Source organism: Vipera berus, assembly GCF_964194415.1.
Source record: "Vipera berus genome assembly, chromosome: 3".
Lineage (NCBI taxonomy): Eukaryota > Metazoa > Chordata > Lepidosauria > Squamata > Viperidae > Vipera > Vipera berus.
In genome coordinates, this window is record NC_138204.1 from 168,311,458 (window position 1) to 168,455,636 (window position 144,179).

General features: G+C 37.0%; 3 protein-coding genes across 5 annotated transcripts in view; 2 read left to right on the forward strand and 1 right to left on the reverse strand.

Moving 5' to 3' along the window:
* Nucleotides 1-12,013: 12,013 nt before the first annotated feature.
* On the forward strand, nt 12,014-104,189 carry COLEC12 (collectin subfamily member 12). Of its 2 annotated transcripts, XM_081324233.1 has the most exons (10): nt 12,014-12,197; nt 22,589-22,639; nt 80,130-80,252; nt 85,462-85,560; nt 88,731-89,777; nt 94,112-94,582; nt 96,310-96,446; nt 98,663-98,772; nt 100,562-100,707; nt 103,124-104,189. In XM_081324233.1, exons 1-10 carry the CDS (start codon nt 12,191-12,193, stop codon nt 103,141-103,143), a joined length of 2,211 nt encoding a protein of 736 aa, XP_081180359.1. In that variant the 5' UTR covers nt 12,014-12,190; the 3' UTR covers nt 103,144-104,189. The 2 variants fall into 2 exon arrangements, with proteins under 2 accessions (XP_081180359.1, XP_081180358.1); XM_081324232.1 differs by lacking the exon at nt 103,124-104,189 and having other exon boundaries at nt 100,562-100,880.
* Nucleotides 104,190-116,093: 11,904 nt separating this feature from the next.
* THOC1 (THO complex subunit 1) lies at nt 116,094-140,126 on the forward strand. Of its 2 annotated transcripts, XM_081324850.1 has the most exons (21): nt 116,094-116,162; nt 118,118-118,191; nt 118,292-118,352; nt 119,978-120,044; nt 120,494-120,612; nt 122,213-122,261; nt 123,306-123,401; nt 123,673-123,755; nt 124,422-124,495; nt 124,851-124,959; nt 125,456-125,587; nt 127,700-127,800; nt 128,847-128,913; nt 129,089-129,139; nt 129,744-129,814; nt 131,226-131,324; nt 132,409-132,474; nt 134,340-134,423; nt 134,555-134,702; nt 136,087-136,165; nt 139,421-140,126. In XM_081324850.1, exons 1-21 carry the CDS (start codon nt 116,112-116,114, stop codon nt 139,714-139,716), a joined length of 1,977 nt encoding a protein of 658 aa, XP_081180976.1. In that variant the 5' UTR covers nt 116,094-116,111; the 3' UTR covers nt 139,717-140,126. The 2 variants fall into 2 exon arrangements, with proteins under 2 accessions (XP_081180976.1, XP_081180977.1); XM_081324851.1 differs by lacking the exon at nt 136,087-136,165 and having other exon boundaries at nt 139,421-139,692.
* Nucleotides 140,127-143,278: 3,152 nt separating this feature from the next.
* Nucleotides 143,279-144,179, reverse strand: part of USP14 (ubiquitin specific peptidase 14) — a 25,901-nt gene continuing 25,000 nt past the window's right edge. Inside the window, exon 16 of the mRNA XM_081324852.1 lies at nt 143,279-143,968. Within this exon, the coding sequence (XP_081180978.1) occupies nt 143,817-143,968 (152 nt within the window). The 3' untranslated portion in view covers nt 143,279-143,816. The remainder of the gene's footprint in view (nt 143,969-144,179) is intronic.

The window sequence follows — 144,179 nt, forward strand, 5'->3', positions numbered from 1 at the left end:
CTCTTTAGTTCTTCTTCACTTTCTGCCGTTAGAGTGGTATCATCTGCACATATATATATATATATCTTTATCTTTATCTTTATTAGACTTATATACCGCCCTTCTCCCATAGGACTCAGGGCGGTTCACAAGGTTTTTAAAATAACAATACAACAATTACAAAAATTAAGAACAGTTAAAATGATTAGATTTAGACCTTGAATAAATATAAAACCCCAATTAAAATCCAATTAAAACACCAATTAATACTCTCAGTCCAGGCCAGAAAGCTCAAAGAGCCAAGTCTTCAGGTCCCAGCGGAATGAGCAAAGGTCAGGGGCAGTCCTAAGCTCTACGGGCAGCTGGTTCCAAAGGGCAGGTGCACCCACAGAGAAGGCCCTCCCCCTGGGTGTTATCCGCCAGCAATCTTTTACCGGCGGTACCCTGAGAAGACCCTCCCTGTGGGAGCGCACAGAACGAAGGAAGCTTGATGCCGGCAGCAGGTGTTCCCTCAGATATCCCGGACCCAAGCCATGTAGGGCTTTATAGGTCATCACCAGCACCTTGAATCTCACCCGGAGGGCAACCGGAAGCCAATGCAGCTCGCGGAGCAGAGGTGTTACATGGGAGTATCGGGAAACCCCCATCACAATCCGCGCGGCTGCGTTCTGCACCAGCTGAAGCCTCCAAGTGGTCCTCAAGGTCAGCCCCATGTAGAGAGTGTTGCAATAGTCCAATCGGGAGGTCACGAGTGCATGAGTGACTGTGCGCTGGGCATCTCGGTCCAGGTAGGGCCGCAACTGGTGCACCAGGCGAACCTGGGCAAAAGCCCCCCTGGTCACGGCTCCTATATGGTCTTCAAAACTGAGCCACGAATCCAGGAGGACGCCCAAGTTGCGAGCCCTATCAACGGGGGGTAACACCTCACCCCCCGTCATTAAAGGTGGAATGAATTGGTTAGTCTGAGATGCCGGTATGCACAGCCACTCAGTCTTGGCGGGATTGAGACGAAGCCTGTTTCTCCCCATCCAGACCCGGACCGCCTCCAGGCAACGGGACATCACGTCGAGGGCATCACTGAGTTGGTTCGGGGTGGAGAAAAAAGTTGGGTATCATCAGCGTACTGATGATACCCCACCCTGAAACCACGAATGATCTTGCCCAGCGGCTTCATATAGATGTTGAACAGGAGGGGAGAGAGAACCGACCCCTGAGGAACTCCACAAACGAGAGGCCTCGGGGCGGACCTCTGCCCTCCTGTCAACACCGACTGCGAGCGGCCAAGGAGATAGGAAGAGAACCACTGCAAAACAGTGCCTCCCACTCCCAACCCCCTGAGACGCCGCAGTAGGATACCATGGTCGATGGTATCAAAAGCCGCTGAGAGATCTAATAGAACTAGGACAGAGGAAAAAACCCTGACCCGAGCCCGCCAGAGATCATTCACCAGCGCGACCAATGCCGTCTCCGTTATATATATATGTATGTATGTATGTATGTATATGTGTATGTGTATGTATATGTATATGTGTATGTGTATGTGTGTGTGTGTGTATATCTATATCTATCTATATCTATATCTATATCTATCTATCTATCTATCTATATATCTATCTATCTATATATATATATATATATATATATATATCAACATCATATCCATATAACACAAAAATAAAACACACTGCACTGCTTTTCTAAAACAACAGATAAAAATGATTTCACAATCATGCTATATTTAAACTTGTTGTAAAATTAAAATGCAGTATTATGAAATACCTTCAAGAGTTGGTTTCCTTTTCACTTCAGTACAATACCTGTATAAGAGTTGTACTATACTGTAGATGAGATATGAGATTTTGTTTAAGACCACACTGGTATTTATAACACAGGTAGTGAAACAAAAACCCACAAAATCTAGAGGCAAACATGTAGCCTCTATGGAGATTGCCAAGAGCTGTTGCCAAAATAAGCAACTTGATTTGGAAACTCTAAAGAGAAGTCCAGGTAATTGCTGGAGTCAACACTGACTCAAAGTCTCTTACACACAAAAGCTTAAGGTTGCCCATGCACAAAAAGAATAAGCAACAAGATTCCCTCTGGTTCTCCTTGATTTCTCATACAGGTGACTGAATGAAAAAGTTTATACAATTCAAAAATCACTGCCTGTCTACTATCTTGTTGCATCTTAAGGACAACCTGGGAAAAACATCCCTTTTAGCTCACAAAGCTGTCTAGATCAGGTGGTGTCCAACCATTTGATTTGCCTGAGCTGCACTGAGTGAAGATGAATTATCTTGGGGCACATATAATATATATATTATAGTTAAATAACAAACTTCCTACATTTTTAAAATATTTTTATTATGATCTTGTGGGGCTGCAATATTAAGTATCCAGGGCTGCATGTGGCTGCAGATTTGATATGCCTAGCCTAGTTATATCCATATGCAATCAATTTGACCAAATACTCACTTTATTTGAACATTACACTATGAAGAAAAAAACAAACCTTAAATAACTCTCAGGTCTCAATATGGAAAAATTATCTATGCAAAGAAGCCCCCCAAAATGGAAGCAGTAAGTAGTAAGACTTCATTAGATCAGCATATAGAAATACAAACCATCATAGCTCATAAATACAATAGCAAATGAGTGAAGAGGCCAAAAAGGAAGATCTATAGATTTCAAAGAGTTAAGTTAAACAAAAAAAATATTGCAAGTGTCTAAATTAGAGCTCCCCTTTGAGTTTAATGATAAATAGTTGTTCACTACCTCCACTACAATTTGGTTAGATCTAGTATGAGCCATTCCCCCCACCACCAACAACTTATTTTACTTTTTAAATGTCAGCTCTTTTTGAAGCCTCTCCAAAATAATCATGGTCAAAGAAGAGAATAAGAAATACTTATTAAAGCAGTTATCATTGCCAGGAAAACCAAACATCAAAGCCTCAGAATTTTGGAAAACAGTAATTTACATAAATTACAGAGATATTGACAGAAACATCATGTGATCAGTTCTCTTTTTTAAACAGTTTGCAAAATGCTTGAATGCTTTCTGGCTTCTCATTATAAGAAAGTGGTAAACCTGACCACAAAATCACATCTACTCAATTCAAACAGATTAGAATTTTACTCTTCCTGGAGCATTGTCATTATGTATCATCTTTCCTATCTCAGGGTCCCCAATATTAAATTCAGATTGATGCAGAACATCTTTGTAACAGATGAAAAGAATTATTAATCAGTTTCAAAACTTATTTATTATTGTTTCTTGTAGAGTTCTGCCTGCCCACTGAAATTGGAGCTGAAGACAAAAGTCTGTCTGACCAATGGTTTTGTTGTTGTTGGTTGTTTTTTTTTTAAAAAAAAACATGTTTCTCTTTCACTGAGAAACAGCAGAAGAGAAAATATTTCAAAGGCTGGAAGAAGCTACTCATCCTTCGGAAGCAAGTCTGAAAACAGAGCTGCTACAAAGAATCTCCAAACATCAATAAGCAGACTGTAACTTCATTCTGTGTGATTTTACATCCTGTTTATTTCAGCAGCTTCCTCTAAATACGTATCAAGTTTCTATATTATATAATTCTCAGGGAATCTTTTTACAAATATACATAACATGTATTCTGTTATTTTTGTATAAGACGTGCATGATGCCACAATTTGCATCCATGTATCACCCCTTGTGATGCAAGAATGTTGCATAACAACATAATGCACTTATTGTCATTTTGATGTCGCTCTGACTTGTTACTGATGCCACCATCATAAAGCATGTTTTGGATGGACGTATAGATTCAGCAATGATGAAGAGAAGCACATGCACACACATGTGCATGAACACACATACACACATACCTTTCCCTGTGCCATTCTTAGGTGTGTCATTCTTCTTGCTTCAATTATATGGTAGGAAAAATATGACATGGTCACACAAAACCAGTACAATACATGTATTCCTCAACCTACGACCACAATTAAGCCCAAAATTTCTGTTGTTAAATGAGGCGTTTGTTAAGTGAGTTTTGCCTCATTTTACAACCTTTCCTATCACAGTTTTTAACTAAATCACTTGAAGTTGTTAAGTTAGTAACCTGGTTGTTAAATGAATCTGGCTTCCCCATTGACTTTGTTTGTCAGAAGTTTGCAAAAGGTGATCACATGACCTGGGACACAGCAACTGTCATAAATATGAACCAGATGCCCTGCATCTGAATTTTAATCACATGACTATAGAGATGCTGCAAAAGGTTGTAACTGTGAAAAATGGTCATAAGTCACTTTATCCAGTGCCATTGTAACTTTGAATGGTCACTAAATGAACCGTTGTAAGTCGAGAACTATCTGTAAAGTAGCATAAAATTAGAAATAAGAGGATGGGAAGAATCCTGATGAAACTGTATCCCATCTAGCAGAGCTCTAAATAGTGCAGAATTTAGGAAGACTTTACTATGAGTAATCTGCCTAGGACTTTGTCATAAGGTCCCAACCATAGTTATAGCTGAAAATGATGCTCCACCGAAGTCTTTGGAACTTATTCTAAATAAAGTTTCACACAATCAGACAGCAATCCAGTTTTGTGTATTTTGTAGCTGATAATAGATCATATAGTATATAATAATTGTGACTTACGTACATTGCAGGTAGTTCAATTAATACAAGTTAACCTATTGTGCTGATAATTTATCTTGTTACTCTTATAACCTCATGAATAAAACAATATATTCAAATATGTTTTAAAGTTTTAATTGTAAAAATGCCTTTCTTTTTAAGCTTTTATTTTCAGAGCATAGCTCATAAGCTCTGGGTTATATTATCATTCAGTTTGCCAACAGTCAGCTGGAAATATTACAAACAAATACCTCATCCAAGACTATTTGAAATCATTGGAAAATCTCTGTTTTTGGTGATTCTTAATAACATAATTATTCTTTAGCAATATTACTTATAACACTCCAGTTCTGACAGTTTATGAGAAAATGAGTTAGTCATCGTTAGTTTGCATAATCACCAGTGCTCTAAAAAAATTTAACTTATTATTTCTGTTCCTCCCAGTCCCCTGAGTATTTAACATGAAAGAAGTATTTCTGTGCCATATTTAATGTGCAATAAGTTCTATACATTTTGTAACTCAATTCCTTGTGATTTCTTGCAAAATTTTATAGCAACAATTCTATAGGATGTTTACTTGAAACTCTGTTTAATTTTTTTCTGTCGTGTGGAAAATGAAAATATTGGCTATTGTTCTTCTATGCAAGGTTTAGGCCCAGGTGAACTAAATCAGGTCTCATGGGAAAAGTATTGAACCAAAGTCTGTGCTATGCTTAATTTTGCAGTTTGCAATTGTACTTTACTTAACATGATTTTGCTAAGCTTGCTTGTTTCATATATATTTAGAACATAAGGACTAGAACAGTAAGAAATAAGGAACTGAAAGTAGCTGATAGATGCGGGTTCCAAAGTACACGAGTATGTAGACAGTTATGTTCTGACTCAGAGAGTCAGCAGGAAGACAGCAGAAAGTCAGCAGAAAATGTTTGCTGACTGTTAAATAGCAGGTTCTTTGGTGCAGGAATGAAGACGTGAAGCTGAGTACAAGGTAACTCATAGTTTATTTTGTGCAGAAACTGTACTGGGGAAAAGGCTGCAACTAGCCGCAATATATAGTCTAGCCCCTATGCGGCAGCCAATAGGTTTGAACCAACTCTTGCCGCCTGGGGCTAGCCAATTGCAGGACAGGAGACAGTCTGGATTGCTGGAGAGCCGTTAGCTGCTCCAGCAACCCACATGGTGTATCACCAAAACCCAGTACATAACAAGAAGCATGCTGAACATTAACCAAGAACTGTAGCTCCGAAATAAAAGGGGCCAGGTGATACTGATCCTCAAAATATTGCACTACACGGCAGCCAATAGGTTTTGAATCAACCATTGCCGCCTGGAGATAGCCAATTGCAGCACAGGAGACTTGTAGTCTGGGTTGCTGGAGAGCCGTTAGCTGCTCCAGCAACCCACGTGGTATACTTTAAGAGCCCAGTACATAACACCCCTCCCCTCTTAGACCAGACCATAATAACACCAATTAGTCTCAACAATTGTCAAGACTTGTTATCCAAACACACTAAAATAAAAGTGATAATAATAATAAAAGTAAAAAAACAATGTAGGTTACAATGTTATTAAACAACGTCTCAATGAATAGGCTATCCACTACTATAAGGAAGAGCTGTCCCTGAAAGGGCCCAGCGTAGTCTATGTGAACCCTTGACCAGGGAGTGTGCGTTTCCTCCCATCTGTGAACTGGAGCCTGTGGCATTTCAGGCCTAGATTGCTGGCATGTATAACAACCATGGACTTGAGCCTCAATGACCTTATCAAGGCCAGGCCACCAGATGTAGCTTCTAGCTAAAGCTTTCATTCTGACAATGCCTGGATGGCCTTCGTGTAAAGATTGTAAAACCCTGTCTCTTAGGGAAGTGGGAATTATGACTCTGTTTCACCATAAAATGCACCCTTTATGGGCAGATATCTCATGCCTCCTGACAAAATAGCTCTGAAATTCTGAGCCTGGACTTTTATCCAACCAGCCCGTGTATACCCATGACAACACTCTACTAAGTATTTTATCTGTGGCAGTTTCAGCAGCAATGTCCCCTGTATGGAGGGGAAATTCAGGTATGTCCTGTATGAACAATATTCTAGCAGCTGGAGCCAGATCTGGATCCCTTAGTGGCAGTGGTAGTCTGCTGAGGCCATCAACATGGCCCATTTCCTTGCCCGGTTTGTGAATTACTTTAAAATTGTATGCAGATAGGAAAATAGACCATCTCAGCATTCTTGGAGATAGTATGTGGGGGGTTTGTTTGTCTGTTGTGAAAAGTCCCAACAGAGGTTTGTGGTCAGTGTATACCATGAAATCCCTGCCATATAAATAGTCATGGAATTTTTTTATTCCAGCAACGATGGCCAGGGCCTCTTCATCAATCTGAGCATAGTTGCGCTCAGCAGAGGACAATGTCCTTGAGTAAAATGCTATAGGAAACTGTTTCCCATTTTTTCCTATGTGACTTAAAACTGCCCCCACCCCATAGGGAGATGCATCACATGCAAGACATACAGGTTTAGATTCTTTGTAGTGAGTTACAGTGGACTTTTCTGACAATAGTGCTTTTAAGTCCTGGAAACTTTTTTCATGTAAGTTAGTCCATTTCCATGGAGCTTTCTTATCTAGAAGCCTGTGGAGGGGCTTTGCTATTGCTGCCTTATGAGGTAGAAATGTGTGATAGAAGTTTAGGAGGCCCAAGAATGCTTGTAGGTCTCCTTTTGATTTGGGCCTAGGAGCCATTTTAATGGCCTTCACTTTAGAATCAGCAGGGTGAATGCCATTAGCATCAATTCAGAAACCCAGGAATTCTGTTGAAGAAACCCCAATACTAGACTTGTTCTTTTTTAATTTGAGGCCTGCTTCGCAAAGCCTCTGCAAGACTACCAGAAGTACAGGCAGGATTTCGAAGAGGCAGAGGAACTAGAGATCAAATTGCCAACTTACGCTGGATCATGGAGAAAGCTAGAGAGTTCCAGAAAAACATCTACTTCTGCTTCATTGACTATGATAAAGCCTTTGATTGTGTGGATCATAACAAACTGTGGCAAGTTCTTAAAGAGATGGGCGTACCAGACCATCTTATTTGTCTCTTGAGAAACCTATATGGGGGCCAAGAAGCAACAGTGAGAACTGGACACGGAACCACTGATTGGTTCAAAATTGGGAAAGGAGTCCAGCAAGGCTGTATACTGTCGCCCTGCCTATTTAATTTATATGCATAGCACATCATGAGAAAGGCAGGGTTAGATGAATCAAAAGTTGGAATTAAGATTGCCGGAAGAAATATCAACAACCTAAGATATGCAGATGATACCACGCTAATGGCAGAAAGTGAAGAAGAACTAAAGAACCTCTTGTTGCGAGTGAAGAAGGAGAGTGCAAAAGCTGGGTTGAAACTTAACATTAAGAAAACCAAGATCGTGGCATCTGGTCCTCTCAATTCCTGGTAAATAGATGGGGAAGAAATGGAGGTAGTGACAGATTTTATTTTCCTGGGCTCCAAGATCACTGCAGATGGGGACTGTAGCCAAGAAATTAAAAGACGCTTGCTCCTGGGGAGGAAAGCCATGGCAAATCTAGACAGCACACTAAAAAGCAGAGACATCACCCTGTCAACAAAAGTGCGCATAGTCAAGGCTATGGTCTTCCCAGTTGCAATGTATGGCAGTGAAAGTTGGACCATAAAAAAGGCTGAGCACCAAAGAATTGAGGCCTTTGAACTATGGTGCTGGAGAAGACTCCTGCGAGTCCCTTGGACTGCAAGGCGATCAAACCGGTCAGTCCTAGAGGAGATCAACCCTGACTGCTCTTTAGAAGGCCAGATCCTGAAGCTAAAACTCAAATACTTTGGCCACCTAATGAGAAGGAAGGACTCACTGGAGAAGAGCCTAATGCTGGGAAAGGGTGAGGGCAATAGAAGAAGGGGACGACAGAGAATGAGGTGGCTGGATGGAGTCACTGAAGCAGTAGGCATGAGCTTAAATGGACTCCAAAAGATGGTAGAGGACAGGAAGGCCTGGAGGAACGTTGTCCATAGGGTCGCAATGGGTCAGACATGACTTTGCAGCTAACAACAACAACAACAACAACAAATTAACCTCTGTATCTTAAAGTAAGAAGTATTGCTTTATGTTGCTGTCTCTTGTTTTTTTCATTGGGTTTTTCTACGACACTAGAGTAGCTAGTTCTTTGATATTTCCCCCCTGCCCCTACACTCCAAATGACTTTAGAAATAACAGCATTCAAAAATGAGAAGGCCAAACAAGAATTATTGTCAGTCTGGTATGGGAATACCAAATAACCAACAGATTGGTTTTTACAACTTGCTCAGCAGCTCCAGGGTCACAATTTGGCAGAAAACCTCAGGATACCAGATAATTAGACCATGGTCTTTTAGGCTGGAAACTTATCACATTGATTCTTAGAGCCTTTTTTGTGTTTTCTGCATTTTGAGGTCAGCAGAAGAGACAATGATGAACTATTTCAAATATACAGTATTGTGTAAATGTGGAGATGCCCAGGGTTTTAAATATTCCAGATAAAGGAATATGTAAATTATCATGCTATTGGACATGCAACCATAATAAAACTTCATTAAAGCACATGTTTTATCAACGGAATGGATTCTAGACTTAAAAAAACCCCTAAATTTACAATCAGAGTGAACCAATCTTATAAACCACGTATAGCCTGACACTATGGCAGGTCTTAAAATAAACTGTACAAAATTTTCGATATGAGAATTAAGGAATTTGGAATTTAAATGCATATACCATATAAAATATTGATATTATACTTTAGGGTGGCCACGAAACTCCGGAAAAGGACAGCTGAAATTGAAAGCCCCATATAGCATGTGAATAGATTAGAGACTGCAGTCAAACTGCAGAACCTTTTCTTCACCAGGGATAAACAACTGGAGATTCTACAGATATTTTGGATTCAATTACCATCAGTCTCAGCAAACATTTATGGGCTGTAGGAATTGGATTCCGAAGTGCTAGAGAGCATTTACTTGTTTCTCTTAGGTTACCTGTAGAACATGAGCATTTTATTGACATTTTTGGGGGGAGTGGAGAAGGGTATAAAGGGCACATCAGTGAATTATTAAGGGTTTGATGCTTACATTTTACATTTTTTACAACAGTTTTTAAAGCTGCTAAAATACTGTATCCTTATTAAACAAAAGCAGACCCACAAGTGTTTATTAATTGTATATGACATCCTTGGGGTACATAAAAAGTAAAAATTAAAACAAAATGCAGTTCTTAATCATGGTGTTTTGGGGAAAACACCAGTCTACCAATTAAAGAAAAGAGTTGACTAAGCTGTTTGTTAGTCTTTCTGTCCATTCACATGTATTCATTTACTTATAGTCACCATTTTCTTCAATCTAATGCCCTCCAGAAATGTTTGATTACAGACCTCTTAATTCCAGTCAGCATAACTAGACAATGAGTTATGGGAACTAAGAGTTTGGGGGGATTGTTTGGAAGGCAAAAGATTGAAAAAGATTGTACCAGAGTATTTCCTGATCCTTCAGAAGAGACTCTCAAGTGATACACAGAAAAACGGAACAGTTTTGTCCTGCTCTGAGCAGAACTCTAAGGTTCACATATTTGGATCCAATACAACATGTATTTTGAAGGAATTTGTATCTCATTTCAGATGGAAAGGTGCCCATAGCATGCTGCATATAAAAAGGGGCTGGGCTTTAATTTCATGGTCATGGCCACCATCTTGACTTTTTTAATGCCTTTCAGGACAGTTCCACAGGGAAGGTCTGTTTCTGTGTGAGATCAGCTCATGATGTCTTAGACTGTATAGATCACGGGTGTCAAACTCGCCACATCATGTGACGTGTCGCGACGTATCGTGACTCTTTTTGCATTGCTGGCAATGGGGTGGGCGCAGCTTCAGTTTGATGAAACCGGCCCACGGGCCAGCAGTTTGACACCCCTGGTATAGATGATATTAGCAACAGGACAGAGTTAAGCAGAAGTATTTTTCAGTCAGCAATGGTGTATGGCTAAGTTACGTTTAGCAACTGCCTTGTTTAGGGACTGTTCACAGTTATGACTGTAACCTTATTAAATGACTGTTATAGAAGATTTCATTTATGGCCTTTGAAGTTCTGTAAAGCAAAGGAAAGCTGAAATAAGAACATAAGCACAGGTTTCACTTAGTGACCATTTTGCTTAACAATCAAGTTGCAGGTTTCAATTGTGGTTGCTAAACACAAGCTATGTGTAGCTGAAATCATGGGGAAACTAGTATTTTAGTTTTGGTTTATTTTTACATGCATCCAGAGAAATATACTTTACCCAACATAAACAAGGATATGAGTCAGATGTGGGAAAGAAGGTGCCTGTTATTTATTTTATCTCACACCTTGGTGGAATAAGAGTAAGAGTCTTTCCTTATTCCTTATTCTGTGGCAACTGTGGGCAGTTATTATTTGTTATATGCTCTAGAGTTCAGTATTTCAAGTTTACAGTAGTCAAATTGTTATGGGACAGTGCAGAATGGACGTAAAACTGTACAAGTCTATCCCAATTGCCTGGTTTTCAAAACACAGCAAACCACACAACAGCCATCCATGTTTTCTTGCAAGGGGAGCGTGCTCATTAGGGATATGCATAATGGTGCAGGCAAACCCAGTTTTCTGAGAATGGTTCATGTGTCTGGAACAGGAAGTTCTGTAGACTCCTTTCTGTTCCTAATGATAAAGGTCTGGAAACTCACAAGCCACACTTGGAATCTCGGTGGGCCTTTTCCAGGAGGAAAATGGAATGTTCTGAAAGAAACTGGAATGTTTCAAAGTCAAACTCTATTCTGATTCACAAAATTAGGAAACCATAACTATTGATTTAACCAGAATGAAACTGCATATTTTATTGGTGATAATTTATCTTCTTTTGGAACAAACAGTCCTCCTTAACAGAGGTTTCTACATCCTGGGAAGGGGGACCAGACTTTGAGCCTACACGCCTAGGTCTCTGCCAAAACATTTTGGCCTCTCATTTAAGAGCTCTCTGTCCGAGAAGAGTCAACCTCACAGGGAAGGGAAGGGAAAGGAAAGGAAAGGGAGGAACAGAAGGCAGCTGATTGTGGACGAATTTTTTAGGACAGTTTGGAGCTTTTGGGAGGCTGATTTAGGAGAGAGAAGAAGGGAGAAGTTTCTACTCCTCATTCAAAGTTCGCTGGAGGTTTATTATTACAGTCTCTTCCTTGCCTCACTTTACAATCCAGCTCGTGAAAGAGGCGGGGGGAAAGGGGAGCTGCGGGGGGGTGGGGGAGAGAACTGTGGAGCCAAAAGCTTTCTCTTCTTTCCAAAACTGAGCAGAGAGGAGGGGCAGCAGAGGCTGGTCGCCTGAGCTTACACCGGTCACGAGAGTGTAAACTTCGGACTCCTTCAGACGGCTGAGCAAGAGGTCTAGAGTTCCATCTATCCATTCTTCCGTCCATCCATCCATCCATCCATCCTTGTTCCTGATCAGAAGATCCCGGGCATCCGGCATGGAAATCCAATAAGGAGTTTTGTGTTTACAGCAGCAAATTCCTCCAGCATCTGAGTTTTCTATGTGACCCCTTGTGTGCCAACATGAAAGGTAAACCCATGAGTGGGTGGCTATTTCATAAAGTAGGTATTGGAAAGAGCTGGGCGGTTCTGAAAGAGCAGGAGGCTTGTCAGCAGTGAACCTGGGCTTATTGTGGAAGCAAATATCTTTGCAAGAGGGTTTATGTTTTGTGTGTGTTTGTGTGTAAGAGAAACTGAAGTTGGGTGGATTTCTAGTCATTAAGAATGAAAACTGCCATTTGTTCTTAAAGAAAAGCCCAGGTTCTTGTAAGTTGTTTAGAGACTCTTCTTTTTGGATTTTTTTTAAAATTAAAAAAACTCAGTCCAGGGGTGCAGAGTGTTCACTTGCATGATTTCTGCTTTCTGTAGCACATATTTCTTGGCCACTTATCTAAAAAAAAGTTTTAAAACTTGCCTGTGCAGTTTTTGGAGAGACCAGTGGGGGGTTGCCAGCATTTCGTGATGTTCTAGACATCTGGCAGTGATTAGATTCCAGTAGAGGCTTAACTGCCTTATGAAATATATTTGGCATTTTTTCCCTCAAGATCTATAGACTGGAAAAATATTTGGCCTTTGCTGTGCATTGCATATGCCGAAAGCTCAAGTTTACAACCCAGCTGCCCCCACCAGCCTTTGAATCACACGTTAAGGGAAAGCGTTTTGGGTTCCCATTGCTTGTGTCATTTTCAATTTCGCCAATGAATCTTCTCTTTGGCATATTTTGGACCTTAATAAAAAAGATACGTTACAGTGCACATCTCATTAATGAAAGTAATAATACGCCAAGTAATCTGCAGAGTAAGCACAAATCTCTGTGCACCCTGGGATCAAATGTTTTCAACCATACAGGAAATAGTTGTGAGCTTTCAAGTGTAGATTTTCAGAAATAATCTTAGTAACTATGTGGATAAACACGCACATGTATGGATATGAGGGAAACTGACTGAATCCTAGCATGCTGTTTAAAGTATGGTATGGGGCTGTTGATGCCAAGAAGGCAGGAAGAGTGATTGTTTTTTCCAGAGACCAATAAAAACACTATTCAGTATAGTCATTTTTTGTTGCCAGAGAAGCAGTCTATAGGGAATAGCATTTAGTTCTGTTAAGCCCACACACATGAAAGTAAGTTTTGAATATCATCTGGTAGTGAGGACAGTCCATTATGCTTAAGATAATTAGAAATTAAAATTATTTTTATCAGTAAAACCACCAGGGGCTCATATTTATTTTTCATGTTCCTACCAAGATCAATGTGATGACATTAGCAAATGAAAAACATTGCATGTTTGCTTAGTAAATAACTTAATGTGCTATTTTCATAAAAAGGGAAGGTTAAGCCCTTTTTGCAGGGGCTTTATTTAGGAATAAAGAAGGAAGAAAATGTTATCTTTTTGCTCTTTATTCCAAATGCTAAGCTAATCATAGTAATACCAGCAAGAATTTTACCTAATGTATACATTTGTATATAATGTAGATCATGATGGATCTTCACTTGATAAAAACATTGCTCCCTTATCAGTGATTGTGAATATTTATTTATGTAGCTTGCATACTTGATAAACTGAAATGACATGCCACTTGCAGACAGATCAGTTGCTAAAAGGAAGTGATGCTTTCTGTGAATAATTGCTGTTAACTCTAACCTAAGTTTGTGCAGGCTTGTTTAAAAGGCATCCCAATTACTCAATTTCAATTCATATGTATGTAGGTGTGAATAACATAGCATTGGTGAGATTTTTCACTCGATCGAATTAATCAGATACATTTTTTAAAAAATGTTACAGCTTTTATGCAGTATTGCAGGCTAACTCTGCCTACTGCCAGGAGTTCAATCCTGACCTGTTCAAGGTTGATTCAGCTTTCCATTCAGCCTTCAGAATGAGGACCCAGATTCTTGGGGCAATATTGTAAACTGACATTGTAAACTGTTCAGAGAGTGCTGCAAAGCACTGTGGAGCGGAATATAAGTTTAAGTGCTCTTGCTATTTTAATTTTTAGAATTTGAGATTTTTGCTAACTACAGTAGTGTTCCCCATCTCTTTCAGAACTCACAATTAACCTCTTGTTGCAAAGATTTCCCAGTAATTTTGGAATGTTTTCTCAGATATCCAGAATAATAATAATACAATTTTAAAATCAGGACTTCATTAAAACATCCCTCAGTGAACATTTCAAATGAACTGATTAATCAAGAGTTATGAAAATTATCTATGGTGTCAAATGAATATATTTCATAATATTGGATGATTAATTTAGCTAATTTATCTCTCTTGGCACCCTCTCTTTGTATTTGGAACTTTTTAAATTTAGCAGAGTTTAAGCCTTAGACTTATTATATAGTTGTCTCTATTCCTGCCCCACTTTTTATGTAGAACTGTAAAGTATCAGAATAATGACATTGGTAAATATATGTAAAAAGGATAATATATTTTTCATTATTTTTAATGTTATGTGACAAATAACCGGTCAAGAATGCCTGATGCTCAAGTACATGGGGTCACAGTAAAGATAAATCTATTTGTAAAATTTTCATTGCTTTTCTATTCACCAAGATTGGGCAAAATCAAATTGATGAAGAAGACTGTTTTCCTTCTGCCATAGTGAAAGTTTTCATTCTTAAAAAATTCAGCTTCTTTTCCAAATTTCAACTTTTTCAACATTAAATGGCTAACAAGAAAAAAAGAAAAGAAAGAGGAAAATATGAGAAAATTCTTATGAGTGAAAAATATCATTTTCACTCTCCTACTTTGAAGTTTCACCACTGTTAGGCCCTGGTCTCAGATCAACATTTAGTAATAGTAATAAAGTTGGAAGGAACCTTGGAGATCATCTAGTGAGTCCAACCCTCTGCTCAGGAAGAAAACCCTATACTATTTCAGACGAATGGCTGTCCAGTCTCTTCTTAAAAACTTCCAGTGTTGGAACATTCACAGCTTCTGGAGGCAGGTTATTCTGCTGATTAATAGTTCTAACTGTCAGGAAATTTCTCCTTAGTTATAGGTTGCTTCTCTCTTTGGTTAGTTTCCATCCATTGCTTCTTATCTTGCCTTCAGGTGTTTGGACCTAAATGAACACAAAATAGTGATTTTATAAATGGTTGCCAACTGAAGCTAAATGATTATAGTGGAAAAGAATCTGAAATCTGAGTTTGTTGTATTTATTTATTATTTATTTATTATTTGGATTTATATACCGCCCCTCTCCCGAAGGACTCGGGGCGGTGTACAGGGCAATTAAAACACTATATACAACACATAATATACAAATGTAGATTTATTAATGAAACATATCAGCAGAGGCTATAAAACTGCTATGTAATGGAGTACAAATTTTTAAGAATGTAAACATTAAGTATATGGCAAAAATACAGCTGTTTTATGTTTTCTAAATGAAAGCAAGAATACAGTTATGATTAAGTGGACATACAAAAATGTATTTAAAGTTATTGGCTGTACTTTTATCACAGCATTTAGATAATACAAGTGACTCTCATTTAAAAATAAACTAGCTTGGTCCTTAGTTTTAGTAACTAAAAAAAACCTAAGGTCTGCAAAGAAAAGATAGCTTTAGAAAGCAATAGAGGAACAGTGAATTATCAACTAGCAACTAGCATGATATGGTTATGCAGCCAGATTGAATTTCTCTTGTTGGGGGTTCTTGGTCTCTTGACCAAAAGATGAGACTAGAATATGCTCTATTTCAGCTTTTCAGGCCCAAGAGGAGCTGAGTATCTATCAAAAAAAGATAAAGAAATTTCTGAGTTTTTCCTTTAGTGATATGAACAACTGCACTGATGTTTCCCCTTGCCTTAATGTTATTTTTAGGAGTCAGAGAATGCAACCTGTCCCTGACCAATGGATAGATTTTCAAGTTCCAGTCAATATATTTGAATCAGCATTTGCACATCCCTTTGTAATTATGAAGTTTACCCATACACATAAAAGTAAAAACCTGTTTCTTGGATGCAGAATCTAAAGAAAACAATAAATTTAAAACAATAAAATCCGGAGACCCCCAGGTAGATTACTGAAGAGCCTTAGTAATCTTGTTCTTACTAACTCTTCTCAGAATTTTCTTTCAGGTTGTCATATTTTCAGAGACTTTGTTGACATATTGGATAGATTCACACATCATGATAAACCAAAGGATGATTAACTTGTCTTTCACTTAGGTGACTTTTTACTTATTGCATTCAGTAAATTAAACTTAATGTGTGACTTTTTAAAGTAAGCCATGGGTAAATAAGCTAGTGTTAGATTATATGACTGCGTCTCTTCTTTCTGTTATTTTTAAAAAATAATTAGAAACTATAATGTGTACTTTTAAACTAGTTTGCTGAATCCATGATTTCATTTCCTGCCCAGCAATGTAATCATAAAAATGTGCACATTTTTTACAAACGTATGAAGTAAAACATACTAAAGCAACATACCTACTCTGCCAGCACCAGAAGATCATTCTGATATTCACACAATGTTAAAATAACTTTTAGTTTACATTTTCTTGAAATATCCTGAACAATTACACACAAAGTACAAAAGACAAAGACCCATAATATAGTTGCAGTTGCTATAAAGATGATATTTACTTGTGAATGCCATACACAAGGGATATCAGAATGAAAAAAAAGTTTAATGCTGAATACATTAAGACTGGTTCAGAAAAATCTGAGAAACAAGTGAATGTGGTATGCTATCTTCTACACAAATTTGAGGCAGCAGTTCTTCCATGCAGTTCAGGAAGAAATATCTGATCTGGTTTCAAAAGTTAACTTCATCCTTCCCTAATGTCCAGAGATGGAATTATCATTTTCAGATCTTCCAGTAGCATTTGCCAATAGTGAAATTCTCAATTTTATTTATTTTGCCATTTGAACCTAGTTTCACAGAAATCATTGTGATTATGTTTACAGCACTGGCATTATTACAGCCTTGAACAACAACAAAAAATATTGTCATCTGAATCCTCAATACTAAACCTGACAGCCCTTTGAAATAGACCAGGTAGTGGAAACAGAACGCCATAAGAACAGTAAAATTCTGTTCTTATAGGAATACCGGTACATTGAAAGCCTGACAGAGTTTATCTCTCCTTTTATCTTATACCAAAGAGAGTCAAAGCAGGATAATCTTGAGTTTCTCCTTCACCTCTTGCTTCTTACTAAGGTAAATTGATGTTTTCTTAAAAAGCTGTGGGCACCTTTTTTAGGACTGACTGTTCTTGTACAGATGTCTGAGGGCTCCTCAGTAGAAACTTAAACTCTTTCTTTGTCTATTTCTCTGCTGGGAACAGAGATTTTTTTTTTTACTGATGCTGTTTGCAGGGGTTCTCCAGTCTAAGGAGCCAAAGATAGGAGGCAAGAGTGAAGAGAGTCTCTAACACTTTTTTTCTTACTCTTTCCTTCATGCCATTGTTAAGTGAGGATCTTTCAGTTTGTATTAGTTTGTATTGCTGTAAAAACCTTTGCTGTAATAAAATCAGTAGTTTGGGAAAATTAGATTTATTGTTATACAAACTTTTACTGTTGTAAAATCTTTAATAAAATTACTATTAAAAATGTACTTATACAGCAACAATTTTATCGCCGAGAACAATACATCTGCAATTGGCTCTACGGCACCCACTTAGTTTAAATTAGCTGATTCTGATGAATGACATTACCAGATATTCCCAAAGATCAGAAATACATCAGGAACGGACAATATGTCAATCTATTCTTTGTGAGCATCTTTTGTGTGAGGACAATTCAATTCACTTTTCATTTGTAATCTTTTCTTTTGGTTACATGCCTGATTTCATTCTTTGAGTATAGGTATTCCTTATTTAGTGATTACAACATTCAGTGACCATCCACAGTTACAACAGTGATGATAAAGTAAGTTTATGACCAATCCTTGCATTTACAACCTTCTGTAAAAAAACAAAAACTGTAAAGCACAAAGGGAAACTGAAGTAAGATATCATAAAGACAGTTGTGGTTTCACTTAGTGATAACTTTGCCTAACAATCTGCAAGTCCCAGTTGTGCTTGCTAAATGAGGATTACCTGTACACAACATTTCAGCACCATTGTATCAGTCATTTAAATTTTTGAAATATTTTAACTTTATTTACAGTGCCTTATTATTAAGGCTCAAATATTGCTTATGCAAGTATGGCAAATGTCTGTACAAAAATTATGCCGCAAAACTGAAGTTTAAGTGCAATAGTTATGCAAGAATATAATTGGCTTTAAGAAAATAAATATTTTTAATATGGAAGAAATCTTTAAACATAAATGATATGTCTTAATTTCTATCAGACTGAAATATGTTACTTAATACTGAGAAATTTAAATAGAAAATTAATTCCATTGTATACACAGCAAATTCAAATTCTTCATTATTAACTTATTTAGAACCTTCAAGAAACACTATGATTCCTTCAGAACAGCATATGTTTTATACTAACTTTCAAGATCCACTCATGTATACGTGATTAAAATTCCAAAAGCAGTTGGTGATTAAATTTAGGATAAATTTAAGGACGACATTTTCTCTTAACAGTTCTCAATTTTGGAGTACTTTTTGTTAAAATCATGTTTGAGTTATTTATATTTTACAAGAACTTAACCCTTTTACATTTGCCAAGAACGACATTAATAAAGCTTACCAGTATGATTGTAACAGTCCCACTGAAATCATCTTGAAATCCAAAAACTCTTGGAACTGACAAACTATCAGAGAAAGAAAAGGATTTAAATCTATATGAGTATAAAATATTGCTGTTAGCTTCCAATTTTCTTTCTTGAGCTCAATGACTTATGTATATATGCTACATCATATAGATATATAACATCAGTACAGAAATTATGCCAATTTTACTTCACTTTTTTGTTGATACAATGTGTTTTGGATGGAAACATACTAACTACCCCTTTTCAAGATATTGCTTAAAAACAGCCCTTCCTGGAAAATATTAAATCAATGAATTTAGAAGTATAGAGAGTCAGATTTGAATTCTTATTTAACTATGTAGGTGACTGTGAATGTATTCTTGTGACATGTACTTCACAAGTCTGCTGCTAACAGTGCAGACTCCATACTGAGGCAAGTGTAAAATCAAACATTGTTTGTTGGTCACCATCCTTTCTGATTGCTAAGCTTTGTGTTGTTGGCAAGTCAGTTTTGCCTCTCTCTCCCCCCCCCCCCACTTTCTTTAGAATTTACTAAGGAACTTGTGACCCATTGGGTCAATGTTTCAGGAATATTTCTTTACCTAAAACAGAGAAACAGAATAATCATGGGCTGGCAAAAACAACAACAACGTAGGAGCATCTTTCACATCCTGTTGCTTCCCCATTGCTTTTCTTTGTAGGAAGCAGGTAGAGAGTGTTAGAAATGATAATCAAAACAGCACTGAAGCGGGCACAGCTTTGCCAAGTTTCAATCCCACTGAAATACTGGGTCTTGGAATTTGGGTGCATGCTTTTATGTCGATTCAAAAAATGTTGCCTTGTTATGCACAGTTTTGCCTAATTGTAGGTTATAATCAGACAGAGTTTAATACTGGTGTATGTAATAAACGTAAACAACGTTGGTTGTTCAGTATAAAACTTGCTGAATAATAAAAACTTGCAGTTAGACTGACTTAAAAATTGACTTAAAAACTTGGAAACCACATACTGAATCATTTTTTATCTTAATTTCTTTCTCATTCCTTATGTTTTCATGCCAAACACTGTTCTTAGTTATTAATATGAGAGATACCATGAGTCCAGCTTGCTAGAACTAATTCCCTCTGCTCTGTAATTTCAGTTCTCTTAGTCTTGCTTGCAGCCATTGTTTGGGAAGAAAATATATGTTCTGTACACCACTTACTTTTTTCATGTTACATAACTTCTAATCTAGTGAATGTTATATAGTTGAATGAATATTTGGATCTACTGTAGATCACAAGTTGTTCCCTTCTAATGATTTATCCTCTTGTTCTTTCATACTTTTATTTCTATTTGAGGCTCAGATCATCTAAAAGATCCAATTCAAATAGGGAGGATGGAGTGCCTGAAACTAGCAAGAAAGCTTGTGTAGTGTTTATCCAATACAGCCTGTGGAAGCATCTGATCCTTTTGTTACTAATTATGGGTCATATCTGGATCCTTTTGTTACTAATTATGGGTCATATCTGTTCGTTATGGCATCCACCTTAGTTTCTAGTTGTCTGGCTTTGTGAAGCTTATGTTGGCATGACAAAGCTTTAGCATTCGTCTTGATTATTTGATTATTTTTTCTTAATAATTAAATATCCGTTTATGCTCACAAATCATTAATATTGAATTTCTCAGAATCTTTGAAAGTTTCTTTGGAACCCAGACACAAAATCTTGGGACTCATGAATGGAACATGAATTCCCTAGCTTTCATATATAACAATGAAATGTTGCATTGTATTTCATTAAAAATCATTTTTAGAATTTGCCATAATTAAAGATATATTCCAACTGGCCTGGGACTAAAAACCTCAAGATCACATCTCACTACAAAAGTGGGTCTGGTTGTTGGAATCATGCCAGGAAAAAGCAGTTGATTGTTCCACACTTTGGGGAGCTCATGGCAAGGACCAACATTTGCTTTTATATAGTGCTGCCAGCCCTTTGGAAGAAATTTCCTGTTGGGTCATAGTTTTTCTCCATTTTCTTTCCTAGTTATCCTTTTATCACAACATTTAGCTTAAATTAAAATTGTATTATTTTATTTATTTATTTATACTTCTCAATTCTTGAATCCTGGCAATTATATTGATAAGTCCATGTAGTTTTCTTGGCCATTTTTGTCAGAAGTGGTTGGCCATTGTCTTCTTCTCCAATAACTGAGAGGGTTACTGGCCCAAAGTCATCCAGATGGCTTCATGCTTAAGGCAGGCCGAAGCTCTTCCTAGTCTGGTACCTTTAATCATGACACAAAACTATCTTTCATATTATGGATACATTTTTATAATCTATGCCAGGGGTAGGCAACCTTGGCTCTTTTATGACTCCTGGACTTCAACTCCCAGAATTCCTGAGCCAGCATGGCTGGCTCAGGAATTCTGGGAATTGAAGTCCACGAGTCATAAAAGAGCCAAGGTTGCCTACCCCTGATCTATGCTAAGAATTTTCAAATGAGGGGGTCAGTAACTGTAATTTAAAGAAAAATATCCTGGAACTACTAATAAACTGATACAGTTACTGAATAGAAAATTGGCTGTCTGAGGCAAACTCTTTCCTTTCCCTTTCCTCCCCTTTTCCATGTTCCTCCTGTTTGTCCATTATAGCAGTCCACCCACCTAATTTTTGAGGAAGCCTCAGATTCCATAGAACCCAGTCTAATCAACTTCATTTCATATACCTCCATTTGTGTTGAGATTGTAGTCCTTAGGACCCCAGATGTGCGTTGCCATAGTGACTGTAGTTATGAGAATTGTGCCCCAATAATCTGGAGTGGAACACGTTAGGTAAAGAAGTTTTAAACCAGTGCAGTCTGCTTGGGGTGATTCAAGTAGAGAGCAGGATATCAGTATTATTGATAGATATTTATGCATACATGTGTGAACAAATCATTAAATGAAATAAGACCCCAATCTTTTTTTCCCTTTTTTCCTCTGGCTTTGTGGTAGGTGGGCTTTGCTTCTTCATAATTATATTAGTTTACGATTTTGGTTCTGTATTTTAAGGCAGTTCTTCAGATCATTTTACAAGTTTTCTCCAACTTCCAGTGCAAATCTGCAAACAGAGTCATGAATCTTGCATAATGCCTATCAGATGTATATATTAATAAATGATGGTAAAGTGGATACTTGACAATTTTGTTGACCACAATTTTATTTGTACCTTTTTAAAAAAAAAAATCTATAGAAAGAATGTCTGTGAATGAGATGAGAAACTTCCAAATTTCTTACTAGGAGGTCTTTTCTGTTGTTCATCTGGGTTCCTTTTCTCCTCTTCCAAATCAGGATGGAGTTAAATATCTTTCTTTGTTAGTGTTACTGTAGTTGGCAACGACAATACATTTTAAGCCAAATGTAGTTTTCTTTCTAAAATGTTTTGTAAGAAAAACTGGACTGTTCTATTACACTACATATTGGACCACCCAATAATTTCCATACACAGATTGCTGACTACGACCAGATGATATATTTGTGAATCAGACAAGCAGAGCTTCACGATTAAAACAAAGAGTCAGGAAATAAATAGCATTAAGAGGGGATTAATGTTGATATTTTTCATATTACTTTGTATCAAATGATACATTTAAATGCAGTTTCTATGCAAATTTTTAGTATGTCTGGATGTATTTTCATATATATTTATAATACATAAAAAATCTAAATTATGTATCCTAATCTCTCTCATCTTGATGTTTATACAGTATTGATGTTCATAACTTTGTAACTTTTTTTTTTAACAGACGATTTTGTCGAAGAGGAAGAGGTTCAGTCCTTTGGTTATAAGAGGTTTGGTAAGTTAGACAACCCCTTCACATTTGTACAGTGTAGACACAACAATTGCTCCAATGAATTCTCACTATGTGTTACTTTTAAACATGGTTAAAACATTAAAAATATTGCTTGCCAATAGAGGCAAGGAATCCGTAGTGGTGAGATTGATAAAGAACATTGGTTATTTCACTGGTGATTTTACAGAATGTGCTTATGAGAGGGATTTGTTTTAGAACATTGGCTTATTTATATAAAAGCTGTTACTGTTTTTGCTATTCAGTAAGACTCTTTCACTGTTAGTAACTACCATCCAACATTTGCAAGTATTATTTTCTAAATAGCAGGATGAGTTGCCATGTCAGTAAAAAGTGCCAAATTAAGTGATTTGCATTTCCATTAAACATAAAAAATACAGCCTTTTGATGTTCAATACACCAATCAGTAACTACTAAGAATATCTTATCTTCCCCATGTAAATATATGGGTGTGAAAGTTTAGCACAACGCTTCCCCAGCCTGGATAAATTGCCCACAATTGGGTAAAAGTGGGTTTGTTGTTGTTGTTGTTGTTGTTTGGATAATGACACATAAACTCATTATCCATTCTCGACAGGAACACTTAAATTGACTTTAAGGGTTTTACTTACATTGGGGGAAAATGAACTTTCTAATACACAGTTTTGGCTAATGAAGGGGAAAAAATGAGAAGCATTCCTTTACCACTTCTGTAAATTATCATGCTAAAATATGTTGTTTCACTGTTAATAAATGGGCATAAATGAAGTGATTATCCCAAACTTTGAAATTCTAGAAACTGAATCCTAGGTGAAAATCACCATGTTTTTCTACCATGCTTACTCATGCCCTATTGTAGAGAATTTCAAAGCCATGTTTTAATGCTCTTACAACTGCTTAGGTAGATGTAACATACAAAAGTGAATACTAAAAAGTGAATATGTTGTTTTGATTTTGAACCTGCTGAAGCTCTTGCTCATTTTTTCTATATTAAATTTGTATAGAGATATTTATAGATAGGAAGTAAATTTTATTTTTTAATGTCTCTTTCTAATCATCCAGATAATGTTTCTGTTTCTGTCAGCAGCCCAAATTACAAGTTAGCTAAATTCTAGTGTTTATTTATAATGTTTGTTACGGTATTATTAAGGATCCACTTATTAACTATTAATATACTATATATTCAGTAGCCGAGCTTCACATATTTTATGATTTTTATGTTGTTGTTCCTGGACTATAATGAAGTTACTATGAACATGGCAATAAAAAGTAATATTTTGCATTATTTTACATCTGCTTAGTCTTCATATAATAGTGAAAATGCAAATGACCTGTTAAAAATACTAGTTGGCCATGTGTCACTGCTGGAATTATAACTGAAAAGGATATTAGGTTGTTTATAAAAAATAAATCTAATTATTACAAAGCTGTTTTCAAGCTACCAGTCTGTCTGTGGAAAATAAATCTCAAATGTTGACAATTGTAGAATAAATTTGACCAACACAGCTGCATTTGTCTGTTCCAATTTTAAGAACATTTTTTGGGGTTTTTTTTCCTGATATGGTTTGGTATCCAGGCAAATTATGATGCCTCATTCATGATCCTTTGTTAGACAGTTGAATTTGCTGCAGGCACATTCTTTCTCCCCTGGTCACTTATCATGGCTCTTCATGGGCCTTTTGACTTAGACTGCAGGAAAAACAACATATCTCATATCCAAGAACATATCGGCTCCTGTAATCCCCAAACCATTCATTGTAAAATATCATTCAGGCATTATGTAACTTCCTAATAAATATTGATTCACCATTTTTCTGGAAAATCACTGTTATGAAATGTGTGCCCAGTGATTTTTCAAAATGCAAAGGTCACCAGTTAATAAAGATTGGGAAAGATATACTGTATAATCCTGGTTCCACTTGAGAGATTTAAAGATTTTCTGCAGTTTCTATTAAAAAAAAAGGTGTTACAAGACCATACTTTTTAGTGATTCTGTTATTTTGTGAAGAAAGCTAAATGATACCATTTTACATATTTTGACAGACACTTTGGGATGTTGTCAACTGTGGCTATTTGTTGACAGCATTGTTATATCTATGGAACACTTATAAATGTGTGTATAAAAATTTGCTTGGAAATGAATCATGTTGCTGGCTCTCAGATACTGTATAGATATAGAACTAAGTGAAATATGTATATCATCTTTGTCAGATTATCAGTCTCAAGTTTTGGGGGCCTATATATTTTGAAATTTATCAGCTCTCAAAGTAATAGCATATTACCGGTATGTCCATATCTGAGCTAACATTTCAGTTGACCCGCATGCAGAAAGATTACTCTATGTAAAAACAAAGTGTCACATTCTGAGAATACAGTCTAACCTTTAAGATGCATTTTAGTGATAATTATAATGCAGTCTAATGCATTTCTTCTGTATAGAAGTGTTAAATAGTGGGCTCTTAGGTGCAGGAATGATGACACGAGGCTGAGTACAGGATAACTCATACTTTATTTCTTGCTAGAACTGTACTGAAGCATGGGCTGCAACCAGCCACAATATATAGTCTAGCCCCTAGGCGGCAGCCAATAGGTTTGAACCAACTCTTGCCGCCTGGGGCTAGCCAATTGCAGGACAGGAAACAGTCTGGATTGCTGGAGAGCCGTTAGCTGCTCCAGCAACCCACATGGTGTATCACCAAAACCCAGTACATAACAAGAAGCATGCTGAACATTAACCAAGAACTGTAGCTCCGAAATAAAAGGGGCCAGGTGATACTGATCCTCAAAATATTGCACTGGTTGCCTATAAACCCAATATATTATTTGTGTGTAAATCCTTTCATAATTTAAGAACCATGAATGTATAATGAATGCTTTTCCCAGTAATGTTAAACTCAGGTTTTAACACTGGTTAGGTCCTACTTGTGATCCCTTCCAGTGGGAATGGCATATAATGAGAGAATTTGAGATAGGCCCCACTTGGCAATACTTTGAGATAAAAACTATTTTTTACAGTTGTTTGGACTGTAATGTGGCTCTGGGTCTTCTTCAGATTTTGTCTGTTGATTTATATCTATCTTCTCTTTTGTGTGATTCTTTTTGTTGGGAAAAAAGGCTCCTTGTGTGTTTTTGGCAATGATGCACGGTATATTTTATATTTTGCACTGTCTTGGAATTATTTTATCCAAAGGACAGAATGTATAAGTGAAGGATATTAATAAGGTGAATTCTGAAATAAATTAAATAATTTCAACAAGGTTAGTCTTAACTATGTGAGTAGAAATGTAGTATTTGCTCTTTATTGCTACTGATGGTAATTTCAGAACCAGTAAACAGCACCAAGCTGTATACTAACTTTCCTGTGAAATAATCATTTCTTAATGATCTCATTATGATAACAGAATCTCTGTTTACAGATTTTTCTTTCTGAGTTACTGATAAAAATAAAAAAAATGTTTGATATAGTATGTGAGCTATTAATATCTGTGTTAGAATTTATATATTTATATATAATTGAGCCAGTTTGGTTAAGGGATCAGGCTAGAAATCAAGAGACAGAGGTTGAGAGTGACTGGCCCCAAATCACAACTCACAGTCTCCTGGTTTCTAGCCTGGTGCCTTAACCACATTCCTGTCAGTAATTAAGTTCAGCTGCATGTATGTGATCACGTACCCAGAAATCATGGACTGGACTTTGAACTTTTTGGCAAACCTCTGATAGGCTGTAGTGCCTTGGCACTAGCTTCGAAGGGACATTTTGTTAATCTTGTAAAATGTTCCTCCAAATAATTTTTAAAACTCTAATTCAATACTATTGTACTTGTGATAGCTAAAAGAACACTTTTTTTTAACAGTGCTGTATTCATCTAACCAAAAGATTAAAAATAAAATAACTGGAGAAATATATCCTCCTTTGAAGCCCTTTTCAAAGGTTCCAGTGATAGCTGAGTGAGTGGGCTTTGCTAGCAGATGGAAGAATGCAATGCTATTTAGATGACTGACTTGATCTGATCTGGTGATTTTTATCTACTTGGGAATAGTTTTGCTGCTTCTAAGGGTATCCTGTTCTAGTGACAGAATGGGATGTGTATCCCACTGGTGCTATGGAATGTTATACTGTATGCTTGGCAAAGCCAAAAGATTTGCTGACTTATCCTTTCTCTGTTTTACAAGGTTGATGAAGTGCCTGAGAAGGCATGTTTTCTTATCACCCTCAGATAGTCATTAGTCATAGACTATCTTTCAGTAAACTGAAGAAAAACTAATCGTTCTGTAAGGCAGGCTTTTCCTGTTGAGAAATCCTTCCTCAACAAATTGTAAAAAATGATTACTCTGAGATTTGCCCCCTGAAAATCCCATTGAATCTTGTTGCCCTATATTGTATGATAATGTAGGTCACAATTTTGTTTTATTTTAAATTGCCAACCAAATTGGGGAAAAAATGAATATTTAAAAAAGCAATATCGTCTGTAGGTACAATGCCAGAGTTACATATTAGTGTATTGAATCATTCAAAGAAACTGAAGTGGTTTGTTCTTCAGTGCTATACATTTGGTATGTAGATAGCCTACAATTTTGGAATGTTCTCTGTTTATTTTGAGAAAATAAATCCTTCAATTGATGTATTTAGGAATCTGTCATTGCTGGGTTAACAAGAACAGCGTTACAGTTTTTGGAAGACTATGTGATAAAAAAACATGTATTTGGAGGAAATCTCATTGTTCTTATGGCATGAAGGGAAAAAAATGTTTCCAGGAACAAAGAAGAAAAAAACACTTTTCAATTTAAGATTGAAACAATCATTAGCTTCATGCTTCTAAATGATCTCTCTGAACGAACTAGGTGACACCTTGACAGATGAATGTGCTAGGTCCACAGGGGTAGGCAACCTTGGCTCTTTTATGACTGGTGGACTTCAACTCCCAGAATTCCTGAGCCAGCTGTGCTGGCTCAGGAATTCTGGGAGTTGAAGTCCATGAATCTTAAAAGAGCCAAGGTTGCCTACCCCTGCTAGGAGGAGAATATACTCCCACATACCCTTGAAGAAAGAGTTAACAAAAACCAGAAATTCTGAAGTGTGGTGGGTAAGATTAATCTATGGAAATTCTAGAATCAAGCAATTAAGTAAAACCAGGTTCTTCTTTCAGTTTCCCATCTTTTCAGAGCCAGGAGTCAGAGGTCTTTAGTAACACACAGCTGCTTGCTCTCCTAAAATGAAATGAAGGTTTACAAATCAAGTTGTCTAAGCTGGAAGGGTCAACTATTCCAGATTTTTCTTTTTCATAACAAGCTTTGATAAGACATGCAGCTACCTGAAATAGGTCTTTTTTCAAATAAGGAATTATATTTGCCTCCCCCATGCTATAATATTTGCAGAATCACCTAGTGACTTATAAGATTTTTAACAAGTAATCTTAATCATATAATAATTTTTAGATTTTAGATCAATAATGTCTTCATTTATGTTAATTATATCTTGCATTATATTTTATATCTTAGTAATTTGGTCATGTCAGAAAAATGCTTCTTAGATTTTATATATATATATTTTTTTTTAAAAAAATACTTTTTCTAATCAGAATGTTAATGTCTTCACATATGCTTCTTGCCTACTGAGTAAACTGCTGGATTTTCAAATATTAGTAGAGAAGATAATGTTAGAAATTAAAAGGCCATTAGCTTCAGAATTGTACATTTATAACATACCTATGCATTCCACCACAAAAGTAATCTTTAAAAGTAAAAAATGCTTATTCCAGTGCAATCCAGAATCACAACTAAATAACTCACTAAATGATAATCTGAGTCTGAGAACATGGAGAGTAAATAGTGGAAGATTGACATGATGCCAGATACTTTGCCAAGAGAGTGTTAAGGCTGCCTCAGTTCCTGACCTTCTTGTTCCATTTTTTCCCCAACAGACTCTGTTCCTTGCTTTGAAATTTTGTTAATGTATTCCCATCCTAACTAAATAAGCTTTGGTATATTTGCAAGCTTTACATAAGGTTTCACATAAGCCAGCTAGAACCTAATACAAACTAAGAAGCAGGAAATTAAGAATCAGCACTTCAAAACCAGTCAGAATCATAAACAAAGACCAATCAGGAACCACTCTGCATCAACTGGAAACCAGATTGGATAAAGATCAATCAAAAGTCAGCACACCTGGCTGTAAAGACAGGAGCCAAGTCAGACCCTCCTCGGTTGCTGATCTGCCCAGCAGACTACCTTTTTCTGAAGATGTCAGCCATAGTTGGAGGCAAAACTTCAGGAAAACCGTTACCGTCCTAGAACATGATTATTAAACCCTGATAGCCAACATCACTCTTCACAAAAGGTCATTCGATGCATTAAGAAGATAGTCAAAGGTGAACTACTGTTGAAGTGTTTGTTTATAATTCACATTTCTGAAGCCATCCAATTTCTCAGCACCAGTGGGCAGCATACAAGGTGAAAACCAATGATATAGAACAACATCAGCAAACAGATAGAGAAGACAGCACAGTGGAACTGACATAAAAACCTTTCACAAAGGATTCATAGTCTACCTTTGCCCAAGCCTGGAGAAAGAGCCAGGTTTCTAGGTACATTTTAAAAACAGCAAGATTGGGACTGTTCATATCTCAGGGTGGATGTTCTTCCAGCAGGTAGGCACTGTGACAGAAGGCATTATTCCTGCGTCCCATTAGTTTACTTTGTTTAATGAAAGGGGTTGGAGCATTCTGTCGGGTGTCACAGGATGTGTAGAAATAATACATATGAGCAGTTTCCTCAAATAACAAGGTCCTGTGCCATGTAGAGCTTTGTTAATCAGTGCTTGAATAGCACTGAGAAGCCTGCCAGTAACCTCTGCACTTTGTGAAGCAATGGTGTTATATGGGCATTCCAAAACATGCCTCTAACTGCTTGTGCCACCATATTCTGAACCAGCTGAAGTTTCTGAGTGGTCTGTAAAGGCAGCTCTATGTAAAGCACATTGTATTGGTCCACATACTGTATGAGGTAAATAAGGCATGAATGATCATGAGAGTGGCCTGCTGTTATAGAAATAGGTACAATTGGTGTGAAGATCTTCCAAGTTACAGCTGCTGTCTGCTCTGAATGAGAGCTGAGAGACCAGGAATATCCAGTCAGCCTTTCAGGAGAGGCCAGATTAGGAAGCAGACTCCACATATCTGATTGTAACTATATTTTATTGATATAGACTACTAACAAAATCTTGAGTTTTCCCTTCTCCCTCTTATACTCTAATAATACTCTACTGTTCTTTCTCACACTTTTGTTGTTTCCAAGGCTTAAGTATGTTCTTTCTTTTGTAACTGACACTGGTCTTGCCTAGATTTCCAAAGGTAATCTGTGTGGTTGTCTACAGACTGTCATGGTTTCCTTTCAGTTCCATCTGGGGGGATTTAATTTAATTTAATTTAATTTAATAACATTTATATACCGCCCTTCTCCCTGAGGACTCAGGGCGGTTCACAGGGCAGAATAAAATAGCAAATACAAACATTAAAAAAGATTAAACAATTGCCCTAGTTAAAAACAATATAGATACAACGCTAAAAACCCCCAGAAAAATGCAACTAGAGATTCAAGATCCCATATTTGAATATCTGTGTATCTGCAGCAACCAGGATGAGTCTGTGCCTCCCCATCCAGATCCCAGTCTCACTAGGATAAAATCTTGATAGCATCATTTTGTTGGTAAGGAGTTGAGATATAAGCTGAGAATCATCAGAATCTGATGGATGACCTTGCTGAGCAGTTTCATGTAGATGTTAAATAAGGGTCAAGCCTTTTTGCACCCTGCAATTTAACGACTTTGTTCTCCCCATTCCTGCCAACAGCAACAAGAACTAGCCATGGAGAATGGAGAATTGTGTCCCCTACTCCATCTTTATATTCAGTCCATAAAACTACATGATTGATGGCGTTGAAGATTGCCAAGAGATCAATTAAAGTCAGAATGGTTATACCACCTCATCAGAATTACACCAGAGGACATCAACAAATGTACCAATACCATTTTAGTGCTATTCTTTGGCCTGAAATCCAACATGAATAGATCTAGGTCCATTTGAAACTGCAACTTGATCACCTTCTCAACAAGCTTCCCCGGAAAGCAGTTGGAAACTGGGTGAAAGTTATTTTTGACTTGATGGGTTCTGCAATAATTTCTTGAGGAGAAGGCACACCATCACCACTTTCAATCCAGTCAGTTCCATCCCATTCCTCAGAGAGTAAGTCAACACTACCTGGATAAAAGATATATTTTCTTCACTAACGAGGACAGACATGGATTTTTAACAAACAAGTGGGCAGATTAACCGATCCACTTGTAGGTACACTTGTAGGTACACTTCCACAACTGTTATAGGATGAAACTCCTCCCAGCTAACCATACTGGACCCACTCATTTTGCACCCAACTCAAAGTGCTTGGAATTTTATCTATCAGATACTAAGAATAGTCTTCAAAAAGGCCCTAAAATCTTCTTGCAGCTCCTTTCTCATTAGCAGAGAATGGGTCATGTTAAAAAGGAACACAATCCAAGTCTCTGCAGATGCAATAAGAGTGGAAAAATACATACGTTTTGCCAGTCTAGTTGTCACAAAAGAATGTCTAATGTACACAATATACTCTTTTAAATATGTGGCATTCTGCCTATACAAGCTCAAATATGTTACGTGATAGAAATGCAGCTAGCATGTTTTAAATTCATGTTTGTTTCTACTCAATTCTCCCTTTAAAAAGAAAATACTTCAGCTTCTGAAAACTTGCTTTTCTTTTATCATAGAAAGTTATGGATTAGCCCAACAGGATTTGATTTGGATACATAATTTGAATATGATTTCTTATAGCTTTGAGCTAACAGAGATTTCTTCACATTTCTAAATTAAGAAAAGTGCTCAGATTTATGATGATTTGTTGTTATTTTATTACTGTGGTGATTCCACACTCTGACACAACAAAGTCCAATACAATCCTAATAGCTAATTTATCCAAGATTATAACTTCTATTGCTCCAGCTTGTCGTGATGTAACCTATACATTAATTATTCATTATTACAAAAACTTCCTTCTAACACAAAATTTGACTAAAGAAGAGAATCTTTACTGCAATACAATTCCTTAATTAAAGATTTAACTCCTTAATTGTGGCTACATTTTTAAATTCTGATTGTCTGCCTTTAAAATTAAATACAAAATCTAACTGTGTGCACATGTCAACCTAACAAGCTTTGATGTGTTTAATTTTGTTTTTTGATTAATTTTGATTAAACTGAATTTCACCCTTTCTTTTTCTTTTTGAAAACAGGAAAAGCTTAGGGTTCATATTCATATCCACAGAACATACTTTTCTGACCATTTTTAATTAAATCCTCATGCATTTGTTTCATTCCCAGCTAAAAGCAGAACCAATCTAAAATCACTTTTACCTGTCCTACCTTAAACTAATGTTTCCCTCTTTTTCCAACAGCATTTTTGCTGTGGATGTTGTCTGGCATTCTTCATTGACAATGTGGAGTGGGGTCTGCTCTGCTCCTTAGACGTATTGGGGCCTTCTCTTCGTTGCAGGCTCTAGAACTGCACCCTATAACCATTTTGACTTAGATGTCCAGAAATCCTAGCTTCTATGGAAGCACCTGCTTGCATAATATCTGACTGCCTCTTTCTGAACTTTGCAAGCTGCTGATAAATATGGATTTGGTCCTCTTGAAAAAGTGTCCAAACTATATTTAAAAAGAGAACAATTGTGAGAACAGTAGTCCTGTCTAGCCCAAAGATTGATTTAAACCAGGAAAGAGAAGTATGACTTGAGTTTTGCTGATTTTGTTACTGACTGTTACATTGCAAGTTTTAATAGGGCTCCTTTTTTCTACTAATCAATTGTTTCATTCCTGTGATCTGCCCAATGGGCTATTTTTAATTCCAATTTTTAAAAAAACAAAACCTCACCACACTAAATTTAAAAATAGGCTACCTGGAAAGTTACATGTGTGAAAATACATCTTTGTGTGTATCTTCCTGCTAAGATAATTGGACCAGAGGCTAAACCTACCACTCAAAGCATTCACCAATATCAACCAGCCATGGGATTGGGGATTGCGTTTTTGCTGACAGGTGACACTTAATAGGAGGTCAAGTGAAGCCATGGAAATCCACCAATCTCTAATCTTAACCCATTTTGAAATAGTAAGAACAGCACTACTTACAAGTTGCAATACTAAAGCAAAATAATAATATCCACTGTGTAGGACAAACAGGCAGAAGACAGACAGAATGCATCTATGAACACCTTTGACTAGCAGTCAGAGGACATGATGAAAATGCCTTAATTTCACAACATATGGACAGATTGTGAACATCCTAGACCAAGCCAAGTCCAAAAATGCTAGAAAATTCTTGGAAGTCTGGCATTCAGACAAATTAGCTATAAACAGGGACGCAGAGATAAACAAATCTACATACAGTACAGTACCATTCAAAAGAGACAATCAGAAAGCCAAAAAGGAAATGAAAATACCAAAACACCTCCTCACCAACAATTAAACTAGAGGAGAGTTTAGCATCAAAATTAATATTAGACCAACAATCAAGAACCAAAAAATACCCCAATCAAGGAATTACCAATTCATAGTAAATAACAGCCCAAGGAACCATTAAGACCACTCACATCAATATTGACAGGCCAAGCCACTACTATATAAAAAATAAGAGCAAACCGCATTTTCTACTAGCACTGCTGATGTTATCTATTTCATAATGAAACACCTGCAAGAAAGCAACCAAGCTCAGAGATCATCAAGACACCACTTAATAATAAAGGCAGTACAGTTTATATCAGCATTCTGACATAACTCACGGTTCTGTTCACATTATCTCTATCGAGGATATAATGTAAACAGAAGTTAACAGGTACAAATGAAAAAAGAAATATGGCTTTATATAACAAAAATGAAGAGAGGCCTGACAACTACAGTATGAAGGATGGTTAAAAGACAAGGCATGATAGCAATCTTCCAATACTTGCAGGGCTGTCATAGGCAAATAGATGTAAATTCTCTGTAGTGACCAAGGGTAGACAAGAGCCAGAGGCTGGAAGCTTCACAAAGAGAGATTCAAACTCTCTTGATCGTGAAAATAAGAGAATTCTTGATTACTGGGCTAGCCTGCATCCTGGAGTCATTCGGTGGGCCATTGTTGGAAGTTTTCAAACAAAGCTTTGTCTGGGATAGTCCAAGGATTGCTTACCCAAGTTGGAGTAATATATTTATTTTTTGATTATTTTTATTATTATATTTTATATTTTTTATTATTTTTATTATTATATTTTATTGATTTTTTACAATAACAATCCTTAGTGCTTAGCAAACAGTGTGTTGTCTGGGTTCATATGTTTAAAAACAATCACTAATAATCAATTTCTATAATTAATCAATATGTTAGTCAGTTATGTATTTCCTTGATTTTCTCTTCTTCCAGTAGTATTCTCCTTTTGTCTTCATTAAACAAATATAATTCTTAATATTTTTGATACATACAAGTTTAAGTATAAACATTTTTCTAGTATTTGTACAACCAACAATAGCATCAATATCTTTTTTAATCATCTTATATTTCAATTGTTTTTATAAAAGTTATCCTATTAAGATTATGTGTCCTGTTTTCAAGATTCTTATTTAAGCTTAATTTCCCCACTGTATTCAAACCACTCTTATCAGTCATAATTTTCTCAAAATTAATTACCTTTAAATATCCAAACTTTTCATTCACATACACCATCCTAATATTTTTACATTTCGTGTATTGTGAAAAGTATTATACTACTTACATATCTTATCCCTCTTGCTATAGGGTCCCTTTATATATAAACTTTATCTATTCTTTTAACCATATTCAGACAAGTATTTAATCATATAGTATTCCATCTGGTAAGTCAAATCAAGTCTTTTAAATCTGACTCTAGCCGCCTTCTTTTGCCAGGTCGCTTTCCAATTCAGTATGTTCAGCTTGCCAGGGGATTTTCCCTGTATTTTTGTAGATATTGTTGGGGATAAAAAAGACATATTAAGTAGGATGTTCATTTTTTGTGTCCCAAACTTTAATGGTTTTCCTGACAGCTCTTTAATCCATTTTATTAGATCTTCTTTCTTGTTATCAAGTTTGTTTTGAAGTCCTGGAAGATAAAACATCTTTTTTATTTCCTTTGTTGTAGTAAAGTCTTGCAGATTTTCTCTTATTTGTATTAAGTTGTAGTTCTCTTTATTTGTAGCTTCCATATTTAAATCACTTTCCTCTGGTTTGTGTTCTAATGTGAAATTTTAACAGTTTTCATGGTTTTCAGATTTATCCAGACTGTAGTATTATTAATCTCATTTCATTATATTTCTGTTCCCCATTAAAATTTAATTCACCGCTTCCATCTGTGAGAGGGTGGGAGTGTAGTCACCTCCCTTCTCACTTTCAGAGGATTTTATGCTTCTTGGGAAACTTTTCCAGGGAACCACATAAAAAATAAGAGAGAGAAGATCAAATTTCTCACCCAGTTCCAAGCATGCTGTTCACCATTGTTCTGGTTAGTGCCTTTGGACTTCGGCTGCAGTTAGCTTGGGCTGCTCACCAAGGTGTGGCCAGCTTTTCTCCTGGTGGGTTTTGGAGGGCTTCCCCCAGATTGAGCAGATTGACCGCCATCATTCTGTGATCATCAGGGTGTCCCTCCTTCTTTGTTGCCTCTGCGGTGCGACTTTAGATCCATTTTAGGGTTCAAAGGCAGGGTGAAACCAGCCAAGAGGTGCGGAGCTCCGCAATCTTGTGGCCGTTTTGTTACAACGCAAGACCAGAAGTCTGGACTAGAATATTTCTAATGTATCCTCCAATCTTAAAATTATGTGATTTTGTGCTTGTATTGAACATTATGTGTTTTCTGCAGGATCATATGAATTTTCTTTCCTAGAATGAATTTAGTAATTTGTCAGCCATGACTATATATCAGCCCCCTCAATATCAGTCCTATTCCTGGCCTTTTTTTTCCTTTTTGGATGGATTACTGACTTCTCACTGCTTTTGGTACTAGGAAATCTATCATAAATATCTGGCTCATGCTTAAAGCCCATGTAGTAATTCAGGCAACAGCCAGAGAGAATTTATTTTTCCTTTCCAATGTTTTACCAATGGAAGTTGCACTGTAAAAACAATAATTACTCATGCATATTCCCTGTTCTATAGGAACAGCATCGATTACAGCAATCAAATAGAAGGTTATTCTAAAACATGCAAATTTGAGTGCTTGTTTTTCTGCATGTTTAATTGTATGTCAGTAAAATTCTCTTTAAAGTTTCTCTAACAAGTTTTAGATATATGAATCAGTTGTATCTATGGTATGATTATATATATATATATATATATATATATATATATATATATATATATATATATATATATATATATATATATATATATATATATATATATTAACAAACAAATGAACACTGGGATAGAATTAAAAACTAAAACAGTTTTTATTGCTGAAAAATCAAGCTTTCGTTGGCCAACTGCCAACGTCAGGATGGAGATGCTGGGGTGGGGAGATTCCGTTTATACTGTTGGTGTCTGCACTCTGCTCATGGAGTGCGCTCAGATCTGTTTGTTGAAGTCTGCCGTATTTCTTTGAGTTGTCACGCATCCGTTTTTGGGATGTATTTGTCTCTGGGTATCTGTTGTTAAAAGTGAATTGTTTATAGCTCCATGTGTTGTAGCCATAACTCTGGTCATTGTCCGTGCTCTCATGCCAGGGATCTTAAATGGTTGTTGCTCTTCTTCCTTGTGTTCGACATTGCAGAGTGGTTGTGTGCTGGTGCAATCTTGGATTTGATGCAATGAGGTAATTTGTGAATTCTTGCGCTGTTTGTCTTCATGTCGCGCACGTCATTCCTCTTCCCAATTTCTTAGTGCCTGGTATGCAGGGGGGAGGTCTATATGCCGGTTGATGGAGGAGTGGTTTGAAAACCAAGCTTCCTTAATCAAGCGGCCACCTTTAGTGTTGTTGCTGGCAATTACCTCAGTCCCTGCTAGATTAAAGGCATGGTTGTGTGTAGCCATGTGTGTCCACACCTGTGAACGTTGTTCTTGTCTTCTAATAGCAAGCTTGTGTTCATGCACCCTAGTCCTCAGTCGTTTTGCTGTCTCCCCAATGTAATTGCAATTGCAATTCTGGCATGATATTTTGTATACGACCGAGGCTTTTTCTTCATTGGGGAGTGGATCTTTAGGGCGCATGACACAAGCTCGTAAGGTCCGATCAGGTCTGTGGGCAACACCAACTTTGTGAGGGGTTAGTATGCGCGCTGTGGCCTCGGATACACCATGGATATAAGGCAGTGTTATCTGTGATGTTAAGGTGTTGTCACATTCATGGTGGGTAGGTTCACTTGGCCTGCTGTATTGTCTGATGAAGTTAGACGGGTACCCGTTGTTTCTGCAGACATGATGAAGGTGGCGTCTTTCTTCCCTTTTTGCCTTATTCGTGTTGCAATGTGTATCTATACATCTAAAGAGGGTTCTGATACAGCTGGCTTTATGGGTTGTGGGGTGATTACTTTTGTAATGAAGTATCCTGTCCATATGGGTGGATTTATGGTAGACCGATGTGTGTAATGAGCCATCAGGTTGACGTCTAACTAACACATCTAAGAAGGGCAAAGCCTCATTGGTCTCTTCTTCTGCAGTGAAGCGGATATCAGGATAGATGGAATTGAGCTTCCTCATCAGCCTGTCCTTGTCCTGCTTTTTGACAATCACAAAGGTGTCGTCCACGTATCTCACCCAAAACCTGGGCTGACACGTGGACATCACCCGGGTCTCTAGTTGTTGCAGGACTGCTTCTGCAATGACACCAGAGATGGGGGACCCCATAGGGGTGCCCTTCACCTGTTCATAAATGGTGCCTTGAAATGTAAAAAATGTTTTCAGGCATAGGGACGTAAGCTGAAGCAGATCTTCATTGCTAAGTGAATCTTGATGTTGCCCCGCTCCCTGCTGTTGCAAGCAGTCCCCAATTACAGCAAGTGCTAAGTTTTGTGGAATCGAGGTGAATAGGGAGATGACATCATAGGAAATCATGATCTCCCCCTCCTCTATGCTGACAGATCTAATTTTCTCTAAAAATTCACTAGAGGAGTTCACAGAGGTGTCATTGTTCATTACTAGATATCTTAATCTGCCATATAGCCATTTGGCCAGCCCCGAGGTTGGAGTTCCCCTAAAAGACACAATGGGTCTTAGGGGAGCTCCTTCCTTATGGATCTTGGGGAGTCCATAAAATCTGGCAGTGGGCGCATTTTTGGGGCGCATAGTTCTTAAAGCCTCCACCCCTATTTTCCCTTGCCATTTTAATCTATCTAGTACCTTGGAAATTTGGTTCTTGAGGGTTGTCATGGGGTCTTTTTTGACAGTCCGGTAAGCGCTAGTGTCATTGAGCAGTGTGAGGGCTTTGTGGATGTAGTCAGGTCGGTCCATTATAACAGTTGCTCTGCCTTTGTCAGCTGGGAGGATGACAATGGATGTGTTATCCTGTAATTGCTTTAGGGCTTCTCTTTCAGTAACTGATAGTGTTTGGCAGCGTCTATGAGTCATAAGTAGGCTTGTGACATGGTGCCTGATAGAGCCCTTGGTCACTTCATTAATGTTCACTTGTTGGATGGCTGATTCAAAGGCTGTCACAAAGTCCACAGGGCGCGCATCCATTAGGTTGTAACCTGCATCACGTTGTAACAGTTCTTGTTTGTAAGAAAACGTCTTGGATGATAAATTGTGTACCAAATCATTGTTAGAACTAGGTTTGCTTATTGCAGGCAGGCGTTGCATTTTGCGATGCAGGGCCTCAGTCCTGAGTTGTTTGAACTTTTCTGTATCTTCTGTATATATATATATATATATATGTAGGTCTAGAGTCTCGGGTTTCTTCCCGCGTTCCTTTCATCTTCAGAAAGTTGTGGCGACGTTTCGACGAAATCCCATCCATCATCATCAGGAAGGAAAGGAACAGACAGACCACGCATTGCTCCTGAAAGCAGCAGGAGGAATACTCCGGCCTGATGATGACGGATGGGATTTCGTCGAAACGTCGCCACAACTTTCTGAAGATGAAAGGAACGCGGGAAGAAACCCGAGACTCTAGACCTACACATACAGACACCCGCGAGAATCTACGAAAACATATATATATATATATATATATATATATATATATATATATATGGATCTTTGGTTATTCGGGTTTTTCCCCGCGTAGAACTAAAGGTGTAGGTGCAACGTTTCGACGGAATCCCATCCGTCATCATCAGGCTGGTGGCTTTAGCTTCCTTCTTCTGGGAGAAGCATGTGGCTGTTTGTTCCTCTTTTTTAAAAGTTTAAAAAAGAGGAACAAACAGCCACATGCTTCTCCCAGAAGAAGGAAGCTAAAGCCACCAGCCTGATGATGACGGATGGGATTCCGTCGAAACGTTGCGCCTACACCTTTAGTTCTACGCGGGGAAAAACCCGAATAACCAAAGATCCACATACAAACACCCGCGAAAACCTCAGAAAACATTATATATATATATATATATATATATATATATATATATATATATATATATATATATATATATATATATATATGTTATAAGGAAATCTCCAAATGTTGTTTTGAGTTCCTCAAGATATGACATTTAACAAGTAATAATAAATAAAATAGCCAGTAGTGATTTTAATTAGTTTTGTGAAATTATTATTTATTAAATCTGTGGACAGTTAATCCCCTTTGGAGTCATGGTGGCTTATAGCATTCATACAATACTATAAAAAGTCCATGGTACATAAATCCCCAATACACAAGAGAAAAATAACATAATATCTGTAACAATAGAAATAACATAATGTAGCAATATGCAAACAGCAAAGGTAATAAAGATAAAATGATCGTAAATGAGTAATTTTTCACCGACTTCAGGAATGCCACAGCTAAAGTCTAACCTAGCTTCAAGAATTATTCCAAAATATAAGTGCAATGACAGAGAAACAGGGCTTTATTGTCCTTAGCCCATCACACCTCTTGGAATTGTGCTACCCAGAGCAGATACACCCAAAAGAATCTCCTTGGATATGTTGATTCAGGGTGCCAAAGGCAGGCCTGAAGGTATTTTGGTGCCAGGCAAAATAGGGCTATATAATCAACACTAGAGCTTCGTATTGTATCCAGAATTCTGCTGGTAAACTAATGCAGGATGTACAAGATAGTTATCATGGGATTATGGTGTTGTGTACTAGTCATCAAATGAGCCACTGCTTTCTGGACCTACTGCAGATCCCAGTTGGCCTCCAACATAGCCTCAGGTTGAGCGCATTAACAAAAGTCTACTCAGCTAATGGTAAGGCCATTAGTTACTATAGCAAGGTCCTTTCACACCAGGCTAGAAACCATGGTGTTGGTGAGATTTAGTCCTGCCATAGGCATGAAAGCAATCTGGATTCTAGTCATTCTCTCTCAGCCCCAACCCATCTCAGAGGGTTGTTGTGGGAAAAGGAGGAGGAGGAAGGAATATTAGATATATTTACCATTTATTTATTTATAATGAGACTTGTATGCCGCCCTATCTACCGAAGGACTCAGGGCGGCTAACAACAATAAAATACAAATAAGTACAAATATTAAAAAAGAATTAAATTATGGCAAAGTCCCACTAAAACCAATAAAAACATTTAAAATCATAATTAAAAACCCCATTATCATCAGTCCAGGTTGGCCTGTTGGAAAAGATATGTCTTAAGGTCACAGTGAAAGGACCGAAGGTGTGGGGCCATCCGGAGCTCCCGGGGGAGTTGATTCCACCAAGCAGGTGCCCCAACAGAGAAGGCCCTCCCCCTGGGGGTCGCCAGCCGACACTGTCTGGCCGACGGCACCCTGAGGAGGCCCTCTCTGTGTGAGCACACAGGGCGATGGGAAAACGTTCCTGGCAGCAGACGGTCCTGCAAATATCCCGGGCCTAAGCCATGTAGGGCTTTATAGGTAAGAACCAACACCTTGAATCTCACCCGGAGGGCAACCGGTAGCCAATGCAGCTCACGCAGGAGGGGTGTAATATGGGAGTATCGTGATGCTCCCATCACAACCCACGTGGCCGCATTCTGCACCAGCTGAAGCCTTCGGGTGGTCTTCAAGGGCAGCCCCATGTAGAGAGCATTGCAGTAATCTATCCGGGAGGTGACGAGCGCATGAGTGACCGTACGTAAAGCATCTCGGTCCAGATAGGGGCGCAACTGGCGCACCAGGTGAACCTGTGCAAATGCCCCCCTGTCCACGACTCCAACGTGATCTTCTAAACTGAGTCGTGCATCCAGGAGGATGCCTAAGTTGTGCGCCCTATCAACGGGAGGCAGCACCTCTCCCCCCATAACCAAAGATGGAAGATCTTGGACTACACGAGATGCCATCTTGATTATTTATAAAAATAATATAAAAATAATAAGTCAGGTTGAAAAAAAACTTTAAAAAATGATCCACCAGCAGATCGAAGATCACAGCCTCTACTTTTTCATTCAGCACCACCTATTTGGGCCTTGTGTTCTTGGAGTCAATGCAAGCCCTTTGAGAATTGGCAGAGAATCACAATGTACAAACAACAATGCCATTTTATATACATTCAGCTTTAGCTTTCTTCTTCCCATTTAGGCCCCAACAGCCTCTAAACATCCAAACAAGATTTTGATGGGATTTTCAATTGGGCTCAGAGTGGCAGTATTGATAGTACTGCAGCCTGAACTTCCATATGAACTTTCCCAGTAGCTTCATAAAGATATTAAACAGTAGAGGAGAGAAAACAGATCGACTACACAGGAAGGTAGACACTGGACCAATCTCTCTCTCACCGGTAATACTTAGAATCTCCCACTGAGTTAATATTAGAACTGCTGCAAAATAGAGCAGGCCTAGCAGAAACTATAACAAATGGTATTAAATCTCTGAGAGACCCAGTTAGATCAAGTAGAGGACCCTATCAAGGTCCTGATAAATGTAATCAACTGTAGCAGTCAAAGCTGTCTTCATCTTAGTCCCAGGCCTGAACCTGATGGAAAAGGTTAAGATAAACCAATTGCTTTGGATGCTATGCATCTGAATCAACCACAGTTTCTACCACATGCTTAGTGACCTTCCTCAAAAGACTGGAGTAGTAGACAACAATGATCAAACACTACTAGATCCAAGGAAAACCTATAAAGGAGCAGATACCCCTCAGCCTCCTTCAAAGCTGCCAGCATCATCCACTCCATAGTGAACCATTGACAGCTTCCTGGATCTAACAAGTCACAGATTTGCCAGCTCTATGTAGGAGCCAGGAGAGTTGGATCAAGCATAAAAGGGGCATGCTTCACTGGAAATCCCCCATGGAATGCAAATTTCTCATGCAAATTCTTTGATGGAATCTGACAAATGTTTATGTAAGTTGGCTAAAATTATTTATAAGTAAATACTTCCAGAACTTCGGTGTTATTCTAGTTCATAAAAGGACTGCTGTATCTCCCTGCTAAAATATGGTCAACTCAATCACCAACATTCAGTTTTTTGTTGACACAAGGTTTAATAAAATGGAATGAAGTATTATTTTTCTGTCCTGTTTGATGTGTGTACTGCTGAGGACAGCAAAACTGAAGAACAAAGTGCAACAGAGCACAGACAAGCTGAAGTTATAGAAACAGTTGTGGTCGGTGGAGGAGCCCAATGCTTTCCTTCACTTGAAAACTATTTCTCTAGAAAGGCCCAAAAGCAGCCAGTGGCTGTTTCCAAGCAAAATATTGCTGTGGTTTTGTTTTTTGTGTTTTTTCTTTCCATTATTGCAAAGTGTATATATTGGCGTTTTGAACATTTTCTTTCATAATGTACAGTTACGGTGTTCATTGATGGACAATATTATTTGAAAGGTCGGCTGCTCCAACTGGCATATAAGCAAGCCTCCCTCTCTGCTCTAACTCAAATTGTTTCAGTTTATATACTATTCTTAAGTTCATCAGAATGGGGCATATGATACAGCTGCATTTTAAGACAAGGTTAAAAACATCTCCAGTTTAAAAACAAGGTCCCTGGAGAGGGTGTTAAATCCAGAGAGTGCTGATCTGTTTCCTGTTTTTGTTATGATTTCTCCACTGTAACTGAATATCCCTCTGAGCTGCAGCAAATAAGAATTATCCTACTATGTCTATGTCAGCAGGCCAAGAATTGCTGGTTTCACCTCTTGCTTTTTACGTACTCCTAATGAGATCTCAGAATCCCAAAACGTATTTTATTAATTTATGTTTTAAACTGTGCTGTCAGCGCAAGCTTTGAAAGGAATGGACAGTTGCTATCTTTTACTTTCATTATTACCACAAATAGATGCCTTAGTTTGGGATACTATACTGTATTTTTATCTACTACTCCTAACATTTCACAGGAATGCTACACAATGTTGCCATTTAAAATATACCACCATATATTACATTTTTTTGCCAACCTGCCAGGCTAACCTGATGCTCTTTGTATTTAAAATGTCCTGTTTAGTAAACAAGGTGGATGATTCTTACTGGAAACTTCACAAAATATGATCTTGTATAAACTTGCTCTATTGTATATGGAAAATTACTGAAAAAAACATACAAAGTATAATATCAAGGAGATTCTCAGCAGAGTTCTTCAGGGATGTCAATCTCCGGTGTATAGAGCACCTGGCCTCCTTGGCTGTTCTCATTAAGGGTTAAGTGCTAGATTACCCTAGGAAGTTTTTAAAAGAAATTGGGATGAAGACAGTGGCAAATATCTCTGTATCGTTGCCAAGGAAACTCTATGGACATTTCAATAAAGTCTCCAGCAATGGTTAAAGTATTAGGTTAGAAACCAGGACACTGTGAACTCTAATCCCGCTTTAAGCATGGAAGCTGGTTGAGTGACTTTGGGCCAATCTCTCTCTCTCTCTCTCTCTCTCTCTCAGCCCAAGCCACCTCACAGGGTTGTTGTTGCAGGGAAAATAGGATGAGGAGTATTCACGCTTGAGCTATTTAAAAATACAATGAACATGAGATGTAAATAAATAAAATATTCACTATAGGGAAACATGAGGAGTTTCACAAAACCTTTATCTTTGCAGGAAAAAGCATAAGGAGGTAAAGAAGCTACATGGATTAGCTCCATCTTCCCGTTCCAGGATCTACCACCCTTATGTTATTTAAAACTAATTGAAAAGGGCCTGGATCTGTATAATGCACTTAATGTACAGGTGTATACGGATAGTTCTTGTTTAGGTACTGTCTTGTTTAAAGACCATTCACGGTTAACAGGAGTAATGAAAAATAATTTTACAACCAGTCTCACATTTAAAGCAATCGAAAACTGAATTAAGATCATAAGCGCAGACATGATTTCACTTAGCAAACACTTCGCTTAACGATCAAGTTGCCAGTCTCAGTTGTGGTTGTTAAATGAGGACTAGTTGTATAACTCTTCCATACGATGGAAAACCCCTGGTCCTATGATGTTCAACCTCGGCACAGTTTTACTTCTATAGATTACTATATATGTATATCTCCTTTTGATGCATCCCATATGCATCATATTGGGAGGAAGGCTGCTGGACAGCTCCTGCTCACATTATTCCTTCATGAGAAAGAGGCAGTATAATGAATTGGGGGGGGGAATAGTCTTCTACAGCACAGGTAAGATATTATTTAGACTTACTCTACTCAACCCAGCATTGTCCAGTTCCACAGGGACAATTGCTAAGATTTCCTAGCTAGTATAGGAATGATTGAAAAAATTGTAGATTATGGAAGATCTCTGCCCTACAGGAATGAATGAAAGAATGAATTAATATTAAAAAATAAAAAAGTGGATGTGTTTATCATCTTGGCCAACTGCAGGAACTTTGATGTAATATAAAGAAGAGCAAGCAGCACTGGAGTATGCTGCCTAAGGAAACAATGGAGTGTCATTTCTAGCAAGGACAATTAAGATCCTTACTTTACAAACAATTGCATCAAAAATAAGTCTAGTAGTTGTGAGGACCAGTTACAAAGATGCTGAGGTGGTGGCAGTGGAAGAACAACAGAAACTGGGGGAGGAGTTAAAGCCTGAAACAGGGTCAGGGAAAGCGCAGGTCCCTCCAAATGTTGCTGAACTTCAGTTCCCAACAGCAGTGTAGAATGCTGGGAAATATGTATTAAAATTAGAATTCTAATGTGGTATCCTTAAATCAACATTTTTTTTTCATTCTGTTATTGTGTGTGCTGTAGTTTTGCTAATTCTAGTAATTTTACAGTTATAGTGAAGGAGGGAAAAATCTTGATTGTAAAACCAAGTACATAGCAGTGCTGGAATAAAAAAATAAAATATATGAAGGGACAGTTGTTAAGTGAAACACGTCATTAAGTGAACCTGGCTTCCCCCATTGACTTTGCTTGTCAGAAGCTGGCTGAAGAAGTCGCAAATGGTAATTATGTGACCCAAGATGCTGCAACCATCATAAATTTTGATCACATGACTGTGGGGATGTTGCGATGATTATAAGTTTGAGGAGAGGTCATAAGTCACTTTTTTCAGCACCACTGTAACTTCGAATAGTCACTTAACAAATGGCTGTAAATCAAGGACTACCTGCACACAACTGACCTGATTTACATTTGTCTAATTTGTGTAATTATATAATTGAAAATTAATTACTTAATTATACCTTTTGAGGCAAATGGTGTAAATTCTATCAGTTGTCTGGATAGCTTTGGAATTCAGAAATAAAATGTTGCTTAAATCTGAATGGAGGTCTGGACCATCAGTTTTTTATTCTATTTCCAAACCACATTTTCAGTAATGATTTTAAAAAGGAATTTGCTTTCCAGCCTAATTTATGCTTTGGAAAGCATCCAAAATAGAATAAGTGAAATTGTGTTAGTACACTTAATAGTTTTCTAATTGAATTTACTGTCTTTCTTTTAGGAAGAAACTCAAAGTGATCAGGAGATAGGTGAAGAAAGATAATTAATGTTTTCACAACCCCATCTGCCGTATCTCAGCTAGCAGTAGACCTAACAGTGTTATATGTAGGTTTTGGCTGTACTATGCTGCTGGATCAAAACTGAAATGTTTATAACTGCCCTGTCTTCTTGGAGATGATAGTCTTCCCTGCTTATTTACTTTTATAAACCTAAGTGATAATTTACTCTAGGACTGCCTTTGTAGTGTCAGTTTTCTAGCTCCTTTGTTGGGTGTATGAAAATTATACCTTCCCTACTGGCTTAATTTTGTTTGTTTGTTTTCTTTCTCCTTTGTTAGAGAGATGGACATCTGGCAGGGCTTTGATGCTTTCTGGTCTGATCTGATTGTTCTCAGGCTGCCAGAATTGACTACCACTGAGAGTCAGTGTAACAAGTCAGCATATTTCTTTGTCTGCTTGGAAAGTCTGGTACTCACATTGCTTCTTTTCAAATCGAGCAATAAAGAGTAACCAGTGGATTTCCAGTAAATTGTACAGATACTAAGCTCAGGCAAAGACCTTTTTGAACCATGTCTTTTGGATATTTCCAAACAAATAGTGTTGGAAGAAGAGTGATCTTGCAAGCTTAGTGGGCTGTAAATTATATGAGCTCTTTTCAGAACAGTTGGTAAAAAATACCATTCCATCCCTATTTCTTCTTGTGATCTCAGAAGAGTGTTACAGATTTTCCAATAACCCTTAGTTTCATACAGGTAGTCCTCAACTTAACAACCATTTGTTTAGCGATTGTGCAAAGTTACAATGGCACTGAAAAAAGTGACTTACAAACAGTTCTCACACGGACAACTGTTGTGGCCTCTCCACAGTCACATGATCAAAATTGGCGGTGGTTGGCAACTGGCATGCATTTGCAATGGGTCATGTGATCGCCCTTCCCAGCCAACTTCTGATAAGCAAAGTCAATGGAGGACTTTGTTGGTTAAAGCCTCCAAGATGGTGCCATGTTGTTGGGTACATATGGTAGTAAATATATCCTTGACAGAGGGGTTGCTTCCCCCAACTGTTAAAAGTTTAGTCTGCCCTTTCCTCAAGAAACCTTCCATTTTTAGCTTCTTTCTTCTTTACAGCTCCAAGGACCCTTTCAGGAAGTGAATTATCTAGACCTCTTTCACTCTGAATTCAGGCCGGATGATCATATTTAAAACAGCATTGGTTGCACTGGTTGTTCGTTCCATTTGATTCTGGTGGCAGGCAAGCAATTTAACTCTGTCTGTGTATGTATGTGTGAAGTGTCTATTCATATCTTATCAAGAGTACAGTTTTTAATTGTTTTGGTCCTTGTATGTTTCATAATTAGAGTAGACCAGAACAAATAGATAAACATTAATTGGAGGTTTTATATTTGAGGTTCATACACATATATAATGCCATATTATATGATTTGCACTTGTAGAAGCCATGAATTTATCAGTTCTTGCCTGACCTAATAAACATAAAGAAACATAGTCATCCCATTGTTTCTTACATCAAAAGAGAAAAGATTGTTCTATATTGTGTCGATTTCTGCAGTCCTAATTTGTGCAGCTCAGTGCAAATGCTTGTTTATGCATATGTCACTGTTAGTTAATCTTTAATTATAGCTGCTGTATTCAAGAAAGTTCTGCTATTAGATATTGCAATGGGAAGAGAAGATTAATCTTCCTCAAGCTGTATTTAGTATTTAGTCTTCCAGTAAGGAAATAATGTAATGCTTTTGCAGTTTCTTAATTAAATCACATCATAAAGTTCTAATTTAGAATATTTTATTTGTGTTATATATGCAGAAATGAATTGATATTGTACAGATAGTCATCAACTTACAACCATTCTTTAGTGATCTTTCAAAGTTATAATGGCATTGAAAAAAGTGACTTAAAATTGGTTCTTGCACTTACAATCAATGTAGCATCCACATAGTCACATGATCAAAATTTGGTTGCCTGGCAACTGGCATGCATTTACAACAGTTGCAGAGTCCCAGGATCAAGTGATTACCATCTGCAATCTTCCCAATTGCCTTCCAACAAGAAAATGTGGGAGCCAGATTCACTTAACTATCTCATGATTTATTTAACAACTACAGTGATTGTTAACAACCATGGCAAAAAGGTTATACAATCTTACAATCTTGTAAAATCTTGTAATAAAGTCAAGATTTATTTAATGACTGCAGTTATTTGTTTAACAACCATGAGAAAAAAGGTCATAAAATTGGGTGCAACTCACTTAACACTCGCCTTGCTTAACAACAGAGGTTCTAGTCTTGACTGTCGAGCATTGCCTATATTACAAAATTGTTAAAAAAGCCCTAGTCCTGTCCTGTCCTTATTGATCAGTATGAACTGCTGTTAAAAAGATGGAATTGTATTCTTCTTTCTTTCTTTCTTTCTTTCTTTCTTTCTTTCTTTCTTTCTTTCTTTCTTTCTTTCTTTCTTTCTTTCTTTCTTTCTTTCTTTCTTTCTTTCTTTCTTTCTTTCTTTCCAGTTACCCATCCCAAATCATGACTCTGGGGAGATAACAATTATAAACATAATAAAACAAAAAATAAAACATTTGAAACTAATAAATAGTACAGTAGCCAAAATTTAAAAAAACAGCCAACAACAAATAACACAACTGTGATACAGGATCAACCGTAACCTGAGGCTTCAGGCTCAGTAACCAAGGTCTTTAAGACCTTAGAAAAAGCCATCAGGGTTGGGACAAATCAAATTTCCATGTTCCAAAGAGCAGGTACCATGACAGAACGGTACTTCCAAATGGATGGGACACAGAGCATAACTCTTATGTTAGATCTAATGAGGCAGGTAGATACAACTGAGGAGAGAAGCAAACTGACCTCAGGTCATGAAGGGTTTTACAGGCAATGACCAGCTGCTTAACTTGTATCTGGAAGCCTCGTAACTCATAACTGCCTCTGTTACTTTGCATTAACTATAGCAGACATGTCAAACACAAGGCCCGGGGGCCGGATGCGGCCCGCGAAGTGGTTTCATGTGGCCCATGAAGCCATCCTGGAAACAGTGAGGAACGGCCCCCACTGCCTTGGCCCTGGCCCAGAGACCCTCCTTCTGCCAGAGACCCCCAGATCTGTCCCACTCCTGCCCAGGCCCACATAGGCACCCTTGATGGGAACGATGTAGAGCTGGCCATGCCCACCCAGTAGGCCATACGCACTCTAGCCACGCCCACTCAGTAGGCCACGCCCACCCTGGCCACACCCACCCGGCCCCCTGAGGGCAACCGCAATGCTGATGCGGCCCTCAATGAAATTGAGTTTGACACCCCTGAACTATAGCATGCAAATGCTTTTCAAGAGCAAACCTAGGTAGAACACATTGCAGTAATCCAGTAAACTGAGCCTCCCAATGAGGAAATGGGCAGAATTAATGCATAACACATAGCTGTGCAAAAGCCATACTTGCCACCTCTCCAAATTGTGCATAGGTCCCACCTGGAATAGAGCAACTCTATCCAAAACTAAAGATGGAAAATCCCCCAAACCAAGGGGCCATATAACCCAGAACCACCTAGTCTTGTTAGAGTTGAGTTGAAGCCTGTTCCCCATCCAGCTCTCCATAGCCTCCAGACATTGAGACAAGACCTCCATGACATCATTTGAATGATCTGGGGTACAGATATAAATGTAGCCATCATCAAAATACTCATGATGCTTCACCCCGAATCTTAACATGACTTCACCCAATGAAACCATGTTAACATTAAATAGGAGAGGAGAGAATACAGAATCCTACTCTCCAAAGCAGGGGCTATGAGTTGGATATCTCCACCCTCATAACATCAACTGGAACCAGTTTCTGCAAGAAATATTTATAGTTCATGTTATTTCAGCAAGCTGATAGTTGTGGGGGAATGTAAGCTCATAAGCCTGTATAATTCCTAAACTCAATAAACTATTTTGCATGACTTGTTAAATTATTATATTGTTTGGTCTTCTGTGGTATGTGAACTCAGATCTTGAGATCATTATAATTAAAATCATTCTAAATTGTTTATTTATCCTAACCATGGCTCTTCCTGTTAACTGAACATAGCTATGCAGACATACACACTGTCTAAATTTAAAACTCTATTATTGCCCCCAGAAAAGCCAAATCCCCACTTGCATATAACCACAGCACAGTGATTTTTTGAATACAGCAACTCCCATATGATGTTGCCTTCATCTTGTTCCAGACCATGAATGAAGCAGACTTAAGTTCTCCATTGCTATGTTGTCTCTTTTCCTTATTGTTCAAAAGCAACCTTAAGGTACATAAAATCTGTTTATGTTTCTTCATCCTAGCATTTGAAGTGGTCACGTAGAAGCTCTTAAAGTATCATCTTCAGTGGAGATCTGTTTGGGAAGAGGTGGGATAGGTTCCCTAACAAACTATTGTGCTATTCCATCATAATCAGGGTGCATCCCATGGAAGGAGGAGTTAAGAATACCAGGAATGTATGCCAAAAGTATATATAATCCCAGCTGCCCAGCTGAAGTTAGCAGCTATCTATATTAGGCAACAGTGTATAGAAAGTGGTGAGAGCAGATGATCATTTTAGTAACAATGGAAAAGTCATCATTTCACACTGTGTGGGAAAAGGCAGTGGAAAAATTAGTCCTGTATATTACTCCAAACCCTTCATGAAGAGACAATATATTGATAATATATTGCCAGATGATGGTCAGCTCAGGTTTGATGGCACTTAGCATGATACTGAGGGAGAATTTAGGATTTATTGCTGTTCAGGTAGCCCTTGACGTACAACAATTCATTTACTGACTGTTCAAAGTTACCATAGCACTGAAAAAAGCAACCTATGACCGTTTTTCACACGTATGACTGTTGTAGCATCTCCTTGGCCACATGTTCAATATTTAGATGCTTGGAAATTGGTTCATACTTATGAAGGTTGCAGTATCCCAGGGTCATGTTTTGCAACCTTCTGACAAGCAAAGTCAATGGGGAAGCCAGATTCAGTTAACTACTGTGTTACTAATTTAACAACTGCAGTGATTCACTTAACAACTGTGGCAAGAAAGGTCGTAAAATGGGACAAAACTCAATAACATTTTGCTTAGCAACAGAAATTTTGAGCTCAATTGTGGTAGTAAATCAAGGACTACCTGTACTAATAGTGTTTATGTCATGACTAAGCTCACATGCCACAGAAGAGCAAACAATATAACAATTTAACAAGTCCTTGGGGCATCTAATTACTTTTTCCATATAGAAAAAGAAAATCTGAAGCTTAAAATTATGGTGGAAACATATAATATAAGAAGCATGAGCATGGGACAGTTTAACACAGTGAAAGATGAAACAAATATACAAGTAAATTTTCAATTTACTTTTCAATCAGAAGATTGTTTACTGCTCAGGGCATAAAAAAACTCTCATTACCTACTACAGGAATAGATGGAGTAGTTATGCAAATATGGGAAGCAGTAGAAAACTTAATAAAAATTCTAACCAAACTATGCCAGCAAATTTGGAAAAAGACATAGTGGCCAACAAATTGCAAGAAGTCAGTCTACATACTAATGCCAAAGAAAAGAGACTTAATGGAATGGGCCAACTGCACTAGAATATCCTTAATTTCACTTGCTAGAAAAATATTGTTTAGGATCATCCAATATGGGAAATACCAGATGTTCAAGTTGGCATTACAAAAAGGCTGAGGAACAACAGACGTTATTACTGATACTTGCGGGATATTTGAGAAAACTAGATAATTAAAAACAAAAATAAAAGCATGTGATTCATTGATTGAAGGGCTTTCAATTGTATCAAGAATGATGAGCTGTGGAATGTGTTTAGAAGCACAGGGTTCCCAGAACATTTCCTTCTCCTCATGTGAAACTTTCAATAGTCTGCACTGTGCTGATGATATTATTCTGAAATGCAAATGATACACAGTATCAGTAGGTCTCTCAGAGGAAAATATGGCACAATGACTTCAGAAGTTCTGTTAAGTTGGCCCAATTTTAACTTTTAAAATCTCATCACAGCAGTAACTGGGATATGTTAGATGGGATAAGAAAACACTTATCTGAGTTATCATTTGGCAATAAATGAAAGCCATGTGCAAATTTCAGATGGTTTTTAAGATGTACGCTTGCACATCCTCATCTGAACACTATTATTGACACATAAAGGAGCTATTGGGCAAAGTAATTTTTAATGTCTTCATTCATTTTTAAATCCCTTTTATTGGTTATATTCAACATTACAAAAAAAATGAACAGTATAAAAACACAAAAGAAAAAGTTTTAAAAAATACTAAAAATAATCTTTTTTTGTAATGTAGACAGTGCTTTTTTTGTAAAAGAAAAAGGTACCGGAACTCACACACGTCATACAACCCGCCTTGCCTACCCTATAAGGTTCCATCCAAAAAAGGTGCCGGAACTCCATTCTGAGCGTTCTATGAGAAAAAAAGCCCTGAATGTAGAAATAAAATAATAAACATTTCAAAATAATGAGGGAGATGTTTTGGCTTTTCCTAAAAACAGCATTTATAAATTTTAGATAGAAGCTTTAAAAATTGAAAGCATTAAAGAATATTTAAAGTTTTTAGCAGCTGACCAATATTTTTAATCTATTGGTTTTGCAAAGTCAACATAATACTTCCTGCTTATAAATGCTTGGAATTTCATAACCATAATGAGTAGTAAATGGCAACTGTATTTGCCTCCTTCTTTAAAAAAATAATCAGTTTTAATATGTGTATTGGCAGAAACGAACCAAGATTCATGAGGAATTGTTTTGAACATAGAACTTGTGGTCTAAATTGATGGGAGAATGACATAAAAATGAATCATTTGAACCAGTTGTGAAATTCCAAAGAATAGCATTTACTCTAATCCAGAGACAAATTCAAATATATGTAACTTTACCATGCTACTTCTATATCACTTTTTAAATATAACACAGGAAGAAATTGCTCATATTTTATTTCATTACATATATACATTTCAGTCAGATCCTGAACACATTTGTCATACTCTGACTAACTCATGGCAGTTCTGATGTACACTTTATAAGCATTTAAATTAAAGAACAAAGTACACTTTTAGTCAGAATTATCACAGAACAGGTAACAAATATTAATACTAAGAAAGTGTGTACTTTCCAACAGAAAAGAAAAATAAAGAAGGAACAAGCTCAGCCACTACTGTTAAATTCAAGTCCCATTGGGATGCAAATAATTTGGAAAATGTGATTAAATGCTTACCATCTAAAATAATGCAGTGCTTTCCAGGTCTTGTAGAACCACCTTATTGATATCTCTCTGCTGATAGAATGTTATTCAGTCCAGTTAATAGTTCTATCAATGCAGGGAAAAACAGCTGATCTCTATTGATTGTCCCACCCTCTCCACAGGATTCTGTAGAATTGCCCAAACGTTTGGAGCATATTTGTGGAAGATTATAGGCAATTACAGAAAACCACTTCTCATCATTTTGTGTTGATATAATCTCCATTATCAACAGTGAAGATCAGCAAACATGGTTTTCTATTGCTGGCTAGACATTTTGGCACATCTGTCTGCTATTTTTTGTTCCAGATACAAACTTTCTCCATCCTCCCATAGAATCCTAATGCATATTTGCCCCAATTTCTGAATTGGGGTAATGAAATCTGAATTTCTGGTATCTTATTATATTTATGATCTATGGTTCTCATAAATGAAATTTCCTAGAAATATTTAGTACCAGTGGAAGCTCTCCTCCCAGAGAAAATAGTTTCTTCACATGGGAATTTTTATTGTGATGGATCATATGCTTTCCCTATAGAGATGTACATACATTCTTTACTTGACTGAAAACTATATATAGTCTTTGATTACCCAAAAATTAAATTCTCAAAAGGAGGTAACATTACATTAAAAACTAATCTGATTTAATTTAAATTTACATTTAACTAAACATAAACTAATTTAATTCATGTTATAGAGTATTCTTTATTTCTTCTTTAGTCAGAAACTTTAGAAAGGGCTTTGGGGAAGATGCTTGTACACTTTCAAATTAAACAAATTGTTTAGTTTATGAATAGTGGATTATTAAATGTAACTTAACTTTACAGGGAGATCTTGTAAATTCTCATTCATCCAAGTTCCCATTTTAGATAGTTTCTTGCTTTTTCAAGTAGATTTGGAAAGCCTTCTTCCTCTTAAAGAAGACAATATAATCTTTAAATTTAAACCAAGTTATCCTAACAAATTCTTAGATTATATTTTTTTAAACATGAAAAATGTCCATAATTTTCTATCCATAATATGCTGGCTAGACTAAATCTAGAAATGATCTGCATGCAAACCAGTAACACATGTAAAAGAATCGGTCTCTTGATCCTATTTCTTCTTTTCAAAAAAGCAAAGTGATTTAAAGAATGTTACTGTCAAGACCCCTGATATTGGAATGTACTTGTATATACTTTGGAATTCCTGTATAGAGACACATAAAGATGTATTTGGCCTGAAGAGAGATTTCTATAATTTCAATAAGCTGAATAAAAATATTATTAATTTTGAATGTACTAATAATTTCCAGAGTTATTGCTTTCTTTAACCTTCATCCATCCATTTTTTTTCTTAGCTTATTTATTAGCTTATTATCTCCAGAAAGAAAAACAACAAAGTCCAGTTGCCTTGTGAAAAAGAACCTTTGGAATAATTATGACCTGGATGACGTCTGAGAATCTCTATAGACACTTATTAGCTCCAGATTTCCCATAAAAGATTAATTCTTCCTGTCCTTCAACGCCATCTATTATTATTAATGGGCTAATACACTGAAAACCTTAAGTCAATAGTGTAGCCTGTCTGGTTCCTAATTGTTCCTTATTTCTTCAGTTTAAGGAATGCATTTTAGCCTACATAGAGGGTTCTTGGCTTCATAATCTGAATGCAAAAGAATGTTCAGGCATAACAATGACAACCCTCCAGATCTTGTCTGGGATGTATAGTTCTAGTCTGGAGAGCCATCAGTTGCCCCTCTTAATATAGATGTGCTAGGATGCTAGAAGTCAGTTTTATATTCAATTTTTCAAAAATATTTTTACAATTTGCCTTTTACCAATCTCATGACCTCAACACCAAGAAAATTTAGAACTCAATAATAGTTTGATCATATCATGAGAATCTCTCTGTCTCTCTTCTTACCTCTTTCACACTCCCAAAATGGTAATCTATGATGTAGTGGGCTACATCTGATGAAAATTAGTAGAATTCAAACACATTTTCCCTAACTCTGCTCCACCCATTACTGTATTCTTAAATATTGTTTCCTTAGTATGGTAAAAGTATAGCGTTTTTGTTTGTCTTTTTGGAGAACTGTTCAGATAAGACCAGTTTTTATAGTCTGCCTCCTATTGGGCAAATTGCCCAGAAAAGGTGGGATATTTCCTATGATGATATAGGGATATATAAGCTTGTAAGCCGCCCTGAGTCTTCGGAGAAGGGCGGGATATAAATGGAATTAAAATAAATAAATAAATAAATAAATAAATAAATAAATAAATAAATAAATAAATAAATAAATAAATAAAATAAATAAATATAGAGTTTCAATCCATGCCTTCTGTGCGATGATACTGCATAGAGCTAATTAATGCTTGATGTACACAAAATATTCTAGCCATTCACAATACAACTGTTTTTGTTATCACTACTCTTCCTTAATATCCTTTTCCTAGGACACATCAGCCATCTATGAAATAGCAGAAGGAGAGGATATAGTGATAGAGATTATTCAGGCTACTGATTTATAACACCCCCATCCAGAACTTTGCTAGATAAAACTGATTCATATTAATGTTATATCACTACACTGATGGCTAGATGCTGGTATAAATCACTGGTGTAGATAGCTTCTGAGTCCCAGACAATGACATTAGATTTATATCTAAAAAGCTGCATCTCTATAGGTGTAACTCCATTTCTGAGAAAGTCACACTTTATTCCCATCAAAATTCTTACAATCAAGAAAAGGGTAGTGTGGAAGATGAAAATATTGGCTATTGTTCTTTTATGCAAGGTTTAGGCCCAGATAAACTAAATCAGACCTCATGAACAAAGTATTGAACCAAAATTTGTGCTATGCTTAATTTTGCAGTTTGCAATTGTATTTTATTTAATATGATTTTGCTAAGCTTGCTTGTTTCAAATATATTTAGAATATAAGGACTGGAACAGTAAGAAATAGGGAATCGAAAGTAGCTAATGGATGTATGTTCCAAAGTACTTGGGTATATGTGGAAAGTTTATGTTCAGCAGAAGGTCAGCAGGAGGTCAGTAAAAAGTCAGAAAAAGTCAGAAAAAGTCAGCGGACCATCTGACTACAGCCTTAGAATGAGAAAGTGTATAAAGGGTTGGGACTGGACCTGATTGATTTGCCATTGGCCTATAGCTGTCCTTTTGGAATTTGCTATAACCATATGGTCCTCATTGCAATGGAATGTTAGTAATGTTATGTTATTATGCTTGCTATGTTCCAAAATCATTAGCAAAATAAACCTCTGAATCTTAAAGTAAGAATTATTGTTTTGTGTTGCTGTCTCTTGTCTTTTCCACTGGGGTTTTCTACAACAGTAGTTTTACCCCATTCTGATACTAGAAACTATCAGATTTTGAGATGTGGCTTGCTCTGTTCAAAGGTTTCTAGATCTTTTATTATTCTAGATAACTATTGAGACATGTCTACTAAATAGTTTGGGGGAAAAATGGTTTCTGAGGTTGAAATTTTAGCAATATTAACTATTAGTCTCTAAGTGGAATGTATCTGTATTAAAGAACGAGGGATTGTTTTATGTGGATGGGGTTGTATGCATATTAGTTTTAATTGAGCCCTCTTTTATACTTTTTCTTACCAGAAGAGGCCAGTGGAAGCTAGTCAAAAGACAATGGAACACTAAATAAAACTTGCCAAATAATAAAATATGTAATTGCATTGTCTGAATCTTGTTTTCAGTTTGGACTGCAATTTCTCATCTGGTTTTATTAGAAATGCATTTCTGGGTTAAATGAAGCACTGAAAAGAGGTTTTGGAAAACAGATTTCAGACTGCTGAAAGAACATTTAAGGCTCACCTCCAAATTAAAAATATCTGATTTGTATAAAAGAGTTTTGTGGGAGAGAATTTGGAAACTGAGAGTAGTAAGTGCCTATAGACTATTTCAGAAAATATTAATAGGAATAAAAATTAATAGGAAATATGGAAATATTCTTTGGTTTTAACAAAATATTTATTTTAAGCTAGATTTTTTTAATGTAATGCATTAATATTGTTTCAAAATATATGAACTGCCATATATGAGAAAACATGTTAGCTGAGCATATGTGAAAATCTTTTGGCCATATATGAAGGAATATTTCTTGTTTGTTTTTATGTTCAGTGGTATCTAGAAGGATGCACTTTGGAATAAGTGGGTATAGGTTTGAGGTTTCTGTGTGTGTTTGTGTGTGTGTGTGTGTGTGTGTGTGTGTTTGTGTGTTTGAATCAATGTTGACTCCTGTCAGTTGTCTGGACAAGTCTCTGCAGCTTTTCTTGCCAAGATTTCAGAAGTGATTTGCATTGCCTCTTTTCTAGGGCTGAGTGAATGACTAATCAAAGATTACCCAGCTAGCTTTTTATCTAAGGCAGGACTAGAACTCACAGTTTCTGTTTTATAGCCTGGTGCTTTCACTTCTACACTAAACAGGCTCTTCGTTTTGGGATATGAAAGGATAATTCATTTTTGTTTTAGTTGCTGTTTTTAAATGCTGGAGACATTTAAAATAGTCAGAAAATTTTTACATAATTACCTTAATGCAATTTAACTGACCAAAAGTCAGTAATATTTTGGCTTCTCTATCCTTTACATAGCAGTGAAATGTGGTTTTTAGACTTTCCTCTTCAAAGAAAAAAGAAAGGTCTGTAAGAGAAGATCTTATTATAGAAATTTTAGAAATACCAACATGAAACAACCACTTGAAGTATCTTGGAATAAAAACAACAGACTAAAATAATCAATCCCTTTTCCCTAAATAAGGAATACTGTTTCATTTTTTAGAAATATGATATTCATGTCTTCTTACTTATTACATGTAGATTTTCCCAATTATTTTAAAAGTCTATGAATTTTAACAATTATTTGTATGCCCACCTCTTCAAAAGTAAGTTATGGTTAATTATTTATATTATTTAAATTTATTTATAGGGCCAGCGATCTCACTAATGCAGTTGTGAACATCAAAGAAAGCAGAGAGCATACCAGATAGATGGTATGTCACCTTAAGATGTTGCGGGAATTGAAGTAGGATGCTCTTAAATGTGGGAAAGGAAAGGTTTTTCCCTTACCTGAAAAGAAGGAACTAATTTTAGGACCAGTTAGGAAAGAAATTGAGCGGAGTGTGGAGATTTGCTAAAAACTGATGATATTGCTATAACACCAGATTTCATGGACAAACTAACTGAAATTGGAAGTATGATAGGACACACACTCACATTGCTAATGTAGTTTAGCAATCTTTCCATTGAAAGACAAATGCAGTCTAATCAGCAAACAAAAGGACTCATTATAATATTAGTAAAATATTCACTATTTTTTTCTGATCTCCTGGGAGCAGTTTGTCACTATTTTTTAACTTAGGAACAGAGGATATAATACTTTTATGTATTCTATGCCTACGCAGGCCTTCTTTTAGTATCTGTGGGGTAAAAACGTAAAAACGGCAGAGATCCTTCCTGTGAATAGTCAAATAACTTTTTATTGTTCCAGATTTACAACTCTGCCCTTAGTGTGTGTGATGCAGGCTTCTGTTGGGAACACAGCATATACTCAACTGTGTTTTCTCCCATATAGGAGCTGAAGAGTGCTCAGTGTTGAGGAGCTACCATAATAGGAGGACATGCCTTGGTGTTTTGATGATAGGAACTCCAATGTTCACCTTGCCCAAGTGAGCTAAACTATAGATAATCCAATACCTTGGTAGGCCAAAATGAAAGGCTCTCTGCACATTGAACTTCTTCAAGTATGCTAACAATTAGCTCTGAAGCGGTTAAATTATGCAACTGAATATATTCATACGGACTGAATTGAGAGAACTCTTTAGGAATGCTAAGAATGTATTGTGTGTATGGTGATGGTTTAACCTTTCTTCAAAGAAGCAGAACAGAATGGTGGGGGTCCTGGAATGACAAAAGAGAGAAGCAGATGTCTGGAACATAAATTACATTATATCATTCCATGTTGTTATGAAAGAAAATTGCTATCTTACCTCCATTTTTTCAAAATTTGGCAAAATATTTTATTGAACTGAAGTTTTACTTACTGTACATAGTTTTACTTATTTGCTTCAAAATAGTACATGAAAATATAGATCTCTCTGTGGCTTTCTTCTTTGAGTTGCTTTTTTAAAAGTTACCATTCTCCACAGTACTAAAGGTAAGACGAGCCCTATGGGATCAGGGCAAAGCCCATCCTAATCCAGCATTTTGTTTCTCATACCAGATGACTCTGGAAGCTCACAGCAGGAGATTAAAACATGCTCTTCTCCTGATAGTCTACACTTTGGAATGGCTGCTGCCTTCAAAGTAATAGTCATTGGTAGACCTGCCTCCCATGAATTAAGCCCGCCCTCTTTAAATCCATCCTTGTTCACTGCATTCACTATTGTTTTATGGCATTGAGTCATGTATTATGTGAAACAGCCCATTCATTTATGTGTTTTAAATCTCCTTCACCTCATTCACTTTTTTGCTAAGTCCCAGACTGTGGTAGAGATAGTTTGAAACTGCGTATGACAGAATTTTCATATACATTCTAAGTTCTTGTTACCTGCCTCTTCCTTTACTTCCTATAATTTGACCTACAGAGACATTTTCTTTCTTGCTATAACACACGGTCTACCGATTCTGTAGAGTCCTCAGCGTCTTTGTAATTGAATTGCCCTTCCTTGTTAACCTTTGCTTTCCTGTGTTTTGCTGAATCCCTTGTTTAATTTTGTTTTTATGTACATTGCCTATCTTAATAAACTTAGATTCTGGGCCCTTTCCAATTTCTCAGTCTAGTAAAACTGAACAATAATTGCTTCTCACACAGAGAAGCATCTGCAAATCCTTCAAGTTCTTGAGCAGCTATTTTCTCTGCTTACATAATGGTTATGATTGGTTGACCAGCACCTGCAACCTCAGTGTCAAAAATTAAATGCAGTGCAAGTTCTGAGTAGAATTTGATACAGTGATACAAAATATTGTTTGCAGAGACATATGCGTGGAAACATTTCAGTCTGCATTTCTGGAATTTTAAGCCTTATTTGCTTTGGATAAGGCAGAATCAAGTATCAAATTCTGACATTGCACAAGAACTCGTTCAACACCTATGGCTATTCATTGGTTTTCTGGTAAAAATTCTGAGTTCTCAGTAAATATTCTGCTGAATCAATGGTATTGCTGCCAATATAGTGAAAACAAAAAGCTATGGCTCCTAAGTTGATTGATCTCACATAGATATTCATGCATTTGCAATTCATTGTTACCAGATTGATGGCCTTAAACTATGCCATGGCATTTCAGACAAACACCACTATGGTGTTGCTCATTAATGTTTGTTATTGCCTTCAATATACTGTAGCATGCAAAGTAGCAAACATAGCCTCTCCTTTTTTATTGGGTTGGTTTTTTTTTTCTTTTGTAATCTTTCCCTACATTCATTGGGATCATTGAAAGCAAGCAAAGAAAGCCTCAAGATTAGAGACTGGCAAGGATATTCAGATATCTTTGCAGTTACAGTCTGTTGGTTAGGGACTCTTAGGCAAAGAACCAGTGGCTGGTTAGTTCTTTGTTCTCCTTGCTTCAATTCCATAGGCTATGGCAAAGCATTCTGGAATGAACTGTAAAATCATTTAAAATAATCCAGCAGAGGAAAGATCTGTCTTCTGTATTAATTAACAGGTCCAAGAGTAAATTTTTAAAAAAAGTTTTAAAAGATACATGAGGTACTCTCAGGATTCAGTCTGCTCTATCTTATTCAGATTAATGAAGCACCATTCAGACAATTAGCAATTATATGAATGGCTTGTAAAAACAAAGGAATGAGTGTAAAGATGAAGTACAATAATCCTTTCTTCCAAATTACTGTTATGGTCTTGATTTAGACTGAGATATTATACCTGATTTTTCCACTGGAGGAAAAGAAGTCAATATAAATTTTTCTCCTGATGCAAATAACAAGCACAGTGGGGCTGGATCAAGATTAAGTCCACAGTGGGGAGTAAGGGTTAAAACCATCTAACCATCAGATCTAATGGAGTTGAAAGGTGTGGGGGTAATATATCAGCAGCACCTGAAAGTTACATCATTCCCATTCTGGTCTAGAGCTTGTTTCTAGATTATACCGATTCATAATTTATTAGTTATAGGCTATGGAAGGAAGACATTTGTCCATCCAGATGTTGCTGAGTGCAACTACCAGCATTGCTTACTATAGTTGTATTTTTTGAGACTGATAGGAGTTATAGTCCAGCAAACCTGGCAACAGGCTGCCAATTGGCTGCTATATTGGTTAAGAAGTCAGAGTCCATATTCTTCCTGTGTAAATTAGAAAAAAAACCACAATATAAAAATAGAATAAAACCAATATTAGTTCATTTTGTTTTGAAACTGGCATTTTGTGATGATGAAAAAGATTTACTGAAGTTCAGATTTCCTTAAGGCTAAAAAGATTGTCTTTTAATTAAAGATTAAAGTGGGGGCATTTGATCATGTTAGCCTAAAATTAATCTGGAAGTAATCCAAATGGGCTTAACTGTTTCTTTCTGCACGAATGTAATAATTGATATTGTCTTATTTAAGAATAAGTAGATCTAAGTGACATAATAGAGACAATGTGTGGAATCAGGCTAAATATGACAGCTGAAATCATTTCTACACAGAGACCTGAAACTCTATGAAAGAATGGCTCTAGTCCAGTGACACAAGATTTTAAAATGTATCAACTGCAAACCACAACAGGTTGTTTTGCAAGTATACAAGGTTCTAGAACACATAGCAAAGTCACAATAATTTAGGCATCATTGAGATATAACTTGTTACAGAGTGAAAGAGAAGAGGATTTAAATTTTTCCTGGCAGCTTATTTTTTCCCCAGGAGTTCCAATAAAAGATAATTATGGCAGACTTCTGACAGTCAGGTGGAACCCTTTGGCAATCACTCCACCTTAGTTCCTAGTCCATTGCCCATGACTTTGCTTTCAAACCAAAATTTAGGAAAATCAAAAGGATAGTACTTTGGGATTTTCTACTCAAAGCCCAGAAATACAGAACTTAACTATCCTTTGTTAGTTCCGAAATGTAAGAGGTTGCTATTTAATCAGATAGTTATATACTTGAGGAAGGTTTTAATGAGAAATTCTTTTATAAAACCAACTAAGACATATCGGTCTGTCTATCTATAATTTATTATCTATATCAACTAAAGGAGTGTATTGAGAAACAGAAAATACAGAGGACACAACAGAATACATCAACAGAATTCTTAAAATCAATACAATCAGCCTAGCCAACTAGTTATTTGCTAGTGACTTGAATAAGGTCTGGAGTTTCAGAAGATGTTAGATGCAAAGAAGATGGATAGAAAGAGTTACTTTAGGTTTCCTTGTTTGATGTTTGTGAGCTTCTTTCTTTTTCAATCTCTCTTGTCTTCTTTTTTCTTCTCATCCTTTTTTCCCTTCAATATTTCTTAGTTTTATAGAAAGTGATACCCAGCCTTTGTAGAGACTGACTTGTCTGTGTACTCCAATAGAATATTGTGAGACAGTTCAACAAATTAGTAAAATCTGTAGGAGTTAAATCCACCTTCCTAATTGATCTTGATGAAATTAATTGCAACCAAGACTATCTAGTAGGTATTGGGAAACTTGGGGGCTTTTTAGGGCCACTATTTTATAATTAATACTTCCTCTTTCTCCTTTGTTAGGATTTAATAACCATAACCCTCTTTTATTTTGAAAATGAATACTGCTTACACTTACTTAATTATCCAAATAGTCCTCTGTTTATTCGAAATATCTTGATATATATTGATTATGTCTTTCCTAGTACAATTGTTTCCTTTCCTGCTTGTTCAATACTAGAGATTCAGAATGAAATTGTATATTGCTGTAATTGATAATGCAGGATCTAATCTGGCTTGGTGACATCCTGGGACACATATATTTGCCTTGATTGATAAAGTCTAAGTTATCCAATGGAAATTGACAAAACTTTTTGCTACTCTATTTTTAGGTGGAGTAAATTCACACAAAGAGGAGATTTGTATTTTTGAGAGTGGATTTTCTCATCTGTGTATATCCACACAGAGTTTGTATTTGATGATGCTCCGGTGACAGTGTAAATTTTCCAATATGATACAAATCTGACTTTTTAACTATATAGTGTATATACTAAAATAACATGGCCATCTTGTCTGTTGGGAGAATGACTATTTTAATGGAATTATTTTTGAAATTGATAGGTATGTGAAAAAACGTATTTTGGACCCACCTGCCATTTCAGGCCAAGAGAAATGTAAGGTAGAATTAATTCATGGCTTTTAAGAGCTTAGCCATCTGAACAGAAGGCCGTAGGAATGACTGACGAGCTTCCTGAATTGTATTTAATGACTGCATGGCAGAGAAACTCTTTGCAGTTTTATGGAATAATTTTACAGACCGATACTCAACATATACACAGAGTGAGTGAGAGAGAGAAAATTTAAAAGCTGAGAAGTAATTAAATGTGACAGTGAAAGAAAATTCTGGACAGTTTTTCTCCTTCATCTGGTGTTGTTTCAGGTCACAGAGGTCCTGTAAATAGCCCAGTCATGGCTAATTCCTCAGCAGGCTTAGCATGTGGTTTGAGTTTGCAAAATGATTCAGAAGCATGCTGTGAGATAGCTACTGATAACAAGCAGATGTGAAGTGTGCTTTTTTTAAAAAGAGGCAGGAAAGTGCAGTAGTTGGGTCTGATTTGAGTAGGCATGGTATAATTCCCAGTTATAGCTGTTTGGGGCACTTAGGTAAGCATTAGGATAAAGGAAGCATATTAAAAAAACCTCCCTTTTTCTAAAGATGTACAGATTCAAAAATGTATAAATATGAGTTTGCTTTTGTCCAATCTCATAAAGTTTTGAAAGGGCATTTTATTTCATGCAAAAAGTTGGTCCTTCCCTATCTATTGAAGCATTTTAACATTATATGTTATCAAGAGGAATTAAATATGAAAAAGAATTAAATTCCATAATTCAGTATATTTTAAAAGGCGGAAATTCCTTTCCATTCTCATCAAACTTTCAAAACATTTTTTTGTAATTTTACTTAAGCAAACTTCCTCAGTTATGCTGACCAAAGAGTTTTTACTTTTTACATTTGTGCTGTGCTGTCTCACAAAATACTGTTGATTAACATCCTTTAAACTGCAACGTCTCCACCCATTGTGTTTTTCACGTTGGGAACTACTAAATAAATATTCAGAAAATGCAGGGACTGTTTAATTAAACATCCCTAAATTATTCTTTGATAATTATTTTGGACTGCCATGTAGTCATGGCATATAATAAATTTGCTGGTCAAGAATGAATTTAGAAATAAGGGGTTTAGGGACAAGTAGATCTCCAACTTGATAAATTCTATTTTTGCATAATTATCACATTTCCTTTTTTATGAGTTGCTTCTTTAAAAATACGTTCCATGTTGCACAACACATGCAAACTCAGTAAATATCCTCATCTAAAGCCTGTTCTTCTGTCAGTATACTTAATGTTAATGTTTATGTTGCTATTTTTATTACCATTTGTGATTGGTAACCACTTTACAGCCGCCTATTCATTCTTGCCAACCAGGAAGATAGGAAATGAGGTGGTAAGTGGACTGTAGTCCAAACCTGTGGGGACCTCTAGTAGACTCTTGGTAGACTCTTAGAGACCACCAGTGATCTGTCAACCTGTCAATCACATTATAAGAGTCTTGATATAAAAGGTCAATGTTGTAATAATTCTTTAACAGCATGTTGTCAGTGCTACCAAGTAGATCACATTAGGAAATCAATTCCAAATGACTTTGGCTGTAAGTTAATGCTTAAAATCGATCCTAGATGCAAAGTAGCATTTATTTTCTATTTATTTTTATTTATTTTCTAGACAATGGGTTGTTTATACTCTATCAGGTAGAAAAGAAATTGTGTGTGATTCTGCAGTACTAGAAATGATTTACTAGAAAGTACATTTTAAACTCTAAGCAAATATGCCTTGCTGCAACAGGAAACCAGTACTCATTGTGTACTGGTTTACAACTTGGGAAATGCTGGTTTACAACTTGTTTGCATTGTTCTATAACCTGAAAGTTTGGTATGGTTAGGCAAAACCAAAAAATACTATGAAAAATAAGTGTGATCAGAAAGTTTACCCAATAATTTCTAGTATGAGAATAAAACCCTGATTGCATCTGAAGTACATGAAATATAATATTCAACAATATAATAAATATTAGTCAATAAATCTAATAACCTCCAAAAGTACAATCAATTTTGAATTTTTTCTTCCACCTTCTCTTGAGATTGCTTCTCAACTAGTCTCCTCCCAGTGAGAAGATAATTTTTTGAAAAGCTGATGTTGTAGAAGACATGTGTTACTTTATGGTACCCCTCCCTCCCAAAATAGGAGAAGTTTCATGGCACTATTTCCAACTAACACATTTTATTTTATTTTATTTTAAATTGTTACTGTGTTTAAAATAATAAAAAAACAAAAGGAACAAAACACAAAGTTTCATAATTGTCTGTCTGTCTATCTATATCTAATCTTTCATTCACAACTAATACTTTTTTACATTGCTCAAGCCACTCTATTCACCTGATGAAGTGAATTGCAGCTTATCAATTCTTATGCCTTTAAATAACATTTGTGAGAGGAAGAGAACGGGGAGTAATTCCAGATCTTCTATTTCCATCCATGAAGTGAGGAGTTTAATTCACAAGCATCTGAGGTTAGGCAGCCAAAAGCAGAGTTCCTTCTACCGTAGCCTTTTGTACATGGCAAAAGGCTTTTGTACATCGCCTTTTATATGCGATCAATGGTCAGTCATCTTTTTTCCTTATATTGAATTTGAGACATCTAGCTAAATACACACATATCACTGGGAAGATATGTGTGCTCCAAGTCATGGTCACTGAAATTATTAAATGGTTTTATTGGCAAAGATTAATTGGAGTGTTTAATGCTGTCACTATAACAGCCAATTGTTGGGTGGAATTTGGAGGGAATGTTATTTTTATACATATTGCTACAATATGGGTCTATTTATATATTCACATTTGAAATAATTGTTATAGTTCAAGTGGTATTGTAATACACATAGTATGAGGAGGACTCTGATCACATGATCATTTTCTAATTTCCAGATATTAACTCTTGAGGGGCAATGTGTGAGCTGGCCAGAGTTATGTTTAAGATGGGCAGCCATTCAAACCTTTTAATTTAATTTAATTTAATTTAATAATATTTGTATACCGCCCTTCTCCCTGAGGACTCAGGGCGGTTCACAGGGCAGAATAAAATACTAAATACAAACGTTAAAAAGAGATTAAATAGTTGCCCATATTAAAACAGTTAAAATAGAATTCTAAAACACCAAGTTAAAAACTAAACCACCAAAAATAAAAACCCCCACCAATCCCCATCAGGCTAGGCCGGCTTGTACAAACAGAAAGGTCTTGAGATCGCGACGAAAGGAGCGAAGATCGGGCGCCATCCGGAGCTCTACCGGTAGCTGGTTCCACAGCTCCGGAGCGCCCACAGAGAAGGATCTCCCCCTGGGGGCCACCAATCGACATTCTCTGATCGGTGGCACCCTGAGGAGGCCCTCTCTGTGGGAACGCACAGGGCGCAGGGAGCTTGATGCCGGCAGCAGATGTTCCCTAAGGTACTCCGGCCCCATGCCATGGAGTGCTTTGAACACCGTTACCAGTACCTTGAATCTCACCCGGAAGACAACTGGCAACCAATGCAGCTCACGGAGCAGCGGTGTAACGTGGGAGTATCGGGAGACTCCCAACACAACTCTCGCGGCTGCATTCTGTACCAGTTGGAGCTTCCGGGTGGTCCTCAAGGGCAGCCCCATGTAGAGAGCGTTGCAGTAGTCCAGACGAGAGGACACGAGCGCATGAGTGACCGTGCACAAATCATCCCGGCTAAGATAGGGCCGCAACTGGCGCACCAGGCGAACCTGGGCGAAGGCCCCCCTAGTCACAGCTCCTACATGGTCTTCCAAGGTGAGCCGTGAATCTAGGAGGACTCCCAAGTTGCGAGCCCTATCTACGGGGGGTAATAGTTCACCCCCCATAGCTAGAGGTGGAATATCCGAATAAACCCGGGATGAAGGTATGCAAAGCCACTCAGTCTTGTCGGGGTTGAGTTGAAGTCTGTTCCTCCCCATCCAGACCCGAACCGCCTCCAGGCACCGGGACATCACGTTGAGGGCATCACTGGGGTGGTTTGGGGTCGAAAGGAAAAGTTGGGTATCATCAGCGTACTGATGATACCCAACTCCAAAGCCACGAATGATCTCACCCAGCGGCTTCATGTAGATGTTGAACAGGAGAGGCGAGAGGACCGACCCCTGAGGAACTCCACAAATGAGAGACCTCGCGGTCGACCTCTGCCCTCCTGCCAACACCGACTGCGAACGTCCCTGGAGATAGGAGGAGAACCACTGTAAAACTGTGCCTCCCACTCCCAGTCCCCTGAGACGCCGCAGCAAGATACCATGGTCGATGGTATCGAAAGCCGCCGAGAGGTCTAATAGGACTAGAACAGAGGAATATCCCCTGTCCCGAGCCCTCCAGAGATCATTCACCAGCGCGACCAATGCCGTCTCCGTGCTGTGCCCGGGCCTGAAACCCGATTGGTATGGGTCTAGATAATCCGCTTCATCCAGGACCAGAGGGAGCTGATGCGCCACCACACTCTCAACAACCTTCGCAAGAAAGCGAAGGTTGGAGACAGGACGAAATTTGAAAACTTCTCTTTTTTGCAATAGATTTAAAATGAAATCTATTTTCACAGAGGACTGTTTCCTTAAAATAGGAGAGAAAAAGTGGAATATAAAATTCTTAAGTATTGATTTCTTTAAAAAGATACATCCGGAGTTCTGGCTGATAGAAATTTCTCTGGAGGAAAGAGAAGCTGGAGGATGCTACTTGCGCTCCCTGTTCCTTGCAAGGAGTCTTCAGGAATTTACTTTCTTGTGGCTTATCTGTAAATGATTATGGTTCAGTTTATTTGTTTGTTTGTTTGTTTATTTATTTATTTATAAATAATTGAATTTCTATACCACCCTTCTCCCGAAGGACTCAGGGCGGTGAGTTAGCTTGAGAGCTAAAGGATATACAATGCACCCTAAACTGCTGTGGGGCATTCATGAAAATTGAATTGGCAAAGGCCTCATGTTCTTAATCACTTTATGATTTAATTGCTTTACAGTCAAAAATAGATATTCCTAATGGCATTGAAATCAAAAACTCTTGGTGAGTGGCTTCTTTTTGAAATTTGGTAAGAGGAGAGGAGGGAAAGGTCTGAAGAATTTGGTAAAAGCATTACCAAAAGCAATTTGGTAGCACTGATGATGTTACCTAGTTTGGTAATAAAGCATCTGTAAGGAAAACCACTAAGCCTTGAGACCACCAACCATCCCGCAATTTGGTAAAAAAATGACTGCAGCAGTTAAAAAGGAAATGGAGGGATTTGCAAGGGTGAAAAAAGATCTGAAAGAAGAACTTAAGAAAACTGAAGAATCCATTAAATCTGTCTCAGACTTAAAAACAAATTTTGAATAGAAGTTTTGGAAAGTAAGACAGAGGTTATAAATAGAGAAACAGAGGAGGATGTGGACAATTTGACATTATTGGATGAGAGAAAAGGGGTTTTGCTTAAGATTTAGAGCAATTCCAGAAAAACACATGGAGAGTCTATTAGAGAAAAGACTTGTTAAGTCTCTGTAATTTTCTGGATTGGGAGGAATGTGATACTGATATAGAAATTGATAAGGTCTGTCAGAGCATGCACAGTCTTATTGCACTGAGGTATCCCAGGAGTAAATACAGTAAACTGGTTTGTATTAAATGGTGGTTTATATTACACACTATCTACAAATATACACAGGGAACAAAATATATACATGTGGTAATACAGCAAACTCCAATACATAGCAATTACAGCAGGAAACAGACAAGAGAGAAAGACTCCAGCAAAGCCTTCCCTTTTATACTCAGACTCTTAAAGGGATACACACACCTGCTGAGTCATTCCTATCATTGCATCATCCACCTTACATTACATCATTACATAAGCTGCTTAGGCTTTAAATCATTATCCCAACATGTTTTACAAAATTAAGGATCCCCTGTTCCAAGGGATGTCCTCATGCACTTTGGCAAGAAAAAGGCCAAGTTGTAAAGCAGCATTTTAATAGTTCACTGAGGATTGATGTTACAGCTGCAACTGTACTTAAGAAAATCCCAGTTAGAATATTGCACAGTAGTTTTTTTCTGATAAATGTAAATAGAATAACATTTCATTTAGGTGGGACAAGTTGGAAGGGGTAATTTTTACTTTTAAACAACATCGATTTAGGTTATAGAAGAACTGGAGGAGGCACAATGGGAAATGACAGTGATAGATGAAACTAAACAAATGACAGAACAGATACAAGACACTGATGAGGATTCCACATTGGACACTGCACTATTTAACAACAATCAATAACAGTTAATTTCTATGCTTTCATAATCAACATACCTACTAGAAATACCTTTCCTTGGTCTTCTCTTCTCCCAATATATTCTCCTTTTACCAATATTGAGCAGATTTAGTTCTTAGTATTTTCAATACATACAAAGTTGAATATAAACATTTTTCTAGTATTTAACAATGACATCAATATGTAACATCTTTTCTAATCAGCTTATTTTACAGTTGCATTTGCAAAAAATCATCTTATGTAAATTGCTATAAATCCTGTTTTCAGAAGTCTTATTTAAGCTTAGTTTCCCCTCAATATTCAAAACATTTCTTGTCATTTATAATTTTCTCAAAATTGATTACATTTAAATATCCAAAACATTTCATACATTTAAATCATCCCAATATTTTTACATTTCCCATATCATTAAAAAATACTATACTACTTATAAATCACATCTCTCTTACTATAAAACCCTTAATAGCCAAACTTTTACTATTCTTTTAACCATATTCAGACAAATGTTTGGTCATATGATACTGCATCTGTTAAGTCAAGTCATCTCTCTTGAGACTTGCTCTTGCCTGTTCTTATTTAAGCTTAGTATACCTTCAGTATTCAGAATATTTCTTATCAGTTATAATTTTCTCCAAGTTGATTACATTTGAATATCCAAAATATTTTGTTCATTTAAATCATCCCGTTATTTTTACATTTCCCATATCATAAAAAATACTATACGACTTAGGAATCACATCTCTCTTACTATAGAACCCACTCATATCCAGAATTTAACTGTTCTTTTAACCATATTCAAAGAAGTATTTAGTCATGTAGTACTCCATCTGGTAGGTCAAATCATCTCTCTTGAGTCTGGCTCTCACCTTCTTCTTTTGCTTAGCAGCTTTCCAAGTCGGTGTATTCAGCTTGCCAAGGAATTCTTCCTGTATTTTTATAGATATTGTTAAGTATGGGAAAGACAAATTGAGTAAAGTGCTTTTGAGGAGGAATTTCACCCATTTATATTTGCTAAGAAGCTTCTACTTTCCTTCTCCCTTGACTTCTGTTTTCATTTTTTGTCTCTCAAACTCTAGTGGTTCTCCTGACAGCTGTATTGTCCATTTTATTAAGTCTTCTTTCTTATCTTCAGGTTTGTTTTGAAGCTCTGAAAGATAAAGTGTTTTCCATTTCCAATATTATTGCGAAATCTTGCAGATTTTTCTTTGTTTTTGTTAAGCTGTAATTTTCTTCATTTGTGGCCTCAATCTTTAGATCACTTTCCTCTGGTTTTTGTTCTATTATCTGATTTATTTATTCATTCTTTGTCACCATTTTCTGAGAATTTTAATTGTGTTCATTTATATCATCAAAATTATTTTTAATCTCATTATGATTTGAAGCAATTGTCATTTGGATTAGTTGCAGCATAGCATACATTTTCTCCTGGAAAGTATTTGTCTTGTCTTGAGGTATTACTCGTACAGATCTCTGATGTTCCAGACTGGGGATTTTAGAAAAGAATATTGCATGTGGTTTCTTACCACTTTTAGTTGTATATGCAACCTCCATTTTCATCAAACCAACCAGTCTTAAATTCAAACACTATAGTCTTATATGTTTCTTATCTTTATGAACAGTCCAAAATGTTCAACCATTTAAAAACAATTCCTAAAATAGCCAAAAAGTCAATGTTTTTCTTTCTCTGCAAATGATTCTTAAACTTAAATATCACAGCTCAGTAAGTATTTATAATCCAAGAAGGTCAGCAGTTTTCATAGCAATTGTGTTTCTCATTCTGCAATAGATAGCCCAGTGTATTTGTTTTCCTCTATTCTCAGCTGTTCTCTGTTGAGCTAAGAATCATTGAGGATCAAAGGGATGAATTGTGCTCTGTTTGTGGGCATCTTGCCAATTTCTGAGGCAGGGAAGCTGTAGTTCTATACTTTGTTCCACCACTATATATCAGTAGCTATATTGAAATGAAAAGCTTATTTTCTTATAATTTCATCAATATTCTTTTAAATGGAAAATCTTAACAATTTTCATAGTTTTCAGTTTTATACAAATTATAGCTTTACATTAGTCCGTTTCAAGGTATTTTTGTCCCCCATAAAAATTAAATCGCCGCTTCTATCTATGGAAGGGTGGAGTTATAGTCCCCTTCCTTCTCACTTTTAGAGGATTTTTGGCTTCTTGGGGATCTTTTCCAGGAAATAAGTTTCAAAATAGAGAAGATCAATATTTTCACCCAGCTCCAACACGCTGTTCACAGTTGTTCTTAGTTGGTGCTTTTGGACTTCGGATGCCAGTAGCTTGGGCTAGTCACCGGAGTGCAGCTAGCCTTTCTCCTGTCAGGTTGGAGGGCTTCCCCCAGATCAAATGGATTTACTACTGTCTTTCCGTGATCAATGGAGCCTTCTTTGTCTCCTCTCCGGGGTGACTTTAGACCCATTTAGTGTCCCCAGGCAGGGCAAAACCAGCTGTACGGTGCGGAGCTCCGCAATCCCTCAGCTGTCTCACGACGCAAAACCAGAAGTCTGAAGATGAGATTTTAAAGCCTTTACAACAAAAGATGAATATAGTTTTGCAGAATAGAAAGATTCCTGTTAATATAACATTAATACTAAAGATGGACAAGATTTTATTTTAACAAGAGACCATCAACCAATATTGTTATTGAATAAAGGTTAGAAACCGTTTACCACGATTTTGGCTGAAAGGCTTAAAATAATTTTATGGGATTTACTCATGAAGATCAATGTGGATTTTTGTCTAAACTATAACTATAAGATAACATTAGAAATATTTTGAATATTCCAGAATACTTAGAACATAATGAAAAACAAACTGCACTGATATTCTTATAAATTAGGTGCATTTGTCGAAGATTTGGTGTTAATTTTAGAAAATCCACTAGAAGGTGTTGAAGCATTATTGGAACATTAAATGACTTGGGTATATTGGCAGGTTTTAAGATAAATAATCAAAGGACAAATTTGTGTTTGTCTCTTGTATTCTCTTTTTTTTAATAGATGCTGAATTCCTGTTAATTTTCTTTTAATTGTAAGTCGCCCAGAGTCACTGTGGGGTCAAACAGCCTCAAAATTGAAATATTAAATTAAATGACAGAAAGAATTTTAGGTGACTATTTAGGGAGAATTTCCCTCTAAGTTTAGAATGTAAATTAATTAGAGGTAAAGTTAAAGTCACAATGATTGACTTTTTATGGGTCATAATAGATTGACCTGTTATTTGGAAAAGTCCACATTCTGAGAGAACAGAAAAACCGTAAAATGCCAGGGTAAGCATCATGAAATGTGGATGAAGAAAAGGTGTATAATATTTTTTGTTATGTGGCCATGCCTGTTACACCCTTTCTGATAGCTGTGCCACAGCCATTTGTTTGAATGAAATGAGTTAAACATATCTAGTATTCAGCAATACTTTGGGCAAACACCAACACATGTTTATATTTCTGTTTCTAAGGAAAATGTTTGTATGCTAATGATATGAATAAGATTTTAGTTTAAAAAAGCCAACAACTTAATACAATAAGTCTAGTAAGCAAAATTTAAATCTGTTAAAATATATTATTCGTCATGAAATCTTTGATGGCAGAAGAACAGTAATTTATGTCATAAGCACAGGGTTTTTTTCATGAAAAGGTGCTGGGTTTCATCCATGTATCTCTCATTACAAGAGTATTTTCAGGGTGTGTTAAAAAAAAATCAAGATGACAGCTGCAGTACTGTTGTTTTGGGTATTTGTGTTGTGTGTGTGATGCACCTTTAAAAATGGGTGGTGTTTCTACTGCATCATTGTGACCATCATTTTGACGTGTTTGGTCATATCCTGTGGACTCCTATGATTCTATTAATTAATGAAGTTTGCTTTTCAATAATACAGTATTGGTATTTTTAAAAATAAAAAAAGCTGGTATAGCAAAAGCTCATCTTTCAAACTTTTTTTGGTCTCAAAAACCTACCTCTTTCTATATGTACTGGGAAGATGTGTGAATTTGCTAATTGTTGTGTATTTACTTCACTTTCTTTGCTTGTAATTACTTTTTAAAAAGTCTTTATAAGACATTCAGACTAATTCAGCAAGTAGAAGACAATGAGGAAAATAAGCTCCAGCAATTAAAGTCTTAGTCCATTTTATGGCCAGATATATTGCTGAAACAAATTTGCCAGAAAATGAACCTAAAGCACTTTTCAGGTTCCTTCACTTCGAATATGCACAGAAAAAAAATCTTCCTTGTTTGCATGTATTTATTTTCCCCTTTTGCACCTGTCTTCTTTTTCTTGTCAGTTAAAATATTGTATTTTGTCATTAATCACAGCATGACATTGTTCCATTTAATTACAGGTCCATGGCTATTGAAGTGTGTAATTCAAATTTTTAACAATTCATTCTGAATCTCCGAGCCTGCCGTGAGCAAAAACAAAGCCATAAACTAAGTGATTGGGTTATAAAAACAATTGAGAGATTATAATCAAGCTGAATAATGAGGATTCTTTACCCCTTTATGAAAAAGCTTGTTGGCTAGATTGAAGTTGAAAAAATATCCTGAAAAAAGCAGTGGCAAGCTTCCATACAGTTGCCAAGAAAACTGCTTGGCTGTTTCCTTAATAGTCACCAGGAGCTGCACTCTGCTCAGGACAATCTTTTTTTTTATTGAAAAGTTTTGTAAAAGTTACAATATTATCCCATCCCCACCCCACCCCTAAACCCCCCCTCCCCCTCCCCCACTTCCCAAAGCTGATTACAGGGTTACAAATATATAATAATCATAATCTAACTAACATTAACCAACTATCTAAATAATCAAATACATAATGCACTTTAACTCCCCTATAACATAATTACAAGCAATCTAAAAGTATCCAAATTATACTAATACAATAGTAATACCGTATAATGAAAACTAATAATAAAAAAGAAAAGAGAAAGGAAAATTTCCATTATAATAAATTATAACAATCTAAAATTTACTCATAAGCTAAATGGAACTTTTTAGTCCCATATTTTTTCTGAATATAATCTATCCATCTTCTCCAAACCGAAATGTATCTTTCTTGTGAATGATCCTTCAGATAAGCAGAAATCTTAGCCATTTCTGCTAAATTTGACACTTTAAGTGTCCATTCCTCTATAGTAGGCAGGCAGTCCTTCTTCCAATATTGCCCTACCAATAACCTTGCAGCTGTTATCAAATTCAACATCAAGTTGATTTCTTTAGTATCACAATCTGTAATAACACCCAATAAAAATAATTGTGGGGTAAACTTTATCTTTCTCTTAAAAAATCTTTTGAATGTTCCACCAAATTTTAATCCAAAAAGCTTTTATATTTCTACAAGTTCACCAAATATGAAAATAAGTAGCGTCCAAACTACAACATCTCCAACATTTGGGCTGTAAATTGGAATACACACAAGACAGCTTTTTAGGATCCAAATGCCATCTATAAAACATTTTATAAAAATTTTCTCTTAAATTTTGGGCTTGAGTAAATTTTACATTTCTAACCCAAATTACCTCCCATACATCCAATGGGGTCAGTTCTTGAATATTTTGAGCCCACTTTACCATGCAATCTTTCACTAATTCCATTTCCGAATCCAATTCTATTAAAGCATTATAAATTCTCTTTATATGCGCTTGAGTTTGATCTTTAATCTGTTTTACAAAATTTTCATCCATCAGTGTCAAACCAACCTTCTGATCTAACTTCCACCTAGCTTGCAGTTGAGTATACTGGAACCAAGACTGTACAATATTTTCTTGTTTTAACTCAGCTAACGACCTTAATTGCCAATCATTCCCTACCATTCTAAGTAATTCCTTATAAGAAATCGTATCCAAATTCACACCCATAGATACACCCTCTATTGCATGTCCAGGAATCCCCCAAATTGGTATTTTATAATTCAACTTATAATAATACTTTTTCCAAACATGCAATAAAGCACTTCTTAAAATATGAGATTTAAATACCTTGTCAACTTTTTTGTTATATATTAAATATGCATGCCACCCATATAATAAATCCCATCCCTCAAGATAGAGTATTCTTTTATTTGTTAAATTAAGCCAATCACTAACCAATGTTAAAACCATTGCATCATAATATAATTTCAAATTAGGCACCTTAAGTCCTCCTCTTTCCCGAGCGTCTTGTAAAATCTTAAGTTTAACTCTCGGGTTTTTCCCCGCCCAAATAAATTTATTAATACCCTTCTGCCATTCATCCAAATTAGCGTCCTTTTTCAAAATAGGTATCATTTGAAACAAAAAGAGAAACTTTGGTAAAACATTCATTTTAACAGCTGCAATTTTCCCCAACAAAGATAATTGTAATTTTTTCCAATTATTTAAATCCTTTTGTGCTTTTAACCATAACATCTTATAATTATTCTTATATAATTTAACATTAGAAGCTGTAATATATACTCCCAAATATTTAACCTTTTTCACTATTTCATAACCTGTCAATTTTACTAACATTTCCTTTTCATTCATGGTCATATTTTTAGATAATATTTTGGTCTTATTATTATTTACCTTAAAACCAGAAATTTTCCCATATTGAGTTATAATTTCCATCAAGTCTATAACCGATTGAGTCAGTTGAGATAATGTAACAACCAAGTCATCCGCAAATGCTCTTAACCTATAATCATTCTGCTTTATCTTTATTCCCTTAGTTTGATTGATTCCCAAATTTTAATCAATAAAATCTCCAATGTTAAAACAAACAATAATGGTGACAGGGGACATCCCTGTCTTGTCCCTGCTCAGGACAATCTTTACTTGTTTTGTGTACGTTGCATACAATCAAAAATATTTCCTTTGTTGAAACCCTTTGTTGAGAATAATGAAGGCTGTTGTGGATTCTTTGTTATGTTTGATGCTAAAGAAGGGATTAATGAAGACACATATCTCATGATTTCATGATTCTGTGAGAGATATTTCTCTTTTCTTTGAAGGGAAAAATTAGAACTAATACTTTCACATGTCCTATAGAAATTCAGAGACCTAAATGGCTATGCTGTGCAGAAAATTCATTCATTCATTCACAATTATTAGCTGCTCACATCCAGGAAGGTTCTATAGCAGTGATGGCAAACCTTTTAGAGACCGAGTGTCCAAAACCTGCCCCCACTCATCCCCCCTCCACAGGGCCACCCACCACCTCCATGTCCCGCTGCAGCAGATTGCCCAGGCAGCCCAGCCGCACTATGGCGGTATGCCCTCCACCTGTGCCCCACAGCATCATTTGCACGCGACAGGGCGTGAGGGCGGAGTCTTGTCCCCGCTGGCTGCCATGTCCTTGACTGTGCTGTTCCACATGGGCCACGCTCGGGGGCAACTCTCCTCCGAAGGTGCTGCTGGTGAGAAGGGGGCTACGGGGGGAGCCGGGGCTGGGGTGATGGCACGCGTGCCCACAGAGAGGGCTCTGAGTGCCGCCTCTGGCATGCGTGCCATAGGTTCACCACCACTCTTCTATAGTAATTAACTTTTGCTAAGGAGCTCTTGGTAGTGTGGTTTTTCCTCTGGCTTTAGCAGAATGTCTACAAAATAGAAAGTCTATTCTTCATGCTCTACACCCTAGAGATTTTGTAAAAGCTTTCTCTCTGTCTGTCTCTGTTTCTTTCTCTCAGATTTTCAGATAACATACCATTTCATATTGATGGGCCCCATTTCAAAAGTACTTTAGATAATTTTACTTCAGTTTTTCTTTTGTGGAAAACAAGAATAGATTTTTCACCCAAGATAATAAAAAAAATAGCTTGGTGGAAAACTCTTAGCAATTATTTAGTAAGAAAAAAAGACAGAGGATGACATTCAAAGATGCAAATAAAGGCTCTTGGAATTACTGATGAGTTTTACAAAAAAAAAGGCAAAAATATTTTTTTCATTCCTCAGTAGTAAAACTGTTTATCTGCAGTCTCCCTACCCCCAAAAAATCTGCAGATGGAGACCCCCATTTGAGAACAAAGTCTCCAGTCACTGGAATGTAATCCAAGAAAAACAAATACTACAAAGGCTAGTAACAGGCAGATGCCTTTCGAGCTGGTTTTTTTGTGACCATCTTGGCTCCTGGAGAAAGGGGGTCCCCAAAACATATGTATCAGCTGGATATACCCTTTGTACTAAGTCTCAGTCTGTTTAGCCAGATGTCTTCCCAACAGGGACAAAGAAAAAACAGACCTTGCATTATAATAAGCCAGGAAACAGAAAAGTGTGTCTAGTGAAAGAAGGCTCATTGTATCCCATCTGATATTTATTAAGGGTTGTTTAAGTCAGCAGGGAGAAATGTGCAGCATCCGGAAATGACCCGGACTCTCTGGTATGTTCAACCGGTGACAAAGGTTTCGAAGCAGCTCATCATTAAAGATGTGTGCTCAGATTACATAAGGAAGGACCCAAACCAAACTAATATGAACAGATAAAAGTGCAATTAAGATTAAACTCGGTTTTGCATAATTTAGAATACGGTCACTTCAAGAGCATAGAATAGTCTTACGAACTTTTAATCTACTAATGAACACTGGGAAATTCACTGTACAGCTTTTCCCACCTAACAAAAAGCAGTCAGGGACTAAAGCCCTCCCCAGTTTCACTTATATTGCATTCATTTTAGTTACATTTACAGAGACGATTCAGGCCTGAGATATTTAGACTGTAAGGAGGGCACAAAGTGCCCTGTTGCAATTTATTTGTGCCCTTCTTACAGTCAGATATTGTCTCATACTTTTTGTTGTTACAGATCATGCCAGACAAATCTTATTACATTCTTTGACCAAGTGACAAAATTAGTGGACCAGAGGAACGCTGTAGATATAATTTACTTGGACTTCAGTAAGACATTTGATAAAGTAGATCACAACCTACTACTTGATAAGATAGAAAAATGTGGGTTAGATAGCATTACCACCAGATGGATTCGTAGCTGGCTGACAGGCCGTACTCAGCGTGTGGTCCTCAATGGAACCGCATCTACATGGAAGGAAGTGTGTAGTGGGGTGCCCCAGGGCTCTGTTCTGGGCCCAGTGCTCTTCAATATCTTCATTAATGATTTGGATGAGGGGATAGATGGGGAACTCATCAAATTTGCAGACGACACCAAGCTGGCAGGAATAGCCAATACTCCAGAAGATAGGCTTAAGATACAGAAGGATCTGGACAGACTCGAACACTGGGCACTATCTAACAAAATGAAATTCAATGGTGAAAAAAGTAAGGTTCTACATTTAGGCAGGAAAAATCAAATGCATAGGTATAGTATAGGTGGTACCTTGCTCAATAGTAGTAACTGTGAGAGGGATCTCGGAGTCTTAGTAGACAATCACTTCAATATGAGCCAGCAGTGTGCTGCAGCTGCCAAAAAAGCCAACACAGTGCTAGGCTGCATTAACAGAGGGATAGAATCAAGATCAAGTGAAGTACTAATACCACTTTACAATGCTTTGGTAAGGCCATACCTGGAATACTGCATCCAGTTTTGGTCACCACGATGTAAAAAAGATGTCGAGACTCTAGAAAGGGTACAGAGAAGAGCAACCAAGATGATTAGGGGGCTGGAGGCTAAAACATATAGGGAACGGTTGCTGGAATTGGGTATGTGTAGTTTAATGAAGAGAAGGGTGAGGGGTGACATGATAGCAGTGTTCCAATATCTCAGGGGCTACCACAAAGAAGAGGGAGTCAAGCTATTCTCCAAAGCACCTGAAAGCACAAGAAGCAACGGATGGAAACTAGTCAAGGAGAGAAGCAACCTAGAACTAAGGAGAAACTTCCTGACAGTTAGAACAATTAACCAGTGGAACAACCTGCCTCCAGAGGTGGTGAATGCTCCAACACTGGAGGTTTTTAAGAAGAGACTGGACAGCCATTTGCCTGAAATGGTATAGGGTTTCCTGCCTGAGCAGGGGGTTGGACTAGATGACCTCCAAGGTCCCTTCCAACTTTATATTATTATTATTATTATTACTTTTGTTTGCTCCTAATTTGGCCAAATTAGCATACATTCAATTTCTAGGATTCAATAATAATGTTTTTGGTTGATCAATTCTATATTTCTTTTACCTGTTAGGTAAGTAGTTATAGTTTGAATGCTTTAAGTAGAACAGAAACTTTTCTGAAAAGCACAATTCTAGGTAAAACCCACAGAATGCATGTTTCTTATTTCTAGTTGCTTGAATCAAAACTCTTATTAATAAGATTTTAAAAATGTGTGTGTGGTGTTTATGCATTTGGGAACCTGAATATTTTAATAGCAATGTAAAGGATAGTAATTTACCATACCTTCTTAGGTGAAGGAATAACTTTTGGTATGCAAAGCAACATGTTACTATCATTTAGGAATCCTGGTATGAACGCACACATGGTCCATACTTGAGGGAGATGGGCGGGCTAGAAACATGAAATATAAATAAATAAAATTACATGTATGCAACATATACATTGAACATTTTATATGAATAACTTATCTCTGTCTATCAATAGATATACTGATTGATTAACTGCTGAACTTGCATTGAATATAATGCATGACTGTCTCTTATCAGACCAATAAATTAACTTATTATGAGTAATCAGTAAACCACATTTAGTTTTAGCCTTATGCAGACTTGCAAATAAATATCTTCAGATTAAATATAAAGAGGAATCTAAATTCTTAATTTTATTTTATAGGTATTCAAGAAGGAACACAATGCACCAAGTGTAAAAGTAACTGGGCACTGAAATTTTCTATCATACTTTTGTATATATTATGTGCCTTGCTAGTAATAACAGTAGCCGTCTTGGGATACAAAGGTAAGTTCCATATCTATAATAATAGCTGCATATTGAGTCAAAAAAAAATTGACCACAAAAAAGCAATTAATTAACTCAGTGTGATTTCAGAATATGTCAGAGATGAAAGCAAATGGTAATCATCCTTATTATTTTCCATGGTAGCCTATCAGTTAATTCCTCATCCTAAATAATTACTTAAATAGGGTAAGATTACCAATCTCAGATTATTAAATTATAAAAATGGAAGAAACCCTTAAAGATTAGGACAAACAAAGATAGTTGCTCTTTGCCATGATCTATTTCTTTTTTTTTTATTGAAAAGTTTTAACATACAATTTTCCTTTAAAAACCCCCCTCCCCCTCCCTTCTCCCTCCCCCCCTACCTCTCCCCCCTCCCCCCTCCCCCCCCGACTTCCCAGAGCTAAATACAAGGTATATAAAAAAAACCCAATCATAAACAACCATATACTAACAACTATAAACTCTAAAATCCATCACTCTCTAGCTTATATAGGATAAAACAAACCTTAGTAATATTGAATATATATAAAAAACTAAAAGAAAAAAAGAAAGAAGACTCACTCAAATGCTACATAAAACTTCTTAAACCATGATCTATTTCATACTTCCGTCTTTTATAATATTACTGTATTTAGGGAACAGGTGTGTAACAGACGCTTAGTAATTCAGTTAAATTTCACTGACTGTTCTTCAAATACAGCTTATTAATTGATTTCAGTTTAAGGACTGGATGGATACACAAACAACTTGAATAATATTTAAACATCAATAGTAATGGGAAATTTGAATGTGTCACCTGCATTTATTATCTACCTGTTGAAATGCAGGTAAACAGCATGTTACCTTTCTTTATTAGAGATCCCAGTTCCCACAGAATTGGGAAGAGCAGGATTTGCATTGTACTTGTGGCATTCTGGCCAAAATGTCAAAACTGATAATTTCCATATTACAGATAGTCCTCAATTTAACAATTACTTGTTTAGCAACTGCTTAAAGTGGCACTGAAAAAAATTATTTATGACACCACCTTGCATTTATGACTGTTGCAGCATATCCACAGTCACGTGATCAAAATTTGGGTACTTGGAACTGGCATGTACTTACAATGGTTGCAAGTCCTGGAGTGTGTCATGTGATCACCCTCTGCCACTTTCCTAGTCAGCTTCCAACAAGCAAAATCAATGGGGGAATAGCTGGGTTCATTTAACAACCACATGATTCTCTGAACAACTGTAATGATTTGCTTAACAACCATGGCAATAAAAAATTATAAACAATTATAAGCAACTCATTTAACAACCACCTTGCTTAGCAACTGAAATTCTGATCCCAATTGTGATCATAAACTGAGGACAACCTATATTAGTTAGGGATGGTGCATTTGATATCAGTACAAAGACTGATAATCTTTATCTATCTTAGTTAAAAGCATTATGTAAACTTCTGAATAACTAAAGCCACACTAGTGGTTTAAAAAGGAAAATAAATATATTGTATATTGTGAGTCTAAAAGAAAGAGAAAGGATGTATTGGATATGACTGAAGGAGGTTTGAGCTTATGAAAGCTCATTATAAATACATGAATAAATGAAAGAACTAAAACAAAAGTCAGAAAGTATGCAATAGCATTATGAAAATAGTTATGGGAAAGTGAAAATGATATATTGATCATAGATACATGTTAGAGCTCCAGTAAATGATAATAAATAATGATTTTTAAAAAGAGAGAGATTATTAGTTTTTAAGAAAAGACTGGACAACCATTTGTCTAAAATGGTATTGGGTTTCTGCCTGAATTTTCTGTCTCTTCCAACTTTTTAATTGTTGTTATTGTTTCTGGGAAAAGTGCATAATGTTATGAATGAATGAATGTGATTCAGGAAAAAATATTCTGCTAGTTGACATGAATTGGGACAAGATGTGTGAGTACAGAATGTGTGCTAAATACAGCTGGACTGAATATGAAAGTGAATGGAATGAAATAAGGGTGTTGAATAACATAATGAATGAGTTGCAAGTAATATATGTAGAAAGAATGAATGGATCAAGAATGAAAGGAAAGACCAAAGAAGTATGGTTGGATGAAATTAATGGAGTCTTGAAAAAGTGAAAGGTGAGAAGTTTAAAGAACAAAAAGCAGTGCAGAAAGCAGCTTATAGCAAATATAGAAAGGTATAGAGAAAGTGTTGGTGTTAAGATAGTTTTAGCAATGTTTCCTTTTGTTTCTCTTATTTTATGCCATTACGTTTCTTTGGCTTAGCATCCCTTACCCGTTTACTTTATTTTGCAATAGTTTAACTGAAATGTAATAATGTGAAAGATATCCATGTACATATGTTTAAAAACATCACAAGATCATCGTTTTCTTCTCATTTAATACTCAACGTTAATACTGGCTCCAGTGTCATTGTTGCCTTGCCAGAAGGTAACATTTTGTATTCCTTCTTAATTAAATGTCTTATCCATAAAATGTATAAGACATTCAACACTATATAGCGCAATAATAATTATGTAAATTATTCTTGTGCAAAATTATTTGAATTCCTATAGTTTATCTAAAGCCTTTATGAGCTATGGTTAGTGGTACAATGGCCTTTAATGGTCTTAAATGCCATTAGAATCTGGCATAAAATATTTGCTAAAGTATGAAAAGATATTTTAACTTTCCAAAGCACTATTTCACTATGATATTGTGTGCTCTCAGAAATTTCTTAGCCTATTTTGTAAGAAACAAAAACTTTCCCCAGGAATGACTTTCCATTTAATATTTGGCTCCTCCCCTGGATTGACTTTTGATTGTAAATTTGTTATTTTGTTTGTTTATTTATTTATTTATTATTTATTTATTTATTTATTTATTATTTATTTATTTATTTTATTATATTTGTATACCGCCCTTCTCCCGAAGGACTCAGGGCGGTGAACAGGGCACATATAAAAATACAGAGTACAAAAATTAAAAAAAGAATTAAATAGGAGCCCGAGCTAAAACAATAGAATAATATAAAAATCCACAATAAAACCCCAACACATCCCCCATCAGGCCAGGCTGGCTTGTTCAAATAGATGGGTCTTCAGACCGCGTCGGAAGGAGCGAAGGTCAGGTGCCATCCGGAGCTTAACCGGCAGCTGATTCCATAAAGCCGGGGCGCCCACAGAGAAGGCCCTCCCCCTGGGGGCCACCAGCCGACATTTTCTGACCGGAGGCACCCTGAGGAGGCCCTCTCTCTGGGAACGCACAGGGCGGAGGGAAGTTGATGCCGGCAGCAGGTGATCCCTGAGGTACTCCGGACCCATGCCATGTAGGGCCTTGAAAACCATTACCAAAACCTTGAATTATATGGGTAGTGCTTGACTTATGACCATAACTGAGCCCAGTAATTATGGTCATAATTGTGATGGTCATAAAACAGATCATCACATGACAGACCCCAAATTCCTTTTTTTGAAAGGTCTTTAAACAAACATGGCAGTCATAAAATGAACCTGGTGGTCATAAATCAAACATAATGGTCAAAATGTGATGATCGATAAGCAAATGTACTGTTTGCTATGGGGATTTTTTTTGTCACAAACTGGAGGTAAATGCTGGTTCCCAGCAAAAATATTGTAAATTGCAGACACATAACTGGGGTTTGCTGCAAATATTATAATTGCAGGCTGGTTGCCGAGCACTCAAATTGTGGTCCTCAAACTATGAGAGGCAGTGCCAGCCACCAGAATTTCAAAGGCAGGTCAGAAGTACATAGTAAATAAAGGGCTACCTGTACAACATTTGCCAAATTCTGTCTTATTAAATAAAAACAAAAAGCCCTATATTCCATGAGGTTTTAAGTATGCCTAACAGATAGCTTTACAGTCATCTCATTGTGACTTTTTTTTGCCTTTTTCTATCACATCTTCATCCAAATGCAGTTGTTTAGGGTTTATTTTTATTGAGCCACTTTGTATTGTGTACTTTCATGATTCTAAAAAGTGCCAAAAGTGCCGGCATCAAGCTCCCTTCGTCCAGTGCGCTCCCACAGGGAGGGTCTTCTCAGGGTGCCACCGGTAAGAGATTGCCGGCAGACGACACCCAGGGATAGGGCCTTCTCAGTGGGTGCGCCTGCCCTTTGGAACCAGCTGCCAGTGGAGCTGAGGACTGCCCCCAACCTCCGTTCATTCCGCCGGGACCTGAAGACCTGGCTCTTCGAGCTCTCTGGCCCAGGCTGAGAATTCTAATTTTAGCTTTAATCTTAATTTTAACTGGGGTTTTACTTATGCAGGGACGAATATAATTTTTTAAATCTGTTTTTAAGTTTTGTATCTTTGTTTTTAAATTCACCATGTAAACCGCCCTGAGTCCTTCGGGAAAGGGCGGTATATAAATGTGATAAAATAAAATAAAATAAAATAAATATTTCTAACAATTGAAACCAGGTGTTCTGTGAACACTTGCTCCATCCTTCTGTTCCCCTGTGGGCCAGAGGAAAGCTTCCAAGGCCTATTGAGTCCCTTGTGGGTGGCAGCAGTGGCAACATGCTTATGAACTGAAAAGCCAAACAAACCTGATAATTCTGATAATTTGCAACTTTTTAAAAGAAAAAAAGCCCTACATATTAAGTATCCAAGGTTTTTATATCAGTTCTATTTTTAAGAGATTTAGTGAAAGTACATAAGAGAAAAGTGCTCCTGTCATATAGGTGGTATGAGTAAACCTATAATGTCTTCCTAGGTCAAATTTGCTGCATTCCCTCTTTGTGTATCTCACTAAAATTATGAATAAACATATACTTTATGTTTATATAAAATATAAACAGGCTTTAATGTGTATCCCTTGTTTTATTGCTAGTTTTAATCTAGCATACTTGCCTTTTGCTGCTGCCTGATTTTTGTCTAGTTCTGTTTTTTGGTTTCTTTTAAAAAAATATTATTGATCATGTTACATGGTTTTATTTTGTTGCATGCTATTTTGGTAGCATCATTTAAAAAATAGCACATAATAAATTTATATTGTCATTGATAATATTGTTATTATCATCAACAATCTCATAGTTATTTTTAAGTGCTGGTGCCAGTGGGAAGATTACCCTGGTATCTTTAGGGCCTATATTAACATAGTTTGGAATGGAGAGCCTTAATTTTCATTTCATAGACCATTGTATTACATCTTTCAATCTTTTATCAAAATTGATCAATGCTAAAACATTGTTTTCTTCTGTTCTAGTTGTAGAAAAAATGGACAATGTTTCTGATGACATGGAAGATTCACGTCAACGATGCAGTAAAAAATTTTTAGAAGTGAAGGATGATTTAAAGAAACTGGGTAATTAATATGAATGAACTGGTTAAGTAAATGGTAAAGTTATTATGCCTTCATCACAACATACTAAAATTGGAACCAGTAGTAATTGTTTTTATAGTAGCTGGTTATAGATTCCTTAAAAGATTAGTTTAATTTGTTAATGGTTCATCTTTAAGCTTTCAAACTCTTAATCCTGCACTTTTTACAGTACCATACTGAATAAATCCATATACAAATTATGTATTTACTCACTATAAAGCCAACTAAAGTATGTGTTAAGTCTATTAAAGCTAAGATTAATCTCTTGGGTAAATGGGATATTGGCAAACACAGTTTTCACCCTTTTGAAAACATACAATAAGACAGATTTCTTCTTGTCTGAGACCATGGTGAGCTTCTGAGAGTGAAAACAGATGATACTGATCTAGGTTTACTGGTGGTCTTTCAATAAAAGAGAATTCATATGCTTTTTGTATGCCTTTAATTTTCTATGTTCTCCAGTATGATAGATGGAAAATCCATGAATGGGTTAACTCTGTCTTCCTGCCTTGCCACGCCTCTCCTGGGCCAGGACACCTCCCAGTCACGACTTAGTCTGTGCCCAAAATAGATGTGGTAATTTTGGCTCCCAGAATCTTGCTGAGTCATCTCTCGTATATATATATTTTTCCCCTTTGTGGATTCTTCACTTAGATAGCATTCACTGTAGTTCTTCTCAGGATTGGAGTTTGCCCTTATCTTTCTCTCAGAAGCCCCAGGCTGTTCTTTTGTGGCACGCTAGTTGCGGGCGCCACTTTGAATTTCAGCTTACCAGCAGCTGGCCGGGAGGAGGCTCTTTATCAGAAAGCCTCCGCTGCCTTTTTAAGAGTGCCGATAGCATCAGAGGCACGTGAAGACTCTCAGCACTGCCTGCCTTCTCTCCTGAATTAAGGGGGAAGGACAGGTTGCTTCTTTTTTCACTACCAGCAGTAGCGGCCGCCATTTTGGGTGCCACGATCGCATTGCTTTTACTCTGAAAAGGCTTGTGCAGTCTTCTTTGCTAGCTTCTGAGAAGGGGAGGGTAGATTTCAGCCCCCCCCCCAAAAAAACCCACAGACTTCAAAAGGGCTTACCTTGCCTTCCAGCTCAGGGAAGTTGGTCCCCTGAGTCTCTGGTCAGTCACAGGGGTCCTTTTTCAGACTCCTCCTCTCCCAATCATTGCAGAGGGTTCTGAGTTCAGATCCCTTCTGACTGTAACACAATCATTGTTTGCCTTGCCCGAAACCTTTCAAAGTGGATGGTCAAGTACAGGAGGCTTCAACTGTAGCTCTAGGCCTCAACCTAGCTGTCTCATTGTCCATTCCAACAGAAGATGTGTGCTGGCTATGCCATTCTTGGCCTCGCCGCCACCCACAGAGGCAGAGGTAATACTTGTTGCACCACACTGGCCAAGACGGCCGTGGTTTGCCGACCTCGTGAGTCTGTCAATCTCTCCCCCATGGAGGATTCCTCCAGATCGCATTTCACTCAGCCAGGGAGCTCTGCATCATCCAGAACCCCAGTGGCTCCAGTTGACCGCCTGGCACTTGAACAGCGGCTCCTGACACATGATTCTTATTCATCAGAGGTAATTACGATGATTCAGGCCTCCAGATGGCCTACAACAAACAGGATCTATGACTCCACTTGGAAGAGTTTCTGTAGTTGGTGTGATAAGAACCAGTTAGATCTTTTGGCTATTACTATCCCAAGGATCTTGGACTATTTATTGGAGGGGCTTAACAAGGGCTTGGCACCCAATACCATCCACTGACAAGTAGCAGCTCTCTCCACCGTATTTACTTGGGGCAATTCAGAGGCATTGGCTCAATATCCTATGGTACGCTCATTTCTCAAAGGAGCGACCAACACCAAACCTCCAGTGGTTCACTGGTATCCCTCTTGGGATTTGTCACGGGTCTTGCAGGCTCTTACCTCTCCTCCATTTGAACCCATCAGGACCTGTACTCTGCGGTTCTTGACAATTAAGATGGCCTTCTTGATAGCCGTCACGTTGGCTAGACGCATTTCTGAATTGGCAGCTCTCTATGTCAGACAGGACTTATGCGTTTTTCATGCTGGCAGGTGGTCCTTCGATTAGATCCCTCCTTTATTCCTAAGGTCAATACCTTGTTTCATAGAGCGCAGGAAGTCATTTTGCCGGATTTTTGTCCTCATCCATCTTATGCCTTGGAACAGCAATGGCACACTCTGGACGTCCGCAGGGCTTTATGCCACTATATTAAGTGGATAGCGTCTTTTCGCAAGTCCAAAGCGCTCTTTGTTTCCTTTCAACCCTCTACTGTGGGGCGGAAGGTTTCTGCCTCCACTATAGGCAGGTGGATCAGGGCTTGTATTACAGGGGCGTACCAATCTCATTCCCTGTCAGTTCCCAGGCATATCACTGCTCACTCCACTCGTAGTGCTGCAACTTCGGTGGCTTGGGCGACACAGGCGTCCATTGAGGACATTTGTAGGGCGGTGACGTAGTCCTCGCCTTCCCCTTTCGTGAGGCATTATAAACAGGATAGGTTTGCCTTCGCAGAGGCCTCATTTGGCTGGAGAGTGCTGTAACAGGTAGTGCCACAGGGTGGGACACAGGCCCAGACTGATTCCCTCCCATAGGGACAGGGCAGGTTTGGTATGTCCCATTCGTGGATTCTCCATCTATCATGCTGGCGAAGGGGCGTTGTCTTACCTGAACACCTTTTCTCAGCATGATGATGGAGAATCCACACCCACCCCTTAGTGTCCGTCAGGTCCTGTCAGGGGTATGGGAGCCAACACGTCGGACTGTCGTCATTTGCTTCGCCTTTGTCGTGACTGGGAGGTGTCCTGGCCCAGGAGAGGTGTGGCAAGTTTGATTGACTTAGTCTAATTGGGCAGGAAGACAGAGATAACCCATTTGTGGATTCTCCATCATCATGCTGGGAAAAGGCATTCAGGTAAGACAACGCCCCTTTCAGTGACCCTTCCACCAGCCTTGTAAATAGAAATTAGTTTGTATTAATTCAGAGTTTCCCAACACAAACTGATGTTCATTAGCAATTCCCCAAATAAGTTTGTTTATGTATTGGCTTATCCTTCTGTTTGTATAATGAAGTAAACTCTGTTAAACTGTTCTTCTAATAAGTAACAAATGTGAACATTTATCACTTTCCTGCATCTTTCAGATTATCAAGCTGAAGAGAAAGCCATGAACACAAACACAGAGTTTTCAAGTTTCAAAGCCGATATCCTAGCCCTCCGCCAGCAACTTCATGAGATTTCAGAGAAAACCACAAAGAACAAAGATACACTGGAAAAGTTACAAGAATCTGGTAGCATGTTAAATAACTGGCAAAATCAAATGAATAGTGTTTTGGACAGCAACTCTTTCATTATGAGCAATATCAACAAAACTCTGCAAGCTTACAATGGCTACATCAATGATCTCCAACAAGACACAAGTAACATTCAAACAAGCTTGCAAAGCCAAATGGACTCACATAATGTTGTCATATTGAATCTAAATAATCTTAACCAGACACAGGTTCAGCAAAGAAGTCTTATCAGTGCTTTGCAGAGATCTGTGGATGACACAAGTCAGACTATCCAAAGAATCAAAAATGACTTTCAAAACCTTCAGCAGGTTGCCCTCCAAGCACAGAAAGATACCGACTGGCTTAAAGAGAAAGTGCAGAATTTGCAAGTATTAGCAGCTAATAATTCAGTTACGGCCAAAGCTAATAATGATACACTTGAGGATATGAGCAGTCAGTTAAATTCATTCAGTGCACAGATGGAGAATATCACTACTATTGCTCAAGCCAATGAACAAAGTTTGAAGGGTCTCCAAGAACACTACAAAGAATATGAAAACAGAACATCTGCCAAATTTAACCAGCAAGAAGACCGATTTTATAGCTTTGAGACAGATATGGTCAACATTATTAGTAATATTAGCTACACTGCCCACCACTTACGGACACTAACCAGCAATCTTAATGATGTCAGGACAACGTGCACAGATACTCTTAGTAAGCATACAGATGAGCTGACTTTTATGAACAACACATTAGCAAATATTCGTTTTGATGCTACTACTTTAAGGATGCAGCAGGATGTGATGCGGACACGATTAGATATTGAAATAGCCAATTTATCAGTAATAATGGAAGAAATGAAGCTAGTAGATTCTAAACATGGCCAGCTGATTAAAAATTTCACAATATTGCAAGGTAAGTACTGGATGACTTTTCCCAAATAGATATTTATATTGATTTTCAAATTGTCAAGGGTACCTCAGATTTCCAGCTCCATGTGGATTTCAGCATTGTAGGAAAATAAATATGGTGACTACATCATGTCCTGGCTTTCTGTAAAGTTGGGGGCGGAGAAGGGAATAGAAGGGTAGGAAGAAATAGTAGGTCAACATTTTAGATTTATTAGAGCTACACTTTTCTCATACCAGTAATAATATTTTAATCTTTTTATGTCTCCCAGGGTCACTGTTGTGAGATATGTGGCCATATATATTGTTTAAATAAATAAAATTTTAAAACATCAAGCAAAATATTCATAATAGTCACATAACCCCTAAAACAGTTATAAATCCCACATATCACATTTACCATTGTATTTTATTATTGCTGTTTATAGATTTTAGACTGACTTAGAGGTGGCTTTATTTTTTTAATATTACCTTTACAGGTGGCTCTGTGCCTCATAATTCATTAATGTAAATGTGTTAATCTCAAAATCATAATTTTCAGAACATTGTACACAACACATCTTTGATTAACCAGGCACATAAATTTTATTTACAGACAGTATAAATAATACTTGAATTTATTCCTAAAGGGCCAAGTTTGAAGATCCCTGGTCTAGATCAGTGGTTCTCAGATTACTTCATTCCTGTATCTAAGAATCTGTGTCCTCAAACATATAACCAGACAATCTTCTATTTTTGAAAGCGGTAATATGTTTGCAAATCTTCTGCTACTATATGTAGCTACTATCTGTTTTGATATTCTTATGGACTTAAACATTGTAAAAATACTTTTGAACTAATAATGGTAAGATAATGAGCAAGCTCGTTGAGATTGAAGCAATATTTGCCAATCTGGAACATCTTTCTTTAAGCCAAAATAAAATAAAAAAGTAAAAATAATTAAATAATGAAAGGAAACAAACTAGCATAAATGTTGTTTTGTCCTCAGAGAGGCTGCTGCAACCTTGAGGGCTAAGAAACACTGAAAAATGCTGAGTTGCTCAAAACTTTCAGCTGCATACTAGCAATTCTGCCTTCCTTCTCTGCCCTATTTTCCTCTCTTGCATTTTTTCATGATTTTGGAAGGGAAATGTGTGTCATAAACTACTGTGGTACTGGGATACCACTTGTTGAGAAACACTGCTATAGACACAAGCTATTTGTTGTATAATTTAAATACAGATTATGTGAAAATGTATTATTAACATAGTAGGGTTATCGCTGGTTGGGGTTTTATTTTATTTTTGCTATTCTTAAGTTCATATTCCTCTATCTGACTTCTTTTGGAGCTAATTTCTAAAACATAATAATAAATGAATGAACTCGTATCACTTGTTTAAGATGCCAATTTCTAGTAAGGAGAACAATACTGTATTGTATTAGTTGTTATAACATTATTCCACAAACAGCTCAATTTAAAAAAAATAACTGTAAGGTAAAATTGGTCCATTATATGTCTGGTTTGTTGTGACCTTTTGGTTTGCTGATTATGCTGAAGTATCTTAAAATCATAGATGAAAATTGTTATTTAGGTGATCAAGTCTGTCCACTCCTCCAAGCAGGAATCCAAATTAAAGTATCTATGGCAGATATTTATTTATTTGTTAGATTTCTATTTTCTCCACAACAATATGCTGAGGTATTGAGCTGAGTGAATGGCTCCAAAGAACTTGGGTTTTACTCAGTCCTAACCCAACATCTTAACAACTACCCATGTGGCATCTCCCCTATAGGTATGTTCAAGAAGAATTAAATAGTGTTTGGTCTCTTCTTGTGTATACATAGTGAATGATAGTCCACTACATCTCTGGAAACCTGGTTCCACTATCAAATCATTCTTATTGTTAGTAATCAATATCAGCGTTTTTTTAATTTGCATCCATTATTTCATATAGGGCTCTCCAGAACAAATGAGAATAATTTAGTATCCTAAACGTTTGTAATATCCTATCCGAAGAGTGCTGTCATATTCCCGCTCAATCTTTTCTCATCAAGGCCAAACATTCTTAGCTCCTTCAATCTCTTTTTTATAATACTTGGTTTCTAATCTCTGGCTGTCCAATTCATTTGAATCCTTTTTAAAGTGCGGACAAAATACTCTAGTGGGACTGCCAAAGGAAAGAAAAGGAAGTAATGTTTCCCATGATTTGAAAACTATACTTTACTTGATACAGCCTAAAATTGCATTTTCTTATTTTCATTCATTATTTTTATTATTATTATTATTATTATTATTATTATTATTATTATTATTATTATTATTATTATTATTATTATTATTATTATTATTATTATTATTATTATTATTATTATTATTATTATTATGTCATACTAAGAGTGCAATCAGCTATTATTCCAGGTTCTTTTCCAGTACTGGTAAGCTAGCTATTCCCCATCCTGTAGTTCAGCATTTGAATTCTTTTTCTGAATGCATAACTTTAAATTTGTCTCCCTTAAATTGCATCCTATTATTTTCAGCCTATCTTTCTAACCTATTATTTTGAATTTTATTTTACTCTTCCAGGGAAATACAGTATGTGCCATCTACAAATATTTTAAATGTTCCATTTATCTCCTCATCTAGATAATAAAAATGCTGAACACTTATTCCATTAATGAATCGTCATGAACTATTATTTACAACTCCGTTTTATTCACTTAATACTTATACCTTCCACCCAGTCTACACCCAACTAAACTTGCATTCTTGGTGGATTAGACTCAGATGCTCTTGCTTTGGTGTTACCATCAGTGATTTATGTTACAAGCTGGAAGGTGGAATAATTTTATCTTATTAACAGACCTCTTCTTTCTTAGTCTCCCTATAATAAATGATCATTGCATTAGGCCACAACTAGTTAGGCAGAATTTCCTGACATAGCCTAGTCCACATTTTTTTTTATTTATTTATTTTATTACATTTACATCCCGCCCTTCTCCGAAGACTCAGGGCGGCTTACAAGCTTACTTGTGTTGTACCTTAGCCATGTTAACAATAACTTTTTCCTTTAGCCCAGCTACTAAAAAGGATTTTACAGTGCTTGTGCTGGCCTCTGACACATGGGGAGAGCTTTAATGAAAAGTTTGAAACTACTCCTAGAGTGGAATTTTTGCCATTATACTGGAAAGCATACTGAAATATACAGTATGAAGGCTTTATATTAAATCACCAAAGTGTTAAAAGGAAAGTACTCTCTCTCAGCCCAACAGGGTGGTCATTGTGGGAAAAATAGAAGGAGTATTAGGTATGTTCATCACTTAGAGTTATTTATAAAAATAATAAAGGTGGGTAAAATGAAATAAATAAAACAAATAAAATAGGAAATACACATCACATCATCCTTTCTGGATTTCATATATATTGTCTATATACTGGAAAAGAAATGAAAATATCTTAGATTTCTAAAGTTTTCATTACTATTTTTCACTACCCTATAATCATGTATATATTGCATTATGCATATGTCATAAATAGAATATGTCACTATCTGAAAAACAGCCCAATGTTGTGAAGACACTTAGCAAAACCTTTTCTACTTGTAAATGGAACTTTTTTTTACAACTTCATGAAAATGAGATAATTTTTATAGTCAGCTTTCAAAAACTGAGTTTCCTCAGTTTCATGAAATTGAGATTTCTCTCTTTTTGAGATCTCTAGATATCTTTATCAGCAAGAGAACATGAAGATATAAAAATTTTTAAAGCTTTTCCAATAGTTTTAATAGTTTTTTATTTTACCTAATAATTTTTTCCTTGAACATGAATTTTATAAGTTTCACCACTTTTTAAACTTTCTTCTGTAAATATGTCTCTCGTAACTTGGAAAGTTAATCGAATTTGCTTTGTTTAACTTGTGACTGTAATGAATAGAAAAGCAAGGAAAAATTAAAATATGGCCATTGAATCACCCTCATACTTGTTTCAAATAAAAATATAAATAAGAAGAGAGATTGATAAAATTATGGACATTCTTTGATGTAACACTGAATCATGTAAAGAAATTAAACAACCTAAACAAATTTGGCCAATTTCCGTAATCTTTTAAGGAAGCTGTAAACATCTATTTAAAATAAAATCTTTTAATTTTAGTTTTCTGTTGACTTGTCTTGTGATAAAGACACACTTACAGATTCAGTTTTCTTGAGTTCTTTGGAGGAGCCCAGTTATTTTTAAAAATATTTAGACATTGATTTAAATCTAAAGTAGAAATATGTTTTTAGTACTAAGAACTGTTTGTTATTTTATTACATTAGATTATTTCATTATTCTTCTGACCTTCTTCACGTATTCATGTTGTTGTAGGTCCTCCAGGTCCAAGAGGGTCCAAAGGTGACAGAGGACCCCAAGGTCCAATTGGACTTACTGGGCCCAAGGGTCAAAAAGGAGACAAAGGTGAACCAGGACCTCCAGGACCTCAAGGTGAAAAGGGACCAAGCGGCCCACCTGGGCCACCAGGTGAACAAGGTGACAAAGGCTCCAGAGGTTCACCTGGATCTAAAGGCCAGAGAGGTTCAACTGGGAAGACTGGGCTACCTGGTCCTAGTGGAGATCCAGGGTTCCCTGGACCACCTGGCAAAGATGGACTCCCAGGTCCACAAGGCCCACCTGGAGCCCCAGGTTTTCAAGGAATTCCTGGTCAACCAGGTGCACCTGGTGCTCGTGGACTGCCTGGTTTTCCAGGTGTACCTGGACTACGTGGTCTTCCAGGCGAGCCTGGTCCTCCTGGACTACCAGGTCCGGCAATAGCTATGGCGCTACAAAGTGAGACTAATGGTAAGCTGTTGACATACCTACTATCTGTCTGTATGCTTCACTGTATATTTATTACCAATATATAAAAGTATGGTTTGAAACTATGTTGACTATTGGATTGGATTGTACTCTGTGTACGTATTGCAATGGAAGTTTGTAGCCTTTATCTGTTCAAGTCTCCAACTAGCTTGAAATGAACATCATAGTCCTTAAATCTATGGTTTCTAAGAAAGAACAGAAAAGCAATTCTTCCTTTTTTCCTCAGAATTCCTCACAATCTGTTTCAGAGTGGTTAGTGCATCTAATCTATCACATTACACAAGAGAAATGGTCTGAGCCCATGAAGCACATTTTTTTCTTTCTCACCTTCTAAATCTAAAGCTTCTCTCTATAGTGTTAAGAAAACAATGTAATTTTGAACCTGAAAAAATTGGAAGTTCAAACTGACCAATTCCTCTTCCCCATCTTTTAATTTCTTTCTCTTCCTTCAACTGATATCTACATTCGGTGATATCTAAAGTTCATTGAACAGGCTTTCTTTTCTTTTTTTCTTTTCTAATTCACAAAATGATTCCTACATTACTGTAGAACCCACATACATATATGCAGGACAAATAATTGTCCCTTGTAATAATGGGAAAACAAAGTTACATGGAAAAAATGGGCAAAACATGGTATATCTCCATTATTCCTGTTAAAACCTGATAATTATGTAGGATTGTTCAAATCTCTTTGTTAATATTTGTTTCAGAATGGTATTAGAAGAAGAGTTTTGATACATGAAAAAAATGTGGATGCTTTTCAAAATTTATCCTGCAATTATATTGTTAAACTGAGCCTTATTTTTCTTTGTGATAAACTAGAAATGATTTGAAGGCCAATTTGATAGAAAAGGATGGCTGCAACTATAAATAATGGAAATTCTATTTCAACAATATTCTGAATAGATCAGACATGTCAAACACAAGGCCCGGGGGCCGGATCTGGCCCGCGAAGTGGTTTCATGTGGCCCGCAAAGCCATCCTGGAAACAGTGAGGGAATGGCCCCCACTGCTTTGGCCCTGGCCCAGAGACCCTCCTTCTGCCAGAGACCCTCAGATCTCTCCCACTCCTGCCCAGGCCCCCATAGGCACCCTTGATGCGAACGATGTAGAGCTGGCCATGCCCACCCAATAGGCCATACGCACTCTAGCCATGCCCACCCAGTAGGCCACGCCCACCCTGGCCATACCCACCCGGCCCCTTGAGAGCAACTGCAATGCTGATGCGGCCCTCAATGAAATTGAGTTTGACACCCCTGGAATAGATAATTACTTTTTTACATTGCTTGGCTCCTAAGGGTGTTATTCAAAACTATATCTAGTAAGGTTCTGAGTGCTTCAAGAGTAAGTCGGAAGTTCTCTTGGGTTTCACACAACCATGGTGGCCCCCTGATGCTTATTTAAAGCAGGTGCATCTTTTCTCATGCTTCTGTGTGGGTTTTGGGGGGGAAAAGATGCTGTGGTTTCAATAGTGGCACTGATTTTAATGGACGTTTGATTCTTAAAACAGAGGTACCTTTTTTCAGTCCCTACTAAAGCCCAGGAAAAAACCAGCCTGCCTTAACATATAGCAGGGTGCTGTTTTGTGCCCCGAGGTCTGAAATATTTCTTTCAAATCATTTTCAAAGGGTGCAGGGCCCAAATTTCTGAGGGAGGATTAAGTTTCACTTCTCATGAGGATTTATTGCAAGTGTTTTCACGTTACAGGTTGTCCTGTTTACTGGAAGAACTTTTCAGGCAACTGTTACTACTTTTCAAACGAAAGAGCCATTTTTGAAGATGCAAAGCTTTTCTGCCAAGAGAAATCATCTCATTTGGTTTTCATCAATAGCAAAGAGGAACAGGTATAGAATCCTGTCTAGCATGCCGTTAGATTTAAATAGTAAAAAAGAGCATTACTTCCAGCCAGGGCAGTTGAAAATGATTGGAATTGAGTAGGTTAGACACGACAGACAGAAAGCATTTTATATGCTGCAGAATCCAATCTGGGTCGGTCACTGGAACCAGAGGTTTAGTCTTCCGAGCTTTCGCACTCGTGCTGGAGTCCATCTTCAGTGAACTTGTCTCTCAACAAGTGTTGTGTGACTAAAGAAGATTAAACTCTGGTACCGATGACCGACCCAGATTGGATCCTGCAACATTATCATGGGACACGTATATTTGCCTTTGTTCATTTTATAGCCATTAAGGTCTCGTAAATATAAACATCTGACTAAAGATAATCAGGAAGGATGATCAGGGGATTGCAGTCTTACTATAAAAAGTCAGCAAAAAATACGAGTAGTCCTTGTTTAGCAACTGCCTCATTTTGTTTGCAATTACGATGGTGATAAAAATGTAGCCTTGTTACCAGTCCTTGCATTTACTTGCTGTAAAGCGAAGGAAAGCTGAAGTAAGGTTGTAAGCTCACTTGCAGTTTCACTAGCAACTATTTTGCTCAACAACTGAATTGCTGCTCCCACTTGAGGATTACCTGTATTTGCATGGAAGACCAACCATCACTTGTTACAGGAGCTCCTGATGCTTTTACCTAGGTTGAATATTCTGCTGAAAATCTATGTTGATTTTTCTTTCTTGAAATGGAGCTGTCAGATGCTGCCAGTTTGTTCAGAGCAATCCATGAGAAGAAGAGGGTCGATCACCCTTTCTTACTCCACTGATATTGTGACACTTATGCCTGCCCCTCCCCCCCCCAAAAAATGTTTTTCTTTTCTAAAGCAAAATGCAAGCTAGAGGTGAGGGCAGGACTGGAAAAGGAATGCATACCCTTATTACCGTCCACTTTGTCATGTTAATAGCTGACATTCCCACATGGCTATGCTTCACTACATGACAAAACAAAGTTGAAAGCAATCTAAGCAATATGTAGTTTGATCCTATGAAGACAAAAGATTGTCTCAAGTGACATCTTAAGCTCAGTGTGTGTGTTCAACTGTAAACTAGTGCTATGGTTGAGAAGAATATTTTCAGCCCCAGAAATAGAAATAGGGACCTTCCAAAAGGTCTTGCTGGAAATAAGGCAGAGGATGTCATTCCATATGAGATGACTGTTGTAATTTCTAAATGCTTTTGTGGGGAACATGTTGGATTTTGATTTAAGTCGTGTTTCCCATTCAGCTTCCAAATTCCCTTCTCCCTAGCCTCAGAGCCCCAAACTGTTTATTTATTTATTTGAAATAGTTCTTATTAGGCATCTTCAAATCTGATTCCAGGGAAACTACAGCCGCATCAATATCGAGATTATGCTACAATGAGCCACTGTAAAGATAATAAAAGACAGCATTTTGTATTGAGGCAGACAAATCTAAATGCTTGGTCAGCACTTACTGAGATGATGCTCTTGTGGCAGCAAACAGGAGAAAGGAATGAGAGAGGTTCTTTAATTATCCCTTTTCATTCTGGCAGCAGAGTACGCCACATGTCAAATAGACCCCGTGGAAGCAACTTTTCTCACAATCTACTTTGCGCCATTTCCATTGCTAGAGAGGAAAGAAAAAAGTCCATCTCTTCATCTCATATGCCAGGGGTAGGCAACCTTGGCTCTTTTATGACTCGTGGACTTCAACTCCCAGAATTCCTGAGCCATGGAATTCTGGGAGTTGAAGTCCATGAGTCATAAAAGAGCCAAGGTTGCCTACCCCTGTCATATGCCATATTACTGTTATCAGTGCACCTTCTTTAACCAGAAAATTGGTTGGGAAAAAGAAATTCTTGGTGGATAGTGAAAAGGAGATTGGACCGAGATTGGGAGCATGAAAGGAAGTCTGTGTTGGAGGGATGCTCAGATCAAATGGACAGCCATTTGTCTGAAATGGTATAGGGTTTCCTGCCTGAGCAGGGGTTGGACTAGATGACCTCCAAGGTCCCTTCCAACTTTACTACTACTACTACTACTACTACTACTACTACTAAGTGAGATACACCTAGAAATAGTTCCAAGTTGCTTCTGCCCATAAGCTCATGTTTATGCTCAGTCACATTTTTCAAGAGGCTAGAGTAGTTTAGGGAGTCAAAACTCTGGGAAGTGAAATAATGTGACGATTCTTTCTTCTGTACACAGCAATGGTTGAAAATGCAAGTTATTGCAAAAGGCAGTTTCTGGATTGGTCTCACCGACTCAGTGAAGGAAGATGAGTGGCGATGGCTGGATGGCACTCTACCAGAATACATGTGAGTGCAGGAAGGATGTTCGCTGCTTTCTGCTGTAACTGTTTCTTAGCATCTGCCAATAAGAAATGGTGTGACAACCTTATAAAGGGCACTCACTGGCTTTTAGATTCAGATTAACAGTTCTTTGATTTCAAAAAGCTTATTGCCAGAAAAAAAAACCTGAATAACCAATAAAAGAAGAGGCTTAAGATGCTCAGAGAATGTCGACTGGTGGCCCCCAGGGGGAGATCCTTCTCTGTGGGCGCCCCGGAGCTATGGAATCAGCTACCGGTTGAGCTCCGGACGGCGCCCGACCTCCGCTCCTTTCGCCGCGAGCTAAAAACATACTTTTTTGAACAAGCTGGCCTGGCCTGATGAGGGGATGGGGGGGGGGGTTGTTATTGTTATTTTATTAGGTTTTAAAGATGTATTTTAGTATGTGGGCATTTATTTAATCTTGTTTTAACTTTTGTAATCTGTATTTTTATTCTTGCCCTGTTCACCGCCCTGAGTCCTTCGGGAGAAGGGCGGTATAGAAATATTATTAAATTAAATTAAATTAAATTATTACAGAGTTAATAGCAAACTAGGTGGCAGAAACCACAGGCTTTTTAAAAACAATTTTTATATAAACGTATGTGGGTGGAGTGGGGACAACAAATAAAGAAAGAGAAAGGGTCAGTTTTACTTGGCTGATTACAAAAAATAAGACTTCTGTATTGCATCAATTGTATATCATTGCTGGAACCACACTTGTATCTTCATTTGTCATTGAAGCTTAATATCAGCCAAATTCTTTTGAACTGGAATCAGGATATACACTGGATCAGCACTAGATCAAGTAGACTAAGATCTGCCATTCCCACTGAATGAAATTATTACTTTTTCCTTCAATCTCTCAGTTTGGCTGCTGTTGAGCATTGGAGCTTACGTTAATGAAATATTACTGGTATCTTTGGCTAAGTCCTTCTTATCATGACGAAATCTCCACATTTGTAACTTAAACCATTGCATCTTTAAGGACCTTACGAAATCTTTAAGTGATTGTTCCTAATCCACCCAAAGGGTAATTTACTAGGAGAGTGGTGCATTCCCAAATAAATGCAAAGGCTACAGAAATCTGAAGAATCACTAAATGGCAATAAAGAGATTGAGAGATTGAGAGATTGAGATTGAGTCCAGATCTGATAGCTCTAATTATACAAATTTATCTTTATTATAAGATAGTTTTTGTAAGATAGGATTTTTTACTGTGGGCACAATGGCACACATCAAAAATGAAATTTAGTTGCCCGCTGTCAAAGTGAACACATACATGACACACACAATATATGATTGTTGATGTGTTTTGAGTTTATTATATGATAATATTAGGTATTTCTCTCTAAATAATGTATAACAAGAAACTATTCTTTTTGTTTTGATTTGGAGATGCATATATAAATCCAATAGGAAGTTGTATTTATATCTTAGTAACTCATCTGCAGCTATAGATGAAACAAATACAGCCTCATTGACAGATTACACTCTGTACATGTGTCTATGTGCAGTCCACAACCAGAACAGAATATTTAATCTAATTTTAGACTTTTCAACTTTGGCAGTTTCTCCAATCGATTCCCATCTCTAAGCCCAGCTGTTTTCCATTTCCAGGAAAAGTCATGCATTATTTGTTAAGGAGTAAGATTTATGCTTTAGGAGAGATTGTTTTATTTTTGTTTTCTTTTTACTACTATTAATCTCCTCTTTCTCATTGTCATATGATGGTTTGGTTATGAAATGATCATTTGTTTGTTTGTTTTATTGCAAGAAACTGGAGTGCTGGACAGCCTGATAACTGGAAACATGGCCATGGGCCAGGGGAAGATTGTGCTGGATTAATTCATGCTGGGCTCTGGAATGACTTTCACTGTGAAGATGTTAATAGTTTTATTTGTGAACAAGATGTGGGAAAAGGTATGATAAACTTTGAACCAAACGTATTCACATTTATTGCAAAGACTTAAAGCAACCAAATTTCCACAGCTGGGACGAGGGAATTGAATGTCCTGCTCATATAGATAGAAGGTCTTGGAAAAGAACTGGGGATCAATCCTTATTAGCATCTGTGTATAAAAATTCTCCCTAGCTGCTTCTCTTATTCAGGCTACAGAGTTTTAAACTATTGGCAAGTATTTCAAGATTACACAGCTATTCTTACTAGATTACATACATTTGGCAATCCGTGTTCTAAAACATGCCCAGCTAACTCTGAAGAAAAGCACTGCAGTAATTTATTTTTTCCAGTTAATACCTAAAAGACAGTAATTTCAGAACTCAAATATGCAGTTTGAAAAGCTATAAGCAACAGGACCTAATGTTCCTGAAAATTTTTTAAAGACTATTTAGTGATGCATTTCCTTTCCCGTGAAATAAAGCAAAGTGGAATAAAAAAAACAACAACACATAATAGATCCATAATGACAGAAATACTGTTGTACTAAAAGTATTATTAAAAATCAAACTTGAAAGAGCAGCCCAAGATAGAGCACGTTACAATAATCAAAGACAATGGATGAAGAGTCAGATGTTATTACTCAGCTTCCCTCTTTCATTCATCCTTTCTGTACCTGTACATGAAAATGAAAACTTGAAAAATGAGGTACAATTCTACCTTCTGTGTTTTGTTATTATCAATTATATATAAATTGTTCATGTCTGACTCTTAAGTTAATATAACCACAAGAGTTTGAGGTAGAGGGTCTACCATAAAATTCATTGGATGCTTTGGACAAATTATTCTTCTTTTTTCCTCTCTCAGCCTAACCTTGTAAAGAAGGCTGGGGCTAGGATAAAGTGCTCATTTGAGCGTCTGGAGAAAAGGAAGTGAGAAATATACAGCAAACATAGGGCTCACTTGAATCCGCCTTCCTTATTTATTAAATTTATATGCTACCCATTTCACTGAATTTAAATTTCAGTTAGAATTTTCATGTGTTTTTAAATTTCAGCAACTTTTAATATCTGAAACATGTTGTCATTGCAACCAAAATGTATTCTGTAGTATATGACATCTAGAAAAATATTTCTTAGAAATCTATTTGTGTTTACTTGGTCCTACAAAGTAAATAACTTCTACAGTGAAGTAATGCAAGAAGAGTTAGTTCCCCTTACCTCTATGCCATCACTTCGGTCTTAGTCCGTTGGATCCCCTGCCTTGCCCCATCTTCAATTACCTTACCACGTGATTAACAGCACATCATTTCACTTTATAACTGGCCCTCTGAGATGATTAAGAAACTATACAATGCAAGTATAGGCTCCAACTGGTACAGAATGCAGCCGCGAGAGTTGTGTTGGGAGTTTCCCGATACTCCCATGTTACACCCCTGCTCCGCGAGCTGCATTGGCTCCCAGTTGTCTTCCGTGTGAGATTCAAGGTGCTGGTAATGACCTACAAAGCCCTTCATGGCATGGGTCCGGAATACCTCAGGGAGCACCTGCGGCCAGCATCAACTTCCCTCCGCCCAGTGCGCTCCCACAGAGAGGGCCTCAGGGTGGCCCCCAGGGGGAGGGCATCCTCTGTGGGCGCCCCGGATTTATGGAACCATCTTCCGGTTGAGCTCCGGATGGCGCCCGACCTTCGCTCCTTCCGGCGCAACCTAAAGACTTACCTGTTCGAACAAGCCGGCCTGGCCTGATGGGTGATGGGTTTGGGTTTTTATTGCTTTTTATTTATTTAACTTATTGTTATAGTTCTTGGGCATCTTGTTTAATCTCTTTTAATTTTTGTATTCTTGTCTTTTAACATGTATTGCCCTGTTCACCGCCCTGAGTCCTTCGGGAGAAGGGAGGTATACAAATAAAAGTATTATTATTATTATTAATTATGATGTGTTAAATAAAGACAAGTCTTTTCTCAGGTGGTATAGCAATCTTTCCAAAAAAACCCTCCAACATTTCATTATGTTAACAACAGTCAACACTTAGGTGATTTTTTTTTAGAACCAAAATTGTCTTTTAACCAGACTATGGAAGTGGAGGTGGGAAGGGATTACCTGTAGAGAAGAATCAGTGGATGGAAGGTTTTATTATTATTTTTTCTACTTCTGTGTTTCAAGAGTGAAACCGACTGCACTGCCCTTGTGGTTCATTGGCAATGGACACAAGATAGACTGGTGACCTTTCTTTCATCACCTCTATTAGTACAGGTGATCTTCACATTAAATATCTTCTTACCATTGTTGTATTAGCATTTTAACTGGATATGATACAGATACAGATTTGGAAAGCAGTACTTATCAATGCAACTTACAGCTCTGGTATTGGTTTCTGGATTTTAAAGCAAAGTTTTACCTTTGTAACACTTGTTACTTTCCCTTTCCCACTGCAGCTCAGCCACCAGCATTGTAATAAGTTGTGGGCCAAGAGACTGATATTTTCTTTGCAAAGAAATTCATCTGGGATTGAACCATCACCCAATCAAGAAAAGGAGCACTGAGAACTTTGATGAATAAACTTCATCAGCACAATTTGTCTTCCACATTTTCTAATTTTTCAGGGGCTTTACAACCTGTTGCACAAACATGTTGGTAGAAAATGCAATTGGACAAAACTACCTGTAGATCTCTTCACTGATTAAGCAGAAGATATGTTCTGGTAAGAACTAGAAAACAGCAAGCTGATTACTCTAGGAAGACAAAAGAATACAAAGCTACTGTGTAAACAAAGCAGCTACTTGTTAAATTCCCAAATATTGGCAATTTATATAAATATACATGTATAAATTTATATAAATTTTATATATAAATATATATAGTCCAGTTCTGATCAGTAATATAGAATATACTTTTTAAAGCTTTTAAAATTCTGTATTTTTGTACAAAATGTTGCCTCTTATATTGATTTATTTGCCTTTTTATATAAATATAGTAAATAGAAATTAAAAAAAATACCATTGATACTACTTATCATTCACTAGAAATAACTGTCTGGAATAAATTACCCAAGTTTAATAACTTTTAAATTTGATTTTAGATGGCAGTTGCAGTCTATTATACAAAAATATATACAAATTTATGATCCAAGGACAACATGCTTGTTTTTCTGAACTGGGTCCATTGATAAAACTCCAGGCAGATGAAAGTCTAGCAATAGATCTGAAGGAAGGAATGACATTGACCAGTGAAGTACATACTTTACATATTGTATAGAAAATTCCTGATTCAGTCTTCCTGATTCTAATTAAAATAATCAAGTGGTCAGAGAGCTAAAAAAAAAAGGCTTTGCCAAGGGCCCTGGGAATTTTACTAGCTATAATGCAGGGCTTGGTGCTTAGCTGCTTAACATGACTTAATATAAAATATGTTTTATGTTCCTCTTATTTTTTCATGTGTAGGCAATTTCTATTGGTGTAATGGGCTTCCGACCATTGGGGACTAGTTTAAGACTAATAAATAAAGTTTTTAACCAAAGTAGATTTTTCTGATAGACGTGTGTAACTTGTTCTTAATACTTTTTTGGTACCAACCACTGGGGCAGGGGTGGGGTGACACGAACCAATAGATTTTGCCATTTCTTGGTTAGACTTTTTTCTGCTCCACTTCAAACCCCTCCAAATTGCAGCTTTTTCTTCCACATGGCAAAGAACTTGTCAGAAAATGGTTAACCATTCCATGGAGAGAGAGAGAAAGAGAGAGAGAGAGAGAGAGAGAGAGAGAGAGAGAGAGAGAGAGAGAGAGAGAGAGAGAGAGAGAGAGAGAGAGAGAGTTCAGTATATCTGCATGTAACATCTAATTTGGTAGATAAGCAGGCAAAAAATACTACAGTACTTTCTGTACTTCCACAGTGTTCTGTAATGGTTTATACTTAACATTTTGCTGTAGATCTGGACACAACTGGGTACCTATAAAGAATGCTGATAAACTCAGAATATCAAAACAATGACTACATTGAAGTAATTAACTTTTCCTCTGAAATGTTTTTCACATTAGGATAATTTGTTGCTGTGATTGGTGCTGTTCAGTTAAATAATGTACAAACCTTTTCTTTCTATCTCTAACATCCTTTTGTATGTCCCTCACTGGTACCAAGGCAAATTCTCAATTAGTTTGAAACTGGATATAGAGTGAGTTATTTATTTACTGAGACTTACGTGTTGCTCCTGTCATAAAGGACTCAGAGCCACTTAAACTCCAATGTCTAGCAAAATGGTTAAAAACATAAAATAGCCCATTATAATGTGCCACTAAAGGACAGTCAAAACAAAAGTGACAAATACCTCTGTTCAAAGACAAACAAATATTCATATCAGCCTCTCAGGCCCTTTAGAAGCACCAGGTCCTAATGACCCTTAAGAACCTGGCAGGGGTAGGGCTCTAATCTCCAGCATATGCAGTTTTAGAGAAGGGGAACAGTGACAGAGAAGATCTGCCCCTGTATTTCCCAATCACAACAATCCCTAGAAATCGACACTCAGAGCAATCGTGTTTTTTTAATTTGATACTTGGATTCGGTGATCTTCTGAGTCATACGTGACTTTAAAGGTGATATCTAGCATTTTGAAATGTGGCCAGTAATTGATTAGCAACGCAGCTCTCTAATTATGGGTATATAGGTATAGCATACATAAATCAAGTTTTGTCTGACATTACTTAAGTCATTACATTATAGACCAGCTGAAGCTTGTGATCTCCAAGTGCAGCCCAAGGTAGAGTACATTGCAACATTGCAGTAATAAAGGACATGGTAACAAAGCCCCTTAGCATAGCTTACTGACCCAGAAATTGCCATAAAAGGGACCCAAGCTGGAAGCCATCTGCTCTTTGAGCAGGAACTGTGGATATAAATAGTTCTGTAGATTATGAGTCAATTCTGCATGCTGGAGTTCTATCCTGGCCAGAAACAAAAATGGAAACTCAAATGAATTTGGTTGGCTTCTGTACCCAGAGCCGTACTGAATGTCCTGCTAGTCCTGAACCTGAGCCAGGTTATAACAGGATTTCCAAAATGGGATGAAATTGTAATGCATTGGGTTTTATATATGTTGTGTTTGCTGGAGTTGCACTGTTTGCTAATTGTTTGAATTCAGTTGCTAATGCTTGTTCACGTGTATACTTGTAACGGTTGCTAGCTGGCCCAGACTGGTTGTCTCCAGCCGGCTAAGTAGGTTAACATAATGAGGTTAGTTGCAGTCAACAGTGGAGAACTAGATGTCAACTTCTCTACTCCCCAATTGGAATAGCAATAAGGCTTTGAGGAAAGAGGATACTACCACTCTCCTCAAAGAAAGATTCACCACTGCTTGTCCCAAGTTCCACTGATTACTAGCCTGACTCAACCTCCTGTTACATGCCTGAAATCTTTCACTAATCAGGTGAGGCAGGAATACAAAACCTAGATGGTTTCAAAGAATCTTGTTTACTTACTTAGGACCAGCAGGCTCAAACTCATTTCAGATAATTTGAAAGTTGACTTCTTATAGAACTTGCTGTTTGTGTATGTATAACAACAGTATATAGAAAAATATTAAAACATAAAAAAGAACAAAGCAATGCACCTACATCAAGGTAAATTGTACATATAAGGGCTTCCTGTGCATATGCATAATATGTATGAAGATTCTGCATAACAGTTTCAAAAAAGAAATCATATTTCATGTTAATTGTTTATGAATGATCTACGTATTTGCATAGACAGATGACCTGATACGTGTGGCTTTTTCATTTTTCCAAGTAGCTATTTGTTATTTTGAGTTCTGATGTCAATCTTGGGTCCATTAGAGATTTCAAAATAGCCATTTTGGGAGGGGAAAGGTCAAAAGAAAAAAGAAGCTTGACCAATACAATTGAGAGATTGCTGAATTCACATATGTCAACAGATTTCAAATGCTCTCAGAAGGCCTCATTCGTTCTCGTGTGTAACCTGCACTTTCATAATCACCTTTCCCCAGGCACCATCTGCATCAGTTTAGCCACTCCATGCAACTGATTTAGTGAAAGCTTGTGCCTTTTAATAAAATTTGATAGAAAAGGTGTTACTGGACTCCTCCTGAATCTACATTCTGAGGTCTTAGGAGTGGGAAGAACAATCATAAAAAAGTTAGAACAGCACTGGAAAAAGTGATTTATGACCGTTTTTCACATGAATGTTGCATCATCTCCATGATCATGTGATCAAAATTAAAATGCTTGACAACTGACTCATTTATGACTGCTGCAGCGTCCCAGGATCATGTGATCTCCTTTTGTGACCTTCTGACAAGCAAAGTCAATGGGGAAACCAGATTCATTTAACAACCGTGTTACTAACAACTGCAGTGATTCACTTAACAATTGTGACAAGAAAAGTTGTAAAAGTTCCAAGCCAAACCACTATTTCATTTTGAAGTCCTCTGCCTGAATGGCTTCTATTGTTCTCACTTCTCCCAACTTAAACTGACATGGCATGCAAACATTGCAGTTTAGCAGCAGCAGTAGCAACCATGCTTTTCTTCCCAATATTGTTGAGGAATGTGATTGCTATGACATTTCATACTTGCCCCCTCCTGCTGAAAAATATTCTCTTAATAAGGCTTTGAAGGTTACAATTATTTTCAGATAGAAAAAAAGCTGTCAGCCCTTATGGGCAGAGAATTTTTAAACAGGTTTACATCCTCTGAAAAGTTTGTCTATGCAAAATTGTTTTTCTTCTTAACTTTTGCCATTTTTAAATCTGTAAGTAACTCTTCCCAGAAGAAGCTTCATAAGAAAAGTAAAGGTTGTTAATCTACTAGGGACCGGCAGAGAAGAAGCATCTTTTTCCCCCTATACCAGGCAGCTTTGGTGTTATGCTACACAGAAAGGAAAGTTAAAATATGCTGTCTCATGGCTGGCAGCCACTTCACTCTCTGCCTGGAATGTTTTATCACCATGGCTATATTTAGCATATATGACTGTACCTAATTACAAAGTAATGGGCGAAATATATTAATTGTGTGCATCTGGAATATGCAAAGAGTTCCATGATGTTCATGGAAAATATTCAGCTAAGTGTTTTGCAGTAAAAAAAATTAATAATAACACCTCACAGTTTGAAAGCAATGTGTTATGAATCTAATGACTTTTTCCTGTCAGAGGCAGCTTGCTGAGGGAAAGCAGTTTGTCTTGGAAACCAGTCAAATTTGTCTTAGTCATTTCCCACCTACACACATTTTTATAATAATGTACAACTAGCTTTAAAATTGCAGTTTGCCTGTACAGGTAGACCTCGATGTACGATCACAGTCAGGACCATAATTTCCACCGCTAAGGAAGGTGGCTGTTAAATGAGTCAAACTGGATTTTATGATTATTATTATTTTTTGTAGCTGTTAAATGAATCACAAGGTTATTAGGAGCTGTGGTAGCACAGTGGTTAGAATGTAGGCTAATTCTGCCCACTGCCAGGAGTTTGATCTTGATGGCTCAAGGTTGACTCAGCCTTCCATCCTTCTGAGGTCAATAAAATGAGGATCCAGATTGTTGGGGGAAATATGCTGACTCTGTAAACTGCTTAGAGAGGGCTGTAAAACACTGTGAAGCTGTATATAAGTCTAAGTGCTATTGCTATTGCTACTTCATTCACTAGCTTTGTTATCACATGATCCTGCGATGCTGCAACTGTTGTTAATACATGCCAGTTGCCAAGCACCTGAATTTTGAACACGTGACTGTGGGGATTATAAGAAATGTTTTAAAAGAATAGTGCTATATTATTTATATTCTAAGAAACAAGTTAATGATAATTTCTCATTTGCTAATGTACTGTACTTCTTTTGAAGCTGTGCTTCTCTTCCTAATACTCAAACTGCCTTAACTGTTGCTTAGAAAATATGGCTCTTTTTATTTTATTTTAAAAAAAAACTTGGTTAATCTTATGAGTTACTGAATAATTAATTTATCAGGCAATTAGATCATCATGAAAAAAACAATATATGCTAGAGATGGCATTCTTTCCCCCTTTATAATATATATTACCTATATTCCATATATATTCCAAAGTAGACCATAAACTTTCCTATATGGTGTCAGCATTTCATATCTGAACATGAATACATGAAAGTTCTGACTTGAAATGCTTTTAATCTGTGTTCACACGTTTTTTATTACTTTATTTTTAAAGCAGTCATTAATTGGATCCTCACCAAGTTGCAAGACTGGTGTCTAAAACAACTAAAAGCTTGAGAGCCAGTGAAATGCAGTGGGTCATGTATCAGACTAGGAAAGGAATGACCTAGGTTCTAATCTTCCTCTTCCTCCATAGAAACTCACTTTGGACTAGTCACTTTCTCAGCCAATTCCCCCCATACTGGTGTGTGGGAACAGGCTACCCTTCCACCTTGACTTCCTGAGAGAGAAGAAGTATACAGTAGATGTAAATAACTATCATAGTATCTATAATGGCACTGGAAGTCAATTTAGGATTTTTGAAAATTAATATTAAGTGCTAACTGTTTTTGTGTACTGATGGCTGCATATTATCTTCATTTTATTAAAACAAACATGGGACATACCTCAGAGAAATAACATTATACATTTTTCCTGGCTCCTGAAATAAAGTAGCTACCTATGGTGTTTGTAGTATTATTGGGCTCTGATCCTGTTACTGATCAGCTTGGGAATAATGAGTCTTTAAATCATGCAGCATGTTTCTGGCAATGCAGTTGAACAAATTTCACTAACTATGGCAAATAAGTATTTGGAAAATCAACACTTTGCTTTTTTGAGCAGGGTCCAAATATATAGTTGACCTAACAACAACAATAAAACATAAGGATATTTATTCTAGTGTTACTGAGAACACTGTGTTTGTTTTTGTTTATGTAGTGACTAGAATGAAGCACAAAAATGCTTTAAACTAAGTAATGAGGGAGTGGGGGGGGGTCGTCATTTTTTCTATGCCTGAAAGGAAATGACTTAAAGGGTTTTAGGAATCTGTTTGTAATTTCGCAATGATTTGGCTTGCCAATTTCTATGATAAATAACTTGAAGACATTCTGTCTTAAAAAACAACGTTTTTACTTGCCTAAATGTTCCATTTGTGCAATCATTATATAAACTGAAATTTGCTAGTGTGGCAATAATAATACGTATAGGAATGTTGCTTATAATACTTACATTGGTTCTCTAGTCATTTTTGAGGGGAAGTTGTTTTGCTGATATACATTTAGTCATGAATTTGCTTTTCAGTAATCTTGTAGTATTGTCCCGCGACACATTTTAATAGTTCATTCTGTCTTAACAGTTCATTCAGTTCTGGACAATCAGTCTCAGGCAACCATATTTACTAAAAAGTCAGACCCCCTGAATTCTTAAGGTGTGAAATCTTGGCCTTTAAAAATAAATACTGTCTACCAAGATGGCTTATTGCCAACCTGGCCTTTCATGTCTTCCAATGGTGCTCCTATTAGCACTGTAATGGAACATATCTTGCTGCCGGTCATTCTAGCCTTATCATCCATCTAATAATAAATGTATGCAATGAGATGGGTCTAATATAAATTAAATAAATAAATATAGGAGCTTAAAACTCAATCTCTTCCCCATCATCACCATCTACTGCAGACATGTCAAACACAAGGCCCGGGGACCAGATCCGGCCCGCAAAGTGGTTTCATGTGGCCCGTGAAGCCATCCTGGAAACAGTGAGGGAACGGCCCCCACTGCCTTGGCCCCGGCCCAGAGACCCTGGCCTATCGTGGGGTGCCTCCCATCCTATTGCTAAGGAAGCTTTGGATACAAAGCCAGGTCTCCTCACATGGAGGGGGAATGGGCCTCCCTCTTGATTTTGCCCTCGTACCCATCATGAGCAACCTGGCTAAGGAGAGCAAGCACAGCAGCAGCAGCCTTGAGGAGGAGGTAAATGCAGCTGGGCATCCCCTTGGGGAAGTGGGGCTGGGCTTAGTGCCAGGGGTACTTGAGGGCTGGGCTAGGCATTTGACCTCCACGCCACCATCCAGCCCCCCTCCCCCACATGGCTTGAGAGGAACAGTGAGGCTCCTCTGGTGGACCATGCCTTGGCACTTCCCTGGTCCCATCTCCTTCTGCCAGAGACCCTCAGATCTGTCCAACTCCTACCCAGGCCCCCATAGGCACCCTTGACACAAATGATGTAGAGCTAGCCATGCCCACCCAGTAGGCCATACGCACTCTAGCCATGCCCACCCAGTAGGCCATGCCCACCCAGGCCATACCCACCCGGCCCCCTGAGGGCAACTGCAATGCTGATGCGGCCCTCAATGAAATTGAGTTTGACACCCCTGATCTACTGGAACTACCCTGTAGGCGAACTATCGCAGAAGTCTGCTCCCCATCCTTCCTAGCCTTCAGGCAGGTCAGGAATGATGGTATTGGAGACTACTGAAAGAGTAAGCAGTACAAGGAAGGTCCGACACCCCATAATGTTCTTGCCATAAATCATCACTAGTGCAATTTTGTCTCCATTCCCGATGATGAATTTTTTTCTAATACCAATATGAGAAGCTTTTTCTCATCACTATATTGTGCAACTTAATCAATGGGTGGCTTCTTCGATTCTAAAACATGGCTTATGCTTCAATTGCTCAAAACGTGTCTTTGGAAATATGCACAACCCTGTATGCTAGTCACTTTAGAAATACCCAATAATCAGGCAATCTGATCAGTGAACGGGAGAAAGTTAAAAACATAGATTCTTGAATGCAGGGTCCTAACAGAAAGAAATGAAGTAAAAATTTCTAGGTTTCAGCAAATAAAATACATGAAGTAATCAATGGTTTGACTTTAAAAAATATGACTGGTTTTGATTAGGTGTATATGGTTACTCTTTGATTTTGTCACTGATAATCTAAGCAGGAAATTAAAAAAAACTGAAACATAAACATTAAGTTTGATGGCTGGCAAAATATGTTTACTGTCAGTTTACTGTCATAAATACAGGAATAAAGATCATTTCCTAAAAAGCATATAGACTAGATATAACTGACTAAAAGTATTGTAGCAGGGGACAAAGCTGTCTCCATTATTATTTATTACTCATTAAATTTTTATGTCACCCATCTCCAGTGCTTTTTTTGTAAAAGAAAAAGGTGCCGGAACTCACACATGTCATACAACCCGCCTTGCCTACCCTACAAGGTTCCATCCAAAAAAGGTGCCGGCACTCCGTTCTGAGCGTTCTATGACAAAAAAAGCCCTGCCCATCTCCCCTATAAAGTGTCATATTCATGTTCTCTTTCATATCCTTGACTTAAATGTTCAATTAAAAATGTAATGAAATACTTCTGGTTTGAAAATAGTGTTTTACTACTGGAAACAACACTATTTACAATGTTTTCTATTTGCTGGTGCTGTCATTCTCTTCTCCTTTAACCAAGCTAAGCATAAAAAGTTTTAAAGTTGTTTTTAGTAAGTTTGGCAAAGTAAAATTGTGTGTAATAATTCAGCGTTTGGATTTTCATAAAGTTTTTCCATGCAAGCATTTCTAGCGGTGCCTTCAAATTTAAAACACTTATTACCCGAGAGATGTTCTTTCCTGTTGATCACACATAAATAGCAGAAAATGATTCAAGAAATGAGCAGGGAATGAAAAGATTACAGTAGCTAGCTTCCATTAACTGAATTAGTCTTGTCTGTATGAGCTCATTTTAAAATGGAATACTAATAATGAAAAATAAGTTCTAAAATATAGGAGGAGACATATGGTTAGTCGATTTGCATATGATTTTCTTTCAAATTAATACAGGAAAACAGTATGAGTATCATTGCTAAGAAAGAATTAACAATAATACAGTTGCTGTTTAAAATAGCCCTGGCATTTTCCCCTCCCCCAATTTTCTGAATGTATTGGTTACATTTACCTGCTGTTACCAACACAAACTGATTTGTGTAGAAGTTGCAGTTGAAATGCCTTAAGCACCAGTGATCTATGTAAGCTGGAAAACAAAATAGACAAACAACACAAGTTTATTTTCTGTGTTAGCTCTGACACCTACTGGCACAATAATACTATACAGCATCTCTACTAGACATAACCAAATTAAACAAAACAGTCTTATTCCAGGTAGTGGGAAAATAAATAAAAGGCAAATATCTTTGAAGACAAATATTCCAACACTCGTTTCATTTTGCTATCAAAAATCAAGTTGATTTTTCCCTCACCAGACAATGGGACCACTCATTAAAATGTTTTTGCATATAAATTTAAGTGCATTTGTTTTGCCTTTCCACAAGACATTTAAAAACCACTGTAATGCAGTATTCAGTCCTCAAATTACTGTGAAGAAGAGAGAACTGCTTCTGTAGAACAGTAGAATCTTGCTCAGTATTTCTATAAATCAATGAAAATGAAATTTAATTTTCAGAATAATTTTGACCAGCACTCTGACTTTGACAATTCCTAGTACTTCCAGTCAAGACATTCCTCTTCCTTCCTCCCTCCCTCCTTCACCCTCTCCTCCCCTTCCCTCCTTGGAGAATAAGTGGGACACAGTGAGAAAACATCATGGGTTACCAACAATAGAGTGGGTCTGACACTTCTCCTATAACTAACAGTTCTTGAACAAAGCTGTAGAATTGCACAATTAATATCCTTGTTTGGAAGCATTCAAAACTTTCAGCTATATGAATAGGCAAAATGAGGAATGGAGTTACTTATAAGCACACATTTTTAATATAAGGAGAAGGAAAATGGCCCTGAACTTGCTCTAAATATGATTAGGGAGGGAGGAATGTATGAAAGAACTCACATGATAAAAAGCCTTGCCAAGAACTTGTAAGATAAAAGCCTGCTTATTTAATACACAAGTGTAAGTAAATATTTTTCTCATGACATCTTATAAAGAAACAGCAATGTCTTAGAAATTCTTTTTCAGAAATGACTAGTTAAAAATATTCATTTAGATCCAGGTCCTGTGTTGAAATAATCCTGATTCTGATACCATTAATCACAATAACTGGCATCAGTGCACAGCCAGGGATTCTCAACTTAAAAGCATTAAGTTGATGCTTAATCAAGATCTCAGTGCCAAACTGTATTTAATCTCAGTCATGCCAAGCAAGTGCCCATTTAAATCACTTGCATGTAGGATAGATAAGATTAGATTAGGTCTTATTGGGTAGAATAAACCAGTTCATTGCATTCCTATACTTTTGACTATTATTCTTACGCTGAAGTGTACGTATTATTTCTTCCTGTTGTACCACATGCAACTCCTGTCTTCCCATTTGCTGTGCACCCAGAAAAGGATGTTTTCAGTGTATGTGCACATATCTATTCCCAGTTACAGCATTGAAGAATTCATTAATAAAATTGAAATGAATACAATATTAACAACACAAAATATTTTCTAAAATGTTTACATTATTTCATGATTAATGATAGATAGATAGATAGATAGATAGATAGATAGATAGATAGATAGATAGATAGATAGGGCCTGGAGCACTACAGAAGCCTCCACTGTGATTCTTTCTCAGTCCCTTCCTACACTGCTAATTTTCTGCAATAGAGCCAGAATAATAACTAGCCCTCTTCCCTTCTGTCTGCATCTTGAAATGGTAGAGGCATATAAGCCAGTTTATGTCTTTATGTTAACTTGCATATACCAGCAGGAGGGAATACACATCGCAAGAATCATTTAAATTTGTTATTTTACTATCATCACTTTTCCTTTTGCATTATTTTAGATAATTACTTTGTATTCTGGGAGATTTCTTGGGTTGATGAGTGGAGTAGAAATGGTTTTAAATTAATAATAAATCAATTAGGTGCCTATACAGCAGGGACGTCAAACTGCTGGCCCGTGGGCCGGTTGCATCATGTGGAGGCCGCGCCCACCTCAGCTCTGGCAATGGGAAAAAAGTCACGATATGTCATGATGCGTCATGTGACGCGGCGAGTTTGACACCCATGTTCTAGAGAAAGCAATTTTAAGCATGCTATTAGCATCCAGACATCATGGAGCACAATGAGATGTTGCTGAATAACCACACAAAAGCTATGTTTTTAGAACAGAAATTTTATTGGAAGGGTTATCAGATTTAAAGGTTAGGATTTCATACTTGTATAGATATTATTTTTACCATGACTGTAAATATATCCTGGATGGGGAAAAACAGACTTCAGCTCAATCCTGGGAAGACAAAGTGACTTTGAGTTTTAGGGAGCTCTGTATTCAAGGATTTTCCAGTTTTAGTTCTGGAGGAGTTGCACTATCACAAATGGAACCAGTGTGCAACCTGATGGTCCTCCTGGCCTTGCAACTCTTATTCAATGAGTGGGCAGGAGGATTTTTGCATAACTTTGCTTGTCTATCAGTTGCACCGTTTCCTACATGGGGGGGACTATGCCTACAGTCCCTCATGACATAATCCTATCCCAAGTGGATTAGTGGGATATGGGGCTGCCCTTGAAAAGCATCCAGAACTTCAGCAGAAACAGAATGCAGTGGTATGAGCAGTTATGATACATTTTGGTGCACCTTGAGCTACCCTGGCCACAGGGAGACATATGAGGGTGCAATTGAAGGTGCTGGGTCTTCCTTATAAATAATTTCATGGCATAAGATCAGATTATTTATGGCACTGCTCTCTGTCCATCCCTTTAGATCCAGCAGGAGAAGACTGCTAAGGGCTCCATCAGTTAAAGAATCTCATCTTGTGGGACCCGGGAAATGACCCTTTCTTGTCGCTGTGTGCGCTGCTCCACTAGATTGATCCCAATCTGCCCCCTTTTCAGAAGGCTCTCAAGACATGAGTGTGTTCCTGGGGAATGAGAGTTGGGGTGCGCTGGAGCAGGTGATATGGTTATTATTTGTTTATACTGGTTTGGCTCCTTGATTGTTGCTTATGTTTTTGTATAATGTTTTTATATTACTTTGAAATGTTATAAGCCACCCAGAGTTGCTATTGTGAGATAGGTAGCTATAAATCAAATCAAATTAATCAATCAAACCTGGTGTATGCTAATTGTATTGGCTTTGTGCAACTGCTTTTTGTCTTATACATAAAACTGGCCACAAATTTTCAGAAAACGCAATAAACCTTTACGTGTTTTTTATTATTAGCTCAAAGCCTCGATTTAGATAAAAAAACTAATAAATATATTTTAACTTACTTCTACGAATAACTCCAGAAATAGGCAGACCTGCTGGAGAGAAAAAGACTATCTGTTAAAGCAGAGATTCTTAACTTTAGCAACTTGAAGATGCCTGGACTTCAAATCCCAGAATTCCCCAGCCAAGCACGGTCTGGTTTAAAACACCGACCGCTTCCGCTGCAGAGGACCCAGTGTATGTCGGGACAACGAGTGAATAGAATCCACTCCGAGCGCCGTGGGATGACGTCAGTAGAAAGAGTCACCGGTTGAGTCTGTCAGGAGCAAGTATGTCGCCGCCGACGCTCTTTAGCTTGCCGGAGGCGCGGTTGCGTTTCATGGTAAGTGGCGAGGGACGGCGGAGGGGGGAGGGGCTGCAGTCGGATGGGGTGAGAGACCTCCCGATTGGATTTCAGATAGGGTGCGTTTAACGGTGGGCCCTTTGCGTCCTTTGCGTGCTTCTCTGCCGGGTTCCTCCTGGCGTCGGTTGCTTTCTCATCCTCGTTCAGCGTTTAGAATGGAGATATTTTTTTTCTCGCGCGCGGACCGCGCTCACCTGAGAGAAATCAACGGGTCCAGAGTTAAAGCCCCAGCAAAAGGGGCGTAAAAAGCAAACTTCTTAACTACCTGCACACACCTGCACACACCCCGGTTAGTGGGCTTTGCTCTTTAACACGAAGGCGCTTGCAACTTTAACCTCCTTGACTTGAAACAAGCGGGTCTGGACTGACTACGTATTTTAATTAGGTTTTTTTTACTGGGTTTTAAATGGTCATGTTATCATTGTATCTACTAGTTTCATTCTTTATAAATTTTCATTCTTATGTTTGTTCTTTTTTTAATTGTTATTGTTGTGAGCCGCCCGGAGTCCTTAGGGCGGCATATAAATTTAAGTAAGTAAGTAAGTAAGTAAGTAAATAAAAAATAAATAAATTGTTCCCATGATTTTGGCAGAATAGTTTTACAACAGTCTGTAGCACATTTATATTTGATCAGTTTTGCAAAAGTTGAGTTGCAGGTTGATACCTATCGGGTGTAGTTACGTTACTTCAGAAAATTAAAATGGTGAGTAGGGATCCCAAAGGATTCATTGCCAATTTGAGATTTTATTTATTTTATTTTTATTTTTATTCCATTTATATCCCACCCTTCTCCGAAGACTCAGGGCGGCTTACAAGCTTAGCAGTAGCCTTCATTCTATGTATATGCCTGCTTATTAGGGCTTTCACACACACCCCAAGCGGCATTATTACAAAGTCAGCTTAATTGCCCCCAACAATCTGGGTCCTCATTTTACCTACCTCGGAAGGATGGAAGGCTGAGTCAACCTTGAGCCTGGTGGGACTCGAACCTGCACTAATTGCAGGCAGCTGGTGTTACTTAAGGAGGCATTAGCCCACTGCTCCACCAAGGGGTGGGGTGTATTCATTCCTGTTCAGCCTAGCTAAGCTTTGCGTCCCATCACAAGGTGCCCTTCCATATTGGAAGTGGTGGGTAGAATAGACATGAAGGTGCAACATCAATCAGCTCAGCATGACATCCCCAAGAAGTAGTTGATAGAGCTGCTCTTGGAAGTTGGGGAAGGTAAGACCGGGTAAGAACACCTTGGTCTTGGCTGCCTCACCTTGTGCAGTGATCAGTTGCAACACAGAGGTCATAAAAAGAGAGCCCCAGCCCTGGAATGAAGTTTTGATAAGTGTTCAGCTTTTGATATACAAGCCATCCTTGTACACACAACTGGACTGATGACAGATTGCATTCCTGTTCTGCTTGGACATGCTGAGAACCTTCATTTATTATTTCACTGTATGATAGAGGTTCTAAAGCCCTAATAAGCAGGCATATACATAGAATGAAGGCTACTGCTAAGCTTGTAAGCCGCCCTGAGTCTTCGGAGAAGGGCGGGATATAAATGGAATTAAAATAAAAAATAAAATAAATAAAACCGTGTTGTTTTGATTCTGTAAAATAATAAATGAAGGCTCTTGGCTTGTCCAAGCAGAACAGGAGTTTAGTTTGTCATCACTTTTGTTGGCTATAATCCAGTCTATGTACTAAAAGGTTCAAAGATTACCTACAGAAAATAGTATATAGATGTGTAGATACTATTGGTATCTAGATGCTGACCTATAGAAAAATGGGACACTTTCCATAGTTTGAGGTGTCGTAGGTCCTAGGAGAGCAGTATTTATGCCATCTTGAATTATATTTTAAAATGTAATTTTGATGTAGATTTTCTAAACACATATTGCTTTAATATCTGATACTAAATGAGTTATTTTCATTTTTATCCTAGAACTCTACTCGAGATGCACTCAAAAACAAAACCATTAAGCCTTTATTGAACGCATTCAGTCAGATACCTGGAAGGTAAATTTCAATTTGATTTGTTATTATAACAAAAATATATATAGTATTTTATTGAAATTGAAAGTTTTGGCAAAACAATCTTAATTTTATATATTTCTAGTGAAAATGAAAAAAAGTTAACACTGGACCAAGCTTTCCGAGTTGCTCTAGAAGAAGAAATTGTGAGTAGTTTTTGATTAACTGTGTATGTGAAGGTTAATTTGAATATCTTGAGTGATATCATTCTAAACTCTATATAATTTTTCAGTTTATGAAAGAAAACTTCCAGAAGTATGGATGTGGTCTGGTCTCAAGACAAGGTTAAATGTCTAGAACACTTCAAATTATGTGTAGTTCAAGAGATCTACTTCTGCAGCTTTTGAATTAACTCTGAAACAGCATGACCATGAGGAAGTTGAGCGCTGTACAGAGGAGGAACAATGCATTTTGTTCCTGAATCAATGAGTTTTATGCATTTATATTAGTTACAGTACTTAAATTCTATTAGATTATATTGTGTCAACCCAATGAAGCAATTTAACATTGCTTCACTTGTGACTTTTCCATTTCTTTAATCAAGGTGAAAACATCTCTAAATCCATATGTTTATACATGGAGGTGTCCTGGCTTCAGAATATTTAGTTGCACAGATTGTATGGCACAAAGAAACACTGTTCATACATGTTATTTACCTTGCATGACATTAGAGTTGGAGTCAAGGATGCTATACAAGTAGACTTTGTGTAGTAACTGCCTCAGGCAGCGACAATTTGAAGTTATGACTGTGATGAAAAAGTAAATTTGTGACCAATGCCTGCATTTATGATCTTCGCAGTGTCTTGTGTCTCAGGCACATGTTTGCCATTACAGTCACTATGTGTTGTCTTGTGCCTGACCTATTATTTTTTTTCTTTTCTCCACTCACAGAGTGGAGAGAATGCCTAAATAAGCAATCTCTTTTTTTTCATAGCATTTCCCTAACAAGCTCAGCTCTGTGACCTTAATTAGCTGGCTGGCAGCTACTAGTTGTAATTGACAAAACCTTAATTTCACACTTTCCTCTTTTTTTCCTTCCTAAATGCCAGTGTGCTAGGTAAACAGCTAGCATAGTACATTCCTTTCAATGTGTATTTTCTATTACGTGTCTGGTTAATCTCTTATCTCTTTCCAATGAAAGGAAATACAAAATACAAACATTATTTCCCATCTTGTAATTATCTCAAATCTGGGGTGAGCATTTCACAGGGGAAGTGGAGTGGGGGAAAGGGGCTATAAGATTTGCCCTTTTATCCGTCTTTCTCCTGAGCTGAGTTCTGGAAATTTTCTCTACTGTTTGAAGTTATATGATTTAGAGTCATAAGTTTCTGTCATGTCAAGCAAAGGAAACTTGAGGTAAAATCATAAGCATAGTCACGATCATCTGATTTTTCACTTAGTAACCGAGTTTCTAGTCCCAGTTGTGCTTGCTAAACAAGGACTATCAGTATGTGATGAGCAAGATAAGTAATTAAACTGTTTGGTTCTTATCATTAATACCATTAATGGTATCATTAATGCCATTAAGAGTGGAATATTCATGAGACTTGTTATCAAAATCTAGCCTATACCCCAACATGACCCTAATATTTCTCACCACCTCCGCTCCTGGAAATAAAGCACTTTTTTCTATTATGTTTTTCCAAGAATTTGCAAGGACCACAAGGAAAATAGATAACTTTCTAATGCAGTCCATAAAAATAATGCACTGTATTCTGTTCCAAGTGTCATTTGATTCCACTCTTGATGATTATTTTTATAATCTTTTTAGATAAATAAAGCTTCTTGTGAAAATGTCCTGGCTATCATTTCACTTGTTATTAATGGGGTCATAGAAGGTGAGTCTGTTTTCCTTTGTAATTGCTTGAAATCAAATGTCATGACTAGAATGTGTATTAATTAAAGTGTTTCATATTATTTATATTACTTAACACATAGTATACATAAATATTGCATTATGTAAAATATCTTTACTAGTTCAGTTTATTTTGTAAGTCTAGTTGGAAGTAGTACTACTTCCACCTTTTGTCCAGTGCCAATTTGCTATATGTAATCTGTTATATATAATACTATACATTTGATTGTCACAACAGAGTCTTGTTGAAGAAAAGAGAAAACTGTCATGGGATTAGAATGATTATTATACTTGACAATACCACTGAATTAAAATCAAATTCTGAATTATTATTGGTAACTTTAGCAAGATTCTTGAAAAAAATCCCCATTGTTACTTTTTATAAAAAGAAATCATTTTGGCAGACATATAAACAGATTCTCTCCCATGAAGGTATTTGTACGGCATCAACCCCTTTTGTGCTCTTGGGAGATGTTTTGGATTGCCTCCCTTTGGATCAGTGTGACAAAATTTTCACCTTTGTAGAAAAAAATGTTACTACGTGGAAATCGGTAAGTATCATGGAATTCATTAAGTTTTTAAATTTCATTTTTGTAGTAAATTAATAAGTGAATAATTTGGATAGCATGCAGGAATTGTGTAAAACAAAGATGTATGCTTTTGGAATAATACAAACACTCTGTATTAAATGATTAATTATTTAATTGTGTCATTTGTCAATTGCAGGAAAAAGAAGTACAAATACTTAAAAACCAAGCCTTTCTGAGCAGTGGGTGGGATTCTGAAAAAAACGAGATAAAAGTTGGGAACTTTCATATGCTTTATTAAGTCCACTGGCCACAGATTACTTGTGAGTGCAGTGGGCGCACAGCTTCAACAACACTCCTAAATCCAACATTTTTTGGATGTTTCATCCCACAGTGGTTCCTTAGAGTGAATTTCATTAGTATTGTATATTTTACTAGCAAATAATTCAGAGAAATTCTTAAATAGTTGTAAGTGGACTATAACGATCTCTTAAAACTATGGTTCTAATTAAAAATATAACAAGATTTTTTTTGGTTTGTGGATTAAAACGTATTTGTAACTCGCTGTGTTACTTTATTTTAATCAGCTTTTTTAGATTAGTCTAAAATATTCAATTTAGTATTTAAAATCACAAATTATTTTTCAAAAACATCAAAGGACTATCTTCCCCAAAATATCAATGCTGGGAGTGTGAATTAGATATAAGTCTTACAAAGTGCTCATTTTCAGCGTAGTTATTCCTATTGGCAAAATGTAAAATACCTTACCCAGGGAGAACAAAATTCCTTATAAGAAAATAATTTGCCTTTGCATTTCTGGGGAGGTTGAATCAACAGAACATGTCCTTCTAAATTCTGTTTTCTGTTTTCTGAAGCATATTCTCTCATTATTTCTGATCTTATGATGTGTCATAAGATCAGAAGCTTTTTTGCTTGCCCATTCATACCCACAAATATGCAGACATAGAGACATAAAGAAAGCCAAATTTTGTATAATAGCTTTTTAGATTAAAAAAGAAAAACGCATAGTTGGCATAAGACTATTTTTAAGTCTTTTTGACTATGTTGGAATATATTTGTTCTGTGAGGTTAGGGTTGGGCTTATTTTATGATCATTCATACCACTGATATGTATGCATATGATTTGGTGATTGACCAAAAGAAAATTATTTGATTTGCCTGTTTTCAACCATTGTTTTGAGCTAATAATTTTTTGCCCATGATACCACAACATTGGAATAACCTCAGTGTGATGCATGTCAATTCCTGCTCTGTCTGTATTTTATTAAAATTAATTATCAATAAAAATACATTGGTTTATTTTTATTTAAAACATTTTAATGCATTTTATTTTTATTCTACTTTGAAATTACAGTTTGATTTGAAACTGAATATTTAGATATATTTTGTTTTGTGGTTTTGCATTTTTCTTTGAAGTGTTTTTGTTGCACACAGGCCTATTGTAAATATTTAATAAATATGAACATTTATTTTTGCTTGAAATATATATATATTTATAGCATGCATAGGACACTATTCACAATCCTACTCTAGTGTAATTAACTGCATCCTGTTTTTTAAATATCAACTAATTATATCATGTTGAATTTTATGTTATTTTTAGAACACATTTTACTCTGCGGGGAAAAATTATTTACTGAGAATGTGCAATGGTGAGTAGCCTTTTTCCTAACATTGCCAATGAAGATGCAGCCTTTAGTGTAATTTTCAATGCTGCTTATTAAAACTACTCATTTTCTACTATTGTTGATCAAGATCTAACAATATAATTCTGTAATGAATCATTACAGATAGTCCTTGATTTATGACAGTTTGTTTAGTGACCGTTCAAAGTTACAGTGTCCCTGACAGTTGCAGTGTCCCGGAGTCATGTGATCAGCTTTTGCAAACTTCTGACAAGCAAAGTCAATGGGGAAGCCAGATTCACTTAACAACTGTGTTACTAACTTAATGATAGTGATTCCCTTAACGAGAGATTGTTAAGATCGTAGAATGGAGCAAAACTCAATAAATTTATCACTTAGCATGAATTTTGGGTACAATTGTGATTGTAAGTTGAGGACTACCTATACTGATTTATTTAGCACATTTTGCTTGACATGTCTGCATTTTTATTTGAATAATAATTTGTCTGAAAAGGAGACAGAACTGTGTACATATGCAACTTAGTAACACCACATAATACAGGGGTGTCAAACTCAATTTCATTGAGGGCCGCATCAGCATTGCAGTTGCCCTCAAGGGGCTGGGTGGGTGTGGCCTGGGTGGGCGTGGCCTACTGGGTGGGCGTGGCTAGAGTGCGTATGGCCTACTGGGTGGGCATGGCCAGCTCTACATCGTTCGCATCAAGGGTGCCTATGGGGGCCTGGGCAGGAGTGGGACAGATCTGAGGGTCTCTGACAGAAGGAGGGTCTCTGGGCCAGGGCCAAGGCAGTGGGGGCCGTTCCCTCACTGTTTCCAGGATGGCTTCGCGGGCCACACGAAACCACTTCGCGGGCCAGATCTGGCCCCCGGGCCTTGTGTTTGACATGTCTGACATAATATATGGAAAATAAATAAAAAACAGAAGATTAAAGAGAATGCATGATTGTATTTGCGGAAAGTATTTACTGCTGTCTGTTTTGATACCAGAGTCTATCCCTATAACATTTTTAAAATGTGGAAACTTAAATAATTTTTTCTTTGATATCATTAAGATCTTTTAAGAAGACTGTCAAAATCACAAAATACAGTTTTTTGTGGAAGAATTCAGCTCTTCTTGGCCAGGTTATTCCCTCTTTCAGAAAAGTCAGGTAAGTTTCTTTTTTAAGTTACAGCATGAACAGCAATAGAATGAACAGATTAATCCATCACACATATTTCAAACCCAATTCAGTCCTAATTTTATAATATCATTTTATGTATGTAATCTATCATATTCATTTTCCCCCAAATTTTCTTAGATACCATTGTCTGCATTTTTTAAATTGAAATGTATGATTATTTATAAATTGCTCTGAAAACTATGATATTTGCAAATATAACTTCAGATTATTTTGCCTGATCAGATTTTTTCCCCTACAGGGCTTAACTTACAAAGTCAATTTAATTTGGAAAATATCACAGTTTTTAATACCAGTGAACAAGACAGCACCCTTGGACAGAAGGTTCTTTTTTTAAAATTCTCTGTTATGCACACACTGTGGAAAACTTGGAAAATTGTAAATATAATAAGTAGGCTGTAATTCTCTCAAAAGAAGGAGCATGAAGAGATTTTAGGCATAAAGCAGGGGTCCCCAACTCCCGGTCCATGAACAGGTACTGGGCCGCAGCATGCCAGTAAGCGGTTCACATAAACAAGCAAAGCCCCATCCACGGGATGCAGGCAGCACACAAAACCATGCCCCCTCCGCTCCCGTGGAAAAACCTCTCTCCACGTAACCAGTCCCTGGTGCCCAAAGGGTTGGGGACCTCTGGCATAAGGTATAATTGCAGTCTATTATTTAATTTATATTGCACCAAAATCATGAATTACGTCAGTTGCTTAAGGAACAAATTTTGGTGGAGAGGCAGAAGTGAAATCCCAGTTTGTGAAATCAATTTCAATGTCCATTTCAAAAATATTCATGGTCTGTTCAGTTTTAACGACCGCTGAAGTCTTTCGGCAGATTACTGATTATTTGTATTTCCAATTTTAAATAAGTATCATATAATTTGCTTCTTCCAGTATTAATAACTGCACAAAATGTTAGTGCTTTGTTTTGAATGAGTACAACACTTTTCTACTTATGCAGATGTAATGATAATTAGTTAAATTAATTCTGTGACTTTAGCATGCAGAGGAGAGAGAGGAAGGAATGGAAGTAGAAGAAGGTGAAATGGGAGATGATGAAGCTCCTACAAGTTGGTAAGAAAAGATAAATTTAAATTCCCAGTTACAAAATAAAAGAAAATATATGAAATCTATTGGAATTATTTCTGTTAAAAAGAATAACTATAACTTTTACGTTTGCTATAGATTACTATTTTTATGAAAGTCTAGTAATTACTAAAATCTTATTAAATTGGGGAAATTATTGGTTGTGGCTATGTTTATTGAGATCCAAAGGTGTTTATCCATTGAACAAATTCTCGTTTCTGTGTTTATGTAATATCAATAGGACAACAAATGTATGTATTTAAATAATAAATGTACCAAATTTATTTTCAGTAATAGCCAGAGATATTTATGAATGAATATATTGTAAATATTGGTTTGTCAGTTCCATTCCAATAGATTATAATCTGTACAGAAAATTTTGGTCACTTCAAGATTACTTCAGAAATCCTGTGCAATGCTATGAAAAGGTCTCATGGAAAACATTTCTTAAGGTATTGTGCTTATTGTATTTCATTTCCATTTGTGGGTATATACATATTACTTCTGGAATTCCAAGCAAAAGAATTATAGTTATTTTAACCCACTTTTTTATAACTCAAAAAGTTGAACATACCTAGTACTCCTCCCTCCTGTTTTCCCACAACTTTGAAGCGATTTGGGCTATAAGAAAAGAATTGGCCCAAAGTCACCCAGCAGCTTTTATGCCTAAATACAATGCCTACGAATAAACATTTTAGAATGCATTCAAGGAACTTTTAATTAAAAGTTGTAGACAACCCAGTGCAAATGATAATTTATTTGAGGGGATTTTATCTGTAATGGCTGTCTAGCCTTGTTTTTAATGTACTTGTGTATAAAAAGCATTCTTGGACAGTAGGTAATGGAAATAAAAGAGAGTTGACCAGCATCTTTTGCATCTCATCAAATCTCATTTCTGTTTTGAGGCTATAATTTGATTGTTCCATTTTATGTGATCTATTTTAAAAGTACTCAGAAGAAGTATTAACTGTCTTTGAGAGCTGCAAGTTGGATGACACTCAGGCATCAAGAAAAAAATTAGAAGAGCTGAAAACTGGAGGAGAGCATGTTTATTTTGCAAAATTTCTTACAAGTGAAAAGGTACATTTTTCCTGTCTCTAAAAGTAGATTTTACTGCAAGAGAAATTTTGTCTTAATCCTTCCCGCTGTAATGGCAAGAAAATAAGGATGGATTGTTATCTGATTGTCTTCTCACTGAACTCCCTGCACTTAATTTAATTTAATTTAATTTAATAACATTTATATACCGCCCTTCTCCCTGAGGACTCAGGGCGGTTCACAGGGCAGAATAAAATAGCAAATACAAACATTAAAAAGAGATTAAACAGTTGCCCTAGTTAAAAACAATAGAAGTACAATTCTAAAAACCCCAAGATAAAATTAAAAGACCAAAGATAAAACAACCCCCACCGATCCCCATCAGGCTAGGCCAGCTTGTACAAACAAAAATGTCTTGAGATCGCGACGAAAGGAGCGAAGATCGGGCGCCATCCGGAGCTCTACCGGTAGCTGATTCCACAGCTCCGGAGCGCCCACAGAGAAGGATCTCCCCCTGGGGGCCACCAATCGACATTCTCTGATCGGTGGCACCCTGAGGAGGCCCTCTCTGTGGGAACGCACAGGGCGCAGGGAGCTTGATGCCGGCAGCAGATGTTCCCTGAGGTACTCCGGCTTATCAGGGCTTTGTTACTTATCAGGGCTTTGTTATTTCTCTTGGCCAGTAGTCCCTCTGGGTTTCCCAGGAAATGCTGAAGAAGAAGAGCAGACCTTTGGAGCTGTGGGCTTTTCTGCTTGCACAGAGTAGATGGGTGAAAGAGAAATTGCTGGTGGTGTAGAACTTAGTTTCTACACTAGCAATGAAGAAATAAAAAGCTGGAATCTGCAGGAAGTCTTCATTTAGCAGTCATAGGCAGGAATTTCTGTTGCTTAACAATGTCGTCATCAGGCACAACATCATGTGATTGTGCCGCTTAGAAACAACAGTTCCGTTCTTAACAGTTGCCATCATTAAGCACAGTAAGTGCAACATTGTGTGGCCATCATTTGCAACCTGCAGGTTTCCCATTGACTTTGCTTGTGGGAAGATGGCAGGAAAGCTGGCAACTGAAAGAATGGCAATTGTGTGACTGTGGGACAGTGCAATGTTGTAGTTGCAAGCTGGTCGCTGAATGCGTGGATTGCAATCACATGGACACAGGGCAGCCACAGATATGAGGAGTGGTTATAAGTACCATTGTAGGTGTGAACTGTTGCTGAAGAAGTGATGGTTAAGAAAGGAACTTCTGTATTTTGATTGGATTTAATATTGCAAAGCAGAAGTCATCCTAGAAGGAAATTGTTATTTTATTTATTTTTATTACATTTATATCCCACCCTTCTCCGAAGAATCAGGGCGGCTTACAAGCTTAGCAGTAGCCTTCATTCTATGTATATGCCTGCTTGTTAGGGCTTTCACACACACCCCAAGCGGCATTATTACAAAGTCAGCTTATTGCCCCCAACAATCTGGGTCCTCATTTTACCTATCTCGGAAGGATGGAAGGCTGAGTCAACCTTGAGCCTGGTGGGATGCGAACCTGCACTAATTGCAGGCAGCTGGTGTTACTTAAGGAGGCATTAGCCCACTGCTCCACCAAGGCTCTTTTGGGTGAAGCATAAAAAAAAGATTTTTATTCAAAAACTACTTGATCCACTAGTTACAAAACGCACCTCTGACTAGATTAGTATGTGATTGGGATTAGGAATATTGATAAATGTGCTAACCAGGTGTGTCCCTGGAGTTATGCTTGCCTCACCCAGGTATTCAGCAGTGTGTACTTAGCTAAGGCTATTTCATTTCCCAGAAATAACATCGTAACTTTTTTTTCTACAAATAAGATTAATGAAGTGAGCTTCTTAACACAAGTATAAATCTGGCCTTTCATAATCAGTTAAAGAGACTTCACATTTGATTATTCTTTTAGAATCAAGATAGGAAAAGTTCCTTTTTTAAAAATTTAAGTTTCATATTTAATTTCAATATTTTATGTACGCACCCAATATTGATTCCAAAAACCAGTACACTGCAGCAAACGTCTTGTGTGATTTCACCCATTTTAATTGTACTTGCCCCATTAATTTCATTTTATTTACTTTTGTGTTATTAAAAACAGAAAACTGCAGAATGTCTGTGTGTTTATCTCTTTTTAATAGTTAATGGATTTACAGTTGAGTGACAGCAATTTTCGCCGCCATATCCTATTGCAGTATTTAATATTATTTCAGTACTTAAAAGGACAGGTAAAGTTTAAAAGGTAAGCTGGGAAAGTGTTTTAAATACATTTTAATATTTTTTTACTTTGATATATGATCCAACTCACTGCTATCATTGTCTGCTTGTATGAATCTGCTTCTAAATACTGTATGTTGGAAAGTATCTATGATCTATTTGAAATTTTAAATGGAAAGAAATTAAAGATAATACATAAACGGCTTTGATTATATTGCTTATTGATCTGTAATTACTGTATTTTATTTTTTTAGATTTTGCAATACTTCTTACTATGTTTTTGAAATAAGTATTTGCATTGCTTTTAAAGAAATCTGTATACATTTGACTCCTGGGCAGTCTGCTTATTGTTTTACTCTCTGAATATGATCTTGCATATTAAGGTCATTGATGTTCTTGGGTGGACGCAGAAATAAGATGTAAATTAATGTAGTAAATTAAAAGTGTAACTGAATGCAAGTGAGAGATAACTAGTTATAAAAATACAACCTTCCTTGCAGTTAAATTGCTGCAATAAAAAGATCTGGTGCTGGAAAAAGATTGGAGTGAACTAGCCTCATACAGGCTGGCATTTTATAGTAAGGATTATTTTGCTTTAAGAACTGGGAGAATCTGAAAAAGAGCATACATCTTCAGCCTAAAATTAATTATGTTCCATTAAAATCAGTGCGGTTAGTATTTTCTTAGTTTTGGTTGCATCAAGCATATTTTTTTGTTTTTCAGAGAGAAACAGAAGCTACTGGTATATAATTTTTTTTTAAAAAAAATTAATTCTCAGGCTTAGCAAAACTCCTCGTACAGATAAGACTGTAGTCCTATATGAATAGCAGGAAGGCAGCCAAATTCATTGATTCCTCCCTCATCCACACCCAAACCTCTTAAAACTACTTATAGTGTTGGGCTGGCTGCGATGCAGTAGAGAAATTTGTGAAATTTCTTGCTAATTCCCTCATGATAGTATTTGTATAGAACTCTGCTCAAGAGATGCTATTTCTGCTGCTGCTGCTTAAGAAAATTCTGGATCAAATGCACTGTGTATGTTTTGACTTATATTGGTATCTTATTTCCTAGTTCAAACTATATTCTGACTGACGAACAGTCCCTGTGGATTGAAGCTACCACAAAACTAGTTTACAAGGTCAGATTAATTAAACATCTTGTGCAACTAATTTTATGTTGGTGCCTTTAGGAATAAATTTTTCATAAATTTTATTTTGAACACGTTCCATGTCATATTCCAGCTTTGTTGCTGAGCATCACATTTTTGGCTGCTGTGCTACAACTTTAGATTTTTATGGCTTTTCTAATTACAGCTTCTATCAGAAAACCCACCTGATGGAGAAAGATTCTCCAAAATGGTAGAGGTAAGTGCTTTGTTCAAAATTTCAGTTAAATTAGACTTTTTATTTTTATTTTTTTATTTTTATTTCCTCTGTTCAGTTCTCAGAGACTGCCTAGACAAGACCCTACAATTTTTCTGGCAAGGTTTTTCAGACGTGATTTGCCATTGCCTCCTTCCTAGGACTGAGTCCAGGATCACCCAGCTGGCTTTGGGACTAGAACTCATGGTTTCCCAGTTTCAAGCCTGAAGCCTTAGCCGCTACACCAGACTGGCTCTCAAAGTTTAAATAAGCACCATCCATTTTAATTGGGCTCTATTATAGTAGCATGCTTTGAAGTTGTAGTTCCTCTAAAGTAAATCTGATCTCTTTGGCACCCGGCTCCTACTCACAGTAATCATTTAAAAATAAATTCATGCTTTTTAGATCCTCGAACTCAGTTCTTCTACTAGCTTCTTTTTTCATTCTGAATTTTAAAAATATCTTTATATATTTAATGATTTTAACATTTATTCTACGTTCAGTGGAGCACTTCTACCGTTCAGCATTATATGAAAGCTGCGTTTTGCTAACTCTCACTTTCTGCCTTTAATAATCTTTTTGTTACTGATATTTTTTGCTTTTACAGCATATATTAAACACAGAGGAAAATTGGAATTCATGGAAAAATGAGGGCTGCCCAAGCTTTGTGAAAGAAAGGTTGCGTATATAAACATTTCTTTTTAATCAACATTGCAGGTGGTTTTTGAGTTATGACCATTCATTAAGTGATTGTTCTAAGCTATGGTAGTGCTGAAGGAAGGCATTTATGACTGGTACCTCAAGTTACGGCTGTTTCAGCACCCCTGCAGCCATTTGATTGTGATCTGTTCACACTTACAACCAGTTTTAAACAGCCCATGATAACTTGAATGCCATTTGCCAGAAGTCCCGGCTGGCTTCCCACAAGCACAATCAATGGGAAAGCTGGCAAGGAAGGTCACAATCCACTTGGGGGGCAAGTCTCCTGCACCCATCCCAGAATTTCTTTACTCACTTGTACATACCATGCCCTCCTTTTCTCCTTTGTTCTTACACACCATGCACTCTCATTCCGCACTTTGCTCTCTTGCACCATACTTTCCTTCCCACTTTTGCTCACTTATACACACCCACCAGTACCCTTCTTCCTCCCTTCACTAGCTCACATGTGTTCCCCAGTGTCCTTCTTCCCAGGTGTCTCTGCTCCTGAACACACTTCATGCTCTCTTTCCTTAGCCTTTCAATGATCTAACACATGTACGCACCCACCAGTGCTCTCCTTCCCAGGCTTCCCTGCTTTGTTCTCACCCCACATTTTCTTTCCCCAGCTTTCCTGCCCTTGCACACAGACCCATTAATGCCCTTCTATCCAGACTTCTCTGTTCCCACACATACTCTGTGCCGGTTTCCCCAGGCTTCCGACAAGCAAAGGCAATGGGGAAAGCTGGATTTGCTTGACAGCTGTGGCAAAAAAGGTCATAAAATCACTTAACATCTACCTTGCTAGCAAAGGAAATTATGGTCCCAATTGTGTAAGTTGAAGACTATCTGGAATGGTTCTGTGGTCCTCTCTATGGCTCCCTTCCCCTTCAGACTGTTCCTTGGAAACCCACAGGCCTTGGGCCTACTCACCCCATGCCCATCATCCATTACACACTCCATACCTCATGTTGCGGACGGAGGGCACCCTTTTCATCCCTGGGTTGTGCAGTAGCCTCGCAGAAGCAGCCATCATTTTTAGCATACCTACAGTTACTTAAGACAGTCTGCACTGTCTTAACTGGCACATTCATGTGGGCATGTCAACATGGTGGCTACTTCTGCGAGGCTGCACCACAGCCTAGGGAAGAGGAGGGTACAGGGCCTGGTGGGGTGGAAATCAGACCTAAAATCTGCAGGGTCTCAAAGGGCAGGAAGCAAAGTACAAGTTTTGAAGACTGGGCCTATGCTAGGCCTCGAAAGGCCTCCTCCACCCATGAGGCACCCTGCTCCACTTAATGGCCCGCAGGCTCCATTACAGTCATATCTTGAGGACCACCTGTAACCCTACACTTATGGTAGTTCTTAACTCTGACATCTTGTTTTATAGACAGAGTGATTCCAAGCCAGTGAGACCTTTCCTGCGAAAGAGACCAGCTCCTGAAGATTTTCTAGGGAAAGGACCTAACAAAAAAATTCTAATGGGAAAGTATGTTCAGTCCTTTATTAATGCATTTCTACATTGTATTGTAAATTAAATGATGCAAAGTGATATTGCAAGGCTGGAAGTACTGCTTAAATTGTGAATGTTAACATCTGTTTTCCCACATAATTTAAAGGGGAAAAGCTGTGGAGAATTAAGATATGTACTTTACACATCAGAAGGGCTACGTAGGTGAGATAAGATTAAAATAGAAGTTCAAAACACTTGAGCAATAGTCCCTTATGTGGGAATTAGAGAGGTTACTTGTCTAGGCTGGGTATACACTCTCCTTGAAGGAAGGAAGCTGTTACTGTGTGAAGAGTCATGGCTGTTAATGGAGGCAGAAGTGGTTTCCATGGCAGGGAAGGTCTTTATCTATGGCAGGTGCATCAACTACAATAGTTCTTTGATATGGGTAATCTGGTCAACAACCCTATGCTAATATATTCAGGTTGGATCGTTTCAATAAACTGCACTAGCTTTACCCTTTAGGTTCACCCAGAAATTTGAAACTAATGCAAAATGTGGCTAAATTTATGAATGTGGTTCATCACCTGCTTTTGTTTGTCCTGCCTGGTATTCTTTGAAAATAATAGTAGGCTTTTAAAAATAAATACAGTAATAATAGTAGTAGTAGTAGTAATAAAATTTGTTTATATATATTTACATCAATTATTTGCTTTTTAATAAATTGTATTTGTTTTGGATTACTTTTCAGGATAAAAATCAGGATAGAAATGTATAAGTAAAATAAAAAGAAATCTTAACACAGATTTATTTTTATTTTACCTATTAGTAATTCTACATATTAGAATTACTTATTTTAAATCATATCTTATTTTAGAAACAGAAGAGCATTGAATTAAAAACTTGCCTGTGGTTCTAAGCTAGTTCTTATATGGAAAGTTTTGAATAACAACATTGTTGGTAATGTTAGTGGTATAAAGTCTATTTCATCTCTCATACCTCTGCATACAAACACATCCATAGACTTACGCCTTTTGTTGAAAAGTAATTGTTTTCAGAAATATTTGACATATGAATCACAAAACATAAGAAATAGCAATCTGCTTTATATTTTGGTTTGCAGTGAAGAATTAACTCGCCTCTGGAATTTATGTCCTGATAACATGGAAGCGTGTAAATCTGAGAGTCGGTGAGTAGTGTTTCCTAAACTAATATTCTAGTCACATTAATGCTACTGATATCTGGAGCTGGCCAGTGATTTTGCTAATCACGTTACAGCTTCTTGAAACTGATTCATAAATTGGGGGTCCTGCCAAATGAATAGATATGCCCTTTTACCACAATTGAGGTAAACAGGAAATCCCTTAATATCAATTATGTTCTTTTTGTTTTTATTTTGTGCCTATCTCCCCTTATTTATTGGGTCTTCAGTCCTTTGAGTGGCATTTGGATATCTGTCAAGATGGGATAATTGTAATTTTATCTTCCTTTTCCATGGATGAAACACGGAATATTATATGACGGGTAGTATCTCTTAATCTTTTGGATTCTGTCAAGATGTTGTTGATTAGATTTTTTAAAACAAATTGATGAATTAATCCCCATCTATATTTTTCATGGTGGTTGGGTTATTTATATATCAGCAAAAGTATGTTATAGAATTTATTTATTTATATCCTGTCTTTATTATATTTATAAATAACTCAAGATGGTAAATATAACTAAGATTTCCTCCTCCTATTTCCCCCAAAATAACAAGCCTGTGGGGTGAGTTGGGGAAATCATGATCTGGTTTGTAGCCTGGTACCTATGTGAAAATAGACAAATGGTAATTCAGTCAATCAATAAGTTTTTTTGCAACTTTTATATCATGTTTCATGACTTGCTAGATTAACGGTGGGGTATCTCTAGCCCACAGATCCTTATGCAAGGCATTTGCCCAACCTTCATGAGTTCCTTCTATGTGAAATGTTTTTGTTAGTGTTGGCATTTGAAATACCTGCATTTGTTATTACACTTCAGCTGTCCTGTAACTTTCTCCTTTAGGAAGACCTAGAGCAGGGGTGTCAAACTCGCAACTTCACGTGATGTGTTGCGACATATAGTGACTTTTTCCCCATCGCCGGAGCTGGGGTGGGCGTGGTTTCAGCATGACACATCCATCCCGCGGGCCGGCAGTTTAACACCTGTGACGTAGAGGAAGGCCAAAACCCAGGAAGGGTTAGATTCCAATTGCAGCTGGCAGACTCTGCTCTACGTCTATGTAGGATGAGGCAGGAAGTGATTGTTCATCATTTTCTTGCATACATTGCCGTTTTCCATCTAGGCCACTGGTAGGCAACCTCGGCTCTTTTATGACTCATGGACTTCAAGTCCATGAGTCATAAAAGAGCCGAGGTTGCCTACCCCTGATCTAGGCAAAGGCAAAAACCTGGCTCTTTGAGCTATCTGGTCTGGACTGAGGGGTTTAATGTTTTTAAATTGTGATTTAATTTTTGTGGCTAGACTTAATTTATTTTAATTTATTTTAATTTTATATTGGATTGTTTTTAAATTTTGCCTTGTAAACCGCCCTGAGTCCTTTGGGAATAGGGCGGTATATAAACCGAATAAATAAATAAATAAATAAATAAATAAATAAATAAATAAATAAATAAATAAATAAATAAAGAGACATTTCCCCTCTGATCTCCTAGCAGAGAAAACAGTGTTGGACAGAGCTTCTGTCCAGTAATGGGGCTTCCTGGAAATTGGATTGCTTCTCCAACTTGCACTAATCATACTCTAATGTAATTAACTCTGCTACGATTTGATAATTTAATCTGAATATTTTTTTAAAAATGAATGTATGTGCCATATGGTAGGCTACAAAGTAATGAGACGAATAATCTCAATAATTTACGGAATTGCTCATGCAAAGGATTTCTCACTCTGAACATAAAGAAGTTGAAGCAGAAAAATTAACTGTTTCATTGTTATTTTAGAGAGGGGGCAATATTTTAAGAAATATTTCTTCGTTCCAAATAAAGCACTTGCTTTCTATTTATTTCCTAGAGAATATATGCCAACCTTGGAAGAGTTTTTTGAAGAAGCTATAGAACAGGCAGATCCTGAAAACATGGTTGATAAAGAATTTAAGTACGTTTCACAAATCATTTTTTTTTCATAATTCTGCTTGTTCAGGTGTATATTCAAAACATATTTTGATGTAATAAGAAAATACTTTTTTCCTAATTATCAAATAGTCTAATTCTCATTTTGTAACATAGGGTTGTGAATAATTCTAACTATGGCTGGAGAGCATTAAGACTACTGGCAAGAAGAAGTCCTCACTTTTTTCAGCCAACCAATCAACAGTTTAAAAGTTTACCGGAATACCTTGAAAACATGGTCATTAAATTAGCAAAAGAATTACCTGTAAGTAATATTGTCTAATACATATAATTATTTTGAACATTCTATGCTTTACAATGAATGTTGTTTTAATTGAAATAATTAAAATATAAATATACAAAAATAAAATTTTATTTCTTTACATTTATGTCATGTAAAACTTTTTTCTACTATCTGTATTTATTGTGTATTAGAAGCAAAACAGTTCTGAGAAACTTTAAGAGCGTGTCCTTCTCTTTTTGTTACTGAAATATTTAATTTTGTGTCATGAAGTGATGCTGTAAATCTATCCATTCAGAAGCAAATTCCACTGAGTACAATGGGATTAACTTCCAGATTCAGAAATATTCCAGTCTCATTCCGTGATTAGTGATATAAATTTTTATAGTAAAATTAATAAATTCAGAACAGTGTAGTGACCATGATTAAGAAAGTCAATAAAACATATTCTGTTTAAGTTCTGCTGTTTCACCTTAACATTGTTCAACTTTGCTATTCATCTGATTCATCAAGTATATATTTTAATTTACTAGCTATCTATAAGAACCCCCCCAAAAAAAATTATATTAAGAGAAAAACTACATGAAGGCTTATGAATTTTGATTTGACTCACTACTCTGGAAAATGGAATACTTGAGGAAGTTCCTTTACCTTTTACTTTTTCTCCTCTACTTCATCTCCCCAAATCTATCCTATTCCAAATGATCAAATTTTATTGCTGGACATCTCTTTTCATCCACTATATATATGACATTTAAAGAATAAGAATATTGGGACCATGTTCTGCGATAGATATTTTTGCCTATAATTTCATTCATTTGCCCTACATATGGTCAAGTTTTGTTTGTGAATAGAAATCTTTGGAGAATAGTTTTTTTTAAATTTTGTTTCCTTAGATAATGGTGATAATCTTTTAAAGAGAGTATATATTTTGTACTTCACTGAAAGTCCCTCCTCCCCCCCCCTTCTTGTTCTTTCATGAAAAGATCCATATTTGGGGGAAAAGGGCAAAAAATGGAAAGAAATTTGTCTTGACAATGAAGTTTTGAATGAGTTGCAGCAAGTTTATTTGTATTACTTATTAAGTATTTGGGAATATTTTTAAAATGTTTTTATTGCAATGAGATATTATTTCTATCAACCTAACAATTTTGTACAATAGTTTTTTTGTATCCGAACTTCAGAAATGCAATTGAGCCTAGTTTGAAAAGAGATTTTAGTTTTTTATTCTTTATCCAGTGTTTGTGATGTTTTTACAAGTACTCCGCCTCTGTGAAAACAAAAATCCTAAATGTACAGTATATAATTTCCAAATGTTTTCAAAACTTCCTGTCATATGCTCAAGAGACCACCATGCAACAATTTTTTGACGAAACGCATACAGTGATACTCAATTCTCTCATTATAGCCTCCTTCTGAAGAAATTAAAACAGGCGAGGATGAAGATGAGGAAGACAATGATGCTTTATTAAAGGAAAACAATGAAAGTAAGGCTGGATTCCTGGGCTTCTCCCTGTTTCCTTTGACACCTATTGAAAAAAAAGGGAATATGTGAACAGAACATTCTCACTGAGTTCTTGTTTACTGCTCTGAGTTGCAATTCAGAATGAAGAGTCACATTTATGTATCTTGGAAGCAGAAAAGATATGTGTTGTGCTGCAGCTTCATAGCTTCTTTAGAGGATGGCCTCTCCGATTCACATTTCATCCAGCATTACTATTGGATAACCCGTGGCACATTCTCAAATCTTCATAATATTTTCTTCTTTGAAATGCTTTTCAGATTTAATATATAGGTAGTCCTCAACTCATGACCATAATTGGAACTGGAACCTCCATCACTAAACAATGCATTTAGTTGTTTGATATCTTTTTGTTTCTGTTGTTAAATGAATCATGGTGTCATTAAGCAAATATGGCTTATCCCATTGGTTTTGCTTATTGAAAGTCCCCTGGGAAGTCATAAATGGCTATCCCATGACGCTAGGATGCTGCAACCATCATAAATACATGTCAGTTGCCAATAACTGAATTTTGATAATGTGACTGTGGGGACACTGATGGTCAGAAGTATGAGGACTGCTCTTAAGTAATTTTTTATCATGGTTGTGATTTCGTAAGTCGAGGACTACCTGTAACTTCTTTCGATTACGTTTTTTAAAAAATCCCTTTGTCAGGACTTGAATCATCTTTGAAAATTAATTTCCACTTTAAGAAATCAGTAGTAAAATATTTAGCTCATCATAACATAGAGCAAATTATCATAGGAATACCTTCAAAGTTTCAATTTCTTTCTGCTTCCTAATCTGAGAACTTTAACATATGTTGTTTTTAAGCTGTTTATTCCTACTGCTGAAATTCATTTGCATGAGTCCTTTCTTCCCTATTTCACATATGATTGTTTCATATACAATTTATGTTCAGTTTTTAGTGACTGTATAAATGTAATCAATGTTTCATTAATGTTTCCTTATTCAAGATAGCATTGTTTTAAATTTTTCTTCAGTAGTTTAGCTGCATATTTGTTCTACTGCACTTTTAGATTTTGGCATTCTATATTTTCTTATTACTAATTTGATTAGCCATATTCTTTAGCTTAGTCCAACTGAAATTTTCCTCCTCTGCATCTCGGGTCCACTCACTTTTGAATAGAGCTGAGGTAATCAGGCTTGGTTTTCAGTACTGTCCCTTATCAGTTATGTATACTTTAGAAATGACTTCCCTCTCTACTGTTCAGTTTTAATTCTTTGTTACCGTATTTTCCGGCTTATAAGACAACTGGGTGTATAAGACGACCCCCTACATTTCCTGTTAAATTATAGGGTTTGGGCTATACTTGCCGTATAAGACTACCCCTCTTCCAACGCACACCAAATAAAAATTAAAAAACATCAGATTTGATTTTAATATGGTAATTTTAATTCAAATGCTTATGACATGCAGGTACTTAGTAGGAAAACTGTCACTTATAAACATAAGGCTGTTTGTCATCAAACATGTAAACATAAAACAGTGCACGTGGATTAAACTTAATAAATAATAATAATAATAAATAATAATAATAATAATAATAATAATAATAATAATAATAATAATAATAATAATAATAATAATAATAATAATAATAATTTGGAAGGGACCTTGGAGGTCATCTAGTCCAACCCCCTGCTAAGGCAGGAAACCCTATACCATTTCAGACAAATGGCTGGCCAGTCTCTTCTTAAAAACTTCCAGTGTTGGAGCATTCACCATTTCTGGAGGCAGGTTGTTCCACTGGTTAATTGTTCTGTCAGGAAGTTTCTCCTTAGTTCTAGGTTGCTTCTCTCCTTGACTAGTTTCCATCCATTGCTTCTTGTCCTGCTTTCAGGTGGTTGGAGAATAGCTTGGCTCCCTCTTCTTTGTGGCAGCCCCTGAGATATTGGATCACTGCTATCATGTCACCCCTCACCCTTCTCTTCGTTAAACTACACATACCCAATTTCAGCAACCGTTTCCTATTTTCCTAATTCACTTTTTCACTTTTCCTAAATTCACTCTAAAGCTTTCCCTGCGCAGAGCCTTAAGTAACACCAGCTGCCTGCAATTAGTGCAGGTTCGCATCCCACCAGGCTCAAGGTTGACTCAGCTTTCCATCCTTCCTAGGTAGGTAAAATGAGGACCCAGATTGTTGGGAGCAATAAGCTGACTTTGTAATAATGCTGCTTGGGGGTGTGTGAAAGCTCTAATAAGCAGGCATATACATAGAATGAAGGCTATTGCTAAGCACATTGATTTGTGCTTTAAATTGTAAGCCGCCTGAGTCTTCGGAGAAGGGCGGGATATAAATGGGATTTTTTAAAAAAAGACCAAATGGGAGATCCGCTCCAGGTTGTCCAGCCAGCCTGCCCAGTTCCTGAGTCAAATGTGTCCTTAGAGCTAAGCTGCTCGGGCTGCGGCATTCCCCACCTGCCTTTCAAGTTGGTATAGACTACAGCTGCTCTTCAACTTTAGAAGGAAAGACGCCCAGACCCCAGCCTGTAAAAAATCACAGACTGCAGCTTCTACTCCAATTGGTCCCGCTTTCCCTGCGCAGACTAAATGGGAGATCCGCTCCAGGTTTTCCAGCCAGCCCTGTCCCTAAAGTTTCAGCACCCGCCGTATAAGACGACCCGTGACTTTTGAGAAGATTTTCATGGGTTAAAAAGTCGTCTTATACGCCGGAAAATACGGTACTTCTAATTGTAAATTAGCACATTCAGTCCTAATCAAATCTAGGGCCAATTCCGCACTAGCCTTTTTGTCTTGTTTTTTGTTGTTGAGATGTCTGAATACATTATATATTTGCAGTGGTGGGGTTCAAATATGTGAACATATAAACTTATTTTCAATTTACTGACAAGGTGTTTGCTAAAAATTGGATGCATTATTATTTGTATTATCTAGAAATATTATAGTTTCGTAGTATTAATTAATACTGTAAGAGAGCTGGGCAGTTCCTAAATGTGATAAATAAAAGTAAAATAATTGTTAATATCTTTGTTTTCCTTTAGTAAATTTAAGAATCAGAGTATATTAAGTATATTTTCAGTAAACATTTTATACGCATTGGAATGTAAATAAAACTTTGCCATTTACATCATGCTCAGATAAACATTCACTGTTATCTTGATCTTTCAGTGAAAAATGGTCAGTTTCAAGGAACAATTTAGGTTACTGTCCAATTATTGAACAGCATTGTCTAAATCTTGCTCATTTTCGTTTTAGGTCCAGATGTTCAACGGGACAAGCTTGTAACAGGAGAACAAATAGAATTATTTGCTAACAGACTTGGTGAATACTGGAAAATCCTGGCTCCGTATTTGGAAATGAAAGACTCTGATATAAGGCAGATTGAATTAGATAGTGAAGATCTGAAGATGAGAGCTAAGCAGTTGCTTGTTACCTGGCAAGATCAAGAAGGAATCCACGCTACTATGGAAAATTTGATTATTGCATTGAACAAAGCTGGGCTGAATGACCTTTCTGAAAGCTTAACCAATGACAGTGAAAACAATAGCTAATTTGAAAATATTTTTAATTAAAACAATGGCCATTGTTGCTGAATGTAATATTTGATAGGGCAGTTTAATTTGATGAACAATAAATTCTCTTAATAACAATTGTCTAGAAATTCTGCAAAGAATTCATACTACTAATTAAGCATTCGTCTGAAATCCTGTCCAAAAGTAGAAAATATATACTCATGAGTGTGCTATAAAAGGGATATCTTTAATATAACAGTGTTTTAAGAGGCCAATCTCAAATTATATGCAAGCAGGCACTTAATTTCTTTACTGAAAAACTAGCAAAGGCAATTACTGTTTGTTTGGTAACAAGCTTTGTATATAGGAAATCAATAATCAATTACATTACAGTTAGGCTATGATTTTCATATTTTCATAAGTATTCAAGTAAATCTGTTTAAAAAGCATTTTGTTGGGGAAAAATATTTCTAGGTATTCTTTTGTATTTCTACTGTCTCATGAATTGTTCTCTCCTTTTCAAGGTTTTTGAGGTTACAAGGGTGAAGTTAGATAGTAACTGCGTCTGTTTATTAATCAACTCTTCTTAACCAGGGTATTCATTACAAATATTTCTAATGTCTATCTCTTCAGGTAAGAAATTCCTGCCTACTATCATTACTATGTAATGTGGTTTATCTAAAGAGGTTTAAAAATGTCATGAAAACATCTGATTCCCCTATGGTCTTGCCTAAAGTTATTTACATTGATAAACCACTTATGCCATCCCCTCTATCACTATCTATTGTTCTTCGAAGGCTTCTGTAGTCTTCAAAGATATCCTGAATCCCTTAAAACATTTGCTTCATTTGCCAGTAAGAAATCCCGAGTCATATGGCTCAGAGGAATTGAAACATGCCTTGATAAGGCAATCTTTGTTACAGTTCTTGTATTTGATTGTACAGCAAGTGTGCTAATGTCCATATGTTTTTCTGTATGTAAGCAATAGCTATTTTCTCTGTTGCATTATTTCCAGTGTTTGAGGTCCCATTATCTGTGTTAAGTGATAAGGATCAAAAGACCATGTTTTCCTTTTGTGTCACTACTCTGGTCACCAGAATTAAGTTTCACCTCGTGAGAAAAAAAAAATCAGCAATCTTAGACTGGGTTTCTTTTCCTTTCTTTTTTGAGATTTAATATATAAATCAATATCTTCAGTTTCTGGCCACAGCCCTTTTTGTTTGTGGCCATCTTTAGCAAGGTTCATTTCAGTGGTTTTCCTTCATTGGCTCAATTTATAAACTTCAATCAGTAAGTGCTTATGGAAGTTCTACAAAGAGAAGACTGTCACTTTAAAGATGCAACTGGAAATTGCAGATTCTCTCTTTATAATATATCTGGATGAAAATAGTTTATCTGACTTTACAACCTTTATTTCTGTGTCATTGTAATTTCAAAAAGGGGTGTTTAAAGCAGTTATGCTGAAATATTACTTAGGTTTATTTGTGGAGTTTTCAGCTCAGTCGCAACACTTTCTATTTCTTTTACTCTGTCTTTCCAATGAACAAAACAACAGTGTAGAACAGAATATATCTGCTTTAAGAAAAACATAACTATTTACAAGTGAAACTCGAAAAATTAGAATATCCTGCAAAAGTTCATTTCAGTAATGCAACTTAAAAGGGGAAACTAATATATGAGATAGACTCATTACATGCAAAGCAAGGTAGTTCAAGCCGTGATTTGTCATAATTGTGATGATTATGGTGTACAGCTCATGAAAACCCCAAATCCACAATCTCAGAAAATTAGAATATTACATGCAATCAATAAAACAAGGAGTGTACATAGAACAATATTGGACCTCTGGAAAGTATAAGCATGCATATGTACTCAGTACGTGGTTTGGGCCCCTTTTGCAGCAATTACTGCCTCATGGAAGCTATCAGCCTGTGGCACTGCTGAGGTGTTATGGAAGACCAGGATGCTTCAATAGCGGCCTTCAGCTCTTCTGCATTGTTCGGTCTCATGTCTCATCTTTCTCTTGGCAATGCCCCATAGATTCTCTATGGAGTTCAGGTCAGGCGAGTTTGCTAGCCAATCAAGCACAGTAATCCCACAGTCACTGAACCAGGTTTTGGTGCTTTTGGCAGTGTGGGAGTCCTGCTGGAAAATGAAGTCAGCATCCCCATAAAGCTCATCTGCGGAAGGAAGCATGAAGTGCTCCAAAATCTGGTAGACGGCTGCATTGACCCTGGACTTAATGAAGCACAGTGGACCAACACCAGCAGATGACATGGCTCCCCAAATCAACACAGACTGTGGAAACTTCACACTGGACTTCAAGCATCTTGCAGTGTGTGCCTCTCCATTCTTCCTCCAGACTCTGGGTCCTTGGTTTCCAAATGAGATGCAAAAGTTGCTCTCATCAGAAAAGAGGACTTTAGACCACTGAGCAACAGACCAGGTCTGTTTTTCTTTAGCCCAGGTAAGACGCTTCTGACGTTGTTGTTCAGGAGTGGCTTGACAAGAGGAATACGACATTTGAAGCCCATGTCCAGGATCTGTCTGTGTGTGGTGCCTCTTGATGCACTGACTCCAGCCTCAGTCCATTCCTTGTGAAAGTCCCCAACACTTTTAAATGGCCTTTTCCTGACAATCCTCTCCAGGCTGCGGTCATCCCTGCTGCTTGTGTACCTTTTTCTTCCACACTTTTCCCTTCCACATAACTTTCTATTAATGTGCTTTGATACAGCACTTTGGGAACATCCAACGTCTTTTGCAATTACCTTTTGAGGCTTTCCCTCCTTATGGAGGGTGTCAAAGATGGTTTTCTGCACAACTGTCAGGTCAGCAGTCTTCCCCATGATTGTGATTCCTACTGAATCAGACTGAGAGACCATTTAAAGGCTCAGGAACCCTTTGCAGGTCTTATGGCTTAATTAGCTGATTAGAGTGGGACACTTTGAGCCTAGAATATTGCACCTTTTCACAATATTCTAATTTACTGAGATTGTGGATTTGGGGTTTTCATGAACTGTAAGCCATAATCACCACAATTATGACAAATCACGGCTTGAACTATCTTGCTTTGCATGTAATGAGTCTATCTCATATATTAGTTTCCCCTTTTAAGTTGCATTACTGAAATAAACTTTTGCACGATATTCTAATTTTTAGAGTTTCATCTGTAATTTGTTGTACAGATAAGGAAGTTTTTAATAGGATTAACTTTTCAAACTCATTAAAATTTGCATTTATATTAAATATAAATTAGCTCTATTTCATTGTATTAAGCAAAGACATACTTAATGCAACTAAAATCTTTGAAGTTCTATTCCTTCGTGTAGAACAACAGTCATTTTCAATGTCACACTTTTTAAAATATTGTGTTTTTACATTTTAAGATTCCTGTACCTTCTTCTAGAATCTAGATAATTGCCGTTATTGGGCAATTTTTGTACCCCTTGTAGGTGGGCAACATTTTAATGTCCAATGTTCAGATGTTAATTCCTGTAATTACCAAGTATTTGATTGAAAGATCACCACGCGCTGGAAAGTATGGTACCAGAATGAAAGGAAACAGACACAAGTTTTAGATAGAACACAAACACCAACAATATTTATGTAAGAAGCACCATCATTACTGATCACTTTTTATTTGGAGTCAAAAATGCCAGAAACAGAGCAGACTGAGTTGGCACATCAGGCTGGACAAATACGTGATTGTAGCCATATTTCCACAGGCTATGAGTAGCAGCACTGAGTTACATGTTGAGGCAACAATTGAGTTTTATCTTTCTGACACAATAAAAAGGATGGACAGCTACTGAACTGGTAGAAACCATGCAGGAGTTAACAAAGGTATGAATAGGTGTGCAATAAATATCTTCCTAAAAAATTAGACAAGCTGGAGGCTCACTTAATTTCATTAATAGTTAACATTGTTTTAAATACCAACTTTTGCAATACAGTATTAAAATTATTTTCAAATGTATCAACCTACTCCTAGGAAGTGGCTGATTGCTATTGGCCTTAATTTTAAACATGTTTTGCTGTCTTTTTCCACCAAATGATAGTATTTTAGTGATCCGATTTTGCAGTTTGTGAGTCTGGAATTAAGACATTTATTTCACACCTTACAGATGTAGATAGGAAGTCTACTGTTCAGATTCATCTTCAATTACTTCAATTCTGCGTGGCCCATAAAGAAGAACGTAAGCTATATGCCAGTCTCCACCACCTGATAACCTCAAAATATCTTCAGGTGTAACAATGCTGACTTTGTCATCATCAAATTTAATCCACTCATCTGTGGGAGAGGAAAAAAACGTAGTAAATAACATTTTAAGTGACGTTCACGTGAGAGGCAGCAAGGTGTAGTAATAAAAGTGCTGGCCTAGAAAGCAGGAGACGAGTTCTAGTGGGCAACAAAGCCACAAAGGGGCTTGGGAATGAAAGCCTGTTAGGTGAGGGAAATTGAAGGTGGAAGTCTTAGATATGTTGCCACCTTGATTTATATA

Coding starts and splice junctions, on each gene's coding strand:
- THOC1 (XM_081324850.1), top strand. CDS start 116,112: ATGTCGCCGCCGACGCTCTTTAGCTTGCCGGAGGCGCGGTTGCGTTTC. Junction 118,353..119,977: donor TTGCTCTAGAAGAAGAAATT/GTGAGTAGTTTT, acceptor TAATCTTTTTAG/ATAAATAAAGCTTCTTGTGA. Junction 125,588..127,699: donor AATTTCTTACAAGTGAAAAG/GTACATTTTTCC, acceptor TCTTTTTAATAG/TTAATGGATTTACAGTTGAG.
- COLEC12 (XM_081324232.1), top strand. Junction 89,778..94,111: donor AAATTTCACAATATTGCAAG/GTAAGTACTGGA, acceptor ATGTTGTTGTAG/GTCCTCCAGGTCCAAGAGGG. Junction 94,583..96,309: donor GCTACAAAGTGAGACTAATG/GTAAGCTGTTGA, acceptor TTCACGTTACAG/GTTGTCCTGTTTACTGGAAG.